At 37.9% G+C, this 112,941-nt stretch overlaps 4 protein-coding genes, 1 long non-coding RNA gene and 1 pseudogene across 7 annotated transcripts; 4 read left to right on the top strand and 2 right to left on the bottom strand.

Moving 5' to 3' along the window:
- Nucleotides 1-9,816: 9,816 nt before the first annotated feature.
- LOC140227406 (uncharacterized) lies at nt 9,817-28,089 on the top strand. The gene is made up of 10 exons (XM_072307813.1): nt 9,817-9,900; nt 15,525-15,816; nt 17,001-17,085; nt 17,228-17,366; nt 18,429-18,618; nt 23,212-23,352; nt 23,990-24,089; nt 25,628-25,690; nt 26,421-26,513; nt 27,842-28,089. Exons 2-10 carry the CDS (start codon nt 15,614-15,616, stop codon nt 27,968-27,970), a joined length of 1,143 nt encoding a protein of 380 aa, XP_072163914.1. The 5' UTR covers nt 9,817-9,900; nt 15,525-15,613; the 3' UTR covers nt 27,971-28,089.
- A 13,639-nt stretch (nt 28,090-41,728) lies between these two features.
- Nucleotides 41,729-44,396, bottom strand: LOC140227404 (3 beta-hydroxysteroid dehydrogenase type 7-like). The gene is made up of 3 exons (XM_072307811.1): nt 44,237-44,396; nt 43,674-43,838; nt 41,729-42,687 (listed from the first exon to the last, which is right to left on the bottom strand). The coding sequence occupies exons 1-3, from the start codon at nt 44,394-44,396 to the stop codon at nt 41,909-41,911; spliced, it is 1,104 nt and encodes a 367-aa protein (XP_072163912.1). The 3' UTR covers nt 41,729-41,908.
- A 1,731-nt stretch (nt 44,397-46,127) lies between these two features.
- Nucleotides 46,128-69,851, top strand: LOC140227403 (uncharacterized). Of its 3 annotated transcripts, none has more exons than XM_072307808.1 (6): nt 46,128-46,198; nt 63,222-63,372; nt 63,594-63,725; nt 64,423-64,630; nt 66,159-66,333; nt 67,540-69,851. In XM_072307808.1, the coding sequence occupies exons 1-6, from the start codon at nt 46,176-46,178 to the stop codon at nt 68,225-68,227; spliced, it is 1,377 nt and encodes a 458-aa protein (XP_072163909.1). In that variant the 5' UTR covers nt 46,128-46,175; the 3' UTR covers nt 68,228-69,851. The 3 variants fall into 3 exon arrangements, with proteins under 3 accessions (XP_072163909.1, XP_072163910.1, XP_072163911.1); XM_072307809.1 differs by lacking the exon at nt 46,128-46,198 and adding an exon at nt 46,429-46,530; XM_072307810.1 differs by lacking the exon at nt 46,128-46,198 and adding an exon at nt 49,371-49,458.
- A 5,444-nt stretch (nt 69,852-75,295) lies between these two features.
- On the bottom strand, nt 75,296-95,640 carry LOC140227402 (ankyrin repeat domain-containing protein 27-like). Its single transcript, XM_072307806.1, has 16 exons — nt 95,574-95,640; nt 92,171-92,276; nt 90,395-90,431; nt 89,813-89,942; nt 88,310-88,366; nt 85,761-85,822; nt 84,827-84,983; nt 81,706-81,785; nt 80,861-81,020; nt 80,521-80,592; nt 80,236-80,334; nt 79,503-79,600; nt 78,981-79,074; nt 77,925-78,159; nt 76,644-76,734; nt 75,296-75,795 (listed from the first exon to the last, which is right to left on the bottom strand). The coding sequence occupies exons 1-16, from the start codon at nt 95,622-95,624 to the stop codon at nt 75,735-75,737; spliced, it is 1,590 nt and encodes a 529-aa protein (XP_072163907.1). The 5' UTR covers nt 95,625-95,640; the 3' UTR covers nt 75,296-75,734.
- A 1,100-nt stretch (nt 95,641-96,740) lies between these two features.
- On the top strand, nt 96,741-100,686 carry LOC140227957 (N-terminal EF-hand calcium-binding protein 1-like; annotated as a pseudogene).
- A 2,074-nt stretch (nt 100,687-102,760) lies between these two features.
- Nucleotides 102,761-104,431, top strand: LOC140227401 (uncharacterized). The gene is made up of 3 exons (XR_011901050.1): nt 102,761-102,782; nt 103,472-103,505; nt 104,051-104,431. It is a non-coding gene; the product is annotated as an uncharacterized lncRNA (long non-coding RNA).
- Nucleotides 104,432-112,941: the final 8,510 nt, after the last annotated feature.

Here is a 112,941-nt window from a genome sequence, read left to right as displayed (position 1 = left end):
AAGAAAGGAACATGTTACCCTCAGATGTTAAAGATAGTACCACTTTTTCCAGATGTAAAGTGTTGACTCGGAAGTATTTGCTTCATCGATAATCTCAGTCTCATTGATGCTGCTCCTTTTAAATTCTAGATACATGACTTCATCTCATCGCTTTCCATTTGAGTAACATAGTCTAAATGCCAATTATGTTTTGCTTTAAAATTCCATAGGTAGTGTGTGTGTGTGTGTGTGTGTGTGTGTGTATGCACTTAGAATCCATCCATGTATGTGAAAGCCACTGTATAATTCTGGTTTATGGTAAAAATTAGAAACTCTCCTTTTGAAAGGGTCCTTACCTGTGGAGAAGTGAGGGTTCTGAGACCATAACACAAAGTTAAAAAAAAAGAAAAAAATGCTGCTCCCTCTTGTGGTCATATATCACTAGCCGATGAAATAAATTTTAAATTGACTGGAGGGGGGGGGCAATAAATTTGGTGTCAATTTTTTTGGTCTCTGGGGTGTGGTTGCTGCGCTTCTTGAGGGATTCCACTAGAATCATTCTATGGCTTTGATAAAAAAAAAAAAAATGTTTGCATATATATTAGTGAGTTGTTATATTACATGTCTTATAACTTGCCTTTTCAGGGGTCTTATTATACAAGCTTGCTTTTCTAAGACCCCTCCACTTTACATCTATAATGCATCTACACGCATTGTCAATTTATATTCAAATATTCTGCAAATTGTTTTAATCGCATATATTCAACAACGTATTCCTTGTTACATATTATTGTTCTTATGTAATTTTTTTAAGTTGAAGTTTTGAAGTTTTATTAGCAACAACATTTGAACATGTACATTTTCAATCATTATACAATTGTATTTACATACATATATGAAAAAAAAAATACTTATCTATTACTCCTTTACAATAACATGATTAAATAAAGACATTTGAGATTTAAATGTGATACATGTAGCGTAATTCTACAAAGTTGTTGTTAACAAGGAAACCAAAAGTTAGCACACGTGCTAGTCGAGATTGGTCACCTTGATCTTCATACTAAAAGCTAAACACAAACGAAAAATTATTACATGGTTGGTTGAAATGGCTATTAATATTTAAATACAACGTACATCATATATTTTCTAACATAGAAAACTAATTATACTTGATACAATATCTATTAGAGAAGGAAATCTGCAAGGCATTTATACGAAATGTAGATCTTTTGCTTTGTTCACGCATTTCTCGCTGCAATGTGTTCCAAAGTTTTGGTCCTAAGTAAGAAATTGGAAATTGTCCCTGTGTGGTTCTAAATTTTGGTAAGTACAACATTCTTTTTTCATTTGTTCTTGTCCTGTAAGTATGATGCACAATTTGGCAATAGTCATACAGAGGGTGCGGAATAGTTCCATTGCAGAGATCGTACATAAATGTTAAAACTGAGAACTTATGTAACCTAACAACATCTAGAAGTTTGAATCGTTGGAAAAATGGTTCTGAATGTGTTCGTAAAGTCGAAAATGTTATAGCTCTCAGAGCCATTTTTTGAGAAATATGTATACAATTTAAGTGAGATTTATAAGTACTGCCCCATACTTCAATACCATATAATATGTGTGGTTGCATAAAAGATTTATACAAAAGCACAAGAATGCGCTGCGGAACATACTGTCTTAATTTATACAATACACCTACTTTCCTTCGAATACATTTATTTACCAATTGAATGTGAGGTTTCCAAGTGAGATGACAATCAATCTGAGTTCCGATAAAGGATGCAACACTCACTTCATCAATATCTGTGTCAGATAGTTTTATTGCACCCCTCATCGAAACTAACTGGCGTTTTCTTCTGATTACCATAAATTTGTTTTCTTTAAATTGATTGTAATCTTATTGGCATTACACCATGTTTGAACTTTGTGCAGGTTTTCATTTACTTCATTCATATCTATTTCTTTTTGGCGAGCAGCATAAAAGTATGAAAAATATTTGAATCGTCGGCAAACAATCTGAATTTAAAGAAAGAGCAAGAGCGTGGCAAATCATTTATAAATATCAAAAAGAGTGTTGGCCCTAAAACTGACCCTTGCGGGACACCACAAGTTATAATCTTCGGTGTCGAGACCATTCCTCTATAAGATAGCAGCTGAGATCTGTTGGACAGATAATCAGCAAACCATTGAAGTGGAATTCCACGAACACCATAATGAGCCAGTTTACATAGAAGAATATCATGATTTATCGTATCAAAAGCCTTTTTAAAATCTATAAAGATACCAAGTGTTACTTTTCCAGTGTATTTACAAGATCAATTAAAGACAATTTCGTACTGTATCTTTTACGAAAGCCATATTGGTGTTTATAAAAAAATATCATCGGACTCAAAAAAATCAACCAGTCTATCATTTACAATTTTCTCTAAAACCTTTCCAATTATTGGCAGAACGGAGATATGTCGGTAATTTCCAGGGTCCGATTTTGGTCCTTTTGTATATATTGGTGTTACTTTGGCTATCTTTAAGGCTTGAGGATAAATTCCAGTTTCTAAGGACAAATTAAAAATGTAAAGCAATGGCTTACAAACAAAACTTGCTGCATCCTTTAATAATCTTACTCGTAAATTATCATATCCATGTGATTTCTTAGAGTCTAATGCGAATAAAATATCGAACACTACTTTCTCTGTAACTGGCCTCCAAAATAACGATTTATTATTCTTTTCCCCCAAGAATTCTTTTAGATTAGTTTGTGTTTCAGGAATCTTAGTGGCCAACTTTGGTCCTACAGTAACAAAATAGTCATTAAGCTCTTCTGCTATTTCTTTTGCAGAAAAAACAGATTTAACTTCATCAACTTTATTAACCTCCAACTCTTCAATTTCTAAACTTGCAGTATGTTCTTTACCAGGATTTAACAACTCATTGACTATTTTCCATGTTTTACCAGAATCTTGCTTATTATCATTAAACATACTACTATAATAAACCCGTTTGGCATTTTTCAAAACAGTAGTTAGAATATTTTGATATACCTTGTACTCCCTTTCATATTTTAGATCAAAATTTGATGACCTATACTTTTTATACAATTTGTATTTTTTTTTAATTGATTTTAAAATCGCCTTTGTTACCCATGGATTTTTAGGGTAATATTTTGAATGACTATTACTATTGTTCTTTCTTAATGGAGCATGTTTATCACATATTTCCCGAAATATACCATAAAATACAGAATATGCATCATTCACATCTTTACACTTATACACAAAATCCCACCTAGCATTGGCTAAGTCTAAACAATATAAATCGACATCATAATGTTTATACGATCGTACAACTTTCCCAAAAGTTGGGACGATACTTTTAAAATAAAACATACTTTCAAAGACAGTAAAGATTGGAAGATGGTCTGAAACATCAGCCTCGATAACACCTGCATGTATATTAAACATGTCCATATTTGTATACAAATGATCAATCAAGGAAGCAGAATTTCGGGTTAATCTAGTTGGAAATGAGATCACTTGAGACAATCCAATACAATGCATGACAGTTCGAAAGTTTTCTGAATCTTTTCCAATATCAATAAGATCGATGTTAAAATCACCCATAATCAAACAATTATGTCTATCCAGTTTTAAAGAATGCAATACATTCAAGAAAGATTCTTGGAATTCTGTAATGTTGGTATTGGGTTTACGATAAACAACACCAACAATGACCTTCTTTTTATCACATAAAAGCTCAAGCCACAGGGATTCTGCATGTGCTATTGCAGTGAAACCAAGTCGTTTATATTTTGATGATGAGTGAATGTAAGCCCCTACACCTCCACCCCTAACATTTCCGTGGCGGCATTCAGTCTCAAGATTATAGCCCTTTATTCCCAGTAAAGATGTGTTACTCACATTCCACACTTTCGATAAACCATTTGAACTTAAACTACATTCATACAAGTTTTTTAGCTCATCGACATTTTTATTTAAAGAACGAATGTTAACATGTGTTACTGAAAAAGATTTTGCCATATGTCCCTGTAAAACATTATCGAAATTGCTAGGAGTTAGACGGTATGATTTAACATTCAGATTACTCTCGTGGTCAATGGGAGGTTTATCGGCCATGTTAACATATTATGTGTACTCTTAGAATAATACAGTGTTAATGTGCTTTCTTAGGCAAGAACATGAAGTTTGAAATCACCGTAATCAACATCGTCGATTCCAATGTCAAACAAGTCATCAGGGTTGCGTAAGATCTTTTGTTCACCATTGTTTGTATTGTGGAAACTTCGAATAAACTTGAAACTTGAAACAATCGGTCTTCCAGGCACGTTTCATGTATTAGAGCCCTCTCACGTGTCTATATAGAGAGTTTTATCAATTATTATCCCCCTTTTTTATCATTCTTCCTGTTATTTCTGATTGATAAAGGGCATTTTAAAGTGTGACAGGTCTACCCAATGTTCTTTCTGCGACTGTAGAGTGTCTCTCAGAGAGAGAGAGTATTTTAAAACAATGTTATGCCTAATTATATTCCGGTTTTGAAAATGAAATCCATGTTTTGGTAAAAGGCCGTGCTCCTCTATCGTGCAACGATTATAGTCGAATTTGTTGTCTCCCAATTAAACCCCCACAAAATCGAGTTCTACCACATTTCCTTTAGGAGTTCACACTTTGAAAAAAAAAAAGGAGGAAAACACAGAGCTCTGCCCGCGATAGCTAGCTGCACCTACAAGAGAATACATTAGTACGTGGTCGTCCCTCGAATACCATCCATCCTATCACCCATGACGAGTGAATGGAAAGGTCCGAACTCGACCGCAAATTACTTTTTGACCTTTATAAAGGACTATATAGTCGAACACATCAGTCAAAGTTTGAGGAAAATCGAACAATCCCTTCAAAAGTTATGACTTTTTGAAGTTTCAATGCCGCCATCGCTGGATGATGAGCTACGAGAAGACTAGCTATTTGACACAGCTTGTGATGATACATTAGTATGCATAGAATGAATATAGGCCCTACAGAAAGCATAATATCGGTATTTAAAACTTTCACTTGCTCACATAATAAAAGAGCACTTTACTTGCCTCTTTCAGAAGGCAGGAGGAGTAGTATTACCCTTAACATACATCAATAACAAGTCGAGGGAATGTATGGTACTTCTTCAACTAAAATGAAATTTCGTGAAATTATCCTTGTAGGCATATTTTCCTTGTATCGTTCTAAGGCATGTGACATCACACTGTTGTAATCTCATGCAGAAGTAACTTCGCACTACACAGAGCTTCACAGAAACTTTATAACTTCATAACTTTTGAAAGGTTTGTTAATTTTCCTCAGAACACAGATGAGATCATTGTCGGGCTGGCAAAGGACGTCTTGAAAGTGGATCTGCAGGAGTCAGACATCGAGAGAAGTCATCGCGTAGGGGTACGGAAAATGCGAAAGGACGGCACAGAATCTCCGCGAGGAATTATAGTGAAATTCAAGGCATACAGGAAGAGACAGGAGATGATTGCCCACCGTAGGAACCTGAAGGGAAAAAAGATGGTTTTGGTCGAGGATCTGACGCAAAAGAATCAGGAACTGTTGAACTCTGCAAGATCGAACAAGAATGTTGAAAATGCCTGGAGCAAGGATGGTCGGATAATTGTGCTGTTGAAAGGAAATAAGAAGGTGACAAAAGTGATCCACAATGAAAAAGAAATAAAGTCACTGTAATTTATGATATATATGTTTAACATGTTTTGTGACAAGTGATACATGTACTGTACAACCTATTCTATAGTCACCTAGCAGTTATACACTTCCTTGGAAGGACATCTGACCCTGAATAGTAGTGCTTTGCGTGATTGTATGATATTTCCTTTTCCCTAATGTTTGCACACTGACTGGTTTTCAGACGCATTACCTTTATATGCCTCTTCTGCTTGAGTGTCTTCATCTATACATCACTTGTATTAACTTATTTGTGTGTTGTTGTTGTGGTTTTTTTTTTCGCATGTATACAAGTTAAGTTCCGGGATATATGTTTGATTTGTTTGATTTGTTTGATGTCAACGTCAACCCATCGTCACTTATGTGTAACTTGTAGAAGGCAAATTTCTGGTGATCATAATCAAGAATGTATAAACTGTTCACAAGAAAGTTTTGAAAATGCAAATCCCATGTTTGACAGGTACAAGCTCCTTACTGAGGACGTAAACTACATCTTGCCCCATGAGTATGATAATGCTGTCAATGATGTGTATTCAAGCAATCCGAACGTTTTATCTATTGTGCATTTCAACTGTCGAAGTATTAAGAAAAGTTTTGACAATTTGACCACTGTTCTTGCCAGTATATCGAATTCTTTCTCTTTTATAGCATTAACAGAGACATGGCTGTGCAATCATGAATCAATTACTATACCTGGCTACACATTTATTGGATCAGGTAGGAAAAACAAGCGAGGAGGAGGAGTTGCATGTCTGATACAAACTAGTAGTCGATATAAGAGACGGGAGGACCTGGACATTTTTAATGATCATATTGAAACAATTGTGGCCGAAATACAGTGCAATCATAACTTAAATGCAATTCTTGCCATAGTTTATAGACCTCCAGGACAAAGTGTCATTGAATTTATGTATTTATTGGAGACATTTCTTGCCAAGGTGACACGTGAAAGAAAAATATGTTACTTAATCGGGGATTTTAATGTCGACCTACTGAGTTCCTCTTCTAACTCACATCGAAATTATTTCTTAGATTTATTAGCTACTTTTTCATTTCTTCCGCTGATATTAAAACCAACCAGAATTACCGCAAATACTGCAACATTGATTGATAATATATTTACAAATGACGCAAAAAATGTAATGAAAATGGGTATTATTATGGCTGATGTGAGTGATCATTTTGGTATATTTACAATCATTGATCATCACAACTGTCCAAGTTTGAATGTACACCCTAAAGTATATAAGAGAATAATAACTGCTGAAAATATATGTCAATTTCAATCAAGGCTTATTGATATGAATTGGCAAACAGTGTATGCTGAAAATGATGTGAATGGTATGTATGATTTATTTATGCAGCAATTTCTTAATGTATATAATCAGTGTTTTCCATTGAAAGAGAAAAGACCCCCTAGAAGTAATATGAATCCGTGGTTTACTGATGACATAAAGAAATTATGTAGGAAGAAAAATATGTTGTACAGAAAATACATAAAAAGTCCAACTCAGTATAGAAGATCAATTTATGTTAAATATAAAAATATGGTCTACAGTGCAATTCGTTTTCGTAAAAAAGAGTATTATAGTAATATGTTTGACAAAGTACGTAACGATATGAAAGGTACATGGCGATTAATAAATACTGTATTGAATAGAACTAGGACGGATGTGCAAAACCTGGAAATTAATCATGATGGTGAAGTTATATCTGACCCTCAAACTGTTGTCAATACATTTAATATATTTTTTAGTAATATAGGGTCCAAACTTGCACACAGCCTACCTGAACCTGACACAAATTCTATGCATTTCTTGCCACATTTATCATTCTCGCATTCTTTTTTCTTGAAGCCTATCCATAACAGACGAAATAGTTAAGACTGTGCGGGAATTGAAAACTAATAAGAGTCCTGGTTTTGATGACATCGATTCTTTGGTTGTAAAGAAGTCAATACATTATTTTGTAACACCATTGTGTCATATATTTAATTTTTCTATAGAAAAGGGTGTATTTCCAGATAATCTAAAAGTAGCTAAAGTTATGCCAATATATAAAAAAGGAGAGAAGAGTGTTTTATCAAATTATAGACCAATTTCTATTCTCTCTGTGTTTTCTAAAATATTTGAGAAACTTGTTCATACACGTCTTATGTCTTATCTTTCCCAAAATAATATATTATTCAACAAACAATTCGGATTTCGACAAAAATACTCCACTTATATGGCATTATTAGACTTTATTGACAAAATAACAACTTCTATTGAGAACAAAAATCTGTTAGTAGGACTTTTCTTTGATTTGTCGAAGGCTTTTGATTGCATTGACCACACCATATTGTTGAGTAAACTGCAGTTTTATGGTATAAGAGGTACAGCCTTCAATTGGCTTAAGAGTTATCTTTTAAATCGTGAGCAGTATGTAACAGATAATGGTTTTTCTTCTCCCCGTGTGAATGTAGATATTGGTGTACCTCAGGGGTCGGTTTTAGGTCCATTACTTTTTATTCTTTATATAAATGACTTACAGTATGCTAGCAAATATTTGGAGTTGATCTCATATGCAGATGATACTAGTTTTTTTATTTCATGTAAAGATACACAAAGTATCAGTGCAATCTTAAATTGTGAATTAGAGAAAGTTAATCAGTGGTTCATAGCCAATAAATTGAAATTAAATGCAGAAAAAACATCATGCATGATATTTAGACCAAGAAATAAAGTAGTAAATACTGATGATTTTGATGTTAAGATTGCTGATTTTAAAATTCCAGTTGTTCGTTCTACCAAATTTCTTGGAGTTATCATTGATGATCATTTAACATGGAGATATCATGTCAATGAAGTATGCTGTAAAGTCTCCAGAGCAATAGGTGCTATCAATAGTATACGTGCAATTATGCCCTCTGAAATTCTTTTAAAGTTATATCACTCTTTGATTATGCCTCATTTATCTTACTGTAACATAGTTTGGGGAAATTGTGCAAAGTATCTTTTAAAGCGTATTTTTGTTTTACAAAAGCGTGCAATCCGTATGATAAGTAATAGGCCATTTTTAAGCCACACAGGTCTTTTATTCAAAGAACATAAATTATTGACGATTTTTGATATGAATAAATTCTTTCTCGCTGTCATCATGTACTCATATATGAATAACATTTTGCCAAGGTTTCTTGATACTTCTTTTATTCAAAACAAGAATAAATATAATACTAGACAGGTTGATAGATTGTATATCCCAAATTTTAAGTACTGTATTTCAAGATACACTTTCAAATATATGGGACCTGTTTTATGGAATGATTTACCAAATGCAATAAAGTTGTGTAATAGACTTTCAATATTTAAAAGAAGTTATAAATTCTTTCTTGTTCATTAAGATATTAGATAAATTTCAAGTTTTATTCATTGTATAAGCACCACACTTTGATGACTCCTGCCTTCTTATATGTATAATGTTCTCTCTGCTGTATAGTTTTCTGTTGTTATTGCATAAATGTAATCTATTTTAGCTGTAATATTTGGGATCAGCCGTTGAAAGACCAATGGTCTATGTTGATCCCCCCACAAACTGAAATGATTGCTTTTTGTTGTGTTTGTCTGTTGTGTAATTGTAATAGGTTCAACATTTCCTCTTTTGTTCCAATGTTATACTGTGTATGTATCGTTCCTAGTATCCTTTGTATTAATGCTTTTTATCAGGATGTGGAAATAAATGAAATGAAATGAAAAAATGAAAAGACTTTCAGTAATGTGTTCTACTAATATTGTAGCATTCTCTTAATCCATAATATGTATCTGAAGGTTACTATAGTGACTAGTGATCAGAGGATCACAGAAATAGTTCTGTGGTGAGGATGGGATCGCCATCATGAAAAGTGCCTGCGCTTGATTTTGTATCATGTGACTACGTACGCGTACATCCGATTCTATTCATCATACGGTTTTGTAGATCGCGTCTCGTTGCTAATCGACGAGTTGTGAGTGACGTGTGTAATATAGCTGCTTTACAGATCCGGTCGCATCGGTCCCCCTGCGTGTGTGTACCTACGGTGTTACCGCGGTACCTACCTGTGTACCGTGTGCGCAGTGCGTGCGGTGTCGTCCTTTCGACCTCGACCAGCAGGAAATTTTTGGCAACATATCCTCCTTATAAGTGCAAAAAGCCTCAGTTTCATCGCAAACAGGTCAGTGGGGAGTGCGTGTCATAATGCAACACATGTTATAATGTAAGCAATGTCTGCACGCCATACTATGTGTCCCAATTACATCGATCAAGTTTGAATAAACCTCTACGTTACCGGCAGCTGGAGCTCGCTCGATCGATGAGCGGAGCTGAGCTGCAGGAAGGGCCAGGGTACAGGGAACGGCCGGAAGCGGGCCGGCGCCGCGCCGGGTCGACGTCGGTCGCGTGAACTGCAAGTAACTGTCTGGCATGTAACAACGTTATTAATGAGGCAGACCGAGCTACGTCTCTAACATTAGAGTCTAAATTTTGACTCCGGACAGACCGGAGATTCTTCATAACGTTAGACTTTTTTTTTACTGTCAGTTGCATACATCTTGTAGAGTCTAAACCGTTTAATAGAAAATATTTCGGCGAGAGTTCCTTACGAGACAGCCACACAAAAGTGAGTGCGTGCATCCGTGCGTATCGCAAGCAAGGTTAGGCTAGTTAGAGTTGTATAGATCTGCACTTATTTTAGTACTAACGTTAGTGTAATTGGGGTGGCTGTCTCAAAAGGAGGTCTTTCCAATAATACTTCTTGGCACCTACAATATAGAACATCATCTAACCTAACAGTTGGCTGAGTGTAGGTCCGCTATAGACATGACCTACATTCCTAGCTAGTAGAAGTCTAGGCCTTTCTATAAATAACTTAGATCTAACGTTAGAATCTAAGTCGTTACTCTCCAACGACCCACCCTAACTAGCTATAACACTCGTTAGAGGTCTATCATTAGTAGGCCTATTGACCGATTCAGGTTCGTTGAGGGCAGCAGACACTTTACGGCACAGGGCGCAGCCATAGTGGGTGTATCAGCAGACCCCCCCCCCCCCCTGCTCTCCCCCACCCCGGGGCAACAGGTTTACACGCACTTGTAACAAAGGTTCGCGCACTAAGCAAGCATTCGCACACTCAGTACGAGACGCCTATTGGCTAAAGCAGTTTTTCATTCTGCGCGCGTGCTAATGTAGGAAGAGGGGTGGGGGAGTGTGGAGGGGGGGGGGGGTCGGCTGATACACCCACTATGGCTGCGCCCATGCCAAAAAATACACATAGCGCGTCACAGAATCGGTCAATAGACAGAAAGATCCGTCTGTCCGGAGCGGAGGAGTCTTTTACTTTTAATTTTTATGACGTTATCGCTCTCCTCCGTAGACAAGGAGGGGATCCGTGAAGCCAGACGTAGTCTCCGCGGAACATTTCCCCGACGACCAGATACAGACCGATCTTTCGGTCAAGATCAGGTATAGAACCTACAACTTGTAGTACCTAGAACTTCTTGTATTATGTAGCCTCGCTACTTGTAGAACTCTTGGCATCTAACAGATACGAGCTACACGGTGTAGTCTGTGACTACTTTAGATTAGAATCTAGAAGGGTCTAGACCAGAGTATCTAATCTAGTGCACAGTGTCTGGACAAATGCAATTGCTATTCATGACCATTCGTTTACACGTAGTAGGAGAGTTGATCATATCACCGGACGCTTTTTTTTTTTTTTTTTTTTTGCTCTGAATTTTGAAAAATAGACTTCAAATGCACCCCTCCCCAATAAGTTGTCTTTTTGCACGGTGTAAAATCGCGTTATAAATTCCGGACACGATTTTTGTAATGGAATAATCAACGTCCTTGCACCAGAATCACAATTCATATCCACGATTCACCGTACACATTCCTATCCAGTGGACGATGTTTTTAGAAAAAATTGGCAAATTAGGCTCAAATTTCGTATTTTACGGTAAAATACATGTCTAACTTGAACATTTCGAACAGTTCACATGATGAAACCTTGTGAAAAATCGATAACTTCTTCCAAATCTGAGGTATGATGTGAATTTCTTTGCGTTTTTACAGTTTTAGGTTGCATTTCTTTCTTCTTTTTTTTTTATTTCAGTCCATACATCATTCTGTGAGGCTAATCTACAAAGTTTTCGTGTGCTCTGAATGTCATTAGTACGCAAAAATGTGCATGTCCGGAATTACCATGCTGTCCGGTAATACCTGTTCGTTCATGAGTTTTTCCCTCTTTGTACATGACGTGGCATACTTGCTTGGTGATTTACCATGTCAGTCAACTTGAAATTTTACTCTCATAGGCCCTACATTGTATTTCATGATTTTGTTCTTCTCTTTTTTCTCTCTCTCTGAGAAAACAAGAAAGAGCAGATTATGATTTTCTTTAGTGCAAGTGATAAACACACCACCATACCTGAATTCACAGAAGTGTATATTGTCATTGCTTGATGGATGATTTCACCAAACAAAATATCGGAGCATTATTTGAATGGATAGAGTATAGCTCAGTACATTTGTATGTGACTTGCAGGATTCAGTTGCCAGTAACGGTTTGTGGGTAGCAACCTAGCATTGATGGTTAGTGGGCATCATTGCCTTCGACTCTGATTTTCAAAATGTACTGAAGTATGCTATATTGGCTGCATGTGGTCAATGGCAAAGAAAAAGTATGCACAACGAGACAAATATTGAAAAGAATAAATGAGATATTTGTTCATGGTTCAATTTTTCAGAAAGTGAAATAGTATCTGTGTGGTTCACTGAGCTAATAGTCCATGGGCCAAGACCAGATTTTTACGATATTGGTACCACTTAAAGGGACAAATTCTGCTTGCATTTTGAAATGGTATGTATCTGTAGATGATATTTTGCTATGATAGCAATTCCAGAGAAGTAGCTTAGTCTCAGTATCAGCCGTTAACCCTCATAACTCTAAATACCTTTTTTCAGCTTGGTAAACCATGGAGGGCACAATCCGCTCCCTCTATAAACTCAATATTTTTCTATCAATTGCTCTGAAATGTGGCACAAATGTAAATTATCAAGACATACTCTACAAAATGGCACCATCAAAACTTTTCTTGGAAACCACAAAGAGGGAGCAATTTGTCAAAATACAAAGAAAACAAAGAGAATCCCATTGACTAATATTCAATTAACCATTTTTATATATCGGGCAGTTAAGGCGAAAATGCAACTAGTTTTTTGCTGTTGATTTTTATCTAGACATATTAAGACACATTTGAACTTCATTTTGACCTTTTCGGAGCATTTACAGGACCAAATCTTAAGAAAATGGTGTTTACCACAGAAAAAAAAAAAATCAAGACAAAACACAAGAGGGCACTGTAGCTATTTCAAACATAATTGAATACTTCCATTAAAAGTATAAAATTTTATTATTTTATGTTGCGAATACATAAAATGATAAGTAACAAGAAACTAAGAATGGGTCAAAATGTGAAACGGAACTTGCTTATGTTTATTTGTTGCCATGGTAACCAAAATACTTTAACACAAATTAAACATATCTTATACAACGTACATATATATATGCGTAATAAGTTTCAGGAAACGACATCAAATTTGGAGGTGGTCAGACAAGATATCAAACTTATAGTGAGCAAAGTTTAATTTTCAGTATCAGTGGAGCACCTCCCTCTCCAAAATTTTGCTATTTTGGGGATATTAACAATTCATCCACTGTCACATAATCAAATGCGAGGGCATCCCCACACATGCGAGCTGTTGCATTCTTCGTGTTCTTAGAGTTGTTATTCAACTATGCGATAAACACTTTGGGGAATATTTAGGGGAAAAGAGTGAAAAAAAAAACCGGCATTTCAAAGGACACTATCAACGGCGAAATCGTATCTGTCACCCTTTGTTAAAATCGTGATTACTATATTCATAATCAAATACTCTGTACTACTCCAAATAATCAGAGCCACAATCATCACCAACATTTCGATATCATTTTGACATAGACACCTCAACAAACAATTCCCATGTACCAACACGCCAATAGCAAGATATCTACATACAGTGTATTCACCAAAATTACGAGCGCAACGAGAGATAGCAAAACATCCTTCTTAATACTAATGATTCTGCAAAACGGGTGAGTTAATGTTACTAAATATACGAAACACTCTTCAGAGCAAATTTACTTCGACACTTAATGGAAAGGATAAAGTGACAGGAAATATGATAGATAGTGCCATGATAATCATACCAAAAGATATACAAAAAACGAACATTAATTTTAATTCAAACAAACTAATGAGCAAACACAAAATAGGCACGCTATGTATATTATGGGCATTAATCGAAAAGAGAGAGTTTTGGGGCGGCTTTATTCTTCTGTTTTGTTTTTATTGGTCACCGCCATGCAACTTCAGAAAGTCAGCAAGCCTCGATATAACTGGGGAGTAGCAAATGTCCGCAAATGCAAATAGAGCTATGTCGACGGAGCAAATTAGTGTTTGTTGCAGAGTATTTGTCAGAATTTTCAGAGCAATTGCATTTTGGTGGAGTTTCATAAGTCTGGAACAGGGAAGAATTATCATAACGATCCCCTCTGACACAAGGTATAAAAACAAAAATCCAAGTAGATACCGAGAAACAAATAAAATTGCTAAATCAAAATTACTTTGCTCCTTGCCATGCGTCATGCTAGGATAGCCAAATTTTGAAAAGCACAATTAACAACCCCCCCCCCCCCAAAAAAAAAAAAAAAAAGGATAATTTCTTTAATTGTTGACTGACTTACTCAATATCTGATAAATCTGAAAATGTGATGTCCAAGTAAAAAAACCAAAGTCTGGGTTTGGGGTAAAAGTCTAGGAATGGGAATGGGCAAAACCCTCCAATTCCCTTGCTGTATACAACCCTTGGGGTACGACCGCGGTCATTTGCTGGTATCAAGATCTGCAAATACCTTGTTTGACGCTGTAATCTAACTTTATATAAAATGGAATTTACATCAGTACTCTTCCCCTCTGTATGATCTTGTCATTTTGAACTGCCATCTTTATAGTGATTACTCCATAATTCCAATTTTCATTGTTCTTTCAAACAGGAAATTCATTATCACTTATCTTATCATAATATGTAAGCCTTAATTAGGCTATGTCTTAAATATTCATTGATACAATAGTCACTTATCCAGATGTAGCCCTTGAATTGGCTATAATACCGTATGAAAACAACATAAAATTGTTATTTCTTGCTCGGCAAAAGATATGAAAATATGCACAGCAGAATGTAGCAACTTATCATAGAAATAAATTTCCATGGGGATTTTAGCGAGAAAATGAATGACAATGAATAATAAGAAAATACCGTTCTGCGGTAACGTCTCCCATTCCATTCATTTTTACGGACATAAAGAGAGGTACCATACAGAATAGCCTTTGGATATGGCCTCGGCTGCCTTGAATGTAGACTATGACTCCACGGAGAGATACACGGCGTTCAAAACAGTGCGCTCCGTAGAGACCGTGCTTTGTTGTTCTGTGTATAATCTTGATTCAGACGCATGGGCTGATTATTAAAGCCCAGAATGCATTGATTAAAGACTACATTTTTCATGACTAAGCTACTCATTTGGAATTGCTATCATAGTTTGATACACTTATATATGCCTAACAAACAAAACGGCACCACAAAGGTTTTGTCCCTTTTGGTGGTACCAATATCTGACCTGGCCCATGGACTATAATGTGAGTATTATTGTGATGCCAGTCATTTTCACACATTCTTCAACTTCAATATTTTTGTGTTTAGATAGGTCTACCTAGCCTGCGTAGTTTACCCAGTGGGCATACAATACCCAGTTGTCAATTACAGAGCATTCAGCTAATCAAGTCAGCACAATGCTGTCATTGGCTGGAATGTCAGGAGCAGGCGTGGCTCGTCCACGGCGCACTTTGAGCCCTGATCGCAGCTCCACTTCTACACCTCGAAGCATGCTGAGTATGTCAAGTGCAGCCAGTATGCTGGGGGAGGGAGATCACAATATGCATCAGGCAGAAAAAGAACCAGTGTCTGAGGGAAACCTAAGGATCATACATCATGTGTAAGTTGAATTGTCATACTAAACAGTCATCATTTTCTTGATTGCCCTTTTTTCTGTTGTACACATATAGGGCATCAAGGTTCACCTAAAATCACACACGCTTTGTTTTAAGAAAATGTTGTATCCTACTTTGCACATTTCATTTGATTAAGGGGAAAAAATTCTTTGAAATTGAATACGGATAAATCTGAGTTAAACTTGACATAAATTTCATTTCCTTTTCCGGCATGTCAATTAGTGTGTCCCAAACCTGTCGCAACCTGGGTGTAATGCTAGATTGTAATATGTCTATATACAATTTAATCTTTAATTATTGCACTGTGATTGGTAAATATGATTTTCCTTTTAGATTAACTTTCTTTGTACACCTAAACATTTGCTATTTAATTGCAAGATTTAACAAGCAGCACAAAATAACAGGGTTGTGGGAACAAAGTTCACTGAAATATTTCTGTCCATGGAAACATACATAGACAACATAATGAATTGAGCAACTGAGTGAAGAAGTTATAGAGTGTTTACTAATGTCAATCTGTCATTGAAATTGAAGAATATGTCACCTTGTGAAACACAGCTTAGTCGTGTCAAGACACTTAAAGGTCTGTCAATCAACCCTTTCACTCTCTTTCCCACTTTCATCCAACATGTTGAAATATACAGTGTATCTTACCTAAAAAATATTATATAATATGCATTAAATGTTTTAAGACCTTATGAAACCATGTCTGATACAGCGATGTGTTTGTCTTAAAAGACGTACTTACGTGGACACTTTTGGGATTTTTTTTTTTTTTTCAGATTAACCTCTGAAGTTCATGTACAATGTACACTGTATCATATTTTGAACATGCCATTGAATATAATTTGTAAAGTCACTAAATGTGGACAGTTGTTTTCAGACTTCATGTCAGGGAGTCCATTTGTATGTTTATCAATGGGTTTCTAGCCCATGTGAATATTAATGGCCCATCTTCTGTAGTATACCAGGCATTATAGCATATATGTCGTCCAATTCACAATTGAATGATTTGTGTTCATGAGTCGTCTCAAGGTGACCCTTTTGGTTCATGAGATACCCAAGGCTTTAAAGTAGGCAGAGGTGAGGATGAATCTACTGCATATCAGTAGACCCAACATATCACAACCTAATCTCTGTACAACCTTGTTCATTTCACCATTTGTAGCCATACACAGCAGGAGGTGATGTGTTGTCAGTACAGTGAGGATGGCTCTTTGCTTGCAGTGGGAACTGTAGATGGATCCATTAAGGTTAGTAATTCATCTAAATCAAGGCTTGGGTAGAGATACTTTAAAAAACTGTTCAGCGTCAAATTGGCTTGTTAAAAGTCAATATGAGTTGATATGAAAGATGAAAAATTTGTACACTGCTGATTTCCTTTTTACCTCCCAGGTCTATTCAACAGAGACTGCAGCTCAGCTCTACAACCTGTCTGACAGTGAAACCAAAGAGTCCCATTTACCTTGCACTAGTCTTAACTTCAGACATCATCTGGAAGAAGACAAATCATTTAATCTCCTTCTGGCTACTTGTGAGTGATTCATTCATATTGACCATCACTTTACAGAATTATTCTTGGTTCAGGGCTGCATCATAGCAGCCATATTCTGACTACCTGACAGTGTGTGGATTTGTATGCCTTAAACTTGTTGTGTATATATGTTATGGTGATGGAGGCATTATCTTAAATTTGTCTGTCAGTTTTCAAAGCATATGGATAATTTCTATTTTTTTAATAGAGAACCTTAAATGTTAACCATAAGTCAGTGTCAATTTGAAGTTTCATGGCATTTGTTATTAGAATTAATTTATGTATAACTAGAGAAGCACTCTGAGAGCGCAGACCTCTGCCAAGCAGCTCATTTCCACCACTTCTTCTGTAGAGATAAATGATTTCTACCCATACGTATGCATGCTGAAAATCGCCCAATTTCCTAATAATAATAATAAAAACCTTTCGTTACGTCATCAATGCCAGCTGCACGGCCCACCTCGCCGTGGACCAGAAACTAGAGCACGCACTCTAATGCGCATATGAAAACCTAAGAAATACGCAGCTTGAACTCCCAAGTTCATTGAATCTACCTGCCAAAATATCAAAATCCTTCATAAAATTCATAGAAATTCCCGGATCACTACCAAAGTTTAATCATCTATTCCTTGTGTCATTCTCAACCTTTCCTGTAAGTTTCATCCAAATCCGTTTTCAACTTTTTTAGTTATTTTGCAAACGGACAAGCCAACGGCAACGAAAACATAACCTCCTCCCTTGGCAGAGGTAATGAACTTATATGAATATTGATTTAGTTATACATAGTTACCAATAGGTAAGTTATTTTCATTCTGTAGGATTCTTGGCTTGGAGTGTATGTGCATCAGCATTAGTGTTACAAAATTTAATGAATCTTGATAAAATGACAAACTGTAAGAAGCAAATTATTTGACTAAAGTCGGAGACTGTCATTCAGGAAAGTCAAGCAAGTTTCGTTAGCCCTCAGAGAAGAAAGATGAAGACAAATCCGGCAAGGTCATGTGACTGTATGAAATCAGGATTGAAATGATATGTTAAGTGACTGGCTTGTTTCCTACCCAGATGCCTCAGGAATGGTGAAACTTTGGCACACAGCCACCTCCCAGTGTCTACACACCATCCATGAACCTCGCCAGACTCTAGCTGCTGCCTTCGACAAAAAGACATCACTGTTTGTCACCACAGGCTCAGATGACAAGATCCATGTTTATGATGCTACCACCAAGCAGCTCATTCAAACCTGTCAGCCCAGGTAATTAAGATGACCAGTTGATGAAGAGACTTTTCAAACGGCATTTCAGTTTTCACATACAATCTCACCCCTGTTGCACTTTAGGATCAGTATGACACAATCAATCTTATTTATAAATTATGCAGAGAGCATTTCAGCATAATCATTCTTTACTGATTATTTCAGCAAGGCTCCCTCACATAACTTTTTTGGTTTGTTTGTTTTCATCAGGGCGATAATACAGTGTTTGTTAACACAGCTACTTAACCCTATATTAACTAGGGGGGACAAATTAACCCCCCCCCCCTCAACATTTCGCGCCACGATTCCGCAACGCGACAAAATGGTGCCATGTCATTTCATGACTTTATTTCTTTGAAGTCTCCCGCATATTTTGAGACCAAATTTACGATGTCCGGGTACACCGTTCTGAAGTTACGTAATAATTTGCATTATATGCATGTCAACCCATAAACGGCTCAAATTCACGATATTGTGTGCAAATCCAATGCAAATTGTGGTTTGGTTTTTTTTGTTAAATTGATATAAATTAGATTATTTCCACTTTTAAGCATTGAAATTAATCAATTCTAATGTAGATAAGCTTGAAAAAGTGCCTGCAACAAAATTTGGTCAAAAAACAATAGAAAACAAAAGGTCGAAAAAACAAAATACATAGGAAATTAAAAAACAATTAAAAAAAAATTATTTTGATTGTGCTATTTTTTTGCAAGAAAATTGTTTGATGTATCTTAAGGAATTCTCGAACAAAAATTTAGCAATCCTTTAGTCTTTTTAATGGAGTTACAGGTGAAATAAAAATTTCGTGCATAAATTTACATAATTGATATACTAAAAATAGAAAATCAATATCTTTCTATTGTATGACCATGTAATCTTGTAGTTGACATCCGGCTCTTTGTTCAGGCAGAATTTTGCAGCGATCGCGCCATCGGCGGCCGAGATCTGAAGGGGGGTCAAATTGACCCCCCCCCCCCCCCAGTAAAAACTTGGTCTCAAATAGCCCAGTTAAAATAGGGTTAAGGCATTTTAATTGAATTGTGACTAATGGAAGTGTTCAAAACTTTAATTCTGTATAACTTTGTAAAGCTAATCTCTCTTATTGCCAAAGCTTATGTCCCATAGTCTGCTGTTCTGTTCATTCAACATGACATCTGAATAGCAGTCATGTAGCATTGTGTTACTGTATTCTAAAATATGGTGGCAAGTATGACCATGTGGACAGAATAAATCATAAATTATGAACATATGAACATCACTCAAGGCTAATAGAAAGTGAAAGTCTATGTGTGCCAAGATTTCGCTCTGATTGTCACAAGTGTAGCCCAATTGTATCTTAATACTGAAGGGATTTCGTAGTAGGATATTTATAGAGCGTAGAGAATATATCCTTCTACTCACCATTCGTTGTTTTGATACACACAATATCTCCCGCGTTTCCAAGCTGCGCCTGGAGTCGATGCTGTTGCAGGAAATGGGCCTCCAATTGAGAGTTCAGTTATTGCACTTTCCCGTTTGGTATATACACAAGAACATAACGCGACACAAAGTATAATTCCAGTAAATATGTCGAAGTAGCACAATATTGACTGCTCCACGAGACGGCGAAGTTAGAGATGGAAAATAGAGATAGATTGAGAGAGAGAGAGAGAGAGAAGTTCGCGAGTCCGATGTTTGTTGATAAAGTTTGGCGAGTTGACAACTTGACGTTTCCGTGCTTTGCACCTTTCACGTCGAAAGCTGGTCAAGAAATGTAGTGTGCATGAAAAGTTGAATTTTGTGAATGAAGAGTTGTAGCATGCGTGCAAAGTTTCCTCGAGACGTGGAGCGAAGAAAAGAAGGAGATTGGTTAGAAAGGATGTCCATCTCGCGTTGTCATGGTGACCGTAGGAGTGACCGGAGGTGAAGTTACGTTGTTCGCGAGGAATGTGACAGATGATATACGCGTGCTCGCGATACAGAGGGCCAGAGCGGTCGTAAAAATGTGCTTGTGTTACGCCGTAGAGTGACCACTAGCGGTCAGCGAGTGGACGAAAACAATTCTTAGTAGTGCGAGAAAATGAAAGTGTGAGTCATTGTGCTGCTACAATACTTTAAAAGGACAAGTGCACCTTCATAGACATGTGGGTTGAGTGAATGCAGCAATATTAGTACAGTAGAACACATCAGTGAGAGTTTGAGGAAAATCGGACAATCCGTTCAAAAGTAATGAATTTTTGAAGTTTCTGCACACTCAAGGCTGGATGAGAAGACTACTATAGCTTGTGATGTCACATGTGTACAATGATATAAAGAGAGAATAAAGAAAATTCAACATATTTTCACTTTTCTCGCATAACAAAAGAACACTTGACTTCTCTCTTTCAGAAGGCAGGAGGAACAATATTACCCTTAACATATGTCAGTAACAAGTCGAAGAAATGTGCACTTTATTCAAAAAGTGAAGTTTTGTGAAATTCTCTTTTTATTATGCCTCCGCCACGAAGTGGTGCCGGAGGCATTATGTTTTCGGGTTGTCCGTCCGTCCGTATGTACGTACGTACGTCCGCATTCGTTTACGCGATAACTTAAGTAATATTGACTGGAATTTTACCAAACTTGGTCCAAGTATAAAGTATGATGGGGCAATTAATTGATTAGATTTTGGGTGAAATCGGCCAAAGGTCAAAGGTCAAAAGTCAAGGTCAAATCATTAAATTGTATCTGTTTACGCGATAACTCAAGACTGCATGGAGCAAATTTCACCAAAATTTGTCTGAGGATGATGTATGATGGGACAATTACTTGATTAGGTTTTAGTGAAATTGGACAGAGGTCAAAGGTCAAAGATCAAGGTCAAACCCTAAAATTTATCTGTTTTCGTGATAACTCTAAACTGGATGAAGCAGCTTTCACCAAACTTGGTCCAAGGATGATGTATGATGGGGCAATTAGTTGAGTAGATTTTAGTGACATTGGCAGGAGGTCAAAGGTCATAAGGTCAAGGTCAAATGCTAAAAACATTGCTATTTCCCCCATATCCATGTAATGCCCGAAGGTATTATCTTGAAACTTATTGTAGACATGTACTACTGCATAAAGATTCTCCAGAGAGAGTTTCATGTCATAATGTCAAAGGTCAAAAGGTCAAAGGTTAGGTGAATATGTTACAATTTCACTTTTCTTGCAAATGGTTCAATGTATCTTCATGGAACTTGGTACATACACATGTACTGACTGGCAGGGATTTTCTAGGGAATGTAGGGGTCATGGGTCACTAGTCAGGGGGGTCAAAGGTCAAGGTCAACTCCTCAAAATTTTACTATTTCCCTCATATACTAGTATATGCAATGCTTACATTATTATTTTTAAAACTAAAACTTGATATATACATGTATTCCCTAATGGAGATTCTCTGAGAAATTTCCAGCCAGAAGGTCAAAGGTTAAGGGTCAAAGGTCAGGTTTAAATGCAAATATATATATATTTTATACTTTAATTACACTCTTTCTTCATACCTTGAAAATTACTCAATGCATAAACTTATAAAAGGGTAGGTCAGAAGTCAAGTAAAAGTTCTCAATTCCCCAAATACAGGTACCTGCACTCTTAGACAATTATAGCAAACCTAGTTCAAGGAAAGTGAACATTCAAGATATTTCTGACAAACCTGTCATTTCAATATTTTGTCAGTTTTGTGAAACTGTCATAACACATTGTGAAGACATTGTACCATACACCTATTGGAAGAATCATGCATTATGGCGGAGGCATCAGTCGCCATAGCGACATTTCTAGTTTTCTTTATATCATTGTACGCATATGACATCATACACTGTAGTAGTCTTCTCATCCAGCAGTGACTGCGCAGATACTTAAAAATTCAAAGCTTTTGAACGGATTGTCCGATTTTCCTCAAACTCTCACTGATGTGTTCTACTGTACTAATATTGCTGCATTCACTCAACCCACATGTCTATGAAGGTGCACTTGTCCTTTAATGGAACAAACGAGATTATTCAATCAGATCAGCTTCTTCCACATATTCATTTAAGAAATTGTTTAAACGAAGTTGTATATATTTGTAAATAAGACACCAAATTTATTCTGGGCGAGCTAATCATTCCTGCCCAATGGCGTTTTAATTGTTATATCGGCGTTCTGATGAACTCTTGTTGTGCCATAGTCAATATTCACTGTATTCTTTATGTTACTTTGCAATGTACATATGTTATCTTCTGTATATACATTTTGCTATTTAATGTACATATGTTCATCAATATCATTCGGGGCTCCATGGAAGACCACTACTTATTGGTGAATGGGCTACCCTGACAAAATATTAGAATTAGAATCATGAGAAGGCATGATAGTAGATAGGGAGTACACACATTTGATGTACACAGGGCAAGATTGGCTGGAAAATTGTAGTATCTGCACTTTTCACCCAAGGTGAAGCCACAGATGAAATAACAAATTATATGTATTGGCACCATAGGATGTATGCTTGTCACACTATATCATCATACTGCTTGTGCACTACATGTATGGATGCATATCTCATACCATGTATACTTCAGAATGTCCAGCAATGATTATGTTTTTCCCTTCTAGTCCATCTATGAATGTAATGGATGGCCACAGGAGCAGGGTGTTTTCCGTCAAGTTTCATCCAAAACTAGAGAAGGAGTTTGTGACTGGAGGCTGGGACGACACTATCCAATTCTGGCAGATTGGAAATGAGCATGCCATCAGGTTAGAAGCAGCAGCCTCAGGTTGAAAATCAGAAGATTTTGTACATTATTATTTACAAACAAACAAACCAACAAACAAAAAATCATTCCTGAAAATGCCTGCATTTGGGGTTTACATATAGCAAGGCCCCAAAATAGCGGTGGCCTAGTGACCCAGGCTACCAAAATAGACATTGCACCACCATTATTCAAGAAATTATATGTTTTAGAAGAAAAGGGGAGAATAACTCACAGCTCAGTGCATGGTAACTACACGCATTTCAGCTAGCCCTCATTACCAGGTTTGTCCGATCATTGCTAGTCTTCACAGCTAAACTCAGTCTATTTTCTGGCCATATTCAATCAAAGTATACAGCCCAATTTCATGGCCAAATTCTATCTATCTAAAATTGACCATAAAATTTACCATACATGTACAATAGGTGAATATCAAAAAGAGAAGATGGGGCCAAGGATTTACATTTTACTCTCACCATATCCCTCCTTGTCATGATTTCAAGTTCTGTCATATCCATTCTTGTTATATGTGGACTCGCCATATTTGACCTTGCTTCTGAAATTATTCTGTTGTAGATACACTCAACATGAGAGTCATGGCCATTTGACACATGATCAATAGTCTCTGTCTGTCTCCACAGGAAAACGTATGGTCCTCACATCTGTGGGGATGCCCTTGATATTGATGTTCATCACAATCACATTTTGACTGGTTCATGGAGGAAAACAAACAATCTCCAGGTGATTCATCTTTGTCTTTTTTTTTCTCTCTCTCTCTCCCTCTCTGTCTCAGTCTGCTTCCTACCTAGCATATTATTTGTATACACTTTGGAAAGCATTTGAATTTCATGTCTTTGAAAAGCTACAGAAATGTGCTTAAAATTTTCAACATGTCCTTGTAAAATGTTAAGTGCTTTTTACTTTTGTTGGAATCTATGAACATTAGGAGAAACAAGTTATTGCTCTCTGTAAGTGGACATGACCACATACATGAATTTGTTGGTCATGATGGATCTCACAAAGGTAGACCACTAACTTTCCTTGAGCAAAATGAAATTGATATGAGGTTACTAGGAATGTGAAATATAGTGAAAAGTGACAATTTGAATATAGAATAACAAATGAGAAGTTCATTATTGCTCTGTTAAAGAATATTGGCTGTGAAGGGTCAGTTGATATACATCTCTGTGAGAGGCTTTGATTGACTTGATTTTAAGAAACTACTGTAAAACCAGAATTGTTTGCCTGCATTTTAATTTCACAAATTTTGCGAGAGCCAAGATTTGCAAAATTAAAATGCATGCAAAAGTTCTTGCCCACACTGTATGCATTGAATGTCAAAGGCAAAAGATGGGAAAAAGACCGTTAGCTCCGATTCACAAAAATTTCATGCCGTGAGCATTTTTTGATTCACAGTAGCTGCTGACTCAGTGGGGTGCATTTCTTAGTTCAAGATATTTCTAAATACATTATTCAGTGCCCGCTATGTCAAACCTAGTGTGTGGCAGGTAATGCACCTTAAAGGCAGTCTGTGTGAATAAATTCCTGTGCTAGGTCAAGCCAAGTTCTCTTCATATAATCCCGAGATCTCACATCTTCTACAGAGACTCTATGCAACAAGATCCAGTGATTTCAAAATTGTTTGATATTGTGAAAATAATGTGTATGGTGCCGTATAATTTGTAGGTTGGTGTAGCTAGAGCAGTGAGTGTCCATGGAACACAAGTAGTGACTACAAATGTTCTGCACAGGGATGTACTGGCTACAGGAATCATTACTGACTATGAATACCATGTAGGAGGGATGGGAAGCAAAGATCTTCTAGCCTCACTTCCAGCCTCATCCACGTATCCTTATGATAATCACCTGAATCACAAAAGGCTTTAGATAAGGAAGAGAGAGTAAAGAATGCCACAAAGAAATTGACTGCAGGAAAGCAAAGAAAAGGCACTTTTGTGAAGACATTGCTGCTTTGACCACTTCAGCAAACAATTGCAGTGACAAGGCTGAGAGTGTTAGGAAACTGTCCTAGATAAAGCCAGTGTGATTTGGTAAAGAGAATGTCAGGGGGCAAGAAGAAATAGTTCAGGTAATTAAAAGAGGAAGAGTTGGACAAGAAACTCAAAATCTGTAATATTGATGTACACTGTATGTGTACAACTACAGGAAACATAGTGTATCATCCATGCATGTATTATTGAGAGGTTTTTAAAGTTTTCGTGTCTTATTTTTTGCCCTTTCTGCTGATGTTCATCTGCTCTGTGTTTCTCTTTTTGTAGGTGTGGGACTATGACACAGGATCTCTCATCAAATCAGTACCTAAAGATATCAACAATTCACTGGTGAGTAGTTGGGTCTGCTTTCTACTAACAAACACTCGTCATCAATCCAGATGTCATGTGGGAGTGCCACCACACCTCATCGCTTGATGACTCTAGTCTGGTTATAGCTTGTTTCAGTCTTTACTTTTGACATTTACTATAAGTATTTACCCCGCTCTGTTTGTACATGAATAGCAACATCTTGGAGGATGGGGCAAACAAAATTTTGTTCTGGTGCTGTAAAGATGGGGAATGAAAATAAGTCTTCCAAAGGTGAATATTGGTCATTTGCAGTGCTGCTGTTACTAACACAACAGACACAGTTACTGTACAATGATATACTAATTTATGTACCTTAAAAGTGGATATTTTTGCACAAGTTTTCGCGCTTGGCAGGGTGAGGTGAATTTCATGTGTTTTTAAATTTGCAGAATCAGTACATCAATTAAAAACATGTGGCATGCAAAATTATTCACATGCTTTTATTTTTGCCCTGGCTTCTGGTTGCTCGAAATGTGCAAAAATTTTCAATTTTGCAGTACTTTTAGCTTTAATAACCTTTCTCTGATACCTCAGAAAGTCACACATTTACACATGCAAAAAAAGAATGATAGTAAAAATAAAAAATAAAAGAAATTTGTATATACATTATATAGAGAGTTCACAAAATAGGAATTGCACCTAGTTAGAGTGAGTTGATGGATATTAATGGATGTTATTTTGTGGGTGTGTTTGTTATTTTATAAATCAGCTATACTGTGCCCAGTGGCTTGGCAAGGATCACATTGTAGCAGGAGGCTGTGATGCAAACATGGTCAGAGTTATCGACAGAGGGACATTGCAGGTACTTTCTCTCTCTCTGTACATCTTTTTGTTGGATATAGTTTGCCTTTGTATGTTTTGTAATAATAAGCATGTTGGCTTGTACAGTTTTTTTTGTCCCCGCCGAACGAGTTTGAGCAGGGGACTATGAAACGGGCTCCGTACGTGTGTGTGTCCGTGCGTCCGTCCGTCCGTGTGTGCGTCCGTGTGTGATCAAAATGTTCAATTTGCTACTTCTCTGTCATTTATGAGCCAATTTTGATTCTGTTTGCTTTATATGATAGCACTACATGGGAGCTTTAAAACTTCTACACAGAATTTCAGTTGTGACCTTGACCTTTGACTTTGCTACAAAATGCTACTCCTTCGCCATTTCTAATCCGATTTCGATTCCGTTTGCTTTATGTGATGGCACTAGGTGAGGGCTTCAAAACTACTACACAGAATTTTGACCTTTGACTTCTTTGACCTTTGACCTTGATTTTTGACCTATATTGTACATTGGCTACAAAAGGCTACTCCTTCGTCATTTCTAACCCAATTTCGATTCCATTTGCTTTATGTGATGGCACTAGGTGAGGGCTTCAAAACTTCTACACAGAATTTTGACCTTTGACTTCTTTGACCTTTGACCTTGATTTTTTACCTATATTGCACATTTTGTTACAAAATGCTACTTCCGGCGGGGACAGATATTGCGCACCGCGTAATTTCTACTTTTCCTTGTTTTCTTTGTTCCAATGTGTAAATCAAATCAGCAATGTAAACTGTGTGATGTGTAAGGCAATCTACTGTATGACATCACAATATTACTAAGAGGTGACTTGTGCTGAGTGCAGTATTTCGACTGAAATGCACATTATCATATAATAGGCTGCTTGAATACAGGCCTACCGTACATACGTATCTTCTAAGGGCTTGACTTGTCTACTACCATTTTACTGAGGAACAAAAACATGCCTGTATGAATAAAAAGTTCACAGTCCCAATGGATCACTGGTCCGAGTATATCAACCTTTGATAATTGGGCAGCTCTTTGTTCTTTTCTTTGATGATTTGCTCCTCTGCTCTACTTGTCTGTCTCAAACCCTGACATAACATAATACTGTAAAAGTGAATATTTTCGCCCGACTTATTTTTTGCACTTGGACGGGCAAGATGAGTTTTGCATGCTTTTAATTCTGTGGAATGAAGACATCAGCTGCTTGAACACATGGCAAGCAAAAATATTCTTGGGCATTTATTTTCGTGCTACTTTCTGGTTGCGCAAAATGCACAAAAATTTCAACATTGCAAAAATTTCCACTTTTACAGTACTGTCCATGTTCCTTTTTTTGTCTTTTAATGCAGACTACTGGTCGGATTGTGGAGCTCTCTCGTGGCGTCTACTGCATGGATAATAACCGTCAGGGACCAATCCCAAAGTTTGCTGTTGGCTCTTCAAGAAGTCTCCTCTTCCTAGAGATGAGACAAACCTGAAAACTTTCCCCCATGATAACAGCTTGAAATAGATCATTCTTCTCACATTCAATAATTTCTGTTAAGGACTTTCTGGATTATGCTGGCCCACATAGAGATGAAGGTAGACACTGCAACAACGGGGGGTGGGGGATGCTCTTGTGTTTGTTTGTTTGTTTCTCCATTTTTTTTTTTGGGGGGGGGGGAGGGGTTAGGTACCAGTTAGTGTCTCTCTATGTGTAAGCTTTGCTCTCTGAAACTGCCTCAAAGATAATTATAGTGTGTGTGCATGTGTGTGTGTATGTGTATGTATGTACGTATGTATGTACAGCATTAAATGTGATCATACCTGCATCAATCTGCATCATATGCAAATCCCTTCCCTCTTATACATGTACATTGCATAAGTCAACAGGTATGTTTGCTTCTTTGACAGAGACAGACAAAGCAAAAAACCCTTGACCATTGCTAGTAAAGTTCAATTCTTTGCCGTGGTCTACTTTAAGGTAAACCCATTAATTTGTAACGTTCATTCAGGCGCAGTGGAATTGTGTGCTGTGACCTTATCTGTGTGTGTCTCATGCACCTTGACATGTCATGCATGGTCATCTGTTTCTGACTGTACAGAAGTGTGCAGTCAGACTGGATTGTGATGGATATTTAGTTAATTCTGGGTTTTCTCTTCGTCTCTTTAAATGTTGATCAACCAATGTGAATGACAATTTTTCCTGAGCATTGTAATTGTTGACAGAGAGAAATTTTAAGCTTAAAGTGATTTAATTGGGATTTGATTATGATTTGATTGTGATTTGATTGTGATGTGATTGCATGTTAGAATGTTACACCTAGGTCATACACACACTTTATTGTTTTGATGTCAGTTCCTTTCTCAATATTTGAAATAGATGGATTCATTATAACCATACCAAGTTTCCTTCAAGTAATCCTTTTGATTTCAAAGTCATTTTGATACTGTTTCAATGCCAGTTCTTTGTTGAGAAATGGAGTGGAAATACAGCGGGATATTCTAAAATTTAAATATGAGCCAAATTTTTAAAGGCCCTGGTTTTTCGATCTGTCTTCCCTAAACACAAGTTAAACACAGTGTACTTGTAGCTGTACCAATGCCACTTCAGCTGCAATTCAAATAATGTATTCCAGATCAATGTATTCTGGTGTTTCTCCGGTTTTCACATTTGCATGGAAAATAATGCACAGTTTATCATATTGGTGTGACCAGGTATCTGGACAAGATATCATCATAGCTGATCTCACATTGTGACCTGTCTATACATTAACTTATATACAAGACTTCTTGCTGGACTTGGCCTTCATTCTACACAGTTGCAGGTTTCCTTCATAGAGTAGAGGTAAACAAATCAGAGATCATTAAACTTTAGGGGTTCATATCTGCAGTAAATGTTGTATCACCTTACAAATGTGCATGTTAGTCCACAACTGAAGGTGACCTCTAACACCAAGGGCCTGTTTTATGAAGAGTTATAATTGATCAATATAGTTGATTTCTATGATGAGTCTTGGCAGCCTGTGTAGTAAGAAAAGTTATAATCAATTGTATCTTTTGATAAAACGGGGTCTAGGCGTGGTAAGCATGTGTAAAGCATGCAAGTCAACATTTGCATCTATAGGTTGACAGATTTTCTGTGGTCAAATGTATGTCAACTTCAACAAGATGTACTGTATTGGGATTTAAATTTTTGAAGTCTGCATGTGTGTGAATGTAAACTGTGTCTGTGTGTGTGTGTGTGTGTGTCTGTCTGTCTGTGTGTGTGTGTGGAGCAGGGACAGAAGTAGCCTGTAAATATTGTAAACTACTGTATGGGTTGCAGCACTCTATTCTTGTGCAGGTTATCATTGGAAGATAGAGTCTTTATATACTAGATGTTGATAGTTTGAGTTGTCAGTATTGGCAGGGTTTGACATTAGTGGAGGCCTGGGGCCACTAAAAATTGATATCTGACCACTAAATTTCCAGAAAGGCACTTAAAATTCAAAATAGATTGTCATGTTTCTGTTTATTTTGGGCCACTATATTTTTTTTAAACCACCAAAATTTGAGAATTAAAGAGTTTAGTGGCCCTAACAGGCCATCAGAGAAAAAGAGTTTGTGTCAAGTGCTGGTATGGGTATTCTTTTTTGGTAAAGGTAAATATCAAAATGAATTAATATTGAACATGTATTTTGATTTGTTACTGGTTTGTGCAAATTTAGCTCAAGATTTAATACAAATCTCCTGCCACCTTTTCAGTTACCAAGTGTTTTCAGTTTAATGATGTGTGCTGAATCTGAGATTTCATTGCTAATGCTACAAGTATGTATCCCATCACAGGCATTGTACTTTAAATACAGTGTATATCAAATATTTTGTAAAATCAGATTTTTAAGTATATTAAGCTTACACCTTGAATAAAATATGTGTGTGGATATATTGTAAATATGTACCTTATATGTATGTATAACTGAGTTTCTTCTGTCTGGAGCTGTCTTTATTTACCACCGATTTTGCATGTGAAACTGTACTTTAGAACCATGTTTACAGACATTCAGCAACAGCATTCATACTGTAAAATAAGTTTGTAATAAATCAGAATGTATTTAACGAGTACTGCAAGTGCAGGACAATTTGATAATCCCATAATATGTAGTAGCTAATCGTATTCTCTTAAATTGCCTTTTTGTATGAGCACAAAAGACCCTATACATAAAAGCCCCCTTTATCACAGATATAATTTTTTATGTTATTTACATTGACTAGGCCCATCCTATTTGATAAGTCAAGACAACTGGTGAATTTATGTCTCTCCTGACTGGATGGAAAACATCAATTGCTAGCATAGATAATACCTTTCATTACGAGTGAGTAATGTGTTTTTGAAACACCGCACAAAACATTTTCAGATATTTTACATAACAGCATTTTAGCATGAAGAAAAGTTAATGTCCCATCAAACTTGATACAAAGTGAAAACAAAAGTGTTGGTTTGTGTCCTTAAATGAATTTGCATCAAATTCAGCATTCGCAATATATGGCATTTAACAGTGGAGTATTGTGGGTTTCATCATTTTAACGGAAACATTTAGTGTTTATTACATTATTGTCCCCGCCGAACGAGTTCGAGCAAGGGACTATGAAACGGGCTCCGTACGTGTGTGTGTTCGTGTGTCCGTCCGTCCGTGTGTGCGTCTGTGTGTGATCAAAATCTTCAATTTGCTACTTCTCTGTCATTTATGAGCCAATTTTGATTCTGTTTGCTTTATATGATAGCACTACATGGGAGCTTTGAAACTTCTACACAGAATTTTAGTCGTGACCTTTGACCTTGACCTTTGACCTATATTGTACATTTTGCTACAAAATGCTACTCCTTCGCCATTTCTAACCCGATTTCGATTCCGTTTGCTTTATATGATGGCACTAGGTGAAGGCTTCAAAACTACTACGCAGAATTTTGACCTTTGACTTCTTTGACCTTTGACCTTGATTTTTGACCTGTATTGTACATTTTGCTACAAAATGCTACTCCTTCGCCATTTCTAACCCGATTTCAATTCTGTTTGCTATATGTGATGGCACTAGGTGAGGGCTTCAAAACTTCTACGCAGAATTTTGACCTTTGACTTCTTTGACCTTTGACCTTGATTTTTGACCTGTATTGTACATTTTGCTACAAAATGCTACTCCTTCGCCATTTCTAACCCGATTTCAATTCCATTTGCTGTATATGGTGGCACCAGGTGAGGGCTTCAGAACTTCTACACAGGAATTTTGACCTTTGACTTATTTGACCTTTGACCTTGATTTTTGACCTGTATTGTACATTTGCTACAAAATGCTACTTCCGGCGGGGACATATATTACGCACCGCGTAATTTCTACTTTTCCTTGTCTTACATGAGAACTTGACTATCTCATTCAAGGTACAGGCCTCAGGTGTGTCAAGTTCATCTCAATTTATAGCTCAAATAACTTGCTTTCTTCACCACAATCCAAGATTGCAATAGGCAAGAGCCTACAAATAACAATTACAAAATGACTGATCTCTCATGAACTCATTTATCTTACACAACACATGCACAAAATCTGTCACTCACTCTCACAAGCAAGTCATATGCAAAGCATTTATGTGAGGTTGATTAATAAATTCCTGTCAAGATGGTGAGAGGAGAAAGGTGTACAGTGTCGACAGATTATCCTTGTCTTGACCATCCCCTCATTTGACCATCAAGTATCATGTTCTGTCTCCTGTACTTGGCAACCACTTGATCTTTGAAATACCAATCCCTAAACCATGGTTGTATGTATCACAGTTGATCCTGTTTCAAAACCTGTTTGTCATTCAAATCTTTAATGACAGTCACATACATTATACAATGTACAATTTCAAAGTGTACTCTGAATCCAGGGAGGCGAGAGAAAACTCGCCCCCCCTGCTGAATCTGACTACATGTACACCAGAGCTACCAAGTCTCACGCATTCTGCGTGAGACTCAAGCATTTAGGGGCCGTCTCACGATCTCACGCATGGCACCCATTTTTCTCACGCATCGGGCGAAGTCTGCAACTTGGGCCTATAATAATGAGCATAGCTCAAAATATTAAAGTGATAGTTGCAATTGAAGGTATATTTTCCTTTTGTATTCAAAAATAAGTAGATATAGTCACTTAAGTATGCACCTGATCGCACCATTAAGATCTAAAAATTGATAAAGCTCCCTACCGTGGGAGGCCACTGGGGAGAAAACCCCTCCCACACCATCGCTCGCGCGCACATTCGCCAGCCGAGATGCCGAATCACGAAAATCTCACTCATAAAAATGTTTTGAACTTGACATCCCTGATGTACACATGTTTGACTGTTACTGGTATGAGATGATAGCACACATTTTTTCTCAAAAATAATTTATGTAAGATGTACCAGTATTATATCAGGTTAAATGAAATCTAATTCAAGCTGAAAGAAGTTTTAGAAATTGCTTGAACAGATTTCCCATTTAGGTATTTGGACAGTCATGAGACTACATTCATTCTTTCTCTGCACAACTGACTTTAATGGATCTGTAGGAAATGACATCAGAAAATAAAATCAAAGTGCACCACATACAAACCAAGAAATTTTGCAGTCGATGTACACCCAGCAGGTGCCATTTGTGCAAGAACCTAACAGAGAAGCACTTTAAGTGTTTTCTGAATCCAAAGAGATAATGTGACTTTAACCTTGGATACATAGTCATACAAACAATTTTGATAACATGGTACTCGGCAAACATCATGATTAATAACATTTCTACATACATTTGATATGTATGTTCAAAAGTCATCACAGTATGGCTTGGTCACAAATACCAGTCAGAACTGCTACGAACGCCGTACGAACAATTTTTAGACAATTTCGTAAGATCTTCTTAAGAAGGCCGTACGAAACCAGCGTTTGTAGAACTTCATAGACCGTTCGTATAAGTTCGTAGCTTGGTCGATGGTCTTGTGCAAGATTTTTTTTTTTTTAAACTTAATTTGTACGAAACCCTCTCTTCGTAAGGTGGCCGTACGAACTTCAGAATTCGTACGAACAGTGACATTCGTACGAAAGCATTGTTCGTATGAACCTTTGTGACCGTAGCTTAACATGGCTCTCACAGAGTCAAAAAGCATCAACTGGCTGTACAAAATTTCAGACTTCCACTGCATCTTGTTTGTGTGTTTTCAGTACTTTATTAACATATGTTTTTTTTTTTTTTTTTTAGACCATTCATGTCAGGTCCAGGTTTTTGTTCTGGTTGTTGTTGTTTGTTTGGGTTTATTTATTGAAGTACACTGTATTCTCATTCAATTACCAAGATGACTGAAACAGAGTGACAACTTATGAATGATTCCATTTTGTTTTGTTTTGTTTTGTTTTTTTAAGCCTTTTTACGTGACTGGTCTTAAAGACATTCAATCAACTTTGTACATCATTGCTATTTCAACTTGGACACTCGCACGGAGTGCATACACATACATTATCACGGTACAAAAATAATATTCTGTCATCAGTACACAACAGAGGACACTGCTTGTTGAGACCAAACAATACTACAATGTATATCAGTGTTTCCATGAAACTAAACACATGGCAAGTGGTCAAAATATTCTATGCACACATATTTTATTGCATCATAACTAATTCTTGCATTCACTATAACAGATTTTTTTTTTTAAATTGATTTGTCATGATTCTGACAGAACTGACAATAGAAAAATCACAGCCACTAAAACTAAAAGGAATGTAAGATTGAAAGACTGATTATATTGTGTTAACATCAGAAAAGTGCAAAGTCTGAAACAATCACACTAGTAATGGCAGGCAAGCTTATTATTCCCCATTGTTATTGAAGGAAACAGTCATGGCTTTATCACAAAGTCCATGCTTTAGCTTGTAATGAATAGAAACCATTGTAGACACATGGAATACATACATATCCAGCATCTCACAATTGTGAGTACATGTTCCTACAGCAAACACTGAAGTGGGGCCTATGAAACAATTTGCATCTGAGCACAAGATTGAATGATTAAACTAGAAATGTCGCTACGGCGACTGATGCCTCCGCCATAATGCATGATTCTCCCAATAGGTGTATAGTACAATGTCTTGACAATGTGTGATGACAGTTTCACATAACTGGCAAAATATCGAAATAACAGATTTGTCAGAAATATCTTGAATGTTCACTTTCCACGAACTGGGTTTGCTATAATTGTCTATTAAAGAGTGCAGGTACACATATTTGGGGAATTGAACATTTTTACTTGACTTCTGACCGACCTTATTATAGGTTTATGCATTGAGTATAATTTTCAAGGTATGAAGAAAGAGTGTAATTACAGTACAAAATATTTTTTTTCATTTAAACCTGACCTTTGACCCTTAACCTTTGACCTTTGACCTTCTGGCTGGAAATTTCCAAGAGAATCTCCATCAAGTAATACATGTACATATATTAAACACTTTTAAAACTAATAATGCAATCATTGCATATACTAGTATACATGTATGAGGGAAATACAGTAGTAACATTTTGAGGAGTTGACCTTGACCTTTGAAGCCCTGACTATTGACCCACGACCCCTAAATTCCCTAGATAATCCCTGCCAGTCAGTACATGCATATGTACCATGTTCCATGAAGATACATTGAACCATTTGCGAGAAAAGTGATATTGCAACATTTTCACCTAACCTTTGACCTTTTGACCTTTGACCTTATAACATGAAACTCTCTCTGGAGAATCCTTACGCAGTGGTACATGTCTACACTAAGTTTCAAGAAAATAACTGCGGGCATTGCATAGATATGGGGGAAATAGCAACATTTTTAGCATTTGACCTTGACCTTTTGACCTTTGACCTCTTGTCAATGTCACTAGAATCTACTCAACTAATTGTCCCATCATACATCATCCTTGGACCAAGTTTGGTGAAAGCTGCTTCATCCAGTTTTGAGTTATCACATAAACAGATAAATTTTAGGATTTGACCTTGATCTTTGACCTTTGACCTCTGTCCGATTTCACTGAAAAACTAATCAAGTAATTGTCCCATCATACATCATCCTCCAACAAAGTTTGGTGAAATTTGCTCCATACAGTCTTGAGTTATCGCTTAAACGGATACAATTTCATGATTTGACCTTGACCTTTGACCTTTGACCTTCAGCCGATTTCACCCAAAATCTTATCAAATCGTTGCCCCATCATACTTCATACTTGGACCAAGTTTGGTAAAATTCCAGTAAATATTACTCAAGTTATCGCGTAAACGAAAGCGGACGGACGTACGGACGTACGTACGGACGGACGGACAACCCGAAAACATAATGCTTCCGGCACCACTTCGTGGCGGAGGCATAAAAAATCAGAGGACTAACAACAAAAACACTTGAAAACAGAATACAGTGTATGTGGTACTAATGATAATGGTGCAGAGATTAGCCCCAAGCTGATTCATGCATTTTAATAGGGACTATCAATTCACTCGTGCTTGACTGCAAGCCACTATGGCAAATTGCTGTATTTATACTACCCCTGTTTTGAGTGAAATGTATTGAAAAGGAAAAAAGAAAATTAAACTAAATTGTGATGTGATTACTAATTGGCAGATATGTCTATAAACTAACTACAATTGAAGAGAGGTTACCCAATGCATGGCTTGACATTAGTGATGGCCCAGGGCCACTAAGAATTGATGTTGGGTCACCAAATTCTCCAAAAATGTATCTTCTGGTGTCCTAATCAGGCAGATAAGATTCAAAACAGATTATTATGTACAGGGTATCCTTTTACATGTATTTCAGGCTAATACACTTCTTTTTCGGGAAACAAAAATGTAAAATTAAAAGATTTAGTGGCCCAAATGGGCCACCAGACTGGGGGGGGGGGGGGAAGTAGTTTTGGAGTCCTTGCTGGAATGCCCTGTGTTACCATGGTTCCCTGAGTTGGGCTGAGACACATTGTTAAACAGGAGTGGGCTGCCTACATTAGACTTACAATGATATCCCAATCCTGTTGAGAAAGCATGTCAAGTTACAGACACCTGGGCATGCTAATAATATGAACACTTGAAGGGTTTGTTTGCGAAAACCGATAAGTCCATTTTTGAAGATTTTGAAGTACGATCTCTGTCATAAAGTACAAAATAATACCTTTTAAATGATATATTGGTCACTACATATACAGGTATATTTCTTAAGTTATGGTCAAAAGAAGCAAACATTTTCTTATTATTCTCTTTATTTTTCTTGACCTTTAATCGCAAATATCTCCATTCGGCAAATACGGACTTATCGGTTTTTGCAAACAAACTCTTCACTTGTAATGTGCTGGTATCCATCATGAATAAATGCTGATGGCACAGAGAAAGGAAGATAGAAAATATGAAGAGGGATATGAGAAGAGGGAAGAAGGAAACATTTACAAAACTGCTTGTCTCAATAACCAGGTTTTATGGGAAATCTAAAAGTTACTAGGAGAGGACAGATAACAAATGTCTTGTGGGAGTTTATTCAACAAAAATGGAATACCCAGCATTGTACACTCAATTCTGTGACTAGTAGACACGCGTAGACATGACATACAGGCTATGTGACTGAATGTATACAGGGGAACAGATATATTCAATTTAGGTACGTATATGTACATAATTATATAGATAGGACAGATGTCACATAGTATCACATTTAGGACATTTTTCAAAACAAGGTGCAGTATTGGCACATATCTCATTTAGGTATCTAACTTGAGTGAGGGTATTCTGATTTATCAAAGCAAAGAGAAATGAATAGAACTGAATTTTGGATTCTCATAGTTCATATGTTGAATCCTGATCATTGGAGATCTATGTGACTGACCTTAACCAGAATTTTTCCATGAAGCATTTCGGTACAGGATACTTTCCATGCTGCAGTCAAACTCGATCTCATATTATAGAGTTCTTTACTGGAGAGAAGTTTTCAGAAATTCTCTCGTATCTGTTAGTATTCCCCCTGGAAACAGAAAGTACCTTAATTGATGATCATGCATTCCCAACCCTGCTAAATGGCCCTATAATACTGCCTGTAGGTTGTCTATGACAATGCTCACACAAATTTGTGCATCCTTGAGAAGCAGGTAATGTTAGGGTACCTGTAGATGATTGTTCTCACTAGAGATGGCCTGGTAAGTACCAGTTTCAGGGATGCACTTTGAACACACTGGACAATTTCATTATATTACCTCTTGAATAAAACACATCAGGACCTTGGTCAATGCATGCAGACTTGCTATAGGAGACCGCCAATACACGATATGTTACCAGACCCACTTCAATCTGATAACATTATTTCCTGCTGCTATCATAGTACATGTAGGCAAATCATAGTACATATGTACATGAGGAACACCACAAAGTCCTATGTACATTTTAATTATACTTATCATCTCTAAAGATACCAGAAATGAAGTGGTTACGGAGGTTGACATCATTAACTGAAAGATTAGATGGGCTTTGCAAAAACAGATTTACACTTCAACTTAGAGAGTAGCCAGTGATACGAGGTTGTGCATTATATGTCTCAAGAGAGTGAGGTAGAACAATATTTTGTCATGTAGAGAATTGTGTGTATAAATGAACCTCATTATAATGAGGACCTATGAATCACAACAAATAATATCAGGTTTTGTCAATACATCTGGGTACTACAACAAAGAAATATATGAACAATAAAAACAAAACAAAAAGAAATATAAAGAGTTTGGACACTGCAAAAGTACCTTGTTATAAGAAGTTTTTCTTGTATCCAAGTTCTTTAACCCTATTCTAACTGGGGGGGGGGGGTCAAATTGACCCCCCCCCTCGACGTTTCGCGCCACGATTTCACAACGCGCAAAGCTTTTGCCGCGTCGTTTCACGACTTTTTTCATTGAAGTCTCCCGCATATTTTGAGACCAAATTTGCGACGTCCGGGTACACCGTTTTGAAGTTACGTAATGTTTTGCATATGCATGTCAACCAAAAAACAGCTCAAATTCATGATATCGTATGCAAATCCAATGCAAATTGTGTTTTTTGGTTAAATTGATATAAATTAGATTATTTCAACTTTTAACCATTGAAATTCATCAATTCTAGTGTAGATAAGCCTGAAAAAGTGCCTGCAACAAGTTTTGACAAAAAAAACAATGGAAAACAAAAGGTTTAAAAAACAATAAAATACATAAGAAATTAACAAAACAATAAAAAACAAAAGAAATTCATTTCAATTGAGCTATTTTTTTACACAGAAATTGTTTGATGTGTCTTGAAGAATACTGACACAAAAATTTAGCAATCCTGCAGTCTTTTTAATGGAGTTATAGGTGAAAATATGATTTCATGCACAAATTTGCATAATTAATTTATTAAAAATAGAAAGGCAATATTTTTCTATTGTATGACGATGTAATCTTGTAGTTGACATCCAGCTCTATCTTCAGGCAAAATTTCGCGGCGATCGCGTGATCGGCGGCCGAGATCTGAAGGGGGGGTCAAATTGACCCCCCCTCAGTAAAAACTTGGTCTCAAATAGCCCAGTTAGAATAGGGTTAAAACCAAGTTTTATCATGCTGACTTCAATGCCTCTGCCTTATCACTAATTTCTTCTATCATTTTTTTTTTATATTAAACATACATTGAGGAACAGTACTCCACTCAGATACATGCTGATCACAACTAAAAAATAAAAATACAAAAAACTAGATATATCACTACGGCTACTGATATGCCTCCGCCATAATGCATGGTTCTCCTAATAGGTCTATAGTACAATGTCTTGACAATGTGTGATGACAGTTTCACACAATTGGCAAAATATTAAAATGACAGGTTTGACACAAATGTGCTGAATGTTCACTTTCTAGAACTAGGTTCAATTGGATGAATGATTAAAATGTCAGAGTGCAGGTATTTGGGGAACTGATGATTTTTACTTGACTTTTGACCCTTTTATAAGTTTATGCATTGAGTAATTTTCAAGGTATTGAGAAAAAGTATAATTTCAGTATCAAATGGGAAAATAGTATTATCTAAACCTGGCCTTTGACCTTTGACCTCACAGTTCCAAAGAGAATCACTGTTAGGTAGAACATGCATAAATATGTAAGTTTCATGATGATACCTTGAGTTACTTTCGAGATATGGAGAAAAAAGTGCAATTTAGCACTTTCACTTGACTTTTGACCTTTTGGCAAGAAACTTCCCCAAAAATATATATTGGGTAATACATGCCATACATCAAGTTCAAAAAAAAAAGAAAAAACCTTCAGGCATATTGCATTTTAAGAAAGTAGTGATATTTTGAGGAGTTGACCTTGACCTTTGACCCCCTGACCTTTGACCCATGACCCCAACTTCCCTAGATAATCACTGCCCATCGGTACAAGCATATCTACTAAGTTCCATGAAGATACCTTGAACCATTTGCGAGATATGGAGAAAAACATGAAATTTCATTTTTTCACAAAATAACCTGTGACCTTTGACCTTTGACCCTGTGACCCTAAAATCCACACAAAGTATTATCCCCCAAGGATATACCCTCATACCAAGTTTGATGTAAAACCACCACACGGTTCTTGAGATATCGACAAAAACAAAACGGGACGGACGGACGTACGTACGGACGGACGGACGACCCGAAAACATAATGCCTCCGGCCACTTCGTTGCAGAGGCATAATAAAAAAGTTGTGATGTATCATTTTAGAATAAGCTACTGGTTTTATCCTACAACTCATGTGACCTGGTAAAAATATTCTCTTTGTTCCTGACATGTTGGAAAAATCATGCCTTGACATCAATAATATAATTATTTTGCTTTGAATGTAATCAACCCATCCTGAAATACTCTATGTACAGATTGATAATAACATTACATCTACTTGACTGGGAAATTAACAGACTACATGTATATTCAGTAGCATAGAGTGTGCAAAGATTGCATTACCATACCTGTACAGGCAAATCAAATTGTGTGTAATCATGACTTTGTGAAGCATGTTTCACTGCCTTTACTAGTATACTGTACAGATATCCACTAAAAGTATGGAATGGAAGTAGTAACAATCTTTGCACCATCACTTTCATTTGTAGCAGTCTGGCCCTACACTTACAACTTAATGGCCAATCATGGAGTGCGCATTGTATGCAAAACAAATAACTGTATTGTATCAAAAATAAATGTTACATCTATCAATGCATCCAATAGTTAGCATATATTTTGTATGGCCTCTAATAGGTTATCACTTACTCTGAATCGCACATCATTTTAAATCAAATGAATCATGATACAAGTGGTGACTCATAAACAGTGACTTAATAATTTTCACTCATTAATACCATTACCCTTGGGCATACACACATTTAGCAAATTAAAATGGTTGAGATGGTACAAGGTCAACAGCATGATCAGGGTACCCAAATGAACAACAGGGGGGAAATGAAGAAAAAAAAAATGGTGAATTTGTTGTTATGTCTTTTTTCTTTCTGTTGTTGTTGAGTATACAAATTTTGACTTGATATAAAAAGAATGAATATTATCAATCAAATTAGCATAATTTAGCATTTTAATTGGGGATGTCAAAGTACACAAAAACTACTGACATATTGAAAAAAAAATAAAAGATAGATAAATAGGTTTTTTCTCTGAAAATGCTTGTAAATATTCCTGATCAATACCCCTTTCATTCATCATTAGAACATAGCCATAACATTTTATGAAATACTAATTAATCACATATTATAGTTAACACAGTACATGCTGAACTAATTTTGTGCCTTGCTAGAAATGCTGAAAAAAAAACAAAAAAAGCTAAACCTTGTTTTCTCCTCAGTGTTTAAAAATGGCTCAAAACTCAAAACTGCCTGAACATATACCACATCAATTAAAACATCACAAGGTCATCTTAATGAGCCAGCATTACTTTCCTACCATAAACATGACTTGTGACCTCATGACTTTCTCCAGTAAAAAGGATCGTGCTGTCTTTATTGCATGAAAGAGATGTCAAGGGAAAAAAAAAACCCTTGACAAGGCAAAAATACCCAACAAGGATAGTCTCAATATTCAGATGGACCCGAAACCCCAAACACATTTTTTTTTTTTTTTTGCATTAAACGGGTTTTGAGGAATTTTTTGATTATTAATCTTCAGTTCTTTTTAGAAATCAATCTCCAGCGTCTGAGCATATATTTAAAGTCAATTGGTGCATTTTTCAAGAAGTTACAACTGTTATAAAGTGAAACAAGTGTGATTAGATACCCTGATATTCATCACAAAGCAATGTGTATTATGAAAGAAATTACTGAAATACAAGGAGGAATACAAGAAACTTTAAGGCCCTCTATTCGCAGATACATTCAAATCATTTTGTGAACCTCAATGGCCCGAGGTCATAATATACCACATTCTCTCCTGTAAAATGCCAAGCTTCTTTCCACTGCTTCATCATATGTGTAGAGCGGTTCATAGCCTAAGCATCTATGGGCTCCTTCATAGCTAAAGTAGTAAACTCCATGAACATAGGATACTGTAGTTGTAGTGAAAAAGAGCTTCAGTCTCAAGAAAGGTTGTAACAACCATGCCACAATTTCAACCAGAGTTGCCAGAATGTAGAGAAACCAGTATGGCATGGTGAAGGTGGACATCTTGGCTCCAACACCTATAACAAATGGTGTGAAAAAGTCACTGATCTTACCAATGGGAGTATCATCAGTGACAAAGAAAGCTTGACCTGATACTAGCTCCTCAGTAGATGGCCTCATTAGCTCCTTTATAGCCAGGATGTGAGCCCAAGCTACATTGCCTGCATAGGTACATTGATAGCGGGAAACTTTGTTGCCCATCCGCACCATGGTGCCATACTTGCTACACTGCTGAAGCACCCCACTATTATAGGAATCTGCCTCACCATATACAGGTGTTGGTCTCAGAGCACAGGTTTGGAGTCGTTTGCCATTCTGCAAGATCAAGTTATTTGCCTTCAACACTAGTTTCTCTGCTTCATATTTGGTGGTTGCATACAAGCCAAAGTGGTGATGTGGAGGGATGCCTAAAGTTGTCTCAGTGCCACTCTCTATTGGCTCCTGACCAATAACAACATCCACAGTGCTGGTATAGATGAGGTACTCTATGTTGTTATCAATACACGCCTGAAGGACATTCTCAGATCCTGTAGGAAAATGAAATGAACTTTACACCCACTTGATAACATTCACATGATTGAGTAACGCAAAAACAGCATAAACACCGTCACAGATCAATTTGGAGGATTCCAGAAGAAAAGGTCTCTGAATGCTTTTTTTTTTTTTACACTACATCTTCCATACACAGAGTCCTAGAAAAAACAAACATACAAACAAACAAACAAATTGAGAATTGAGAGCTCCAGTAGATGGACACACCTTGGGCTGTCTTTCTCTCTCTATTAAGATACCTTCATCATGACCCAGCTCATCTGGGTGTGGTTCTTTTTTTTCTCTCTCTCTCTTGCAGTAAAATTATTACAAATATTTTACTACCTTTGAGCATTGGAACCACACAAAGCCTTCTATACAGTATAAATCAATATGTTTAAATATCAAAGTTTGTATGTACACAGTCAAGTGGGGAGGGGGCTTCTAAAAATCCATTTTGTATAATTTCATAATCACAGTGCATCAGTGAGAGAGTAGAGTAGTATGAAGTGACTGATTTCCAGTGTAGGGATATAAAATCTTGAGCAGGCATGTACTTTATTGGTTTACTGCAACCAGCCTAGTAACAATATGATGCAAAATGTATTTTACTTTTTGTACACTTTTGATTTTAATACCCATTAAAAGCTTTGCATGCTCGCCATAATCACTAAATATTTGGTTTAAATATAAATAATATTGCTTTTAAACAAGTGCATATCTTGCGTGACAGAACCAGGGCCCTGTTTTATCAAAAGATAAAATCGATTTCAAAGTTCCTTAACACACAAGCTGCCATAGACTTATCATAGAAATTGACTTTATAATCAATTTTAACTCTTCACAAAACAGGCCCTTAGGTCTACAAACTTATGTGATGGCATACTCAGAATCACTGAATTGTGTTACAGCAGACAGCTGATACTAATATGAGATTCAGACCAAGGTATGTGGTCAATTTCAAATGAGCGTTTCCCTTTACCTTGAATATTGCTGGCCCGTAGAAGCTCAGCATCAGGTATGGGTGAGACATCAATATAGCCTGCAGTATGAATGACGACAGTAGCATCACGGCAAACTTTCCTGACTTCATCCAGGGCTAACAAGTCTCCTTGCACATGGCTCAATGTAGCACCAGGCTTCACTACTGCCGTGGGTAAAGTTAGGACAACAAAAGTCAGATAACGGTTGGAAAACAAGATCCTAGCAGACTATCACAATGGCGTATCAGAAGTCATCATATGATAGGATGAATTCTGATACACAATTGTCAAGAGGATTACATCTGGTGTTTAATTTTGATCACACCGAGAACTATATAATGTAATTTTTATACAAGGATGCAATAAAAATAATCATTATAACTCACACAGACTACAAAACTGAGTCAAAGTGAAAAATCTTTTCTTGAAATATTGACTTTCTACAGAAAAAAAGAGTGCTGACAAAAGTTACGAAAGAAAATGTCAATCTGGTTTTTAATTGACAATGTAGGCCACCTTTATACCTTAAATTAAATTTAAAAAAAAAAAAAAAAAAAATTACCCTGTAACTCTGGACACCAGTGGAAAGGTTTCAGGTCAAAGGTGCGGACTTCCCGAACCAGAAACTCTCCCTGTTCCAAGATCTGTTTCACAATGTGCTGACCAAGGAATCCAGATCCACCAGTGACTACCACTACCTCACCCTCTGGGCTCTGCATCATTCCAGTCAGTCTGTAGGGATTAATAAAATGTATAATATCACTGAATGTTGTTAACACAACAGATTACCAAATCATGTGGTACCGGGTACCTTTAGGCTTTACAGAACATTTCATTAGTACCATCTCCCAGGTAACTAACCAAGAGTATGACTATTTAATACAGGTCAGGCTGCAATAGTGTGTGTATTGGGGGGGGGGGGGTGCACAGGTGCACAGGTGCACAGGTGCAGACCAAAGACAGAGATAATCATACCCCTCCCATCCCCCACCCCCCTCCCCACAAGCCACACACACACACACACATTTTTTTTTCTTTTTCTTTTTTTCATGTGAGCAGCTAGGGCATCACCATCTTGATGGAAAGTTAACAGACTCTTTTTTTTTTTCTTATTGTTCTATGAGCTCAGAAGGTACCACTACCAGTATGCATGATGAAAAAGCTTACCACGGTAATCAAACCAGAATAACCAGAATAATCTCTTATAACCTGTCAAAATACTAGTAGTAGTGCAAGGGCATCAGGAAGATACTCTGGTGTATGTGTTCCATTATGACCCAGAGAATGCCACTCCTGATAAGTGATAGAAAGAAATATATTATTAATACAGTGGACTCCCGTTATAACGAAGTCCTTGGGACCGGCAGTTTTCTTTCGTTATAACGAAATTTCGTTATAACCGAATGAATAAACAATAAAAATACATAGAGTTGATAATGTTGCGGCCCTAAATTTTATTTCGTTGTAACCGGAATTTCGTTATAACCGTGTTCGTTATAACGGGAGTGCACTGTAAACGCAATGCCTATTAAACAGTATTAACAATTAATTATGGATGCTACACATCACATGTATGTCCACCTACCAGATTAAGTGAATTTTTAAGCAGGATCTAGGCCTACCACACGTATTATCGTCAAGAGAGCTTGGCAGGTTGTCACTCACTGATGCATGATGACATTACATTAGACAGAAAGATCCGTCTGTCCAGAGGAGTCTTATTTTTATTGACGTATCACTCTCGTTGTCACCTTGAGGGGATCCGTGAAGCCAGACGCAGTCTCCGCAGAACATATCCCTGAGGACCAGATACAGACCGATCTTTCGGTCAATGATGACATATAAAACAAACATATCACAACAAGCATACGAAAGTGGCATGATGAACAGGACATCCTTACATTTACAACAGTAAAATGAACTGTGAAACCTTCAGTGCAGTGCATCCAGTGCTCAGTACGTAGACGGTATGAGGAGCCAGGCAGAAAAGGACCGGTTTGTATTAGGCCTACACATGTATCAGCTGTGTATAATGTACTGTATGTAATTGTAAATCTACCAACTGTAAATACTGTACCAGTTCCATGTACGTAGGCTCCTCTTGAAAGAGCCGAACAGTAGGAGTCTTCTGTTTTTTGACGCTATCGCTCTCTCCTTGCCGTGAAGCCAGACGTAGTCTCCGCGGAACATATCCCCGACGACCAGACCGATCTTTCGGTCACGTCCTTGCTCTGAGTCTTTTGATTTGGCTGCATGCAAATGTATACGGAACTGTGCACTGCACTATTGTGGCGGCGTGCACGGTGCGGCATGCGGCCGGGTGAGTGGGTGAGCGCAGCTGGGATCGATCGCTATCACGGCTGCGGAGACGACCGTACCGGCGCGGAGCGAGCTGGCGGCGCGGCGCGGGATGAGGCTAGGCGGCGGCTCCACGCGATCTACTTCTCCGAGCGGCCGGCTGGCCGAGATACACTGGAGGAAATTTCACCGTACAACCCAAGATGGCATCATCAACCGGGAAACAGTAAGTGAAGGGTGCTGTAATTCAGTATTACGTGTTCGTTTACAGTGTGATCTCATCTACACAGACTTCGACTGTGTCAAGTCATTTTCTTCTGAAATTTTCTAGTGAGTCCACTTCATTATCATCACAGAGAGTGTAGCCCGACCAAACGCTGTGCGATACGTACGTACAGCGACTGTGCTGTGTATAGTTACACAGAGTCAAAATTATACTATAGCGTAGTCCCAGAGGTAAGGTTTTTTGATGGTGCTACCACTGTGCTCCAGACGGCAGACAATTCGACAAAAGCACATAAATGTCCAATGAGGTCATCTCATGCTAATGTCATGCAGGTGTGTGAAGCATAGATTCTGTACTGTAGCACTCAGTGTGACTGTGTGTGATCGAAACTTAATTCAATTGTTTATCAATATCATTGACCAATCTACAATTACAACGTCAATCTCGTAAATCAGCAATTGATCAGTGTTAAAATTTACTGTTGAATAGCTTATAGCCCGACCAGACGCTGTACGCTATGCGAAAACAGTCGACGTACCATGTAACGTTACAGCGACTGCAGAGACTCCAACTCTCCCGTTTTCGACGGGAGATCTCCCGCCGAAAACCCATTTTTGCAAAATCTCCCGTTCTCCCATTTGCGATTTAATTTCATCATCATCATCATCTGTACGGGAGTGTAGGTAAATCCTGTCAGGTCTCCCGGTCGTCAGCACTTGGTAGCACAAGTAACAGTCTATATCGAGCGTGGGCGTGGATGTCAGACAATTTCAAAACGTTTGTCTGACCAGAACGTGTCTAAACCATGTTTGAAAGAATCTATACTAGTGGATGTAACAAGTGATGAGGGCAGACTGTTCCAAGACTGGATGACTCTTTTGCTGTTAAATAGTTGCTGCGGATATTCAAACGACAATGGGTTGCAAATAATTTGAAGGGATGGCCTCTCGTTCCAAGATACTGCGACTGTACAAAGAAGGACTGTGGGTTGATTCTATCTATACCATGTAGTATTTTGAAGACCTGGATCATGTCCCCTCTTTCCCTCCGGTAATGCAATGAATACAGGTTAAGCTTTATCTCTCTGTAGGAAAGGGTGCTGAGTCCAGGAAACAGTTTGGTTGTCCTGCGCTGAACAGCTTCGATCCTTCTGTCACCTGTCATAAACCTGGGTTTCCATACGGCACTGCAATATTCCAAATGCGGTCGAACCAAAGCCTTGTACAGTGGCAGGAAAATATCTGGTTTTATGTTGACAAAAGCACGTTCGATAAGACCTAACATTTGGTTAGCCTTGTGGATAGATGAGGAGATGTGTTGGCGAAAGTTGAGCTCACTATCAATCAAAACACCCAGGTCCTTTTCACAGTTGACATCATCAAATGTAACATTTTCAATTGAGTAAGAACATTGTGGGTTGTTATATCCAATGTGAAGGGTTTCACATTTCTGCAAGTTAAGAGGGAGTTGCCAGGTTAGTGACCACTTTTCCACACCAGTCAGATCTTCTTGCAGTGATTGGCAGGAGTCAATATCCGGTACTCTAGCATAGATCTTGGTGTCATCGGCATATAATTGTGATGAACTTGAGATAACATCCGGTAGATCATTCACATACATCACAAAAAGTGTCGGGCCCAGAACACTCCCTTGAGGAATGCCGCTCAGTACACGTGTCCAGTCAGACTTGGAGCCGTCTACAACCACACACTGGGTTCGATCAGTGAGAAATGCTTTGATCCATGATAGGAGAGGATCACGAATCCCAAACGATTCAACTTTTTTAAGGAGTCTGGTATGTGGAACAGAATCAAATGCGTTTTTGAAGTCTAGATATATGACATCGACTGGATCACCGTTATCTATGCTTTCTGTCCAATCTTCAAGCTGACAAAGTAGTTGTGTCGTACATGAGCGTCCGGGAACAAATCCATGCTGAGAATTGCAAAACAGCTCCTGCTGGCTCATATGCTTGACGATGGTATCTCTAATAATGGATTCCATAACCTTGACAACAACGGATGTTAGGCTAATTGGGCGGTAGTTTCCAGCATCCTTCCTGCTACCTTTCTTGTAAATAGCAGAGATGTTTGCAGCTTTCCATTCCACAGGAAGAACACCCTCAAGCAGTGACATATTGAAAATCCTGGCTAGTGGTTCACTGATTTGATCCGCTAGTTCCTTCAGTATACGTGGGTGCAAGTCATCCGGGCCAGCAGATTTTTCATTCTTTAACAGAACCAGCTTCTTATGAATGGCATCAGTTGTAATAGAAACTATGTCAAGTGAGACATCACTGGGGTGTTGAAGGGGTTCTGGGATGCAGGAAAGATCCTCAGTTGTGAAGACACTACTGAACTGTGTATTCAGCACCTCTGCTTTTTCTTGACTAGAAGTGGCCACTATCAGTTTTGGATAAATTGCCTATTCTGCTCTTTCTCTTCATTTTGCTATTCACATATCTCCAAAAAGATTTGGGATTTGACTTAACTTCAGTTGCTAGCTGTTGTTCAAAGTCATTGCACAGATCCCGGGTCAAGGTCCGCAAGGAGTTGCGTACACGTGCATAAGCAGCAAAGTCCAGAGCACTCATGGATTCCAAGTATCTTTTCCACAATCTCTGCTTTCTCTTCGAGAGAGTCAAAGCCTCATGGGTGATGTAGATGCTCCTTTTCCTGCCTTTACCCTTAGCTCTTTGGGGGATATTTTCCTGCATGCATTGGTGAAGCTTGTCAGAGAATTTTTCCCATGATTTCGTACAATCCAGATTGTCAAAGAAATGGTCCCAGTTAATATCACAAAATGCTGTTTTCATTCCGGCATAATTTCCTTTATTGAAGTCGTAAACAGAGTCCTTTTTCTCTTGCCGTATCTCAAGTCCTAGTGTCGTGTTGATCAGCAAACAACAGTGGTCACTCTTCCCCAATGGAGGTAAGTATTCAACATCATGAATAAAATCCTGCTCATCAGTCAGCACAAGATCAAGAACATTGGCCTTTTGTCCTTGTCTCATTCTCGTAGGTTGCAATATGTGTTGGAAAAGAAAACTATCCTGCACCGCAGACAAGAATTGATATGCGGGCTGTTCTTCACTGCAACGTGGATGCCAATTGCTCCAGTCTATATCTGGGAAATTAAAGTCTCCAACCAAAAGTATGTGTTGTTCTTTCCTTGAAGTCACATCATGCAGTAATTTACACAAGAACTCGTTGTTTGCTGAGCTAGAGGACGGACTACGATACACACATCCTAGTAACAGGGTAGTATGTCCAAGTAGAGTTACTGAAGACCAAATGGATTCAGAAAAGTTGGTGTTAAACTGAATTTCTGTTGCTGATAAAGATTGCCTCAAATATATGATAACACCTTGTACCTTGGATTGATCAAAGTTACAATGGGTGTCATATCCCTGCAGGTGCACAGATGCTTGGTGAAGTGGAAATGTTGAACTCTTCGGATTAGCTTCCGTAATCAGAACACAGTCTGGATCATGTATGTGCACTAATTGCTGCAATTCAACAAACTTATTCACAAGAGAGTCAGCATTGGTGTATAGCACTCTAAAACCACTTCTATTTGGAAGTTTTCTGGGAAAACTGCTCGGAGTGCTGACTGTGTTCTTGTCGAGTCATAGCTGAGGAGGGACTCCTCCCGCTGCTCCCTCAGATGTTATTTGAACATCGTCACCTGCCTTGGCCTTCTCTGCAACAGCTTCTTGAGGGGTGATCTCAATGTCTCTCCTCTGGTTCTTCCTGGCAACAATCCTCCCGTTACGTATGAAGATGTCTGCTTCACCCTCACTCCTCCTTCTTTTGAGTTCACCCCACAAGCTCTCCTCTCTTCACGCTGTGTAGGGGTGAGGTCCGGTGAGATGTATGTATTGGCCCATCTATCAGTGTTCCTTAATTTACGGGCAGATGAAAGGATGTCACTCTTGTGAACGTCATCTTCCAGCTTCACTAGAAGGACTCTTGGCTTATACTTGCTCTGACGGACTCCTCCCAGTCGGGTGACACTCTTCATCTTGACCCCGGTGATTTCCATACCGCTAGTCAGAAGAGTCTTCACCGAGTTGAAGTCTTCTTTCTCTCGGCTCATGGGAATGTCTGCCTTTGACTCTGGCAAGTTATATATGACCAAGTTGTTCTTGCGTTTCTCTCTATCCATGATTTCTTCCATTGTTGCAACATTGACACATTCGGTAGGGACAGCTGATAATCCCGGCTGGAGTTTGAGCAGTCCTGGTATTGCAGTCGCAGGACTAGTACTACTGCTAGGAGTGCTGCTAGACTTCCTGCTTGTATTGGCATGGCTAGTCACCACATTACCATTGCTGACAACATGGGCATAACTAACATTTGGCTTGAACGACTTCAGGCTTTTGATTTCCTCTTTCACTTCAACAATTTCTTTCTTCACATCATGAATGATTTGCTCTACTGTAGGCTGCTCAACAGCGGGTGTTGAACAACGGGCATGTCTAGCAGCTGAAATAGCCCCAGATTCACACTCCCGGCAAAACCAATGCAGGCTTGCATGGTTTGTAAGAGCATCGTACATCTCAACTGACACATTCTGGCATTGAAGACAAGCCCAACGAAGGCACGATTCACACTCAATCATGAGATCAACAGCACTCATCTTACAGTACTCACATGTGAACTTTCCAGTCTCCTTTATTAGTGATCCTGAGTCAGGTCCAACTTTCCTTTTTGGGTTAGAGACAGTCTTTTTTCCACTCTTCTTTGGTGGGTTTTCCTCAAGTGATCTCTTTGCCTTCGGAACAGAGTTGCTTTTACTGCGTGTGTTGACTTGTTTATCAACAGACTCTTCTGCATCATTTTCCCGTTATTCTTCCCAAAGGGTGACAATTTTATCAGTTTTTTCTGTATTTTATCCATGGTAGACGATTCCTGACTAGCTTGCTCCATTTGGATCGAATCCTAAGCAGTAAGTCGAGGGATATAATCCCGACTCTGCAACACAGAGCCAGAGGCGAAATCCCAAAATCCCGCGAAAATCCGGCCCGCGAAACTTCAGCTCACAGCTCAGCTGACCTGAGCAGCGCGTATCGCGATCACGTATTACGTTGATCACGCGACACGTCCACGCCGGTGTAAGTGAGTGTGGACTGAACGATGTGTGTAGCCCGAGACTGTAGTCCGGGTGTAGCGATCGATTGTAGTGTGGCGACAAGTATCACGCGAAGCACATGAGCTTGCCAACGTTGGGAGCTGATTTCTCAAACAAAATCAGGGACACAAACACTCCAATAGCAGCAATCTGGCAAGAAATATGATAGCAACACAATATCAATCAAAAATATCAATCAAAAATAGCCAGGAAAGAATGATTCCCAGACATTACATCCGCAGAAATCAAAGAATTTTTCGAGAGCTCAAGTTAAACACGTCCGACATCCACGCACACGCACACGCACTCCCGCCCTGGCTCTTTGTCTCCCGTTGGAAGGGATTTCTTACTTATTTCTATCGTATGTTGAAAAAATAAGCCTTAGATAGCACAAGAGAGCATCTAGAACCCTAGGAACTTTGCGCTTCGCACACATCAAGTTGGAGTCTCCCGTTTGCTAGGGGTTTCAGGCGGGAGAATCTCCAGATCAGAAGGTGCTTTGGGTTGGAGTCTCTGCGACTGGGCTGTGTATAGTTAAATCAGTGTAGGCCTAGTGTCATAGTAGTGACAATAGACATCAACATGATCAATTCTGCAACATGGAATTACGTGCCGTATCAGTCCGAGAAACCCGCTCATGAGGACTGCTCCCCCATATGAGGACTGCCCCGCCTCATGAGGACCCCCCGTACGCCTCATGAGGACCCCGGGGGAGGGCCTCAAGACTAAGAGGACCCCTATTCGCTTCTTATTCATCTCACATCTGACGAATAAATTGTCGCAACTTTGCACGGTGATTTTTTGTTACACACACATGTCCACTATCCATGATGAAAAGAAGAAAAAATCCTGTCTGTTTTTTTCTTCAAAAATCAAGTTTTAATCAACCGATGCAGAGCACCCATCAAAACACGGGCCCAGCGTGTTCGCACAATGCCAGACTGCCGCACCTAGCGGCCATGATCCGACCAAATACTTTCGGTGCTTTTTTCTGCGGTCTCTCACCTCTCCACGCGCGAATCAGCCTGGTGAAGCTGAAGTCTGACATCTTTTTACACAAATTCGTAACGAGAAAAATGAAATCAGTACTAACTGATCTTGTGCATATATTCCAAATTACTATTCCACACTGATAGAGTAGGTGGGTACTCCAATTTGTTAGCAAACTAATCACTTTGTAGGTATGATGGGTTCACTTTCTTCGTCAATTCCGCTGTCCGCTAAACTTTGGGCGCTTTTTCTGGAATCCCGTGACGAGACGTCACATCACATCACGCATCCCCATTAGCACATACAGACAGCGCTCAAGCTGTGAGATTTTCAGAGCAAGCTTGCGCACGCACCGAAGGATACTGCATCCCCCGGTGCGTGCACAAGCTCGCTCTGAAAATCACACAGCTTGCCCGCTGTCTGTAGGGCTCACACCCGTAAATACAATGGAATGTCCCAGACCCCTTCACAAATTCGTACCAAAGATACCAAATAAATGAAAAAAAAAAAAATTAATAAAAAATCAATGATGTAGTTTAGCAAAAAGCTGAACAGCTGTAGATATTGAGTATGAATTCTCTGCAAATTGCACTTTGGTTGGAAGATGAAAGCTTTTCTGATGGAATTTGAGGGGACTATATTTCATTGGGTACGTGTGCGGAAAATAGGTGATTTTTTGAGTGACAAGAACTCGTAGTCTGGCTTTGCGGACCCCTGGACAGAATTTGGGCTGAAGAATCCACCCTGAAAATTTGATGGATGCAAGGGTATATCTCACTTATCCGGGTTAGTGAAGCTGAAACACCTCATTTTTCCCAGCTATTTTACAGAATTTTTTGAAATTTGATTTTTAACACACATCCCTATGGGGAAATGTTTATGGGTGTGAGCCTATAGAGGATGCATGCAATGCACACAGGTCTATGGGAAGTATTCATCCCATACAAGCTCTGCTGGTTATGTTGTTCTATTGTGTCAGATCTCTTCCTCCCTCCCCCTTCTCCTTCCTACCCCCCCCCCCACCTCTCTCCTCTACTCACCCCCCCCCCCCCCAAAAAAAATAAATAAAATAAAAAAATACTGTATGTTTGGCTACAATTTGTTTTCTTATTGTGTTGTTGTGGTACTAGGTCTTTGTACATAGCAGTCATCAGTATCACACAACTTTGAATTACTATGTTATTTTAATGTATTTCTTTGTTTTTGCTACCACTGAAACAGGTCAAAATTCATAAAGTTAGTCTGTTTGACAAAACAAAGTCTATTAAAGTACTTTGTAGGCAATGAGGTGATGATGACACCCCCATACTCAAGGATTACTGCCTGCATCTATGTATTCATCTTATGAAGAACTGATCAACACTGCAAGATTTATTTTAAAAAAAAAACTCAAAGGGCATGAGTCTCAAAAGTGTCCCTTTGAGAAGCTTTATAACCCTTGAATGTGTAATTTTCCAAATGATGTAGGGCAAATCTCATCAAAAACACATTTATGATGTTTAAAAGTCAAATGAGAAATATGACCTCCACTATAGAGGATGGGCTTGCCGAAAGGGTGGGTGGGTGGTGGCGCGTCGCGATAACGGGAACACCACCCTTCGTCTAACACAAATTTATATCATCAAATACCGATTTGATCTAGTATGAGTTGATCTAATTCCATTTCCTCTAATCATCAAATGGTCTAAAATAAAAGCAAATTTGTCCAATATAAATTTGGTGTACACATCATTAATTTTGGTCTATTGCCCAGAATTGGTCTAGCCTCTGTCTATCATCATTTAGTCTATACCCATTTAGTCTAATAACCATTGATCTTATTGTCATTTGGTCTAATAGCCAGCCTCCTGGTCTAATCGGGTACCATTTGGTCCAATCATCGCTTCGTCTTTAGATATGACCAACTGGGCCGGTGGCCGTATTTTTTTTTTTTTTGGGGGGGGGGGCCCTTTTTATTGATGTATACACCAAATTTATATTGGACAAATTTGGTTTTATTTTAGACCATTTGATGATTAGACGAAATGGAATTAGACCAACACATAATAGACCAAAAATAGACCAAATGGTTATTATTAGACGAATTGACTGTAGACCAAATAGTAATAAAACCAAATAACATTAGACCAAACAGTAATTGGACGAAATGATGACTAGACCAACTGGTTATTAGACCAACTGATATTAAACAGTCTATTAGACCAACTGCCTGTAGACCAAATGGTAATAGAGTGTAAACCGATCCGGACGATAGCCTCTTTGAAATGGTTGTTTGAAGGTTAAATATAAATTCAAAAATAATATTAATATTATTTTGAATATTTTTAATATTACATGAGAAAAAAAGTACCAACGCTCCCTTTCGGCAAAACGGGGGGGGGGGGGGGGGGGGCTTTGGACGAAGGGTGGGTTCCAGTCAACGCGACGCGACCCAACGCTCCCAACGCACCCTTTCGGCAAAACGGGGGGGGGGGGGGGGGGGGGCTTTGGACGAAGGGTGGTGTTCCCATTAACGCGACGCGCCACCACCCAACCCACCCTTTCGGCACAAGCCTAGAGGATGCATGCAATGCACACAATTCTATGGGAAGTATTCATCCATACAAGCTCTGCTGGTTATGTTCTATTGTGTCAGATCTCTTCTCCCTCCCCCTTCTCCTTCCTACCACCCCCCCCTCCCCTCTACCCCTCTCCTCTACCCACCTTCCCCCCCCCCCAAAAAAAAAAAAAAAAAAAACTATGTTTGGCTACAATTTGCTTTTCTTATTATGTTGTTGTGGTACTAGGTCTTTGTACATAGCAGTCATCAGTATCACACAACTTTGAATGACTGTGTTATTTTAATGTATTTCTTTGTTTTGGCTACCACTGAAACAGGTCAAAATTCATAAAGTTAGTCTGTTTGACAAAACAAAGTCTATTAATAAGTACTTTGTAGGCAATAAGGTGATGATGACACCCCCATAATCAAGGATTACTGCCTGCATTTATCTTATGAAGAACTGATCAACACTGCAAGATTTATTTTTTTTTTAAACCCTCAAAGGGCATGAGTTTCAAAAGTGTCCCTTTGAGAAGCTTCATAACCCTTGAATGTGTAATTTTCCATGATGTAGGGGCAAATATCATCAAAAACACATTTATAATGTTTAAAAGTCAAATGAGAATATGACCTCCACTATAGGGCTCACACCCCGTAAATACATGGATGTCCAGACCCCTTCACAAATTCATACCAAAGATACCAAAATAAATGACGAAAAAAATTAATTAAAAATCAATGATGTAGTTTGCCAAAAAACTGAACAGCTGTAGATATTGAGTATGAATTCCTCTGCAAATTGCATTTTGGTTGGAAGATGAAAGCTTTTCTGATGGAATTTGAGGGGACTATATTTCATTGGGTACGTGTACGAAAAATAGGTGATTTTTTGAGTGACAAGAACTCGTAGGTCTGGCTTTGCGGACCCTGGACAGAATTTGGGCTGAAGAATCCACCCTGAAAATTTGATAGATGAAAGGGTATATCTCACTTATCCGGGTTAGTGAAGCTGAAACACCTCATTTTTCCCAGTCTATTTTACAGAATTTTTTAAATTTGATTTTTAACACACGTCCCTATGGGGAAATATTTATGGGTGTGAGCCCTATATGTGCTGGATGCGTGATGTTATGTGACGTATCGTCGCGGAATTCCAGAAAAAGCGCCCAAAGTTTAGCGGACAGCGGAATTGACGAAGAAAGTGAACCCATCATACCTACAAAGTGATTAGTTTGCTAACAAATTGGAGTACCCACCTACTCTATCAGTGTGGAATAGTAATTTGGAATTATATGCACAAGATCAGGTTAGTACTGATTTCATTATTCTCGTTACGAATTTGTGTAAAAAAGATGTCAGACTTCAGCTTCACGAGGCTAATTCGCGCACGGAGAGGTGAGAGCCGCAGAAAAAGCACCGAAAATATTTAATCGCATCAGGGCCGCTTGGTGCGGCAGTCTGGCATTGTGCAAACACGCTGGCGCCCGTGTTTTGATGGGCGCTCTGCATTCGGTTGATTAAACTCGATTTTTAAAAGAAAAAACCAGACAGGATTTTTTCTTCTTTTCATCATGGATAGTGGACATGTGTGTGTAACAAAAAATCACCGTGCAAAGTTGCGACAATTTATACGTCAGATGTGAGATGAATAAGAAGTGAATAGGGGTCCTCTTGAGGTCCTCCCCCGGGGTCCTCATGAGGCATACGGGGGATCCTCATGAGGCTGGGCAGTCCTCATACGGGGGAGCAGTCCTCATGAGCAGGTTTCCCGAACTGGTATTACCAACATGCAACATGTGTTGTGTAGTGTACAATGTAACATCTCCCTACCGCGCGTTCCCCCCCCCCCCCCCCCGCCCCCTCCTTACTCCGGTGCTAGCTCTGAACCGCATGTGTGTTCTCGATTTTTCGGGAAAAGTACACTCTACTTGGTACTTGGTACTTGGTTGGGATCCTCCTGGATACTCCCACTGGAGTTTACTGGAGGTGCCGGAGGGTGGACATTTAAACAATCATTCCATTAAGTAACATCTCGCTAAATTTAACTGAATCAGTTGGTGTGATTACAGAAGAAGAAAGTTCATTCCATACTTTAATTGTGCGGGGAAAGAATGAGTTCCTGTGGACTTCCAGTCTGGAGGATGGTAGGCCTACTTCGAACTGGTGAGAATGTCCGCGTCTGCTTCTAATGAGCTTTGGTTTAGTGTGTGATGAATAATCAATATCAAATCTATAGTATACTGTATCTTGTGGTGTACACTCAAAACTGGATGCCATTCAGAGCTCTATCCATTTACACATACGCGCTGAAAACGCTTAGTAAGGAAATTTATGATCCATCGTAAGGTGTTAGAGCGGACTCCATAGAAATTTAGCTTCTGAATCAGCTTTTTGTGTGGGAAAGGGGTAAAGCAAGGGCAAGCTGCTCACAATTCAACCATAACGCCATCCAAGATTTGACTGCCAGCTACATGTAGAAACCTAGTGCTTCCTAGTCAAAATTTTGGCATGGGAGATCGACCCTTGGTGCGGCATGCAGTGTGTTAGAATACTTTCTTTTTGTTGCTCACTTTGGGGAAATAAGTCATGAAAATTCATGAAATTCTTCCGTCGAGATGTTTTCATTGCAACTGATTGACAAATTGCCCTACATCGACGTAAATAAGCACTGAATTGATCAGTGTTTTAGTAGTAGCCACATATGTGATAAAAAATCATGGGCGTACATACTCGAGTAGGTTCGAATCCTGCTCGAGTATGTACGCCCATGATTTTTTATCATGGCTACTACTAAAACACTGATCAATTCAGTGCTTATTTACGTCGATGTAGGGCAATTTGTCAATCAGTTGCAAAGTCATGAAAAATCATTGAAAGCAGGGCTACATTGTATTTTAATTCTTAGGGTTTATTATTATTTTTTTTTTTTTTAGATATTTTTATTTATGGGTAATTTTAAATCTTTTCCAAACAATCCTGAAATAGGGTCATGAGAAGGGTTGGCTTCAAAATAAAGCAAAAAAAAAAAAAAGCAATAATACAATCTGAACTGGAAGTAGTGCAGCTTCTTGGTGTTCCCCCCATTCTCCCGAATGTACCAATGTACCAACTGTGCATGTTTTACTGTAGAGCATGCCAAGCTGGCCTTCTTTTACAAGGAGATTTCACCACAGGCACTGCATCTATGACACACTGCCTTGCTTGCTTCCCCTCCAAAAACCTATGATATAGGGGTAATTTTTCTGTCTTCCCTTCCAAAAGCAGGGGGGTAGTCTTGATGGCATCCCTTCGAAAGGGGGGTCAAAGTCCTAACCAATTTCCATCCTTAAGACCAGGCGTCCACTAGGGCGCGGACAAGACGCGGACAAGCCCCGGAATGCAAAATTGGTATTCCGCACTCCTTCGGGAACCTGTCCGCATGTTCCTGAACGTGTCCGCTCACTGTCCTAAACATGTCCGGGCGTTTCCGCACCTTCGGGAGAGAGAAAAATTTCCGCGTCCAAATTTTGATCGAGACCAAAATTTGGACGTGGAAATGAACTTCCTGACACCTTCGGCGACTTGTCCTGACGATGTCCTGAGGATGTCCCGCTTGTCCGGAACCCTTCCGCTCCTTCCGCACACGCTCCGGAAAGAATCCCGCGGTGTGGGGAAGCTTCGCGAATGAAAGCGGAAGACACCAGGAATGTTTTAGGACAGCGCGGAGCCGATGCGGATCTATATGCAAGTGTCCGGAACCTATGCGGAAATTTTGTGATCCAGACATGAAAATGTCGACACTTTCCGTGAGCGTCATGCCAATGAAACGCAAAATGAGCAAGAAGGGAGGCGAGGCCCCCATGCAAATATCTCCATCACAGGCACACCTTTCGTCTAGTGATGAAGAACAGGTAAATCTAAGGAATTTCCGGTCCCAGAAGGCAAAGAAGAAGGTAGTAGAGACTGTGCCAAAAGCAACCAGAAAGAAGTGAAATCAGCCCCGTAACTTCCTAGTAAGTTTGTTTTGATTTGATCTTTTCAGAAATTATTTTTCATCTGAGTGACTTTCCTGGTTCCTATTACTTACTATAGTACATTTTCCTTTATGTTGTTTTCGTATTTTATTTGCAAACAAACTATGTTGTCACATGTGACAGCCCAGCTGAAAAATCACAAAAGTAGGTGGAAGTACACTCAGAAAAAAAAAAGGCATAGAATTTTTGGCTAAATGTTAATATATTATATATAAACATGAAAAAGTTGTTATTCATACGTAAATGCTTTCTAATGATACAACATATTAGAACAAAAGACACATATTCATCACACTAAAAAGCATGAATTCAATTGCAAAGATATACTTATATGATCTCATTACAATGTAATATCTTTTAAGCCCAAAATAACAATGAAAGCTAAAGATGATGGAGGAAAATGAAGAATTTTCTGTCACTTCAAAATTCAAGTGAAATGAGAGAAAAAGCAATAAATCATGAACTCGAAAAAGTGTTAAATTTCTGTCTTTCTTTTGTTTTGTTTTTTTGCTGAGTGTTAAAAGTACACATTAAGCATCACAAATCATTTCAGAAATATTCTTTACTTGAATGATTTTCGTAGTTGTTATTACCTAATAATTTTTTCTTCTCTTTTTGTTTCAGTTGCAAATAAACTCGATTGTCCAATTTGACAGCCCAGCTGACCCCCCCCCCCCCAAAAAAAAAAAAGTAAATTAAAGTAGGTTAAAGATATTTCCCCATTTTTACACTTCATTGACAATAGGCTAGTAAGCCCTAAGCATGAAAAAAAATCTCGGACTTGAAAATGTTCAAAAGTGATCAAAATAAGAGAGGGTTAGAGATGCACAAGGGTAAAAATCAGAGAAAGAAAAACACATTTAATGATTAGGATCATTTTGGCATGCTCTACAGAAGTATCAGACAAAACATGTATATACTTCACGATGGATAAAGCACAGGTCTAAAAAAAGGGAACAAAGATAAGTAACAAAACTGCAACAAAGTTCATGCTGTATTCACCAACGGTTTATTTCTTGTGAAGAAATAAACCGTTGGTGAATACAGCATGTACTTTGTTGCAGTTTTGTTACCTATCTTTTTATCTTGCCCAAACGTGGACTACCTTATCAACATGATTATATATACATATATACATTTTTATATATATCATATATATGTGACTCTGCGCCTCAAAACAAACAAAAAGTCGCCAGACATGAATTTTTAGTTAAGACCATAATCTGAAAGAGCAGACTTTAAGCTTTAAAATGATGTATAACTCAAATCAAATGGACTCTCCTAACCTATCTAAATATTGGAAAGAAAGCACAAACTCAGGAAAAGTGTGAACTGAGAATAGAGGCTCTGAAGTACAATGTCTATTCAAGCGCTTAATCTTTACCAAACCGTGCTGGCTGTGCGATGAATGGGACAAAAACAGGAAGCAAACCACCAGAGTAAAAACAATGAAGGGATTATCAGATTAAACTGAAATTAAGCATGCCCCATTAACACATTCTGTCCATAATCAATACCAACTTTCAAAGCAGTAGCACTATCCTTCCAAAAGTTATTAGAGTTGAAAGTGAAGAGTGTGGACAAGGTTTTTCAGAAATGAAAAAGGGATCTTAAAGACACAACTAATCACACTATTCTACCAAAAATGTTCGAGATAAACTGCTAAAAAACTACACTTTCCTGCCCGTTTTATGATACCAAATTTTAGCATAATGTAAAAGAAGACTCGCTCTTTCAGAAAATATGAAAAAGTCAAGTTCGGCTAGGTTGACCCATTTCACTTATTTTCAGTCCTCACGCGAAATCAGTGTGTGCGACTTTATGTTCGTTTTGAGGTGCACTGTCATATATATATATGGTTCAAAAAGTGTGCGAATATCATCCAAGTGACTGTAGGCAGAGAAAAGATTGTTCTCCCAGATGAGACAAATCAACAACAACAACAAAAAAATGAGTCGTCAGCCGACAATCCTATTCTTCGACTTTTGGTGGTCACATTCTATTATCAAATAATATTGACCAATCATATTAATATGATATCAGCCGCTACTGCGGAAGCACAACAAGGAGCATCAATGACAGCTAGCAGTCAAATGAGGAAAAGTCAAAGTCAGCGCAAAATTTATACCTTTCCATTTCCTGGTATTGTCCGCAGTTTGTCCTCATGCCTAACTTGTATTGTCCGGAAGGCATCCTGATTGTCCGCGTTCATTCCTGGTGTAATCCTAGATGTTTCCGCGCTGCCCGGCTACGATTAGCATATTCCGAGGTATTTCGCGCTCTTCCGGAGTGATTCCTAGGTTTGTCCGCAGTCAGTCCGCGGACAGTCCGCGGACAGTCCTAGGAATGTCCCAGGACAAGCCGATTCACAAAGTTATTCCGCGTCTGTCGCGGACAGGATGCCGAAATAACAAAATTTGTTTCCGCAACCCTTCCGGGGCTTGTCCGCGCCCAAGTGGACATCCGCCCTAAAGGGGACATCTGTAAGAATGTGGAAAAAGCATAATGTGTATGGTTGACCATCTGAGGGGCTGGAGTAACACTATGTAGAACACCCTGTATCAGATGATTCTGCTTTTTAAAGTTTCAAGTACTCTGCTTCCTTCAAACTTGAAGGTTCTTGCAGAACTATTAATACAGTTGTAGTCAACATGTGTCACAGGATTGGAGTAGGGTGTGTGCATTTGCTACTTGTTTGCAAGTGTGTTTGTTGTATTTAAAAAAAAAAATGCTATTGATCTAGAAGCTGCAGGTGCTTCCTTTTGCCAAATGAAGGTGACAGGCTTTGACCAAAGAGTCTGACACAACATTGCAGGGAGAATACAAGTATTTCATGCTTTCACAGTTCTATGGAAGGAGTTTTGGTGTTGCCGAGTTCTTGATGTCATATGAGGTATATCCTTGTATGTGTACAGCTCGTAATGATCTGGTAGATTTTAATGATGAGATATTGTCTCACAGTCACATGGAGCAAGTTGATAGTGGATATTGCAGAATTGGTTCTGCTTTCTATTTCGTCTGTTGAGAATGAGAAGGGCTTTAAGTCTTCTCGAACACTATGGGTTTTGTGGTCACTTAACGCCCTTATCATTCTCCACCGACGATTTGTAGGTTGATACTGCACACAACACCCTACCCTGGTAGGCTGTCATAGTACAGTGGACTATGTTCTCATCACTGTTGAAGCGATGTTCTTTCCAACTCCTTAAGCATTGTCAATGCCCTTGATGCATTGTGGTAACCAGTAATGATACAGGGTGTATTTAACTTTATTAGAGAAACAGGGCAAGCAGAAATTAATGCACTCTGTATTGATATACAACATGTATATTTTAGGGCACTCATATGAACATATTCCTTGCTTTTCATTATGAATTTTCTGCTGTAAATGAGAATGAATTGCAAGTATAGTTATTTTAGCAATTCAATCTTCTGTTTTGTTGACTGTATAAAATTCAATTTCATATTGACTAGGTAGAGCATGATGTTCTATAGATGCGCCAAAGTAAATCAGTTTTTAGGCAAAAATATGAACTGTCCTGACGAACTATAATACTGAACTGTAATGCTGTGGAATATAAAGGAAAATGTGATTACATTAAGTCCTGATACATTGGTACTGTGTTACAAACGTTTGTAAACATTGTGTAAGACTTTGCACTAGAAGACAACCCTGAAATGATAACCTGTCAAGTGTAATACTGTAAAACTAACTGGAAACCTCGGGATGATGAGGTGTTTTGTTTTTTGTTTTTTTTTAGTTTGTTTTGTTTTGTTTTGTTTTGTTTTGTTTTGTTTTGTTTTGTTTTGTTTTGTTTTGTTTGAGTGTTGTTTGTTTTGTTTTGTTTTGTTTTTCATTGGGTCTATAGCAGTTAAATTTACTCATTTGTGATTTTGGAGATGAGGAAGTTTCTGAACCATGTTTTAAAATTCAAATAAAAATGTGTGCTGATTCAGAGTAGATTTAACTTTGCAAGAAATTCCACTACATGTGATACTGTAGAGTAGTAAACAGAATTATGAATTGAAAAGAAAAAAGAAACTGTGCTGATTCAGAATAGATTTAACTTTGGGAGAGTTTATACTTCATGTAATATTGTACTGTTACAGCATGATAGAAATCTGAAGCTCTGGCAGTGCTCATTTGTCATCAAAAACAAGAGAAACACCACAAGACAATAGTAATGTACTATTGGTTATATTGGTTATATTATCCATTGTTGTGTTAAAAGTAGTCTTCATAAAGAATAATAGAAGTGATTCTCACGTGGAAGCTATTGTTTACCTTTGTTAATATAGTTTGTGTGTTTTTGTGTTGTTGCTGTTTTTTTTTAATTATTTATAGGTATGGACTGATTACCAAGTCCAAGAAACCTGCTCCTTTGAGACAGAAAGCCTCAGTCTTCAATGAGTCAAGTGATGAGGAGGAGAATGTCACTTCCCCTGACATGCAAAAGAGAAGACAGGCAGCCATGCAAACAAAGATAAAAAAACAGGTAGGAAATAAAGCAACAAATGTCATACTTTAGCTGTGTAATTGCACTGTCCAAGCTGGCATCATTGAAATGTATGACAGCATCTTGTGTGTTATTATTTCTGGTACTGCATTTATACATTTGAAAAAAAGGTTAGCAATGATAATCACAAGATATGCTATTTTTGGTTTATTATTCCCCAACATTCAATTTTAGTTGTTTGTTTGTTTGTTTTTTTATAGACTCAGCTTGAGATCCAGCGAGCCTTGGAAGCAGACCCAACTGTCTATGAGTATGACAGTATCTATGATGACATGGAACGCAAGAAGGAAGAACAGGTTCAAGCTGCAAAAAAGAAAATCAGTGGCTCTCAGGTTTGTTTGCTTTTGTTTTCTTTCTTCCCCCCCCCCCCTTTTTTTTTTTTGGGGGGGGGGGGGGAGCTGACCAGACATTTTTTTTTTTTAATTGTTATTATCATTACCGAAAGGTTGAGGTTAAAAGGCAGAATAATTTTGTGTAAGTAGATATTGATATTCACAGCTCAACAGTAATGTACATTAGATTAACAGAGACTAAGGAGTGGCTGTTCTACTATCCACTTTTCCTTATGTGTACATGAATAGGGAAAAGATTACAGTGAGAGAAGTTATTCCTTACATAACACAGAGTTGTGCTGCATACTTTGGATGTTGCTAAAGCTTTATGAAGACCACTTTCACGTCATCAGAAATGTACATGGGGACCTACTGATAAACAGTGTAGTGTTTGCTTGCATCTTTTTAAGGACTCTTAACCCTAATCAGACCGAGCTTTATTGGCTATGCTAAAACTGGAAGGGGGCGGATAATGATTGCTTTCTTTCTTTCTTTTTTCAAATGAGTAGCATTTCTCTGCCTTATCTATTCTAGTTTGTAAATTAGTGCAGGATGTTTCTGAAATGTGCACTTACAATGTAACTGAAAATATTTGCACTCTGTAAATGCCTTTGCTTATAGTCATGATTATGTAAGATAGCTTCTTCAATAGTGAGCATGGAGTGTTCAAAATACAATTAATCTTTCTGATATGCAGCCCAAATACATTGAAGGCTTGCTGAAGGCAGCAGCACAAAGGAAGAAGGAGCAAGAACGGCGCAAAGAGAGAAAGATTCAACAAGAAAGAGAAAAGGAAGGGGAGATGTACGGAGACAAAGAGGCTTTTGTGACATCTGCCTACAAGAAGAAAATGCAGGAACTTGCAGAGGAGGAAGAAAGGGAAAGGAGAGAAGCGGAGGAAGAAGGTCAGAAAATGATTCGTGCAGAACTTCCAGTATACAAAACATTGCACTCCCATTATAACAAAGTCCTCAGAACCAGCAGTTTTCTTTACTTAAAATATCAAAATTTAATCAAAGCCGACCAATGAAGAATATAAAGAGATACAGATGGTAATTTTGAGACTTTAATTTTTACTTTGTTGTAACGAGAATTTCGTTATAACAATGTTCATTATAACGGGAATACAATGTTCTTGTATTTGTTTGAATCATTTCTACGTACAGTTGTCTCAGTCAGAAGGTACAAATGATGTGATTGTTCACTTGGTATGCATGTACTGTAAACTTCACATGAGTTGAAGTCCTTAGGACTGAAGAAAGTAAATTCAAACAATATTTGAATATTGAGAGCATTTAAGATTTTTCAACACAGATTTTATTATTTGATTTTCTTATTACTTGCTCGTATCACCTTTAATATCTTCATATCATGTGTGTATCAAGAGGTGTTTTGTAAAAGGCATACTTCTGTTGTGTGTTGCCATTAGGTAAACATGGATTTTGTAAATTCATTTCTCACTGAGTTAACTCTAGATTGATGGAACAGTACATGGAAATACTCTGGGCTAATGTGCTACAAAACATGAGCTAACAAAAATTATGAAGTTACAGTGTATGTACATGCCTCACACTAAAACATAACCAAGACAAAGAAGAATGCATCTATAAGAGTTCGCAGTGAATTGATGGACAAAAGATTCCCTACGAAAGTTTTTCATTTATTAAAAGAAAGGACAAACTGCATTTGATGTAAACAACAGAGGAAGAATACCCAATGTTTCACGTTGTTGGTATCTATTGTAATAATACATCAAGTCAGATGAGTTTAGTGTCGTTACATTTTTTCTTTTTTTTTTTTACATTTTACCTTTCAAGATTAAGTGATTCACAACTGTGGATGAACCAGGTATGATTTTGCATAAACATTGTTTCATACATACCTTTCCAACTGATGTGCATTTTCTGGTGAGAGATTTACAATTTCAGTGTAACATCACACAATATTAAATGGGTTAGTCAAATACCGGTTAGTGATTGGCTAAACACAGTCATGTGATGGAGGTACATTGGTTATGTTCGCCCATGGGCAGAACATTTTTGTAATGTTCTCCCATGGGAAAACATTTTTACGTAACAAATGACAAATGATACCAAACGATTGAACGATCATATTTTTTACGCAATCGATAGGATAAATTTGCCTAACCCATGACTAATCCATATAATATAACAGATGATGACTTTTGTTGTCGGGAACATGTACCAAACGTTCCACCCTCAGGGTTTGAAATGCTATTTTGGGAGGTTATAAGTCCCTCGACTTCATCTCGGGACTTATAACCTCCCTCAATAGCATTTCAAACCCTTCGGATGGAACATTCGATATGTTCCCTCCCCCGCCAGTCATCATCTATATAATATTGTTTTTCTTAGCAATTATAGCAGACTTCATATTTACATTACATTTTGTTTTCTTATTTTGTTGGAGCAGCTGCCAATGATGTAACGAAGCAGAAAGACTTGTCAGGATTCTATCGCCACCTTCTTTCCCAGACAACGGGAGAGAAAGAGCTCAAGGAAGAGAAAGAGGACAGTAAAGACTTGAGGAGGATGAAGACAAAGAAGGAGATGACAGAGCATCATTCTGACCTCCACACAAAGAAGAGGTATTAACAATTTTTTGTCACTGATGAAGCCTGAAATGGCTCCTGTATTTCATATAACCAAAACTTGGTGGAAGAGGGTATCCTCACTCAGTGGTTTCTTCTGTGATTCTTCTTTGGAGATCAATTAGATCAGGTTGAAAGTGATAATTTAACTTTTCAATTTTTCAAGCTGGGTGCACTAAATAGACTTTTCAAACCTGCAACTAATGGCAGTGTGAGAATGGAAATTGGTTGGTGTAATCAGGGCCAGTGGAGCATTTTCAAAAGTGGTGGGGGGCCACTTCCTCCTTCCTCCACTTCATCTCTCTCCTTCCACTTCCTGGGTTTCTTCAGCTGACAAACGAGAAAAAAAATGGGTCTTCAGGGCAAAAACATAACCTTTCCACACTCACACTTCAAGATCTCTTTAAGATCTATTTCTTTTTAGTGCCACTTAAGTACTTTGGGGATAAAAAAGTTGGGGGGGGGGTTAAGTGATTACACCTAATGTATTCCTTTGTGTGGTGCACAAAAAGTGGGGGGGGGGGGGCAAGCCCCCCACGGTTCCGCCGGCCATGGTAATAGCAAACAAAATTGTGAAGGTAGAGGTTTGTAAAAGGATTTTTTTTGTGTCTTTGATGATGATGACGATGATGATTCACAGCATTATAGCCCATATATCAGTTTTAAAAGAATTCAAAGGTGCAGACTCCTCCAAGAGAGTTAGCAATTGGATGCCTGATGAAAAGGTGTGTGTGTTGAGTGAGGCTTTGAAGTGATCAATTTTTTAGGGAAAGGTGAGAGTTCCACTGATAGGGTTATGTATTCATTTCCATGTCCAATGTTCTTCTTTTACCCTTAGAAATAATTCAACCTATAGATTCATATGCATACTCTCCTAACTACTTTCAAAACAAAAATGTTGTTGCACAGCACATGACATTAGCTCTTCCACATTACTCTTCTGTCAACCTATTGTAGAATGGGGACAGAAATTTCATAGAAAAGCATTGACAAGATTACATAACACATGCATCTGTACTGAATGAAACTCTCAATCTCTTACTTCATATATCATGTCAGCTATGTTAAACAGTGTATCAAAGTTTCACTTCACTTACAAAAAAAAATAAAAATGGTAGCTTTGTGAAAGCAAGGCAAGCAGCTAAATCCAATTCTCACATTTAATAAATCTGTACTGCTCTCTTTTATTCTTTTTATCCCAAGACAAAACTCAGATGGAAAAGAGAGTCACAGAGAAGGCGACAGCTTCCAGCATAGGGGATCCTCCGATATGGGTAGAAAAGATGACTGTCTATCCAAGTATGAGGGTCATCGACACGAGAGGCCAAGTGACAGACATGGCCACAGCAGCAGAAGGGATGACAGACATGAGAGCAGAAGGGATGACAGACATGAGAGCAGAAGGGGTGACAGACATGAGAGCAGAAGGGGTGATACTGAACAGAAGGAGGACAAGTATGAAGAAAGGAGAGACAGAAAGAGAAGCACTGGTCAGGAAGAGAAATCTGATGAAGAAAGAGTCAGAAGTGATAGAAAGGAAATTCGGGTAGGTGATGTGAAGATCAAGGAAGAAGCCAGGAGTGAGGAAAAGACAGAAAAGGTTGAAGCAGAAGATGATGATGCAGCTATCAATGAGGATGCTGACAGTGACTTTGAGGTCGATTCTGAAAGTAGTGATGAAGATGAGAGGAAGAAAGAAGAGAGACTCACTGCCAAGGACGAGGAAGAGAAGGAGAGAGCCAAGGAAAAAAGAGAGGAAGAGGACAAGAAATCAGCAAAATTTATGAAGAGAGCTGGAACAGAGACAGTAATGTCTGCTAGAGAGAGATATCTAGCAAGAAAGGCTGCTAGAGATGCAAGTAAACCTCACATAACTCAGGAAGATGACTGAGACATGTTCACTTTACGCAGCAGAGCTTGATCTGCTTCTAACACAATCTCGTGTTTGTGTCGTAATAATGTACATGTAAACCAGGGCTCTCTCCCCCTGATCTCTTACACATGTAAGATAACAAACAGAGTGGTTTTGGGCTGCACTGAATGCTGACTAGCTATTGCATTGAAAACTGTTAATTGGGACAGGATTAGGGTTCTGTAAGAAATTATTTTGCTTGTGCTTTGAAACCTCTCTGGGAGATGGATAAATTGGAATTAAAGCCATAGCATAGTTCATGGAAAGGCCCAAAATTCACCTTCCAGCATTTGAAATTTGCTTCCAATGCATCCAAAGGGTGTACCAAGAAACTTACCTGGCTGATGTGATTTGCCAGGTTGATGAGTTGTTTTGGAGTGTTTTGATATCAAACATGTAGAATAATTTCGATCATAGCACACAACTTTTATACCAGAAGAGCCCTTCCCATTAGCGCTGCATTCAGCATTGTGGGAAGGTGAAATGTAGCATGATGATCAATCGTATCCTTGCTATTGTATTTTCCAACAAGCTGCATATGATTTCAGTCTAGCTCAGAAGAGCGATGGATATTGCTGTGGCCCGATATGTCAATTACTGATAATCGATTATGAAAAATTATGTAGCAACCCCATTTGTGAGATTGTGGACTTTCAGCAAAACTTTCCAGCAATTACATGTACTGTACTTTGCTTTTTCGTCAATACCACACTGAAATTGTGTTATTACAACATTATTTCAGACATTTTTTATGCATACATGTACATTTTAGAGCAATAATTGACAGTTCTCCTGGCACACAAGAACTATGTTTTGGCTTTAACACACAAAGTGCTATGTGTAAGCTTGCTTTTATCAAGTTGCTCAAAAGAAATTCTAAGTCAGATTGTAAAATGTTACACTGATTAAACTGAATGATTCAGCATTCAAGTCATTTGCGCTAAACTTTGATGTCAGGTTCAAGTAAAATTTAACAACGGCCGTTTTCATACTGGTTCCAAGTACAGTATTGTATTGCATATTCACAGGTGATGTAAATTATTTCTGACCTTACAAATTGCACTTGGTTTTGTCCAAAGCCCTAAAAGTTTAGACCCATGTATCCCAGGAATTGTGTCTTACTGCCAGAAATCTACAATTGTTAGAATCAGGATGATTGTATACCCACTGGCTAGTCTTTACTCAACAGTCTAGCATCACCACTAAAAAAAAAAAAAAAAAAAAAAATAATAATAAAGAACCTTTGTATCGAAACATTGGAGATATATGAAGTTATACCAATAAAAATACAGTCAACCTTAAGTTGACCTAGCATAAGTTGAATAATCGCCTAAGTTGAAGGTCTTTTCAAGTCCTCTTTTCTTTATATTCTATTGATTTAAATCCCTCATAAGTCAAATTTTCTGTAAGTCAGAGCTATTTCTTCAGTCCAAATAGATTGGACTTAGGCAAGGTTGACTGTATGATTGTTACTGAATTTGTGGATTATGTATAGATATGTATGATACAGAAGCATCCACTTGAAAACATGACATCAGCTGGGTCATTATGTCATTACACAGGAAAGTGGCACAATGTAATAAAATGTACACATACAATTGTACAGCTGTACAATGTACATGTATTTGTGAGTGTGTTCCAAGTGTATGGATAGGAGAGTCAGGATATAATGAGGAAAGTCCGTCAGATGCAATTACCTTGTACATTTCACAAAGGTGATTCCCCTGTAAAATGACATTTCCAGACACAATACATACATGTACTTCTTTGTTGCTGATGTAAAAGTTTGTGTTTGAGTGTGCAGGCTTGACTGCTACTTCAAATTTGATGGAACCTAGTGATCATGAAAGCATGGGCAGCTTTTTAAATGACAGGAATTGAACCAATATATAGTAAACATAAGCTAGTCGCTTCAGATTCCTTGTACATGTATAATCATCAAGCTAGCATGTCAAGAGAGAAAAAGACTCACGAACACACACCAGAAATGTATAGCAGAAATGAATTTTCCCATTTTATTTCACTGAATAAGCACCCTCTTTGCAGTGTTTCTGTAACAAGGCTTAAAATCCCACATCTCATTCCTCTCACATTGTGAAAAGGCAATGAACCAATGAGATTTTTTTTTTTCAATAAACGAAAACAAAGCAGCACATGCAAGAAGATTTATAGATCGTTGAGCCACTGAGAGGTGAGAGAGCCATAAAGTGGTGGCAGGATGGGTTAGAAAACTGTAGAGTAAAATATCCAATATGTGGCAGGGTGCCTATTTCTGGCAGGGGCACTTTCATTCATCAATAAAACAGCTAATGAACATCATGTGTGCTAAGTCCAACTTTAAAACACAAGCAGTTACTCAAGTGTTATGGGAAGTGACATCTGATTGGGCCTTTTCATCAATGAATGAAATGGCCCTTGCTGCAAATAGGCACCCTGTACAAAGCCTGCCGCAAACGGGGTACAAGGTGTATTTTACTCTATAGGACATACTAGTTAATCTCGTGTGATATGGAGGAATATAATATAATCTTATAAAACATTCTTCTTTCCTGATTCAAAGATATCTAGGGGACATTACATGTCCACACATCATTTTAGTCAATGAAATCTCTTGCTTATAAAGGTTTATAAAAAAAAATATAGAAATTTCATGCCTTTTTGAGTGGCAAAGAAATGAGGAAATTTCATTCCTGCGTCTACCATAAACCATGGTAGATGACACACCAACAAGCTTTCTATCTCTTGTATCTGATGTACTAGTATCTGACTTATATTTCCATAGACTTGTAGTCATTCCTCTTGCAAGGATGATCACCTTACTAACAAACAGTAAATGATCAATCAAGTACATGTACACGGAAACTTTATAGTGAGCTGCTTAGGACCCCTGAAATTTCATTATATGGAGTATCTCATTTACATCAAGGATAAATCAAATAATATGGAAGGAATGATACCTATAAAATGACCTCTTTATATCAGGTATCATGCTATATCTGAACTCATTATAAAAAGGTTCCACTGTGTGATATCTCTTGTCATACAAGCAGACAACTCACAATCACATAACAAATTACAGTCTGATAATACAAGTATACACATTATAACAAACGTTATCTCCACTGAAAAGTCTGCATCATAAAATTACAGGTTTTCATGGAAATAAAATGAGATGAAAAGAAAATATATGTACCTTCTTTATCAGAAATGAATTAAATCTATGTCAAGGATTCAATAATGCTATTTCATAGTGAAGAATGACTAACACAGGGTTTTTGTTTAACGCACATGCAAAGAGATGGCTAAGAAATATGAATATCTAATCATTATCACAGCGAGCAGAATTTTTCAGATACAGTATGTGTTCAAACATATTACACATTGTATTTTGGCTTTGTCATGTTAGACGTGACATTTGCAAGTATTGAATGGACACTATGTTGAATTACCTTGCCCTCCACCCCCGCCCCCCACGACTCATTAAGTATTATTGTAATAGACTACAATGTAGATTATTTTATAAAAATTGCACTTTGTACTGAAACAGTTCCTTTCACAGTCACAAAGTGATGGTTTTGAGGGTTTGCTTTTTTTTTTTCAAAACAAGTCCTACATAATTCAAAATGTACATGCCACAGTCTCACATTTTAATTCTCCAACAAGTACTCTTTGGTGTAGCTGTCAACCCTCAATATATGGAAATGCCTAAAGTTGAATATTGATGCCAAAACACAAGATTAAGTCACATGTAGCAGTTGATATGTAGTAAATATATTTTGCTTTGCTGCTGGAGGCTATCTCTCCTATCCTGCTCATTTGACCATTAGACACAGAATTCCTCCAAATGTTGCACAAATCATAACTGCATTGATTTTATGATAGCACTCAGTGCTATTTTCATACAACTCCTGTTATAAAATAATGACATGCCATCATGCATCGACATATCACTTTGTATGTGCATCATGTACGAACGAAACAATATACAAATGACGCACAGGACAGAGAGGATCAGTGAGAATTGGATGAGAGCATCAAATTCTCACTGATCCACGAAGTATGCCTGTGCATCATTTGTGTTATAAAATGGGCCCATAAATTCATGAAATACAACCATTTTCCACATCATGCGTCCGGTACACCCACTACACTATACAAGACTTGAGCCATGCATTCAGATTTTACCGAATGCATGGCCATGTGTTCAGATTTTATGCATGGCTCAGTGTGGATCAGTAAAAATCAATGCATAACAATTGACCAATCAGAGTGCAGAGATTTTAAAGCCTATTTTATAACACATGCTAATCCAGCCTTCAATTCTTCTTGAAGCAGTCATGTGATCCATCAATCCAGCCTGGTATTTCACTCAATCCATGGATACTGTTCCTCTTTTCTTCACAGTATTTCTACCTGGAAGTATGCACATGGCAATGACACTATAAAAGCTATGCAGACAATTTGGATCAAACCTTCTACCCCCTTATAGTGGTATAAATTTGGCAGTCTTCTCTGCTTCCTAAATGATCCATTCGGTCACATGAATAAAATAATTTTCATGTTAATATCCTGTGACAATGGATCCATGCATACAAGAGAATCTGTCATTCTAACAACATACAAGTTATTCCCCATCCAAAATATCTGCAAAAGAAGGCAACATCCTTTCATCATCAAATACTGTTAGTATGCAATAAATTACAGCCTTTGACCCTTTTCCTCAAAGACCCCAAGATGAACAAACAAGATACGGTGTACTCTGCTCTTTCTACACTTTCTACACTCTTTATACCTTTTCTATATTTTCCACACTGGATTCTGTGGTTCAACCTGTGACAAGAACACTCACCTGGGTGTGAGATTAGATAGCCACTATTTCATTTTACAGCACTTGGAGCTTTCTTCTGTTGTCACCTCTATAGCACTTTGGCACGGGTTATTACAAATCGATCAATACTCACAAGATTAATTCGCAGGACAGTGATGATATAACACAACTTATTTTCACAGACTAACATTCAACCCAAGCACAGAAAACACATACATCTCAGAAGTGGGGCCTCGGGCAATTCTGTGATTTTTCCTCTTTTTTTTTTTTTTTTTTTTTTTTTGCTTGGACTACAGTACTGTAAAAGTGGATATTTTTGCGTGACTAATTTTTTGCCCACAGCTACGTAAGCTGAATTTCGCATGTTTTTAATTCTGGGGAATCAAGACATCAACCACTGGAACGTATGGCAAGCAAAAATATTAGAGTACTTTTAATTTCGCGCTAGTTTCTAATTGGGCAATATGCGTGAAAATTTCAACACCGCGGAAATTTCCACTTTTACAGTAAATGGTAAGTTCATCAATAATGCTTCACATTCATATTGTGTGTACACATGAAGATAGCTCAAGCCTGTTGATGGCTAGTGCAAATAGACATGAACTAGCAGATATGGCCTGAAACACAACATTCCACATGACAGTAAGATGTATAATATATTACGACATATAAATTATTTACAAATATACACATACGATTCAAGACCCATGTTTAATGCAGGATACATATATGTACACTAATACATGAATAGGACATTAAGAGAACACTTTGGGGAAACCAAAATGAGTGAAACTGAATTAAAATATTGGTTTCATGTGACCTTTTAGTAGCACTGAATGTTTGTAAGCAAGCAACCACGTCACAACACAGTACAGTTGTGAGTTCCCTCTGAAGAAGACATCTTTCTACTCAAAATTGATATGGATTCTACTGTACTTTATATTTGCTTCACATTATTTCTGTCTGAAAAAAAAAAAAAAAAAACAATGTTATGTCACAAGAATGGTTCATTCCAAAGGCTGACACAGCACAGTATACGCTATTACTTAAAGTCTATACCACCGATTCTTTGGTAATACAGAACATACTTATTCTGTGTTTTATAATATTGCTTAATTTGAATATTTTTCTTGGAAAAATCCCTCCAGAAACAAAACATGCCAGTACATGGGCACCAGAGATAGGACTGAGGTATTTCTGAGATACTCTTTTACTGTATGCCTCATATATTTTTGAGTCTGATTTGATTTTTTTTTTTTTAATGCAGACTTCCAGACAATTTTGCAAGTGGCCAAATTTCCAATTGTTGACGTACAATATTGAATGGAAACGTGTAACTGTGCACGTCATATTCATGTCAGAGTTAATATTTTCACTCATTAAATTTAGCACCCAACTCGTGTAATCGCAAAATATATGGCTGAATAGCACTTGGGCATAAATTTAAATTTCAGTCACTTCCTTAGATTGATAATCTACCACCCCTACTGATAAACCAATCCTCATTACTAGTTTCATTGTATATACTGCTATCTCTCCTCACAGGTAACCTATCCATGCCGTACATGGTATTAATTGAAAATCAAGCAGGATAATGATGAAAGCAAAATAATCTAATTTAAAAATTTCTACTTGTCAAGACTCTTGAAGACACTGACAACACTTTAAGAGCTTAAATTAGTAAGAAAGAGTAAGAAGACAAGTTATGTCCTTCTGCAATGCCCTAGATGAGAGAGATGAAGAAGAAGTGTCATTGTAACTCCATACCAATGATTTAGTGAGAGAGGCTAAGTATGTGTTGGCTGCCTTTGGCATTCATTCAGCATACTTGTCTGTAGTCTTGGACTATTAATCCCCCTTCCATTTGTGGACACCTGACATGATATTTTGTGAACAATCATCTTGCAGGTTAGCTCTCTTACACTGGAACCATGTACTGCATGGTCAGCCATATTCTTCACATCCATTTTCTTATACAAACTAGGCAAACTGTTGGATTTTATCTGCTTGCAAATTATCCTTCATTTTCCCTCTTTTTTTTTTTGTGAAGCAAGACGAGATGTTTAGTGTTTTAGATCTGATATGGGAGGGGAGGATTTCCTGAATAAACAACGAATCACTTCACAGATCAATAAATACAATATTCAGAGAACTACAGCACAAGAAACAAAACAAAACAAAAATCTCCACTAGATCACGGGAGTGGAGGGTTTTTTTTTTTTTTACAACTTTCAGGTTTACACAGCTGCTTTCTTCTATTTTTCACTGCTCTATGAACATATTGCATCTCAAAAACTGAAGCTAGAATTCAGGACATCGCCTAGTGTTCACTGACTGTATTGCAGTGAAAACGGAAACAAGAGTATTGCACAAGAAATCACAACATTTACTCTAACCACTTCTCTTTCCAATGAGGAAAATGAACAAAGTATGCTTACTCAATCATCTTTGACATTGCACATCTTCCAAGTCTCAGACAGTCTACTGCCAAACATTCTGAAATCAATACCAGTACAATGCAAGAAATTTTCAACAGGTAAACAAATTTACTTTGTCCAGAGTTTACAATCTTCTCGGCAACTGAAGATACAATTCATCCAAGCTGTCAAAACCATCAGAGAGAAAAAATCTCGCTTGGCTATGAATCTTGACAAAAGACTAGTCCAGCTTGCCATATGAACAGTCCAGAACATCACTCTGCAGGGCAGCTAAGAATCCTCTGTAAGAAGAAAATATGATAACAGTAGATGAGCGCTACATTCTTCTGAATGCATAGTTTTGTCAGTTTTTCCAATGTAAAGTTTCTTTTTTTTTATCTTTGTGCCTGCTTGTACGAGATCAGGTTAATGATAAATCACTCAGACTCGGGTTTCTACGGGAGTGTCGTAATTTAATCTTGTCTTCTTTTATCGCAACTCACTCCAATCCACTCCGTAAAAACTCCGTGCCTATATTTGTCAGTTTGGATTTACCAGGATTCAAAATTCTCAAGATAATCCTGAATTTTCACGTTGCAAACAGGGCAGATCGTTCTTGCGACATCATGAATTTCGGTCTCCGTAGATGGCGCTATAAATTATGCGTATCTCGTAATTTGCGAGATAAATTGGATTGATCAAACTTTACAATCTTACTATTCAAAGCAAATGTGGAAACAAAAAAAAATTAGGGGGGTGCTGCTCACCTGATCTTCAAGATAACCACCCCCCTCGCCAATGTCCTGTTTGGTCTGTGTTCTGTGACTAGACTCACCCTAGCTGGGTCCTGTTTGGTCTGTGTTCTATGACTAGACTCATCCTAGCTGGGTCCTGTTTGGTCTGTGTTCTATGACTAGACTCACCATAGCTGGGTCCTGTTTGGTCTATGTTCTATGACTAGACTCACCCTAGTTGGGTCCTGTTAGTTTGTAGGTCTGTGTTCTGTGACTAGACTCACCCTAGCTGGGTCCTGTTTGGTCTGTGTTCTATGACTAGACTCACCCTAGCTGGGTCTTGTTTGGTCTGTGTTCTGTAACTAGATTCACCCTAGTTGGGTCCTGTTAGGTCTGTGTTCTTTCACTAGACTCACCCTAGCTGGGTCCTGTTTGGTCTGTGTTCTGTGGCAGGAATCACATCAGGAGGTGGTCCCTTGGCTCCTCCATCATGTGCACCATTGAAACCTGCAGAGATTATTACATCACACATCATCACTTCAGGAAATCTCATTGTTTACATATTAGATGGAAGGGGAAGGAAATTCAAAGAGTTTAGAAATGCAACTGATATCAATACCATCCACACATAATAAATGAATTAATCATCTTTCAAGAAGGGCTTCTTTAAGTCTGGATGTGCCGACAAAACTCTCATCATGTAACTTATCTAGTATAAAGAATTAAGCACAATTTGTGTTCACCAAGTTTATTTCACATAGATTGAGGACAAGTGCAATACAATGGTCTCATTATTTGTAATACAGTGTATTAATAGTAGATCACACCAATATTACAGGCCAGCCAATATCATCATGATACTATCATCCATAATATCACACTAAGAGTATATCAAAGGATTGGGCATACAACTACTTTGGCTTATTTTCTCAAGCATGAACAAATATATGACTTTCTTAACAGAACATGGTCATGGAATTAATGTCCATCTGACAGAGAGATGTACAAACGTGCCTTGTGAATCTTAACTGGCTTAGAGGATGAATTCCTCTAAGATAAAAATGAGTCAGAGGAAGACAGCATCATTCTAGTGACGCATGCTCATATTTTCACTTCTACTCTTGATTGCTTCTGTCCATGATATTGTCATTTCATTCCAGCACTTTCTGTTCTAGTCTTCCCATGTTTTCAATATAATGCTTGATTTTTAAAAATACACCTAATTTGCTCTATGTTGGTATCATTCATAAGTCATATTTCTGTATGCTACATGTACAGTGTACTCTGCAGTGTTTGTTTACATTTGTTTTATATGTTGCAGAACAGAAATGAAATAATTAACGTTCACTAACTGGCATACTTCCATTATTTGTCTGCAAAGGGCCTGACAAGTAAAAACAAAAGAGTAACCAGTACACATGTGGGTATGTTGTGCATTTTGCATACAATTGCATAGGAAACTTAAGTTGCAGTGTCATCATGGTAAAAATTAGCAAAGGTGTTGGAACTTAACAGTGGATATTATATTTACATTTGAGATTTGTGCAAACACAACATTTATTCTGTCTGTGACCTTGATGAAGAAACTGAATTCATGTGATGAGACTGTCTCAAGCTGGAAAGAGATATCAACAAAACTGGTACAACCAGACTAGTAAGTCATGCCCTGCGCCCATTGAGATCAGTAGTAGTCTCACCTCCAAACACACTTCTGGGTGCAATAGAAGAGGACTCCATCATACGGCTGATGTTGTCAAGCTGCGTCTGAAGTGACTTCATCTGGTGGGAGGATTGTCTCTCTGCCATCACATGTGATGCTGGTCCTGCCTCACTAGTCCCACCCTCCAGGGGAGCTTGAGTGGGTGTGGTGTCTCCACTGGTGCCACTGGTATAGGCAAACTTGGAGGCTGCCATCAGCTCCTCGATGCTCATCTACATGAATGATCGCATTGATGAAAACTTTGCATCACAATCACATCACTCATTCTTTGTTGCTCACATGATCTCCACAACAAAGCAGTGATGTGAGGCAGGATAATGAGTTTTATTTATCATTTTCACTGAAACTAGGGGTGCCTTCAAGCACTCAAAAGCAAACTCAAGTGAACCAAACCAAAGTGAACCATACCGCGCTGTGCTATATTTGGAGCATTTGAGTGCTCTGTCGAGAAAGAGTACCTCATGAATTATTATTAGAGGGGGTCACGCATTTTGTAGCAAGAGGGTCATTCACCTGGCGTGCCTAAACAGCTCACAGATGTCCCAAACAAAGAGAATGAACTCTTTGCATTATGACATATGTGCAAGACAAGCGCATTCATGATATGCGCATTCTTCACATGCAAACTTTTGGTACGCTTTTTTGGAGCACATTGGGAAATTGTCCACTTTTGGCTCTGTTCAGTGTGGTATGGTACACTCCAGGAGCATTGGAGCACTCCTCTGGGACGGGTTCGGTACTGTTCAGTTTGCTTTAGGAGAGCGCTTGAACGCATCCGAGGTAACAATGCATGAGCTGAAAAAAAGCTACCACATAAATAACATGACAGGATGCATGTAAGCACTTCAACAACAACAAAAAAACAACAACAAACAATTAGGAAATGAGAGTAATAAACAGACACATATGGGCAAAAGATAGCATATGTAAAATAATATGTGTTTAACAGTCATGTATAAGAGTGTGATTCTTATTTCTTCAGATCTTGAGCTGATCATTGCAAACTTTTTATAACATCCTCTCTCATCATTACCTCTTTCTTCACTCTGTTCTTGCTTGTTTTGATGTGTGAGAAGTCTGTTTCTTTGATGTACTCCACAGCTGCTGTGAAGGTTACTAATGAATACCTGGACACAGAGGATATAGAGACTTTATGTAAACACCAATACATTTGCTTACACTCACAGCAGGGTTTGAGAACTGACTGATGCAGGGAATGATTTTTTAACTCAAATTTGATTAGCAATTCCAGCTGATTAATAATGTTTCAAATGGTATCCCATACACTTCAAAGGAATACAAATGCTACACTAAAGATAGCTTGTGTAGCAGTAGTATAAAAATGCACAGCAAATTGTGATGCGATACCAGGAAAATTAGACCATGGACAGACAGATGGACAATCTAAGCATAATGCCTAATAGGCATCTTCTGAGGCACAGGAATACAGATCTTTTTGTATGTTATTTATGAAAGGTAAATGATGATAGTATCGAAAGAAAGTCATCATGTCTTAAAATATGATGCTAGGTAATCAAGACTGGTCACAACTTACCCCAAGTTATCATGTTTAGAAGCCACCCAGTGAAAGTTTTCAATGTAGTAGAGATTGCTGCACAGATGCCTGCACTTGGCTCGGCTGATCACTACCACCTAACACACAGGAATGTTTGACAACCAATAACATTAGAATCTTCAAGAATTACAGACCAATACACAAAAATGACTTGGTGCTGATAAAACAGGAGCATAGCTGACTGAGGATATCTTCTCTACAACAACATTACAACAACAACAAAATAAGCAGTGCACAAGTTGGACACCCTACTGATCATCACTTTCTAAATAGACAAGTATTTTGAAAATTTAACAGCACATTGATTTTCATTAACAATAATGTCTTATAACAGTACCCAGGCATTTCAGTCGATCAAAGTAATAACACATACTGGAACATTATCAACAAAATTTTACTTTCAACGGCTCTTTGCTTCCTTCAGTCTTCACCACAGAACAGACAGTTCCAACTGACCTTACACATAAGCCACATCACGTTTTACACTTATTCACATTTCATGCTTTCTAATCAATCCTGTCGTCATAAGGTAAATGAGTGTCAAGCCATAGTATTGCACAGTAGGAAAAGATATTTGGTATGTGTTTCTGTAGACCCATGAATACATCAATGATTATTTCCATGTTTATTTTTTAACATACTCCATGCCTGTGGTATAATCAGTATTGCTGCAATGCATCAAGGTGGAATGCAGCAAACAGAGCAAACTTACCAAAAGGGGAATGAGGTCATCTGAGGTCAAACATTTCAGACTTTGACCTGGCGCCAGATTGTCTCTCAGGTAAACGTTCACCTCTTCCGTAATGTTGTCCTGTACAAACATATTTTCTCAAATCAATAACCACTAAAGTCATCACATTTAAAGAATAAAATTTTTTACATCTTGCTAACACTACAACAAAATTGCATTATATTGATACAATTCTCTGCATCTGATTTGAGCAATCATCAAATATCATGTCATTGCAAACTGTTTGGTAAATTAAAAGTAACTTACAAGAGTAGACTGAAGGCAGATGAGTTTTTCATGAGGTGTGTTGATGCTGTCAAGCCTTGCCAGCTCCACTACCTGCAATCAAAAAAAAACAACAACAAACAAACAAATAAATCCAGGCAAAAGTAGGTTACCATGACATGACATGACATCACATTCATATTTTTACTTTAACTTTAAAAATGGCAGGTGCTTTTTAGAGAGAAAGGAAAAATGTATGATTTGATATAGTCCCATTTATGGATATCACTGTCAAGGGATTTGCTTATACGTAACAGATACAGATATTCAGAATGTGATGCAAAAGACACTTATGTATATAGCAAGAATAAAGCTATCTCACTGAAGCTGGTAGAGGGCAGCAGAAATCTTCAGGAACCCCTAGCTGTTCACCAGTCACTCCCTGTAGCTTGTGGAGCTTGTCAGATAAAAGGTTGTCATCCTGATGCTTCTCTGAGCAGATAGCTTTAAACACCTTGGAGTGGACTCCACCCATGACACAGCTAGTGGTTGAAATATGAAGAATTGATGATTACAATGACAACTCTGAAAAATCCATGGGGTATCTCATTGCTGACTAAAACTGTATACAGTGCACTCCAATTCCATAAGCGATCCGCATGTCATTATAACGGAGCACATTTCTGTTTTTCTATGGCACTAGGAAATGACTTTGTTAAAACAAAAAATTTGCTCTAACCATGTTCATTTTAAGCCTATTTTGCCCCATAGACTTTTATGACAATTTTGGGATCTGAATTTTTACTTTGTTGTATACATTTGTTATACCTGTGTTCATTGTAACTGAGTGCATTGTAACTGAGTGCAATGTAACACAAAAATCCTTAGTATGTACGCAAGCTGTGTATAATGAAACATATTAATTGTTACATTACTATCTGCATTTTTTGTGTTCTTCTTCAAAGCTGTGGGATGAGGTATGTCATAAATTTCCTGGACACTGACCAGATGTGGTCACCTGGCATGCTGTGATCCAAAACAAACTGCATACAGTTGTATCAGTTTTGACATTGTTTAATCCTTTGTGGCATTTGGCAATTTATCCATCGGTTTGTGCAGGTTTGTGAGTTTGAGCAGAATATGCGAACTTGGCATGCTGTCGACTGAGTTGGGGGTGCAAACGTGGCACAAGTTAAATGACTGGTTTATCAGAAGATTTTATCTTACCTCTCAACAGCAACAGAAATAACCTCTTCAAGTCTGCCATCAGACTGTAGTTTGATGTACTGGTTTGCTGCAAGGAAAGCCTGTGATCACAGAGATGCAAAATTTGGGCTCACATCAGAACATCATTCTTACATTTTTTTGTAATAACGACAAACTCATCTGTTCTGACCACTCCAAATGTTATCTTCTACTTGCAATTCACTTTCTTGTTTTTGTTTTGTTTTGTGTTTTGTTTTGTTTTTATTCGAGAAAAAAATAATAAATCACAGTGACAGCACCATACCCTTGTTCTAGAAACTGGCCTTTATATGGATGATTGAAATAATAGTGAAAAGCTATTCTCCCTTGGATTTTGAAAGAGAGAAAAAAACTCAGATTAAAAATTATGGAGACAAGCTAGAAAACATCACGTGGGACATCAACAAATTGCAAATTGATTTGAAATCAAAGTCAGAAAACTTGTAAGACTATTGCATTAACAATCAATTCAATGTATGTTTACAATGACAAAAGTTTGAAGTAATTTTCTTTCCATATCTATAACAGAAGGGTAAATCAAATTAGGATATATTTCACATTAAATTTGCATTAAATAAATTCTTTTGTGAAACATGTTATACAAAACTGTGGTGCATCAGTGTTCTATTGCTTCTTGTATCTTATTTCATTGTGCCTCTGACTCATTGTATTTTGAGAAAATTAGTCAAACTGCTGTGAAGATATGGCATGAACACAGGATGATGAATTGAATTACAAACAATGGGCAGAATTAGGTTTCACTGCTTGAAAAATCCCTTGATCACTATGTTTCATAGTGTCAAGTTTTCACAACCTGTCTAGAAGCACAGAGCCACATTTCTACCATCATTGTTTCAAAAGATAATACAAATGTATGCAAGACTTCAGTCAGAGAAATGAGTTTAGAATACAATGCAGTCACATGGCAGTCAATGATTTTGTACTATTTTTAACCCCTGCCCTTGTAGACCAGGGCCCTGTTTTATGAAGAGTTAAAATTGATTATAAAGTTGATTTCAACTCTAAGTCTATGGCAACCTGTGTGGTAAGGACATTTAAAATCGATTTTATCTTTTGATAAAACGGGGCCCAGAAGAGAGAGACAAAATGTAATACATTTATCAAAGTCTTAAAGGAGAAGTCCGGACGATTTTTTATAAATTTCACCAAAATCTACATAAATCAAGGACCATAATGACTAAGTTTCATAGAAAAATACCCTCCCAACTCGTCACAATCGACTTTTTAGCATCACTAATTTTGAATCGTAACTGTTCGATTTCTGTACGCCGGCGAGAAAGATCACGTGACGGCGTGACGTATTAGCCCCACATTGCTTTTTGTTTGGAGCGTCAGCTGGCTCGGGGAGCCCTGCTTGAGCAACGGCGATATGGGCCGAGCAAGCGGTAGCGTACCGTGTGGTTCCGGCCACACCGCGGATGCACGCGGCATGATCTATTGCTTCACTTAAAAAATGCCGATGTGTCAAGTGTTTGGGTGTTCTAATAAACCGGGCGATGGCCAGAAGAAGAGTTGTTTTTACCATTCCGAACCCAGAAAATGAGCAGGAAAGGTGCGCAAGATGGCTCTCCAATACAAGTTTGTCGTCAAAACTTACAAATACTACTCGATGCAGCCTCATCATACTCCCCATCGGCGGCGTAACTGCGACCAGCAGCCCCATACGCATACTCTAGCGTAATGGGGCTGCGCACTGTAGCATTCAGAATCATGACAAGGTAGTATCGCGGATAAATATCAACTTAAATTTCGAAAAATTTCTTCAATTTGAAGACTCACAAGTAAAGTTGAAGTGTTGACAACAGGCTTCGGGCAACGCTTGGTTCTGCCAATAATCCCTTTCTGTTCAAATTAATGACTTAATTTGACTCGGTCGAGAGGAACCTGGGAGAGCTACACTGAATTGACAGTTAGTGCATCTTATCCGGTCGTCAATTTGTGCGTGTGTGATGTGTGCGCCTGTGCTGGCCGTCAATAATTCAGTGTTTCTCTCCAAGGTTCCTCTCGACCGAGTCACATTTAAGTCATCAATTTGAACAGAAAGGGACTACTGGCAGAACCAAACGTTGTCCGAAGCCTGTTTTCAATACTTTAACTTTAGTAGTAAGTCTTCAAATTGAAGAAATATTTCGAATTAAAGTTGATATTTATCCGCGATACTACCTTATCATGATCCTGAATGCTACAGTATGCAGTCCCATTACGCTGTGTGTATTGGGCTGCTGGTCGCAGTTACAGGCGGCGGTACTACATAATGAAGCTGGCGCTGGCATTTCTTCCGCGGTTCAAATTACATGTATACTGTCGTAATTTACCACCGTCACACATACTCAACAGTCTCGGACAACAAGAGAGGCAATAATTCTGAAATTGACAGACTGATTTCAGATTGTTCACACTCAGAAGTCGAAAAAAAACGATTGCGGATTGTGATAGCATTTGGCAGCAGCAGACGTAAATGTATGCCTGAGCAGCCTGATCACTCTGATGGCAACAATAGCCAATGAATTGTAAATGATGGGGTGAACACTAATAAGTACGGCAGTATTACAATACATAAATATTGCAATCAAATGAAAATGTTACAGCATTGCGATTATTTTACATTAATTTTTGATGGATATTATATAGATATATACCGAAGATAATCTGAATAAAGGAATACAGCATTTGGCAACAGCACTCCCAAATCGGTGTACGGTCTCCTGCAGTAGCGCCAACAAGGCACACCTAGGCAGGCATGCAGATATCGCGCCGCAGTCAGCAGTGCAATGGGAAATCGATGCGTAGCTGGGCTTCGCTCGCGGTGCTCTCAGCTGAGGAAACTGCACCTGATACGTCACGTGCAATGCATCCTGGGACAGATAGTACGAAGGGCTGCTCGTGACGGATTCGAACATGAAGAATTACCATATTTTAAAAAAAAAATCATAGTAAATGTATCTGATGGTCTTTTCTAGTCGGGAAAAGGGTAATAGGTTCATGAAATATTGTTCTTTACACAGGAAACAGCTGATAATCGTCCGGACTTCCCCTTTAACAAGACATCAACAATGGGTTTGATACGTAAACTTTGTTTCACCTGTTTATGTTCTTGGCAAATCCTCCTGAGTTTGTTGCTGATGTCAGTCAGGTAGCCTCTGACTATCATATAGTTCTGGTTAAACTGCTGCACACTCTCCTCTAATCGGTTCATGCTTTGATGGTTCTCTGGGAAATGGGCCAGGAACCGCTTGTTTCTAGGAACACAATCAGGAAGAGACAATAGCTATAGGCCTACAGCTCTCAAGCATTAAAGGCATAATTTACCATTTGCAGATGAAACAAAAACCCAGCATTAGTGCTTTGAAATAGTTCTAAAATATGAGTTAGGGATAGAAACAACCAATGTAAAAATTTGAATCAGTAAAATCAATGTTAAGTAATATATTGTTAACCCGTTGAGGACGAGTCCCAAGTATACTCGGGCAGGGGTCTATGGGAAATGCGTGTTGTAGCAAAGTCAGCCCGTCTTCCACAGGTTAGATATATACAAAATATGAACAAAAGTTATGATAAAAATATTTCCAAACTAAACCATCTATTGCTACGGTTTATTGAGAAATATACTGACATCTCTTTATATTATATACTTTATTGCAAAAATGTTATATGGTAGGATGTTTTGTGGTATAACAAACCTATGCATATGCATCACATGTGATATCTTGAACATTTTTAAAATCACTGCTCCCAAAGGTAAACAGGACCATTAACCATACTTCCCACAAAAATCAGTCTCATTTCTGCTTCATGACATAATTCTCAAATAACACAGTTACACAATATACACTTTACGGTATTAAATTTCATCCATTATTTTGATTTCCTTGTATTTTTTAATAAAAGCATTGAACATCCTAATTTCATTGCTCATTTTTGTTTCTCTCTTTGTTGTTATAGAGGGCAGCAAGCACATATCTTCATTCTCTGTCACATCAGAGATTTGTGAACAAACATCAGTGTCTTTAACTCACTCAAAGTAACTTGCTCTTGGTGTGAGGAAATCATCTGAAAAACCAGCTGATCCCCTTCGTCCCTGAAATCACAGAACACAAAATCAAAGATGTGTCATTAATATATCCCTTACAGACACACATCTCTCACTCATACAACCAAACACAGACATGCAGATCTGTCATGAAAACGTGGCCAGGACTGGTGCATTGCAAAATCCCCAAGTTATGCATTCACTACTCACAACATTGCTTCGACCAAATGTAACTGATACATGATCTCTTTTTCTTTCTTTACAAACTGTGAAGTTAATCATCATTGTGAATTTAGCATACAATGACCAGTAGCACACTGTTGATAGAAATTCTACGTCCTATGACCAAACTGACTTGTGTTTAAAGAAATGTGAACACTCTTGTGTTATACACAACAACAAAATCCCTCCTCTACTGTGACTTCTAACACTGTTCAACAAAGTGAATGATTTCAACTATCAATAACAAAAAATGTCCAACTGATGACTTTGATAAGTCTTTCATCATGTGACAGAAATTATTCCCCCACCTTCATTTACAAAATGCCCCCCACTCTCTCTTCTTCTCTGTCAATTTATTATTTATCTATTCATCTTTCTCTCCCATCCTCCTCATTCTCCATACTTCTTATATTTCATCAATTTGCTGGAGACAAGTTTCATATTGTCATATCCCAACCTACAAACCCTACTACCCTTGCCTTTTCCCCAACTTTCCTTTTAGTGCTATTTCATTAGGAACATGTGAAGTCTCTTTATACGACTATACAAGGTGGTTCTTCAATTAACTTACAATATTTCCTGGAAGTCATCATGGAAACTTTCCAGACCAATTATATAGGTTAATCAGGAATGCTGTACTATCAAGGCGCAATCAGCTTTAATACACATGAAGCAGTGCAATGCGGACAAGAGGAGAGCTCTAACATACATGACAAAAAATGTTGCACAGTCTTTATTCAAGGCCAAAATATTATTCTACGCAGTGGGACCATCAAAATCAAAATGATGTTTCATTCACATAGATTTGGGAAATGGACAAATTCATTGATAACACTTCATAAATTCTAATATTTCTAGTAAACCAAGCACATCCTTTTTTGTCCCTTTCATAAACAAATCTTGGGTGCAAAAGCAAACACTGATTTGAAGTGTCAAGTAAATATCACTTCATATTGATCACTGATTTGAAGTGTCAAGTAAATATCACTGATTTGAAGTGTCAAGTAAATATCACATCTCCATTTCCATATAAATCATTCTAAATTGCATACCCATTGCATTGGCAACTGCTTACTGCGCATAACCATTTGTATACCCACAGAAACAACAACATCTAATTCAAAAAGACACAAATACAGTGCACTCCTGGTAAAACGAACAAGGTTATAACAAAATTCACGGTACAGAATTAAAGTAAAAGGTCCAGAAATCTCTTTCTATATCTTCATATACCGTAATGTTCGGCTATAAGGAAATTTCAATATACAACAGAAAAAAACAAGAGACCCGCGGGTCTAGCGCTCACCTGAGTATCGCAAGTTCACCTTTCACACAGTCACTAATCTAAATTATTCACAGCTCTACAAAAATTTGACCAGGCATTCTCAAAAGATGAAAATGTACAATAAGGGCCCAATTTTTTTTTAAGATTCCTTAATTTGGGGGGATTGGGGCCCCCTGGGGCCCTCTGGGTGGGGCATGGTGCCCATTTTGATAAATTGAGATCCTGACCCCCTAGGGATGCTACCTGCCAAGTTTGACAAAAATCCATCATGAGGTTTTCAGGAAGAAGATGAAAATGTACAATTCAGGCCCCCATTTGGACCTTCCCAACCCCCCCCCCCCCCTGCCCCAAAGAGGGGCACCCCTGGATCTGCTATGAACAAACTTGAAACTACAGTCATTAATGTACGCACTCATAGTATTATCTTAGCTCTATAACTTCTGATTCTAGAGAAGATTTTTAAAGATTCCTTCATTTTGGGGGTTTGGGCCCCCCTGGGGGCCCCTGGGTGGGGCATGGTGCCCATTTTAACAAATTGAGATCCTAACCCCCTAGGGATGCTACCTGCCAAGTTTGGTGAAAATTGGTCATGGGGTTCTCAAGAAGAAGATGAAAATGTACAATTAAGGCCCCATTAGGACCCCTCCCCCATTTAAAGATTCCTTCATTTTGGGGGTTTGGGCCCCCCTGGGGGCCCCTGGGTGGGGCATGGTGCCCATTTTAACAAATTGAGATCCTAACCCCCTAGGGATGCTACCTGCCAAGTTTGATGAAAATCGGTCTTGGGGTTTTCAAGAAGAAGATGAAAATGTAAAAAGTTTGCGCACGACGGACGACGGACGACTGACGACGGACAACGGATGACGGACGCCGGACGAAGGGCGATCGCAATAGCTCACTTGAGCCTTTGGCTCAGGTGAGCTAAAAATGCCAGTCCAAAGGATTTAGTTATAATGGGAGTCACCCGTACAGCTAAAAGAAATAAAAATACTCTACATTTTCAAAGATAAAAACTGAAAACATCTTACCTTGACTGCACCTTCAAGAGGTTTTTCTATGATCAGCATTTTGAAAGGCTTGTAATTCTGTGTAAAAAATTGACATGAACATTCTCGTCAATTTCCTTGCCCAACTAATGAACATTTTCTGTATCCTGATTAAATGTTTGAGAAATAATGTTCTAATAGTTTAAAAACAACATTTGATGCTTTACAGAATATTTGTTTCAGTAATGCTTACCCCACCCTCATCGTCAATGTAGAATCGTCATGTGGGTATGACACACAAGAATTATAGATCTGGACTCGATGAGAGTTGGGAGGATAAGTGAAGTGTTTATTGCAAGTCTTGGTGGTAGATACAACTCGGAAGAACATGGAGAATACATTGTTGAAATAAAATGTTGTTAGGATGTGTGATGGATGTGGAAGGCTGGATGGTTGACAGGTGAAGGTGTGGGGTATCAGTTGGGCTTTAAATGGTCAGAGAGTGAAGGTTGGTCTGGACATTTCATCGCTAACATCTCGTAGTGAACATAAACGTACAGTTTATGTGTATTCATGCATTAATACATAGCATATTAAGATCTAGGTATTACTATGAAGCTTGTCATCTTACTCTCAAATTCTATGATTACTTTCCTTACATTTCACTGACAACTTTACAATCTGACTTGTGATCAGTTGGAAATTTTGCTTAAATGGACACATTATCTGAGACACAAAGTGAGTTGTACGATGAATGACACATCAAGACAATATTGTACAGCACAAGTAGTACAGTGAGACAAGATACAGATCTTCCATTTTGATTTCTTGCTGACTATTCCATCTCTCCTTCTAAACTTGAGCTTTGGACTCCTTCACCAAGGGCACTTTCAAAAGCACCAGGTTTAGTATGCACTTTGTACTTTGTAATCATCAACACTAAATCAACATTGATTTGTTATTTGTAAAGTTAAACAGAACTAATCAAATCAAAGTTATAATATCATCCTACCCCAAAATATTTATTCTCATAAAATGATAAGATTTCTATTTGTGCAATTGATTCTAGAAAACAATATGCTAAAGAGGCATCAAGAGGTTGAGCAGTGAACATATCAAGCTATTACTTTACATTAAAAAAAAATGTATACAGGTGAAGTAGTTGAAGATATATCATCTGTCTTTAATCTATTCAAGATGAACTTCATAACTCCTGCATATCACTAAAATGGCTCAATGGTAATGAATTTACACAAGGCGATATCCCCCCCCCCCTCAAAAAAAAAAAAAAAAATGAACAAAGTGGCACAGTCATTGCCATTGTGATTTTCTTTGCAGTTAAAAACTACAGTTTACAGAAGTACTGTTAATGAGGCTGGTGATGCTGACTTCGTGAAAATTTAGATTTTTCAGCATCAATTTACATTCACTATCATTTATGTCAAAGCTACAATTATCATCTCCAATACTTTGGATATATATTCAAGTACAGCAATCAGTAGGCCCTAATACTCCATTGATTCCTTAAAATCATGGTAAGCTCACCTTATTGTATCCAAGTTCCTCTGAGAGTATTCTGATACGGCCAGGTTGACTGAATCCCTCTGTTGTCAAGATGAATGCTTCATCTACCAATATGGTCTTACTTCCACTTTTATCTGTGCTGATGTAATGACTGCATGAAGGATAATATGGTGGAGCACAGAAATACCATCAGTCTGCAGTTGTTTTCCTCAAGCTATCTGAATATTACAACCTCATAATCTAACTATAAATTTTCTCTAAAGTCTTGTCCATAATTTTCCCAAGCCAAATCAGCCAATAAAAATGGCCGATGTTGAGATGCTCGCATCTATTCACAGGACTCTTCATTTGACATAAACTGGATCATGATGATGATTGTAGCAACTTCTTACCTCAAATTTGCAAATTCACTTTAAGCTAATGATTAGATATTAGTTAACTTCTTCACTGGAAAGGAAAAAGGTTCGGTTTTTAACTCGAAATAAATTGATTGAGCTGTAAAATTTACTTCCTAAAAAAAAAATCTGGATCTTGCCTGATACAGCATTTTTCTGTAATTGCTGACATGAAACTATAAACATAATGTAATACATCGCCTCTTACTCTTGCAGCATTGGAGATGGCTTCAAGAGGTGCGTACCTGCAGGTCAGAGAGAAAGGAGCAAATGATGACTCATTGAAATACTGATCAATTTGGGGGATATTTTAACCCTATTAAGCCCAAGCTATTTTGACCCCTGGCAGGCCCAAGGGGGGGGGGCACATTGTGCCCCCCCCCCCCCATATAACTTTTTTATTATTTGATGTACATGTATCATCGTCATATTTGGCACATGGGTAGATTAACTCATACTCTACACTGTACATGACCGTACATTTGAATTTTCTCAAGGTCACCCATGGAGGGCGCTATTTACCAAAATATAAAGAAATACATAGGAAATATGCTTGCAACATGATTTTTTTTTATAATTTCTTCATCCCCACTATATATGTCTTATTATAGATCAATCATTTTCATATTCTTTCAAATGATAAGCAAGTGGAATCTTATTATTTGTTATGATCGAAATTTTTCAAGGTCACCATGTGGGGGCGCTATTCATATCAACATAAAGAAATACATAATGAGACCTGAGATGAAATGTTGGGGATTGGTACATGTATAGTTATGACATTTCATATTTGCATAATAGCAGAACTTTGAGATTGCAAATTGATAATATGATAAACTAATGATAATTAGAGGCATATTAAACTTGGGTGAAAGAATCAAAATAACACAAAATAGAAGGGCAATCTTTAGAAAATATTATTGTTTTCAATTATCTCTATTATATCTATTGTTTTATGCCTTTGTCACATAAAAACAAAGGAAATAATAGGAAAAACTTTCCAGGACCATAATTACTTAAAATTTTGCTCCTTCAGCAAATTTCAGCCAAGAAACACCCATTCCATACACTGTAATGCTGTTAAATGAAATGGGAACAGAAAAAAGATGCAAAATCTGACTGACATGGTTGTCAGTTTGTGGTTGCCATGGCAACCAGCAACATCAAATATAACTAAATTATATATATATCAAAATGTTTGCAATAAGATTTTTGGAAAAGTCACCAAATTTTGTTGAAATTGGATTAAGGGCGAAGGAGTGGTAAAGGAAAATCTGGTGGGGGGCACAATGTGTGCCCCCCCCCCCACCCCTTGGGCTTTATAGGGTTAAACAGCTCCACTTTCAGGTAACGGTATTAGGTTTTCACATTTGTTGGGCTTTTTACTCAGTTACTTACATATTCATGATACTTTGTACAAAAAATCATAAACTTTGGAAGATATCAAGAAGAAATGTAGAAGCAAAATTGAAAATACACTGATATCGTCTTTTCACATTTTCCCTCTACCACATGTTGATCACTATGAAAGTTTAAGACTTTTTCATCTTATCATGTGCACAGTCAATCTACTTACAGAATTACTGAAAGCTTGTGTCTCAAGTATTCAACTATCATGTACTTAATGATATATAGTTTATGGAACAAAATAATGGTATTTACTTTAACCCGTCAAGGACGAATCCCGAGTATGCTCAGGCAAGTGTCTATGGGAAATGAGTGTTGTAGCAAATTCAGTCCGTCCTCAACAGGTTAACAATACTCTTTTAACATGATTTTTTAAAGCTAGGTTATTTAAGGCATACAAACTGAAAAAAGGGGGGACCTACATTCCTTGATAAAAACTACATATCTTCAAAACAAAAACAAAAACAAAGACAGAAACTGAAACAGAAAGTTGCAAATTGGGGGTCTGCCCTGATACAATAATCCTACTGAGACTGAGAGTATTGGGCAAATCAATACAGCAATCAGCAATCCTTACCAAGAAACTGATCACTTATGTCCACTCCTACAAGGGATGCAGTCTGTGGAATGCAGACAAGAAATTGTCTATCCTGAGCATCTTCAAATCTGCTCCTATACCTGGTCTGTAAAATATGTAAACAAAATCGTTATGACATACTTGAGTTCACATACTTTGCTAAGCAAACAATTTTCAAGGGTGAAACTACACGTTTTGAACTTCATATACCTTTGAATGGATTGTGAATTGCTATGCAAATAAAAATGGGATTCCATGGGGATTCAAACCCGAGATCTCCGGATGCTGGCCCGGTGCTCTACCGACTGAGCTATGTATAAGAAAGCCATATTTCAGTGTTCGTCCAGTGCTCAAATGGTCAGAAACTATAGTAGTGTGTTTGTGTGTGACACACACACACACACCCTACTTAAACATGGCTAGCATAAACTTGAAGGATTATTCAACTTTTGGATAATACGAAGGATCACCGAAGTGATACAGCTTTTGAGTACATTTGGGAAAATTGGGGAACATATATTCACAATAGGGTAAAACCCCCAGTATTCGGTCATTTAAGCTTCTCTGCAATATTTTTTAAATTAAAATAATACACACATACATCATATCTACAGCAATGTACAATGTATGTGAAATATATCAAATTTCTTTAATCTCAAATTTCATTTTGTCAAATACCTCACAGAATTTCACAAAATCCCAAAATATATCACCTTGAAAACCCCCCAGAATACGGTCACCGCGATCAGAATTCGGTCATGCTATATGCGCGTTCAAAGTCAATGCATGTTCAAGGCAGCTGAAAAATGCGCTGCGCACTACCTTGTTGGCGCAAAATTGCATCGGGGACACTGCGGCGCCCGTTGGTGACCGAATACTGGGGAATCGGCACTTGCATTCCACCCTTGTACATCGAGTCACTGCAGCGGCACGTATGGAAATTGTTTTTCTTTTGCATTTTTTAGGATACCATCGCACTCCGAGGTTGTGATAAGCAACAAAATCCTGCAAGAGAATGACGCATTTCTTGATTTTTAGCGCCTTTTTTGGCGACCCGTACTCTTAAAACTGGGCTTAATCCGCGCGCGCTTTGGGAAAGTCTCGCCGATTCTGCACTTTTGACGGTGAAATTTGGGATTTTGGATAAATTTTAGGAGGGGACTAAGGGACTTTTCTGTTGTGATTGAGTGTGCAAGTATGTGAATTGATGTGATTTGTGTGTGTTGTGACAGTTGAACTTACTGGCTGGTGATTAGTGATAAGTGACCGAATTCTGGTAGGTGACCGAATACTGGTACTCTTACCCTACTTCAATCATATACTCAGTCAACAATGATCAACTTCTTGGTATTTGCAACCAGTAACCAATAATTCTGCAGTGTCATGTGTATGATAGTACAAGTATATCTTAAGCGGAAGATCAGTGGTGAAGATCAGTCTGTATCTGGTCGTCAGTGGTTGTCGCGTCGTGATGTCGGGTATATACACAATATAGATACACAATCATCCAAGTCCATGCCCATCATGGGCCATGCCCCATTGGCCATGGCTGTAATGGGAGTAGATCTACACGGACTAAAGTTAAGAGCGCAAGCGATAAGGTGAAAAAATAAAAATAAAAAAATAGGCCCCATAACTATAAGCATAAGGTGAATAAAAAAAAAAAATGAAAATAAGATGAAAGACTCCTCCCGACAGACGGATCTTTCTATCCAGACTAAATCCAATCCTACCACAAATAGGATGGATCATTCGGAAATCTCTAACGTTAGAATCTATTTTAACAGTTAGTATTCGCCTCCTACATGTATGTAAATAAGCCAGTTCGGAGTTCCACTTTGCGCATGAGCAGAAGCAAGGTCATTCGGACCAACAGGCATGTTGGTTTTTAAATTTACTGGGATAAGCATCTGTCATGTAATGATTATTCATGTAATCCTTATAAATGCTGCTTGCCAGCACATCCACCTGACAGCAAAAGTGGTATTTGGCAATATCAATAGTCGTGAATGTCAATAGCAAGAGATTGTCAATAGGCCTACATCCAATGCAAAATAATGAAATGGATGCTTTCTCAAGACAGTCAAGTCTCAAGTCTGAATTGACAGATCATTCTGCTCATCTGGGCCCCGTTGCTAGAAACTTTGCGTTTAAACGCAACTTGCAACTGATTGTCACTGGCCAATCAAAATCATTGTTGCATGCATGTCTTCTTAATAGGGCAGACCCTGAGCCAATAAGAATCGTTGTTTCAAAATTAGCAATTATTTGCAATTGATTGCAACTTTCTTGCAACGGGGCCCTGGTGTGGTAGTGTCTGGTCTACGCAAGTTTATTCTTTGTTTGAACGGGATTGATGAATCCCATAAATTGTTACGTAAAGCTTATGCATTACGTCGCTCTGAAAACGAGTGAAGTGCCCCTAACCAACTGAGAAAAAAGAAAGGTCATTCGTACCAATGTGCCCATGAGCTAACTCCGAACTAGCCCGACCAGACCCCGTGCGCTAAGCTAGCACGGGGTCTGACGGTGTGTGATACACATATCTACGGAACCCCATATCATACACATGTCTACTAAACCCCTCGAACACGGCCACACAACAACAAAACTATTGAAAATTTCTACATTCTTTTCACACATTTTACGAATCACTCACGTGAATTGAGATACTTGGACTATGAGCATGGTATTTCAGTCCATAGTGAGCCCTCACGCAACATACACTGAGCAAAAAGTCCAACCTTAACCCGGAATGCTGTGATCATCGCGGGGCCATTCAAAATAAACCTTTCCCAGCTTTGAACGATGCAAATTGCGCTGCTAGAGTTTGTACGCCCGCGCAGTGCCGTATATTAAGATACGGCACTGCGCCCGCGAAGTCGACAGCGCCCCCTTTGCCCAGTGCTGCGCCGACATTTCGAATCATTTCTGCAATTCTGCGGCGTACAGGATTAAAAAAGGTGCAATTTTTGGTAAGTTATAGAATGAGTATATCAATATCAATAGCTGAAAACGGTAGCTAAATAGATAAAGTTTTCACCTTATGTGTCTAGTCTTAGTAACAAATATGGTGCAGTGAATTCAAAATCGCGTCGGCGCCCCGAATACAGAGATTACGGAGTGTCCACACCGTACAGCCCTGTCGCGACTTACACTTGTGTACAGCGACAGGGCTGTGTATAGTTAACTCCGAACTGGCTTATTATAAGCAGTGTTCTGCACTGCAAATCAGCACGACATATAATGAAGTATGTGGGACCGACATAACGTTCGCTTATCCTAGCCACTCCTTTGAAACTGCACTGGCACCAACACGCACAAATCAATCGACGGAAAAATACTAAAAATCAGTCACAGATACATCAATGCTTATCATACATGCTCACAGTATGCTAATTACCTGGAGAGCTTTGTACAATGGGTTAAATTCTAAATCTTCGTGGTCAGCCATAGTTGTGCAGTAGTAGTTGTGCCGTATACAAGATACCTCAAAGAGTGTACGATCTTAGAAGCAAGGACAACTTATTCGGATACTATTACTGTAGGCCTAGTATGGCACGCCAGAAGGGAATCAAATAATTATGTTCGACACCAACTAAAAAACCATTTCATCAATTTAAATTTCATTCCACAAAAATATGTTCGATAAAATATATATTTCATAAAATATATATTCAAACAAAATATATATTTGACAAGAAAATATGAAGGTTTGACCGAAATATATTCGACAAAATATATATTTGACAAAAATATATATGTTTCACCAAAAATATATTTCACAAAAATATATTTGATCAAAAATATATTTGACACAAACTATGTTTGACCCAAAATATATTTGACAAAAAATATATTTGACCAAAAATCATATTTGACCAAAATATATTCGACAAAAAATATATATATTTCACCAAAAATATATTAGACCCAAGATATATTTGACATGGCGTTCTATACTTACGACAAGAAATCATTCGATGAACAAAAAACCATTCGATGAACAAAAAATCATTCCATAAAAATAAAAAGTCATTCGATGACAATACAGCGCAGCGCAAGCTTACACTGCACGTGTCGTGGCGTGTACACTGTGGTATACACCATCAATCTGCAAATTGCATGCGCATGCACATCCGCGCGCGCTTGCTAGCCCGTATACCGTGCGGTGAGAGCTAGACGTAAGACGCTCGCGTGTGGTACGCGCGCTATTATACAAAGCATTAGCGATTTCGATGTCTGTCTCTTCTGAAAGTGGGAGTAGGAACGATCTCGATGGCGTTATGCAAGAGATTCAGCTCCGCCATTGCCAGTGAGATGACGAGCGCGAGATCGATCGGGATCAGGTCGCCCGGTCATGGACATACTTGGAGACTAAGTTAGCACGAGCAGAGCAACATCAGCGGTAACCGCAGCAGCGACCCCAACACGTTACTGGTACAGCGCCCGGCCGCCCCGGGCGGGGGTTACATCAGCGGCAGCGTTTACGAATAGCCCGACCAGACGGAGGTACGCTGTGCGAATATCCTACGTACAGCGACTGGGCTGTGACTGGGCAGCGCCTGCCATGACGATCCGGTCTCCAACCCAAACATCAAGCAGGCCAAGGGCAAGACCACAGCCTGAGGCTGTAAATAGGCTCAGGCTCAACCACCGGCACCGCACCGGCACTACGGATACGGGCTCAGCCTCAGCAACCCCAGGTTGGTAAACTGTCGTAGACCGATGAGATCTGTATCTGTATCGTCACTGTATGGTTTAGTCAGCAAAATGTCCAGGAAGACATATCCACGCTAACTTGTAGAGGAGCACTACGTGTGGACAGAACGCGACCATTGAAATTTGTCTGAGATCTGTCTCTTCTCGTTGCCGTCGGTCATGGGCTTCTTAGAGACAGATTCCGGCGGTAGTAAAATGGTAATGCAGTATTGGCAGTAAGCCAATATCGTATCTAAGAGGCAAGAAGATATACCTCAAATTTCACTCTACCAAATTCCACCAAAATTTCAGGGATTCCTTAGTATCTCATTTCCAGTCACTCACATAAATTTGAATTAAATGAGACATGGGGAAGCATTGAATTCAACGTTGACTTAGTTGTGGTTGTTTCTGCTCGCGCTCACAGCTTGCGCTGTCTAATGTTAACGTTACACATTACGGTGGCTTTTAAATAAGGGGGACCATCATAGACATCATAAAAAACAAGGTTATATGCCTTCTAACCTGGAGTAATCTGTAACTCATCATGAAATATAGATTGCTAGTTGTTCTCCCCCCCCCCCCCACCCCATGAGACTAACAATTAGAGTTACTGTCACACAGGTCAGTATCATTACGACAGCGCGTTGCTGACTGCAGTTATTCACGCGATCACGATTACTCTCCACAGGCATTCATTGTCGGGAGGTAGTTCGCCGTACAGGAGGAAAAGAATATGAAGTTTCCGTGACAACCTGAGGACATACGTTGATGCAGCAGGAAGAGATGATGGATGTGTGAGGTAAGACATCGTGTCCTCATTGCTAGATTCCCACTGGTGTGATATTTTGAATGGAAAGTGCTTCAGTAATATTATACTAATCACAGAGTTAGGAAAATTGACTTTATTTCTTTTTTTTTTCTTCTATGAATGTGATGTTTCTTATGGAAAGTTATGAGATTGAATAAGCTGAATGAACAATTCTCAGAGGATATAGGTATGTGATATAAACAGCCATCCCTATCTTTCAACAGAGCAGAATTCTGGATGCCTAATCCAGTCAAGTACTAACTTAGTCAAGTACTTGTACTGTTTGAAAATTGTTGTTCAAATTTTACCTCTTTATTGTTATTTATTTGTGTGTGTGTGTGTGTGTGTGTGTGTGTGTGTTGAAACTAAAGTTTCAAAGATGAAGTTTAGGAAGTCAAGACTTTATGCCCCATTGTGAATGTTTTTTACTTTTGTGATAAACTTGGAATATAGTGATTTGGTGTGTTTTTTCAAAGCTAGTAATATTAGGAATAATAAAGTAGTGATGGTAGTGATCATAATAAAATTTTCATGATGAATTATCACTGTTGTTATTACTTGAATAATGAAAATGATGTTTCTAGTCATGATTATCATCATCATCATCATCATCATTTATCATTGCTTTCCCCTTTGCAGAATTACAATATATGTGCCTCTAAATATATTGTAGGCAAACTATAATAGCAGTACCTAGAGAAACCTGAAACAAGTACCGGTACATCAATATGGTACTAATTGGAAACATTTCAGTTCATCTTTTCAACATCAAGTTTATTATATGTTGATACAATTATGTTCCAAAAGGTACATGTATACAGTATTTACCCAGTAATGTCATGCATTGTATTTCTGTTGTTTCCACTAATACACAATGGCAGCTACAGTGTGAGAATGTTTGAGGCCATGAGGGGACCTGTAACTATGTCGTCTACGAGATCTGGGAAACAGAAGAGGACTGGAAGACGTGAGTCACTTTGTGTTGATCTCTATTGATCCAGTGATGGTTTTGCCAAGGTTTGACACTGTAGCTCCTTATAATAAAGCATAGATTATTAAGTTCAGAAGAAAATCAAGCAAACAATTCCATACTTCGTCAAATTCATGAAATTCTTCCGTCGAGATGTTTTCATTGCGACTGATTGACAAATTGCCCCACATCGACGTAAATAAGCACTGAATTGATCAGTGTTTTAGTAGTAGCCATGATATTTACGTCGATGTGGGGCAATTTGTCAATCAGTCGCAATGAAAACATCTTGACGGAAGAATTTCATGAATTTGAATAACAAAGCAGTACCCGCTGCATGCTATAAGGATTAGAACCAACACTTGCTGTCGGGCGAAAGCTCGGTGGTCTAGTGGAGATGACGCCTGTCCGGTGATCAGGAGGTTGTAGGTTCGAATCCTGCTCGACTATGTACGCCCATGATTTTTTATCATGGCTACTACTAAAACACTGATCAATTCAGTGCTTATTTACGTCGATGTGGGGCAATTTGTCAATCAGTCGCAATTCCATACTTCATTTGTCAGAATAAATTGTGCAGTATTAAAAGAAGAAAAAAGTGTCTTGTTCAGAATATGTTCACTGTTATTGTAGTTTGTGTTTATTTGTTTGTTTGGTGGGTCATAGGATTTCTGTACCAGATGTAATTGCTTATGATTTGTGGTATTTTGTAGTACATGTATCATGTTCTTTGTTGATAAGCTTGTCTTGTATTCTTTCAGGAACTTTGCTGGTGCCAAGTCAAAGTCTTTCCGTCGAGAGAATGTGGATCTTTTGGACAAACCAGAGCAGCTGTCTTCAATGGCTATACCAGGTGAGAGTCATGTTACCCCAGTGATAGCTGGAGTCCAATTCCAGAGTGGTTAACCCTGACTTTAACTAGTGGGGAAATTCTGTTTAATCAACATATTGCTTACAGGAGCCATGCTTGTGCTGCGATAACTATTTTATCAGAGGATCCTGTTCAGTGTATATCAAAATTTTACGACCCTCATAAAGGTAGTTACATCAATCAGCTAATCTTTGAGGAGTTGTAGATTCAGAAAGAAATGAAGACAGGATACTGTAAAAATTTTTGTTTCAAAAAGTAGATTCTAGAGTATCTATCTTGTGTTGCAATAATCAAAAGTGCACACCCAATTCTTAACAATCTCTATTCTCTACTTACACAAAATGTTGTTCTTACACCCCAATGGAAGTAGTTTTGTGCATACTGTAAAGCAAGAAATATTTGCAGTGTGAAATTTTCTTGAATCACAGCTGACAGCCTTTTTTTTTCTTTTTTTTTTATGCCTCCGCCACGAAGTGGTGCCGGAGGCATTATGTTTTCGGGTTGTCCGTCCGTAATGAATTTTGTGGACAGCGTAACTAAAAAACGTTTTGAGGTATCGTAATGAAACTTGGCATGTATGTGTATTAGGGGGTGAAGTTGTGCCTATCAACTTTTGGGTGCACATGCTCAAGATCAAAGGTCAAAAGGTCAAGGTCAAATACGTAAAATTTCACTATTTCCACCATATCTATGCAATGCCTGAGGATATTTTCTTAAAACTTAATGTATACATGTATTACCCAATTAAGATTCTCTGGTGGAAGTTTGGGGTCATGAGGTCAAAGGTCAAAAGGTCAAGTAACAATATTTTTTTGTCCGTAACTTGGAAATTGTTCATGGTATCTTCATGGAACATAGCATATATACAAATGTACATGTACTGACTGACAATGATTATCTAGAGAATTTAGGGTTCATGGGGTCAAAGGTCAGGGGCCAAAGAAAAGGGCAACACTTCAACATTTTACTATTTCCCTCATATTTATGCAATGCCAGCGGGATTATTTTTTTTTTTACACTTGTATGCATGTATAACCTGATAGAGATTCTCTGGAAACTTTTTCTTTTCTTTTTTTTTTTTTTGCCTTAAAGGTCAAAAGGTCAAAGATCAAGGGAAAGTGCTGAACTAACTTTTTCCTCCATATCTCAGAAGTGGCTCAAGGTATCTTGAAACTTTCTACATATTTATGCATGTTCTGCCTGACAGTGATTATCCTATGAATTTTACGGTCAAAGGCCAGATGAAAATGGTAACAATGTACTTTTCAATACAGAAATTGCACTTTTTCTCCATACCTTGAAAAGTACTCAATGCATAAACTTATGAATGGGCAAAGTCAAGTTAAAGTCCCTAAATCCCCAAATGCATGCTCTCCTATTCATCCAATTAAACTTAGGTCAAGGAAGGTGAATATTCAACACATTTGTGACAAACTTGTTATTTTAATATTTTGCCAATTGTGTGAAAATGTAATCACACATTGTCCACATGTACAGTAGACCTATTAGGAGAATCATGCATTATGGCGGAGGCATACCAGTCGCCTTAGCGACATTTCTAGTTCAGCATGCCACTTGAATTCAATGCATACAGTGCATACAGTGTAAACAAGAACTTTTGCATGTACATGTATTTTGATTTTGTGACTCTTTGATCTCACAAAATTTGCAAAATTGGAATACACACGAAAATGTTTGGCTTAAAATGGTTCACTATTTTTGCTTCAATTGAGTTCTGCATGCCAAAAACGAAAGATTGTATACTTCATTCCGTTCAAAATAATTGTATGGTGGAATAATTATTCAAATATAGGCATTAAAGACTCTAAACAGTGTTTTCACGGAAGAATTAAAATGGGTTGATGCTTATTCTCCAACAAACGTTATTCATTCATCCATTTCATTCATTCATCTCATTTATTTTCACTTTCATTATTGGTTGACAAAATCTGTATTAAAAACACAAACAAACAAACAAAAATGCACTGTGTCAAATATGATAATGGAGAAATCATGAGAAGTACAACGTAGTCTTATTGAAAATGACCCCTTAATAACAAATATGATGTAAATATGTGTAATCATTTATAATCATTTGTAATTTGATTGAAACAAACATGAATATAAATTGTGATAAGATTATGTATTGATTTCTACTTTGCAAGAAATCAGTTGAAATTTGAATTATTGATGAAAACTTATCCCGTAATGACCAATTTGCATGGACACATTAATGATTATGCAAAAGTATGAAGTGAAGGATCTATGAAGATAGATTGCAACATATGATTTTGTTTGTTTGTTTGTTTCTCTGTGTTGGTAGGAGCATAGCTGCCTGGGACCCTGATAGCCCTATCCATCATCATGAGGTTTCCCAACCCACTCAATGCCATGCAGAGCCTTTGGATCAACGTCATCATGGAAGGACCACCTGCTCAAGGGTGAGCCACAATGTGCACACATCAGCAGGTCTGAGAGTATTCTGAAGGGGGAGGGCAATTATGCCGGCAGTGCAGTCATTATTCTGATTCAGTCTAATCAGGCCACTCTGCATAAAGATTCACAATCAATCAATCAGTCAATCAATCAATCAATCAATTAATCAATCAATCAATCAAATTTCTTCAAGCAAATATCTTTGAACCTCATTAAAGCTTTGGTTTCAAAATATTTCATTTTACCTTTTCATCGGCTAAAGCAGCATCTTAGTGAGTACCATTATAATTCTTCAGTCATGGGGAAAATAATTTTGTAAAAGTAAAAATCAATACCTCTCAAATCAGCAGTGTTTCGAAGTCTCATTTGTATGCCACTCTCCTTCTCTTTGTGACCCTTCTTATTGGAAAGTCTGGACGCCAACTATTTCTACTCTACGCATTAATGTTGTTTCCAAAAATCCTTTCTGTCTATATGGCTACAGATTTTATTGTTAATTTGGAAGAAAGGACAAATATATGTTCATTCTTTAAAAAAAAGAAAGAAAGAGTGTGTATACATGTATTATCAAAGATGGATAATGAACAAATACTGACATGAAAAAAAAAATTGTGCATTCTGTAGTTCACATTACTGTATGATAATGTTTCATTCTCTCCCCACTCCTCTGTCCAGTCTCGGAGTGGAGCCATTGGACAAGGATGTAATAAGGAAGCCTCCTCGTTAGGTTCGTGACCCCATGATCACCAGACCTCTTCTTATTTATGTAGTCATGTCTGCCCTCATCATCGTCGTGGGGATCCTCTGGGTCTTCTGGAGAGAGGTTAGTGCTCCCTTTATTGTCCATGACTGTACACACATTTCTATTAATATTGGTCAAGTTCTTCCTTTACATAATTGTAATATTATGCCCTTGCTACATTGTGCCGAGTGATAACATTAGTGCATTTAGCAAGCTATCTTCTGTCAGATGCTTTGTCATGCGGATTGTAATATTAGATAATGATGCATGTATTGATTTGATTAGATTTATCCATTGTCTTTATAGATACTTGGCTGTGTATATTAGTACATGCAGTAGCAGCATTCATCTTCACATACAGTATGCAATGAATTGTTTTGCTCCATGAAGCCTTTTCAGAGTATAAGGACAAGCATGATACTATCTTGAGCTGGGATTTATCAACTTGTGCCTGTCAAGCAGTCCAGATGGCACTGTAATAATGACTGCTCCTCTCGATTAGATGCAATCCTGCCTCAGCCTTCTCTGTGTCAGACAAAGTCATAAAAAGACGTGTAGCATACATGTATGAATACAAGACCATACATACTGTCTGATGCACCACTGGTGATGAAATTACTCAATTGTGTACAGACTTTGTCAGTACGTTTCAACATAAAGTAATGAGTGATAATTTTGATAAGTAATGTTGTCAAACATGCAGATCATGCCTTGGTTAGCTGTCCTTCAAGATGTAACTGATGTTGGTTATCCACTTCCCACCACTACAGGAAATATTCCAGATGGAAGCACTGTCAGTATAAGGTGAGTGTGGCATGAACTTCCCTCCCCTTCTCCCATCCCACTGGTGTATTCGCACACTTTTGCCATGTTATTGTTGAAACCAAGGGCCGTCATTTAAATATCACAGGCTAATTGTTAATTGTACACATTGTAAAATTATTGCCCATTGTACGCTAATGTGTACAAATGTGTCCTTTAAAAGCAAAAAAATTGAATGAGTTAACTATGTGTAAAACATCTGTCATTATGATTGTACTTCTTCACAACTAAACCTCAGCACTTCTGTAGGATTTCTTGTATTCTGCTCTGCTTCATGTTTTGAGAAAATTAGAGGTTTCTTATACTTTTTTTCACTTTATAAGATATTTGTAGGAAAATAATGCTATATATTTGGTTTCATAGGCTGCTGACTGGATGGTATAATTGACTAATTTAATGTCTAATGCACTACAATGACTTCCATGTCTGTTTAATTAGAGGGGCAATCAGGCACAGTTTTACTCTTTTCCATAGAACTCCTTTTAATGACTTACTCTCGATTGACTGATTTTTGTTGCTCATTTCAGATATCTGTTTCTTGGTGATGCTGACTTCCTCTGTCTTAGTTGTGCCGGAGATTAAAAGTAGGGTCATCGGCGGTTGAGTCGGCGTCACATCATCAAGCAACTGTGTGATTTTGAACTTGTTTGACCTGACGATGGTCTCATTGATACTTGGCAGGAATCTTATGTGGTTTTGCAGTATTTCTGACGCATTCAATCTGTCAAAATCTTCATACATGTACTGGTGCACGGACATTTGTTTGGTTGGGTATACTCAGTGAAAGTCATTAATAAGTGAAGACTGTGTACAATTGTACCTGCTACCTGTATTTTAGGTGTAAAACTCATATTTAACGAAACCCCATTCGATAGAGAGGGTCTGTTGCATCCAAAAATTTGTTATATAACCAGTTTAAAAGCCGTCACGACATACCGGTCAGAAATTCCTGGGCTAAATCACCCAGCACCACTGACAAATCGATTCTCTGAATAATACTAAATAAAATCTTCGAACCGGACTTATCAGTCGCCAACACGCTGTACTGCACGGCCATTTTCCGACACCAGGTGTTGTTGTTGTTGTTGTTGTTTTTGATAATTCGCAAACCCGTATCGCGCCCTCTCTCAGTAAAAACGATGTATTTCCTTTTTTTTGTGTGTGAAAAGTTCAGGGTCGGGGGGTTTTCTAGGGTCGGGCGGGTTACGCCAATACAATGATTTTTTTTTTTTTTTTGCCTTATGGAAGTGTTCCTGTTTGCACAAGGTTTTATATTGAAGTGTTTCTCATGGTTCTTATAATGGGCATTTACTTTAAACAATTATGACTGATAATGGTTTTTATTGATGATGAAGGTTGCCAGTATTGAGTAATGCATTCATATTTAGTTCATTTCTTGAATCTGTAGCATTTGATCTCATGTATTTGAAATTTTGCAATTGGTACATGAATACCAACTCTTTCATCTGCACTATTGCAGTCTTTCAGCAGTTACAGATTTGTATGATGATAAGATGACAAGAACATTTTAATGTGTAATGCTGCTTAAAGGGACAAAACAAATCATGCCCCTATGAAATTGAATTCAGGTTAGTTCTCTCCCTCCCCTTTCCCAAGTAAACATACAGATTTCATAGTTGTGATGACATTCTCTGTCAGAATCGTCTTTGATATATTTGCAAGTTTTATGGCACTGGTTACTCAGAGGAATACCAATACCAATGTCAACCCATCACTCCCAGTCAAGCCATTTTTTTTTTTTTTTTTTTTTTTTTTTTTGGTTGATAGCTGATGATGTTAGGGGAAGGCGAAAGATTGATTATATGGCTCATTGCCAATCATTCCAATGTCTAATCCACTCAATGTGTTTATGTCACATCCTCAGTCATCATGACATCATAATAATGTTTGTATTATTTTTATGACAATATTACATCCCTATCACATCGCCAGCTCATTATCAACATGACATCCTCACATCATCATCATCATTAGATTATCATGACAGAATCCTGATAGCTGCATTACATTCATGAATGTGAACAGGAACCACACGGAGAACAGTGCAAAGATCACTAAAGTGGCTACCCTCTATGAATAAGACTAAATCATCATCATCATCGTCATTGTCATCAAGACATAATTCTTATACCTTTATAACATCATAGCATCATTCTCACATTATTGTGATATCATCACCAAACACTGTGACATCATCATGACACTAATGTGACATCACATCATTTTCCTATCATTCTTCATATTGTCCCTAAACCGTGACATCATCCTGCCATTAACCTTCCATCGCTTTCCTTTTACCCACTCCAATGAATAGCACTTTTAATGGGATAGAGATTTTATAGTCTCTATGCAAGGGGTAAACCCATTTTATCCTCTTTATTATGAGCAGGTCTAGCTCTGTAAGAATATTGGATATCACCTTGCTCAGTACAAAAATATTGTCTGTGGTGTTTCCTCAGTATTCATGACTCTTTAAATTGCCAGAGGTTACAATGTACGTAAATATCTCGAAACACTGCACCATTTAACTTTGAATGAAATTTTATGATAGATTAATTTGATCACTGTGGTCCAACTGAAATGTACTTACATTGTTAGATTACATGATATGAGCTGAAGGACCCCTGACTGTAAACTATAAACTGCCATATGTAGATTGTTGAAAACAGTAAGATTTACAGTGGAAAGGCAGGATTTACATCCTGGTGTTGGGAAGAAAAATCCACATTCAGTTTTTCACATTGGCTGTGATAATGCTGGAAGAGCATAAACAGAATTGATAGTGTTTAGCTCTCAGTCTTCTAAAGTTCTAGTGGGTTTTCCTTAGTTCAAAAATATGATTTAGTCCACATTGTGAACAAAGTTCCTTCATAGGTGTGTGAGTTTTTATTGTGTGTCTGTCTGTTTGTCAGTGTTGTTGAGTGTATATGAATCTTTCTTGCGGATTCAGAAATTATTCGTAAATGTACAAATTATCGTCTTATCAAGGAGGTACTAGTACCTCCTTGGTCTTATAAAGTTTTTATTTTTCAATTACTTAGCAATGTACAATCCATACAGGAGTGCCTCTCTTGATCATGTTTTGCAGCTTATCTGAGATTCTAATATTAAAGACTTCCTACAGCAAGTGTAATTTTGTGGTATCTCTAGACTGATGTATATCTGCATAGTTCTATTTGTCTCAGAGTTAATTTTAAAGGGATGTTGACTTCAATCCTGTTTACTTAAGTGATCAATGTGAAATAGTTTTGTTTATTGACAAAGTTGAACAAAGTTGCTTACAATATACACTGGAACTGGAAATACAAATGAAGTCAGTGACACGATGGGTGCATCTGTTTTACACTCCACATCTTTATTAAAGTTGTACATACAGAATAATATACTAGTATGTGGTAACAGTTCAGCATTGATGTTCATAAGGCCTTGTGTGTAGTCTTGACTTTCAGACCCACCTTATCTTTGACACAGTTGTAGTCTGTATCATGTTAACTCTGATTGTTTGTAGGTTGTTTTCACAGTGAAGTACACAGCAGGATCCTGTATAAACTATTGATGTGCAGTAGTCATACTCAGAGAATGGGACTTCATTGGATGATACAATACTTTACATTGATGATCTTTGTCCTGTAATGGCGGCTGACAGTAGACTGGTGTAAGCCAAGTTTTCATGTTAGCAAGAATTTTATTATGTGTTCAGTGCCTTCAAAGATCAGTGTACATGTACCACTTGCGAGTAAGAATCTTTATGTCTGGAGGTGCTTCAAGTCTGGCTTAACAGAGTTTCCTCTTAACCAATTGAGAACCAGTCGGAGTATACTAGGGCAGGTGTCTATGGGAAATGCTTGTTGTCGCAAAATCAGTCAGTCCTCATTGGGTTAAGGCTAACTTGTGTCGTAAGCAAATTTCTGCCCCCTCTGATTGAAACAGGTTTACAGTATACAGCATAATTTCAGAGCAGAAGCATTGTACTTGCCATTCAAAATTAACATTCATTAATTATTGTGAGACTGAAATGAAATGAATTTGAAAAATATAGAAAAAAAAAAAGATATGTGACAAGGCATGTACATTTGTGCCAATTGCCTCATTTAGATTGTAGAAGATTGGAATTTGATTTCATGAATTTTAAAGATTGGAATTTGTGACACCTTGACTGTGGCATTAATCTGGCAATGCCAGAGAAGCTTCAACCACATGACATGTAAGAAATATGATTGAAGCTTGGAAGTTAAGGGATCTGTTTTTGATAGAAAAGAAAGATCCCTTCTGAAATGAATCAAACCTGCATTAATTACATGCGACTTTTCAAAGTGTAATATTTCAAATATTGACTGGATGTGCCATGCCTACGAGCCCCCTACATGTTACATTGTAAGTGGATCAGTGTTGTAATTGTTGAAGTGCTTCAAGTCTTTTTTGAAAAGGCACTATATACTGTAATTATTGGTTATCATATGTTATTATGTTTTATCTGTGAGTGTCTGATGAAGAAAATGTATGTTTCAATATCTCTCATGTTTCAACAGGAGAAATATGGGGGTTATTTCAGTGCAAATTGTAATCTGCGATGCAACTTTTACAACATAACAGTAAGCATACAAATTTTACCTGGTAATACATGTACTCAGTAATATTCAGATCTTACTCAGTAACATGAAATAACAATGCCATAATGTTAGAAATACTGCCTGCTGGCTCATCTGTGAAATAAGTTCAGCCTCTGAAATCTTGTTACTTCTGGCCATAAGTGGGCGATTCATGACAGGAAACAATTTATCCCCCAAAACTGTGTGGCCTACAGGTGACATCTCTTGGGTCTGTTGTGAATGGAAAATATGGACTGATAACAAAGGGACTGTACCCAAACTACTGTGAAAGCAGTGTGGTTCAGAGCTCTTTAGTAGGTTGTGTGGAATACATACAACAGCAGTGCAAGCTGTCTTGTTGAATAATGGCAAGCCAATTTGAATATACAGTGTTATTTACATAAACTTTGTATTTCTTTTATGTCCAGAATTGTTAATGACTGCAATTAAATTTCCATCTTGTGATTGGTATGGCACGAATATCTTTCCTTGTTAACTTGGCATACAAAGTGAAAGGAGTGATTGAATGCGTGAGTGGATGAATGATACACAAGATAAATTTATGACTGAAAAAGTGAGATAGTTACTACGTACATCATATAGCTGTGTACACAACTGAATGATGCCATCCCACAAACTAAGTTTTCTATATATATTGTAAGTTGTGCGACTGGAAACAACCAGTTCATTGTGAATGGGCAAATTAGTTTACTGCTGCTCAGAAGAGTACAGTACAAATGTATATGCTCCAGGTGAATGACTGCAAAATTAGAGGTTTTGGTGTTTGCTTGTTTTTTTCATACAAGATTCAGTGCAACATACTACTAGTACTCGAGGAATAATAACAGTGTTGAAAAGTATGGAGACCTATAAGTGAACAAACCATAAGAGCAATCAAATGAAAACACACACACACACACACCCTCACATAAAAGAAAAAAAAACAAAACTTGGCACATAATAGCATATATGTGTTCCTTTTCAATCCATGACTATGATTGTGATGAAATTAGTGTATCATCCTTGCAAGTTTTATAACATGGATTCTATATTTGTATCCAGTTTTATTCATTCTTTGATAACTGCTGCAAAAGTTCCAACACAAATGAAAATACAGTCAACCTTGCTTAAGCTGGCCTCGCATAAGTCAAATAATCACCCAAGTCAAAGGTCCTTTTCAAGTCTTCTTCTCTTTATACCGGTACATTCTATTAATTTTAATCCCTCATTAGTTGAATTTTCTCTGATCGAAGCTATTTCTTCAGTCCAAATAGATTCAACATGGGCAAGGTTGACTGTAGTTCAATTCCTTCAACATATTCTACAAACATTTATTGACATTTTTATACTACATACTATTTATGGAATATGTTTGCCGTAGTTCAATGGCACCTCTACTAACCACCACACAACACTTCTCCCATCTATTCAGACATGAAGTTTTTAATGACAATCTCCTAGAGTGCAAATATGGACTGCTCTTCGGGGAATTGTTGATATCATTACCACGAGGGATCTCGGCTCTGTGCTATGACCCAAGGAACCTTACAGGGGCACCGATAGCAACAACTGCCTTGAAGAAAAGCAGTTCATATCTGTACATACATGTATTATATAATGAAGAAAATTGTAGATGAAAATTTAGTAGGTTGATGGCAATAGCTCTTGGATAGCCAATTCACACATCTGCGCTGCCATTTCACGTGCATTGCAATCATATTGGATATTGGTCACCTCTCTCACTATTGAAGCCAAGTGCTTACCCTACATGTGCATATGAATGTGCTGCTACAAATCAAGAGGGCAGTTTAGTATAATATGGGTCAGTTTGGGTCCTGAGGGTGAGTGTAATTGCTGACTGTATGCCCCAATTCTTAACCAATCAGACTTGAAGATTCATCAAATGAAGTATCTGGTTGTAGTGATGAAGTATGTATCTGGTTGTATAGTGATGAGGTATATAGCTGGTTGTATAGTGATGATGTGATGAAATACTAGTACTATATGTATTTGTATTGTGATGATGTAACCCCGGCGCGGGGCGCTGTAACCAGTAACGTGTTGGGGTCGCTGCTGCATGCGGTTACCGCTGATGTTGCTCTGCCACGGCCACGACCTGATCCCGATCTCGCGCTCGCCAACTGGCAATGGCGGAGATTAAGCTGCGCTGAATCTTTTGCATAACGCCATGGCGGGATCATTCCTACTCCCACTTTCAGAACAGTGGAAGCCCATGGCCCATGCGTGAAGTCTTGAGCTAGATCGACATCGAAATCGCGAAAGCTACCGCGCTCAAAACCCACCACTCGATCGAGCATCCCACCGCGGCGGCCAGCGGCTGCGCCGCGCCGATGACGGGCTAGCTAGCTGTAGTGTGCTATGCATGGTACACGTGCAGTGTATGCATGCGTACGTGTTGCGCTGCATGTAGACAAGTCGCATGGGCCAGCTTGGTACACAGCGAATATTGCGTACTCGTTTTGTCGAACGTATTTTGTCATGAAACGTATTTCAGCTCATGAAATGTATTTTCATGGAATGGTTTTTCGTTCATCGAATGATTTTTTTTTTTCGAAAGTATGGAAAGCCATGTATGTAAAACACTTTTTGTCAAATATATTTTGGGTCTAATATATTTTTATTGAAATGAATATATTTTGTCGAATATATTTTCGTCAGATATTTTTGGTCAAATATATTTTGGGTCAAACATATTTTGTGTCAAATATATTTTTGGTGAAATATATATTTTGTCGAATATATTTTTGGTCAAATATATTTTTGGTCAAATATAATTTTGGTCAAATATATTTTTGGTCAAATATAATTTTGGTCAAATATATTTTGGTGAAATATATATTTTGGTCAAACCTATATATTTTTTGTCAAATATATATTTTGTTTGAATACATTTTTGTCAAATACATATTTTATTGAATATATCTTTTATCAAATATATATTTTGTCGAATATATTTTTGTTGAATGAAATTTTACTTGATGAAATGGTTTTTTAGTTGGTGTCGAACATAAATATTTGATTCCCCTCTGGCGCGCCATAGCCTAGAGATGTAAATAAAGCTGGGTAGATGCGGTGCGGTGGTATCGGACGAACATAACTCTTGCATCTCCCTGGTATTGGCGTATGAACCGCGGCGCCTCGCCCGTATCTCTCCACGCACTCTAGATGTTGTCAGAGTTGGCATACTCGAGTATGCTTTCTGGCATAATTTTATATACATATACGCTTCAGTATCTAGCATTATAATGCTAGGCATAATTTGTCTCTTTTTTGCACAATTCTAGCATATAATTGCTACAAAACGGAAATCTTGTGTACCTCTTTTTGGTTTGTTTGTTAGTTTGCAGCTGATTTGTTGACGAAATTGACAATAAAAAGTTGTGAAGACCTGCTTTTTTGTGTTTTTATTTTTATTTTTGGCGATTGAGCGCAGTTGTTCAGTTGTAGGTTTTTTTTGTGTGTTATTTTTTTCTTGTCAGCTGATTGGCCACTATACATGTGTAATTCGTAGCAAAAAGAAAAAAATAATGATAGAAATAAAAAGTGTGAGGACTTTTTTCTGCTTGTCAGCTGATTATAATAGGCACAGTCATGTGTTGTGACATGACGTGGCAATTTAGCATAATTTTAGGCCACTTCAGGACCCAGGTATACATTCCCATTATTTACGCTGGTCACTCTACCTCTCTCCAACTTCTATATAATGCATTCAGTTCAATTTAATTTATTTATATTCTTTCTTTCTTTGTTTTTCTTCAACAAGATACACCAGGAATTATACCATAAGCATATATCGACTGTGCAAAGGGTAAAAGGATATAGTTAACAGATAAAGATAGGCCTAATACAAAGCTATGTTTCAGTTGAGAAAAAATATAGACTTATCTTTCTAAGATTAATAGTATAAGCTACAAGATAAAACTTCATATATTTTCAAAATCCACTCTTATCGACACATACAATTAGGATTTTTGAGGTAGTGACTGAGTGTTAAATGGTGTAATCCTCTGGTCATCATCAGTGATATCGAGTGCAAGGTGAGAATGAATCATATTTTTTTCCTTCTATATAAACATGCCACATCTATGGTAGAGTGTCAAAAAAAAGAGCCCTCCCCCCCCCCCCCCCCACCGGCCCTGTAACTTTTTGCGAGATAGGGCCTACCAAGAAACTAGGCTTATGAACAGAGCATATTCTAAGAGGAATTCAATGTCTATTTGATGGAATGGCCGAAACATCCAAAACAAACAAATAAAAGTTAAAAAAAAGTAATAAAAGATGCGTCACATCTTTTATTCATTCACTCTATAATCTCTACATTTTGGATATCTCAGCCATTTATAAACCAATTTTCATCAAAAAAAAAAGTTGAATTCGTCTCGGAATTAGGGGCCTACATGCTCTGTCATATTATATAAGAGGTTTCTCAATTCCTCACCAAAAGAAAAAAATGTTTTTAAAAAAATCTGAAATTAGGTCTCAACCAAAATTACGATTCTTTAAAGTGTTTCCAAGTTATCTCTCACTATCTCTCTCTCCTGGTCGCTCTCCCTCTCTGATTGTCCGTATCTAAAGTAGCCCTATTCTCTATCTATCTATCTATCTATAATAGATAGATAGATGGATAGATAGATAGAGAAATATTTCTATCCATATGTGAATTGTCTTTCTAAACTATTAAGTTGCCATGACATATTTTGTCTATCTATATCTCTGATCTTAGGTTTTTATAGTCTATTTTCTGGTTCCAGCAGTACGCATGCATTGGCGAAAAGAAGAGACTGTAA

Source organism: Diadema setosum, chromosome 4, assembly GCF_964275005.1.
Source record: "Diadema setosum chromosome 4, eeDiaSeto1, whole genome shotgun sequence".
In the NCBI taxonomy this organism is placed as follows: domain Eukaryota; kingdom Metazoa; phylum Echinodermata; class Echinoidea; order Diadematoida; family Diadematidae; genus Diadema; species Diadema setosum.
The sequence above is the reverse complement of the archived record's forward strand: the minus strand, read 5'-3'. Positions and strand labels throughout refer to the sequence as shown.

Excerpts from the sequence above, each read along its gene's own strand:
- LOC140227406 (XM_072307813.1), top strand. The coding sequence starts at position 15,614 with ATGCTGTCATTGGCTGGAATGTCAGGAGCAGGCGTGGCTCGTCCACGG. Across the intron at positions 18,619-23,211 it reads ATTCAAACCTGTCAGCCCAG|TCCATCTATGAATGTAATGG; the intron begins GTAATTAAGATG and ends TTTCCCTTCTAG. Across the intron at positions 25,691-26,420 it reads AAGATATCAACAATTCACTG|CTATACTGTGCCCAGTGGCT; the intron begins GTGAGTAGTTGG and ends TTTATAAATCAG.
- LOC140227404 (XM_072307811.1), bottom strand. The coding sequence starts at position 44,396 with ATGATGCAGAGCCCAGAGGGTGAGGTAGTGGTAGTCACTGGTGGATCT. Across the intron at positions 43,839-44,236 it reads CTGGTGTCCAGAGTTACAGG|TAGTGAAGCCTGGTGCTACA; the intron begins GTAATTTTTTTT and ends TACCCACGGCAG. Across the intron at positions 42,688-43,673 it reads ACGGGCCAGCAATATTCAAG|GATCTGAGAATGTCCTTCAG; the intron begins GTAAAGGGAAAC and ends ATTTTCCTACAG.
- LOC140227403 (XM_072307808.1), top strand. The coding sequence starts at position 46,176 with ATGGCATCATCAACCGGGAAACA. Across the intron at positions 46,199-63,221 it reads GCATCATCAACCGGGAAACA|GTATGGACTGATTACCAAGT; the intron begins GTAAGTGAAGGG and ends AATTATTTATAG. Across the intron at positions 66,334-67,539 it reads GACCTCCACACAAAGAAGAG|ACAAAACTCAGATGGAAAAG; the intron begins GTATTAACAATT and ends TTTTATCCCAAG.
- LOC140227402 (XM_072307806.1), bottom strand. The coding sequence starts at position 95,624 with ATGGCTGACCACGAAGATTTAGAATTTAACCCATTGTACAAAGCTCTC. Across the intron at positions 84,984-85,760 it reads CCAAGAGCAAGTTACTTTGA|AAACAAGCGGTTCCTGGCCC; the intron begins GTGAGTTAAAGA and ends TTGTGTTCCTAG. Across the intron at positions 81,021-81,705 it reads ATTTCTGTTGCTGTTGAGAG|CTGTGTCATGGGTGGAGTCC; the intron begins GTAAGATAAAAT and ends TTCAACCACTAG.